This window comes from Ochotona princeps, chromosome 1 (assembly GCF_030435755.1).
Source record: "Ochotona princeps isolate mOchPri1 chromosome 1, mOchPri1.hap1, whole genome shotgun sequence".
Taxonomy (NCBI): domain Eukaryota; kingdom Metazoa; phylum Chordata; class Mammalia; order Lagomorpha; family Ochotonidae; genus Ochotona; species Ochotona princeps.
In genome coordinates, this window is record NC_080832.1 from 102,142,770 (window position 1) to 102,284,204 (window position 141,435).

A 141,435-nucleotide genomic window follows, 5' to 3' on the forward strand; every position below is an offset into this window, starting at 1 on the left:
TTCCTTCTGAGAAGTGAGAGTAGGTATGAGGTTAAGATGAAGTCTGACGGTGTGTGGTGACTGTGAAATTTTCCTTCCCCACACTCAGCTCTCATGGGTTCCTTCATTGCCTATCACAGGCTTTCAATTTGTTTTTGTGATTTTTTTTTCAGTGATACAGTGACGGAAACTGATCTTTCATCTGCTGGTTCACTCCCCAAATGCCTTCAAGAGCTGGTACTGTACCAGGCTGAAGCCAGAAAACTGGAGCTCAATCCATTTCTCCCCACAAATATGGCAGGGACCCAAGCACTGTTGTGTGACCTTCCTGTTTCCCGGAGTGCACTTTAACAGGGAGCTATATGGAGAGCAGGGCATTCGGGAACCTGGGCCCAGCCCTGGACATCCCAACTAAGAGAAAAACAAAGCAGAGTTGCCTATTCCTGAAATGCACTGGCTTAGGTGGGGTGGTGGGGAGACATGGGGAGCAGGCAGGTATTCTAACTCTAACGCATACATCTTCAAGTTAAAAGAGGGAAGGATACGTCATGGAATGAAGTGCTTTGAGAGATGTTTGAGTACTCTACCGTGTGAGAGCAATACTTTTAATGGAAACAAGTTGCAAAGCAATGAAGCAGAACACCTGAGTTACTTTGTGTGTAGACCTCACACAGAGAACTAAGTGGCTACATACTTTGTTCCACAGAAGCTTAGAAAATTAAAACCCAATGAATGTTTTAAAATAAGAAATTCTCTTTTGTTAAGAGAATGAGAATGGCAGACTACAGACAGGGAAGAAATATCTGCAAGCCATGTATGTATTACAGGACCTGTATGCACACTATATAGGCAACTCCAACCTCAATAGTAAGAAAAAGAATTCCAGTTGGAAAGTGGACAAGAGACATGAGTGGCATTTCACTGAAGGAAATATACAGATAAAAAGAATATGACAGTGTCAATTACTGGAGAAAAGCAAATGATTATTGGCCTGTTACCATGACAAAGTGATAACAACAAGAACATGGAGAAAGTGGATCACTCATTGCTAATGGGAATGTAAAACACTGTTGTAAAAGTGGGTAGCAACATGGCATGCATATCAAAGAAATGCACTCTTTATCGCAGAACCTGTACATGAATGATTATGGAAGTTAGGTTCTTTAGAGCAAAAAACTGGAACCCACCTTAAATGGTTCATTGTGTGAATGAATATTAAAACATGGTTCATTGACACTATGGGGGAAGTACTTAGTGATAAAATGAATTATTGATTTTTGCAACACATTAGAAGACTTTCTAGGCAATTATGCTGTGTGAAAAAATTCCAAATGTTTACTTATTGTATACTACTTACATAATAGTCCCAGATTAACAGAATTATATATACACAGAAAAGTGCTACTGGAAGTTAGGGGTCGGCGAGAAGGAATGAATGTGGTTTTAAGGAGGCAACATGAAGAAGACTTGAATGAGGTACTGGTTAGCAAAGCCTCACACAGGAAAGAAAAGTGCATAGAAGTAGATACACACACACACACACCTGTAAAGGAGTGAAATCTGAGTCAGTGGACTTGACCAATGCTGATTTCCTGGTTTTGACTGTGTACTACGTTTATGCTTCCAGGTAGTACCACTGAGGAAGGCAGAGTAAAGTGTGTGTGGGATTGCCATGTTTATATTTTGTAACTTCCTGCAAATCTAAAATTATTTCAAGATTTAAAAAACTTACTATATTCAGATTTCAGTGTCCACGAGGATTTAGTGCAATACACACCAGGATAAATCAAAACTAAGCAATGAAAAGAGACAGAGTAGTTTGAGCAGTGGCGTTGGAGTTACATGGGATTGGCCTCAATGGATAAAAGCCATGTGACAAAAGCATATTTACCATGTTTCCGAATTTCAAAATCTGGAATAGTTCTAACGACTTTGAGACTTACTGCAAGCTCAGTTGACATTTTTGCCTTAAATTTGCACGATAAAATGAAACAAAGGGTTTAGATTTGACAGTCCATGTTTTTCATATCAAGGTAATATAGACAATGAACTTTTCTTAGCTTCCTTAACTATAAAATTGACACTCAGATATGAGGACTGTCTAAGCCAATATAGGCAAAGGACTCACCACAGTAGCATCATATTGCTCTATTTACTAGCAATACTAAATAAAAACTTAAATCACCTTTTCCAAGTTCTCTTCAAATTGTCTTAAAATTAGGTTAATGCATAATTCATATACAATAAAACCCTTTCATTGTGTGGATTGTTTTCTTTTTTATATATATAACTGCCTTGTTTTTAACATTTATTTTTATTGGAAAGTCAGATATACAAAGAGGAGGAGAGACAGAGAGGAAGATCTTCCGTCTGATGACTCATTCCCCAAGTGACCGCAATGATTGGTGCTGCGTCGATCTGAAACCAGGAGCCAGGAACCAGGAACCTCCTCCAGGTCTCCCATGTGGGAGCAGGGTTCCAAAGCTTTGGACCGTCTTTAACTGCTTTCCCAGGTCACAAGCAGGGAGCTGGATGGGAAGTGGAGCTGCCGGGATTAGAACCAGCGCCCATATGGGATCCCGGGGCATTCAAGGCGAGGACTTTAGTTGCTAGGCCACTGTGCGGGGCCTGTGAGGATTGTTTTCAAAAGTGTAATCCAGTTATGTATTTGTATACAGTAAGATGTTGTACATAAATACCGTCTGAAGTGTTTCCTTTTGAAGCCTATCTTCTGTTTCATTAATTCAGTCCCTATAGTTTTGCCTTTTCCAGAATATCATATAAATGTAATCAGTTTGCAGTTGCTTGGGTTTGTTTTTGATCACCTGGCCTCATGCCTTTGGATTTATCTATATCATTGCATTAGTTGTTATTTTTACTGGTTTTTTTTAAAAACACAGAAAAATCACATTTATTCAGTAGATGATCTTAAAAGTTATTTCCAAGATTTGGTGATCAGTAAGGCGGCTATCAACTTTCACAAGCAGGTGTTTTTGTGGAAATGCTTCCTTGGACAAATACTAAGAAGATGCGATGTTGCTGGGTCATATGAATCATTGTTTGCTTAATGTCCTTGCTTTTCTACATGTATGTTATAGTTGTAAATTTATACAAAAAAGTTCAAATTTGATGGGACTTTTTTAGGAGTGCATTTGCAGAAAGCCATTTGAGAAGAGTTGACTTCAAAGTATCGTTGAATCCTTTAATGCATGGATACAGTCTCTCTCTCTGCAGTATGGTCTTTAAATCCTCCCGATCATGTTTTGTGACTTTCAGTGAATAAGTTGTGCACACATTTTTGTCAGAATTAACCCCGAACTTCTCATGCTTTTGATGCCATTTTTCTTTTGGTTTATACTTTTCATCTGAGAATGTGCGGAGGAATATGCTTTTGCATATTAATATTCATGATCTTGCAAACATCGTTATTATAGTTTTATGTACCCTTTGAGATTTTCTACACAGAAATGATATCATCTGTGGATGGTTTACATGTTCCTTTCAGGTGTGTGTGCCTTTGTATTTTTTATTGTAATGTACAGATTTGAATGCAAATGGGGAAGATGGATATTTTTTGTTTTTGATTTTATGAGTCTGAGCAATATGATGTTAGCTACATTTTTAAAAAAGTTTCTTAAAAGATTTGTTTTTATTGGAAAGGCAGATATACAGAGAGAAGGATCTTCTGTCTGCTGGTTCACTCCCCAAGTAGCTGTAACGGCTGAAGCTAAGCCAATCTAATGCCAGGAGCCAGGAGCTTCCCCTGGGTCTCCCACATGGGTGCAGGATCCCAAGGCCTGGGCTGTCCTGGACTGCTATCCAGGCCACCAGGAGGGAGCTGGATGGGAAATGGAGCAGCCAGGTGACAAACTGACACCCATGTGAGATCCCAGTGCATGCAAGGTGAGGATTTAGTCACTAGGCTATCGCTCTGGGCCCCAGCTATATGTATTATTCACATCACTTTTATATGGCTAAGAAGTTTCTTTCTCCTATTCAAAATTTTATCATAAAAGGATACTGAATTTAATCAACTCACTTTTCACATTCTATTGAGATTTTTGGTTTTAATAGAATTATAGATTGTTTTATAATTATAGATTTTTTTTAAAAAAGGAAACAGCTGGATAACACTGCATTCCCACAAACAATGCACAAGGGATCCAATTTCTCTACAATCTTGCCAACATTTGTTAACTTCTTAGCAGCAATAATGATGAATATGCAGCATACTACTCAAGGCTTTTACATCCACTGTCTTAAGATGCTGCTCTATAAGTTCTTTAGTTAGATATAAACATTTTTGGAAAATAAAGAAAAAGCAAGGAAGAGTCAAGGAGGACCCTGCGGTTCCTTGGTTGCAATACTTGATGCCTAAGGGTAACACAAACTTCTGGAGGAATAGCAGATTTGAAAAGACAGGGAGGATTTGTGCAAACAACACTGTTTTAATGTTTAAAATTTTAGGTTCACAAAGATTGTGGGCTTTCCTGGCAAAGACAGTCTAACTCGCAGCTGAAAAAAAAATGACTAAAACTTAAGAAATGAGTAAGGATAGGAAATAATGGTACCATATCAGTTACTGAGTGCCTATTTTGTGTTTGGGAATTGCCAGTTTTTATGATAGCTGAATTCATAAAGACCAGGGAAACAGAGAAGAGGGCCAAAAACATAACCTTGAAGAAACAAAATGTAAGGACCAGAAAGAAATACGCAATGAAGACTGACAAAGAACAAGTGAAAATACAGGATGGAGGGACAGAAGGAAACTCTATCATGGAAATCGAAGTAGTACCAAGACAACAGGAACTAATTCTTCGAGGTTTATAGTGATTCCAATTTTATTTTCTATATATTCATTGAGAGAGCATGTCAATCACAATGATGGTCACGCACCCTTTTTTAGTAAGAGAGTCACTGAGTTAATGTGGATTACTCATAGGATAAACATTATGATGACAAGTCACCCTTAGCTAAGACAGTTACCTCAAACTTGATGCCAGTTTTCTCTATTTCAAGCATAAAAAGGAAAGATTAAACTTTTTAAAAATCATATTTAATTTTGTCATTAGCTTCTTAATTCAAAACCATATCCCCCCAAAACAACGACAACAACAACAAAAACTTTTAATAACCAGTCAGGTGTTTGAAAACATTTATTTTAAAAATTCATTATAACACACTGTATTTACTCACATATATTCCTGTTACCAGACATTTTCAGCAAACAGACATCTTTAAGCATCTTCATCAGCTTTTATCAAACCTTCCAAGTGGCTCCTGCTGCTGTTGACAACCACAGCAGCCTGTTGGGGGTAAAGTGTGGGGAGAGAAAAATAATCAAGTATTCCTCAAAATTCATAAATAATAAAACACTTGAGGGGGTGGAATGTGTATTTGTATGCTTTCAGTGAATGCCCAATAGTGATATAATCTCCACATTCTAAAATGAATATAATGCAGGCACACTAGATACTTTTAACTATCAACAATCCAAATTTCATTTTAGTTAGAACTGCTAGATACTAGATTTTGGGGAAGTTATACCAATTAAGGTATGCCTTAAAAATTGTAATAGTGTGTTTAAACACGTACTTTGTAAAATGAAGGTAAGCATTTAAATGGTTAAAAGAAGTATTATTGACCCAATTACTATGATTTTGAAGGTAGTAGAAAAACAAAATGAATTAATCATGTGTGTAATTTTTTCTCTCTACCCTCTCCACAAACAACCTCTTCAACGAAAACCCGTTTTCAGTTCAAAAGGGACAGAGAGCTGTAGCACCTGGTCTTTGCTTTCATGTCCTAAATGGTGCAGAGGGAAAGCTGACCCAGACACTTCTCTAGCCAGGTGGGTGCGTTGGGGAGAGATTCAAGATGTTGAGGCTGTTGGCAGCCAGAGAGCAAGTGGAAGGTGATCACTACAGATATTCAAGTGGGATTTAACAAAGGAAAATGAGGAGAACCTGGTATGGTGCCAAGAAAAGGCAAGTTAGGTAGAGGGCACAGAATGAACCTGACCCCAAAAGCAGCCAAGTGCAGGTCATCCACACAGGTGAGAATGCAGTGAAAGGCTCAGGTCAGAGCAATGCGGTCAGGCTGAAAGCAACAAATACCTTAACTTTTATTACATGTACATGATGAAGCAATTGAAGCCAGAATAAGGTGTCATATACTTAAGTGTTGCCTGAAGAAAAATGATTCTGCTTACCTAAGAAGGCTGAATTTCAAGGTGAGACAGTTCAATGCTGAGCCTAACTAGAGTAGTAATCATCACTTTTCAGCCTTTTGGCAAAGATCAAGTGTACAGTAGCACTCCTAACAATAAAGTGAGGTTGAAATTGGCACATCTTTGGGTATGGATACGAAATTAAGGAAATTTTGATTTCTTATTATTATTTACATTATTTGGAAAAGAACAAGGTTTTCCTAGTTGGAAAAACAAATTTCAAGAGTGAACATGATTTTACCAGAAAGTGTGAATGTATGGGATATATGCTGGAGACACAGCTTTTAGTTCTATTATGGAGTGGTCAAGCTAATGCATGGTGGCCCCATTGTAAAGTATGTGCTGCAGAAAATCTGGAGTCAGTTGAATGTATGAGACCAGAATAGAAAATGTCACAACTAAAATCTGTTTTCCCTTTTAAGACTCAAAAACACTGGGCTGCACTGTCATGACCATTACAAAAAATATTCACTTGGAGCCAAATTAGTGCAGAATGGCAGTTATGGTAACTGTGTAAGAATTAGAAGATCTGTATTTTTATCTTGGCTCTGTGGTTCAGTCACTTAGGAATATGAGCTGTTTTACTTTTCCGGGTCTCAATTTCCTAACATGTAAAATGCATTTAAGCCAGATGATCCCAAGTGATTATTTCAGGTTAAAAATTCCAGTTACTCAAGATCCAGCTATGAAGGGTTAGTGACAGGACTCAGGCAATGTTTGAATCCCAAACCCACCAATGAACAAAACTAATTCAATTTTTTTCATGGTCTAGTTCACATGCAATTATTTTCAACCAGTTTTTACATAATTAAAAAAATACAAAATATAACTGAAATTTTTCCTAAAGTGGTTCAATGCAGAATACTTGGGAATTTATTAATATCATATATATATATAAATATATTTAACATCTCAATTACAGATTGACAAATACAATGGACATATTAGAACTCCTAAAAATCAGAGAATAAACTGTACATTTTGTAAGTAGAACAATGAGCCACTGCATGTTAATACATCCTGTTAGAATAGATTCTACAGTGTACTTCCCCATGCTCAAACGGCAGTGATTATTTGTCAGCATAGCCATGAAGGACTTGTAAACTCTTTGCTGTGCATTCATGTCCACCACAAAAAATTCTATTTGATTAGCTTCAAGGCTTTGATGAGGCTGGGTATTTTGAGTCTCTCCCATCCCCATATTTTTTTTAAGGATTTATAGCTTTAACTCCTAACCATAGCCATCTGTCCAGAAATGACCACTGTTTTTGGGTGGGGAAGTAAGTGGTAGCTGCTGAATCTGAAGAAATCTTTTATTTTTCCAAACTAAGAAACCAGATTTGATTGACTGGATACAGCACTGTATATGAAGATAGTTCATACTTATTGTTTTATAGGCAAGAGGATTTGTTAAAGTATAATTCAGTCTAACATTTTTTTTTTCTTTTACTGTATGTGGTTTCTGAGTTCCCTCTTACAAGCCCTCTCTTCCTAGTGTTAAGGAAGGAAGATAAGGACCCATATCAGAGCTAAATGACTTTGCAACACTTTTAGTTTTAAAATACCACTGACAGGATGAAAGTAGCAAATAGTGCTTCAAAAGTACCTCTCCTGCTGAGTTTTAAGCAAATAAAGTACAATTCTTACAAATCTAACATATTAAGATTCTATATAGTTAGTGACAAATCCCAGGTATAATGGTAAATACTCTTTGTTTCCATCAGAGTCTGACTGCCAAGGGAAGTTCCTAGCAGGTGTAGTGGAGTACCAACCAAGTAACACAGATACAATGATGGGACACTGAAAGGAATCAGCTTCTTTCTTTGAAATCCAAACATTACCTCCTTTGATTTTTCTTTTCATCCTCCTGGTAAGAAAAAGGTATATCAACTGTCTTTAACACTAGGGAAACTCAAACCATTTATTCATGAATTTTCAGTTGCCTCACTTTAAGTTACAATATGTGTACTTTAACAGCAATAGAAAAATGAATTGTGAAACTCCAATTTTAAATATGAACATAACAGGTTAAATGTTTCTTTAAGGACTACACATAGTTTTCCACATTCCTATTGTCTACTTCACATCTGAGCTGCTGCCTCCCTGCTGGCACTCCTCCTCTAGGCAGGCTCTTCAGCACAGAACAGCATCTCAGAGGCCAAACCTTCTTGCCCAAGGTAGGTGTGGTCTGGGTGCGGTTCTTCTTTAGAAAATGTTGTGCTGGCTCCCACTGGATGGCCTTGGGAGATTCGACCAGATCAGTTTTGGACAAAAATAGGAGTCAAAAGAGAACTTGGGTTTCCAAGAAAAAATAAAGTGCTGCCCCTATAAATCACAGTCTCTGGAGTAATGTCTCTTCCTAAAGAGGTAGAAATAATAGGGGTGTACATGTTGCAGATGCCCATATTTCAGTAAAACTGAACATGTATCTTTAAGGGCTTAAAATGGACTGACTCCACTCATCTCTCTGATTTTTTCATAAGTAAGCCAGAACACCAGTGACCAAGGGGTCTGAAAGATTAACCAAACAAGTTAGTGCGTATTTCAAAGCAATCACAAATATTCTACGTATATGCATATACATTGTTGAGTGACAAAGTCATGATACATCAACTTTAGCTGAAAGTGAATATTTTTGTACTCCACCTTAAAGCACTTCATACTTTACAAAGCATTTTCACATCTTGTTTGTCATGGCCCTCTTGAAATAACAAAATACAATAGGAAAGTTGCTACTATCCCTGTATTTTACTGAACAGTCGCTGGTTAGGGGGCCGAAACTTTGGATACCTGAGCTCTAAGGTGGGCTCCTCTACATATACCTCATATCCGTAGTACAATGAGAAACTTCAACAGCTTAAAAGGAGGATGGAAGATTCTATTGTGACAGTTGGGTCATAAAACCAATACCTGGTGTCTTTCTATACTTGTATAAAAATTTAGAATACCTAGGGAGTCTTAGCTTAACTTGCATGAAGGTTTAACTACAACTAAAGGAAATATAAGAGAATAAGGGTAGAAAATATTTAAATACTAAAAATATAAACACTAAAGACACCAGAGGAAAATGGAGGGTAAACATGGGAACTGTAAAAGGGTACCTTGGTTATCATTTCTGCTTCAGTTCTGATCGGTGCTGAACACAGAGATGCTCTATGGGATCAGTGTATAGCAATGAATGTAAACAATTAGAATGTAACATGTACAGAACAATACTTATGTTTCTGGAAATATTTTCATGTTATTTTAGTAAACTATTATGTATATTTTAATGTTTCAGCAGACTGAAATTTACTAAATAGTGGGGTTAGGAGACCACATCTTAAAGAAAGAAAGGGATGAAAGAAGTACCATAAAGCTATGAAGATGCATTCTAAAGACTAACAAAAATAGAGCTAAGGATACAACTGCAGCAAGGGGTCTTAGTTAAAAATGGACTTCGCACTCATTCCTACCTGTAGTTGTTTTTCAGCAACAGTCCTTTCCATTCCCCTAGGTTCCACAATGGAAACCTAAAAGTCCTAATTTCTTTTTTCTGTCTCTTATCTTTCACAAATAATCAAGTGCTAAGTCTTGTGGACTTAGCTCTACATGTCTTAAAATCTATCTTCTTTCCATTTCTAGAATCACTTCTTGCCTAGAATTCTCCCAAAGCATGTTTTCTTATATCACATCTTTTGACATATTTTTCTTATACTGCTGCCAAAATGATTGTGCCACCAAACAAGTCTTAGTGCATTATTTTCATGGTTAAGCAGGTGCTTTGATTAACCACACCCAAAATATCAAAGTTGGTCCTTCCCAGCCTGGACCTTGCACACCTCTCTAACCTTGTCTTCTACTGCTTCCCCTCCAGTATGTGCTCTCCAGTCACACAGCATTTTCTCTAGTTCCTCAAACACTCAAGGCCCACACATGACACAGCGCCTATGCTCATGTCGCTCCATCATATTTCTTTTAAAAGATGCTTCTAATGCTGCAGAGCCCAGATTAGATATTGGCTCTGTGAAGACTCTCAAGTATTGTTACAAACATTTTTATTCTTCTTTCCATGTTCAGAGAAAATGGATATTATAAAAAAATATGCATCAATTAAAGATTTTGCATCAAAATAAACTTATCTCTTAATTCTATTTTCTACAAATTTTTTGAAGTACCCAATATCAGGCTACCAAGGCTTAATGCCCTGATTCACTTACCCTGGCTTAGTTTTTTTGTTTGATTTTTTTTCTTCAAAAATGTTTATTTCTATTGGAAAGGCAGATCAGATTTATGGAGAGACAGAGAGAAATATCTTCCATCCACTGGCTCACTTCCTAAGTGGCTGCAATGGCAAGAGCTGAGCCTATTCAAAACAAGGAGCCTATTCCGGGTCTCCCACATGGGTGCAGGGTCCCAAGGCTTTGGGCCATTCTCACCACTGCTTTCCCAGGCCACAGGCAGGGAGCTGGATGAGAAGTGCAGCAGCAGCACATGAACCAGGGCCCACATGGGATCTCGGCACTTGCAAGGTGAGGAATTAGCCATTTAGCCATAGTGCTGGGTCCCCTATTTTTTAAATTCTCTTTTTTCTCATAGTCACAGTGTGTTAATAGTGAGAACATCTAGACAGAAGTCAGTGAAGGGAAGAGGCATGTGGTCCCAGGCAGGAGGACCACCCTTTCCTGGCAAGATGCACAGAAGGCATTTATCTCCCTTACCAACGACGTGTGGCAATTTGAAGGAAGTACTGACAACCGAGGAAGCTCACCTGAGCCTTTGTGTCTAGAGTTGTCGCAGGGGTTAGATATACAGACATACCGAGTGGCCCGACGCCCACGGTAAGTCATGTTTAGTGGACAGACTGCCTGAGAGGTATGCAGGCAGCATCATTCTCATCAGGGAGGCCATGCCAAATACATGGGTGAATTCCCAGATCCTGAGACAAAGGAAAGTCTAAAACTTAAGCCATTGAGTCATCATGCCAGATCCCTGGTTTAGTTATTTATTGGGAGTTTTACTTTTATTCCATTCTCTATACAATAAGAATTATGCGATCCTACTTACTTTGTAGGTACTGGGAGAATTGAATGATGTAAGCCATAAACACAGTTAGTACCATGTTGGCCATATACCAAGTAACTTAGCAGTTATCTACTGTTTCTACAATTTTAACTTCTAAATGCATTGTAAACTTCTCTAGTGTAAAGACAGCCTTTTTGCTTGAGTGTTGACAATACCTGTGACAGTGCTCGGGTTGTACAGATCAAATAAAAATGTGCCTTTCCAGTAAGAAATATCCATAGTATTTAGATAATTTCAAGATACCATTTTCATATAATGAAGGTTGCCAAATAACGGCTCCTTTCATTTTGTACTGCTGGAAAATCAGAACTGGGTATTTAAAATTTCACTTGTTTAAAAACTAAATTCATTTAACCTCAATCTTCTTTCCTTCCTAGCTTCCTACTCCGAGTGACTAACCATGATCTAGCCTGAAAGAAGGTAGAAAGAAGAAAAAAAAAAAATGACTGACTTCATAGGGATGTTTGTTCCTGCTTCCTACCTTCTAAATATCTTCTTACCCCACTCTTTTCTATGCCCACTGTCCTACTCTCATCCTCGCCAGTACTACCCCTCATTTGCCACTATTCCAAGCCTTATCTCACGTGGAGCCAGAATCTCCTTCCTAAACACACAAATTTGTTCCTCCCAGTGCAAAAAATAACACCTAAATAAAACAAGAAAGGTTATAATGTTTTCTTACCAAGCACAGTTCTGTGATCATTAGTTATAAGTACTGGGTGCTATAACATTTGCCATCAGGGTAACATACTTTCTTAGAAGTAGTAGCATTTTTATACGGAAAATTTCTAGTGCCAAATATTTGTACAGGTCTCAAGTTACTGTAGTTTACTTAAATAGACTGAAAAAGGTTTCATTTTACACAAAATCTATCCACTGACTTTATAAAAAGGGACTATCAGTTTACTCGCTAGTGGACTGAACTATTTAATTTTCCCTTAATTTACTATGGAAGGTGACACAACTCTGAGTAGAGGTGAAAGAAAATTTTAGGAATATTAAAAAAAAAAAGAAAAAAAGAAAGGGCCTTAGTTTGGGGGCAGAGCTATGCTACAAACCAGAAGGGAAAAGGGGAAACATTTATAGACCAAAAGTAACTTAAGTACAAAGAAGAAGAAAAAAGAGAGGAAAAAAAGCTAACTTTACCATTCTCAGCCAAGATGGTAAAAAGCCTTTGTACAGACTCATGAATCCTTCGCCCTGAACGGCCTGAATCAAGCAGTCAGTTGATGACTTATATAAAAGTCCCCTATAAAGGAAATGGGACTTTTGTTAGATTTGTCATTTGTACATGAATGCATAAAGAACAAGAAACAATATAATAAAATTTATTATAAGTTAAATCTTTTGTTATAATTCAGAACAAATAATACTAGTGGTACTACAGATGTTTATTTTTGAGCTTAAAGAAATTTTCAAAGTTGATTCTTCTGGTTCATCCCACCCTTGGTCTTAAATACTTAAATTCACTCCACCTGATCCTTTCCAGAAAGAACATACTATTTCATATCAAATCAAATTCTCCAGGTTACCTGTAAGTCATAAGCTTCTGAAGAAAGTGCTCTGTAAATTCTCAGCAGAGTATGCTTTCAAAAACTCTTTGAAAACAATAAAGTTACAATGAATACCTTGTGTCTAAATTATGACCATTAGTTTATCTCCTCAAACGTATATTACTTTTTCATCAGACAAAGAACAAGTAACTGGATAAAAACAATTTCCTCATAAAACGGTAAAATGCACATATAGATTTCTATCAAGAATCAATACAGGAAGGCATCTTTAAAGAACAGTATTATTACAGACATTCAGATACATAAATACTGAAAACTTTCTATCTACCTTCCTTGTTTATCTCGTGGTTGATTCATTATTCGGCTTTTGATGACATCGGCTGGTGTTCCCAGAATAGAAGCTACCAGTCCAGAACAAAAACTACAGATACAAATAAATGAAATTGAAAGAATATGCAGTAGATACTAAATTTTAAGAAAAGGAATCTGACATTTAGGAAGAGTTAGATACAATGTGTATTTTAATATTCTTTATAATAATGATGTTTTAGCTTAAAATAACTAATTCATTGAAGAAGTAGAAAAAAAACATAAAGAGTATCAGTCAACAAATAAGTACTGAACACTTTCTGATGCGAGGCATTCCTTTTAGGCAATGAACATAACAGATAAGATCCTGCCCTACAGGAGTTACACTTTGGGGAGAGGCAGAGCAGATAAATTGAGATGCTGGTAAGTGCTGTAAAAGAATGAGAAAGTGCTATGAAGAGTAAGTGGGTGAAAGGCGATCTGGGAAAGGATCTGGGGTAAGGACAGAATTGAGTGGTGGAAATGGTACATCTTTGTGAAGATGAAGACCTGGAGGAAAAATGAGACTAACAGATGCAGTATCACATGCAAAATAAACACTTTACATAATAATGCTTCTAGTGTGTTTAAATGCATATGTCCAAGTATCATGGATATGATTCTATTCCTACACTCTTTGAACTCTCTAAATAGCATAGGGGATTATAGGATTTGGAAGTAGGAACAAAGTTAAATGTAATCACTTCCACTGTTAATAACTCATTCTCATGAATAATTTGAAGTTGAATTGCAAAGGAAGTAAGGTGCCAGCCTTCCAGAATATCCTTCTTCCTGTTTCGGTGAAGATTCTCATTCATTTAGTGCTTTTATCGAATTTTACTTCTTTTGTGAGTCCTTCCAAGTGGCTTTTCCCTTCCACCTCTGGAACCCTACAGCCACCAGTCACTTTCTTTTTTATTTACAGAGATTTTGTGCTTGGTCTCTTGAGGATAAGTTCCCTGAGTCAGAGTTGGGTTTGCACCCTTTTCACCCAATGCAGAGTCCTGCAGTGTCTTTAGCACAAAACATGCTCAAGTATATCTCTGGAATTATGGAGAGCTGCTCATCAGCAACTATCCCTGCAAAGTCCCCATCACGGTACAAATACATTAGGAGGCTGTAACTTGTCTGACTTTTTCTTATTTTAACTAAAAGAAACATTAAGAAAATCACTCTTTTGTAAATATACTATCAACTAGATCCCTGAGCAAAACAGCTAAAATGTGGCATATTTGCTAACTATGGAAGACAAGGTAATAAAAAATAATCCAGTTAAAATCTATCACTTACCTTGATAAACCATGAGTCATGATATTGTCCTCCAGTCGTGTATTCAGTACCAAGTAGTGTTTCACAGTGTCATAAGTGGTTAGATCTGGCAATGGAAAAACAAGGCTTAACGATTTATTCACTCTACAGTGAATGTCTTTTGTGTCAATGTGCTTGGCTGGGCAAGACTATGTCTCAGGATGAAAGATACCGTTCTTGTTCTCAAGCAGAGGAAAGCAGAATTATAGATGGAGAGAAAAGAAAACAAAAAACACATAAAGACTCAAGCATCACCTCAATCTGAATCTAGCTAGCCTACACATCAGTCAACTGCTGCAGTTACTCATATTTTGTCTGATAAACTCTTCTGTGAGCCTAAGCAGAACTGAGATCCTGACATGTAAATAAGAGGTCTTTTTGCGAGATTTTTCAAATGATAATGAAGAATATTGAAAGTTAAGCAGGGAGTAAAGACTCTGGAGTTTTATTAGGATAACCCACTCTAAAGTATAGGGAAGTAAATCATAATGAGGCAAAAATGGACAGGTGCACTGCATCATTCTCCAAATATCTAAGTGTCTACCAAGTATAGGGTACTATTGCAGGTGCTGGTGAAACAGACAAGCACAAAACAAACAGAAATCCCTGCTCTCTGTTTTATGAGGTAATAAACTATATGATTTTTTTAAACATGTCATCAGATAATGCAGTACATTTTCTGAAGAGTGAGATTAGAGCCACACAGGGTAGGGAGGAATGTTGTATATAAATTTGAAAGATGGTGATAACAGAAGACTTCTCAGTAACATCACAGTTGAGCAGAGATCGAAAAGAGGCAGGAGAAAATAGATATTTGAGGGAAAGATATACAAAGCAAATGAAAAGTATATCTTCTAGCCCTAAGTCAAGGTCATTTTAGGATATTAGAGGACTAGCCTGGAGACTGCTCTAATGAACAGAATGTGCAGGAACCAGAGATGTAGCAGAACTGCAAATATGAAAGGAAAATTAAGATGAAAGCAACACTGAAAGAATCTTTCAAGGTGGAGTTAGGAAGTTATTAGGAAACAGGACTTCTGTTAGATTCCAGCTGCTGTCTTGAATATTGAACACTCATCACTGCCATCCTTCGCAGGCTTTTGGAAAGACCCGAATAAGCAAACATGTTGAACCCAAAGGCTCCTGATGGCTAAGAACAGGTTACAGCAATCATGCATTAAGAACATTTCCATTCTGCTTATACATTCTTCTCTTTACCTTCTACTGGTTATGCGGCTTCCATTCTTTTCAACATTCAACAACCTACACAAGTTCTTGCTTTTCCTTTGTTCCTCTGAACACTGATGCAGAACTATCTGAAACCAAGTCTCCAAAATCGCCACTCCTAATACTTTCAGATACAGCCCTTTCACTTTCGCAGTTTGACTGGACTGAGAATCCAGATGATGAGAGCATCAGAAGCCAATGAAGTGTTTTAGCAAAGCCATGACTAACCTGGGCTACTACTTAGAACAACCACATCCATGTTCTGTTTGAGAAAGGATCTGTAGGGGCACAAGACAAATTCTATCCTGATTAGAGTTGAAGATGGTTTAGACAAGGCAGTTGTTGGATCCTATGCAAAAATCTGAATACATTTTGAAGGTAGGGTCACATAAAAATTATAGAAGCTCACTATTTTGGATCAAACTTTTTTTTTAAAAGATTTATTCATTTTATTACAGTCAGATATACACAGAGGAGGAGAGACAGAGAGGAAGATCCTCCGTTTGATGATTCACTCCCCATGTGAGCGCAACGGCCAGTGTGCGCCGATCTGAAGCCGGGAACCAGGAACCTCTTCTGGGTATCCCACGCGGGTGCAGGGTCCCAAAGCATTGGGCCATCCTCCACTGCTTTCCCAGGCCACAAGCAGGGAGCTGGACGGGAAGTGGAGCTGCCAGGATTAGAACCTTCGTCCATATGGGATTCCGGGGCGTTCAAGGCAAAGACCTTAGCCGCTAGGCCATGCCGCCGGGCCCGGATCAAACTTTTATATTAAGCTTAGACAGACTGGCTAAAACTCAAAATAGTGTCACTCACTTTAAAGTTTCAGTGCACTATACCAAAACAAACTGTGTAATCTTCTGAGAAATCAGAGAAAACAATCACAATACCTGTAGGCCAGTTTCTATTAGCATCATCATGAAATTCCATCTGCCTGCCTAATCCTTACACAAAAGAAATCACCTAAAGTAATCTCCATGCTAACCCAGTTGTTTTCCCTCTGTTCTGTATCCCTATCCTCATTTTCTGAGGAAAGTTAACTTCAAAATAACCAATTCTATTTTTTTTTCTTTTCCGTCTCCTTCAGCCTTTTTCTGTCTACAAAATCTTGCCTACTCAGCTCTCTACAACACTTACTCTTATTTTAAGGACTGAGTTGTTCTCTAATTTTAGTAATAAAACAAAGCAAATTAAGATTTTTTTAGTCATTACAATTTTGTTTGCTGACAGTAGAATGAGAAGTATTAGCTAGCAGGTGGAATCTGTACTGAAAGAATGGAAGCAAAGATAACTGCAAAGTTTTTAGTATAAAAATTGAAAGGACAGAGATGGCATTTATGGAGATGATAAAGATGTAATTTGAGGTTTTAAACATCTAAATAAGATGACAATCTAAGGTGACCTTGATAAAAAACAATTTTGGATGCATCACGGTGAAAAACAGCTGCAGAGCAGACATGGAAACAGTGATCCAGGAGCAGCTAAATCGTTTGTGAATGAACAAATGGCTCAGGGAGAGTCACAGGATCAGAGAGAAATGTGCAAATGTGAGATGCATCTGGAAGATAGAACTTACTGGATACAGGGAGCACAAATAAAGAATAAAAAACCATGTCTGGCTTTTCCAAATGAAATTATGGTGTCATAACTGGGATCTTGAAGAAAAGGGAAGGGGTTTAATAAAGGGGTGGATAAATGAGTAAATAGCTAGCAGTTATCAGACAAAATCTGGGCTGCAACAGCTTCTGAAGCAGCAAAATGAGAAACCATAATCAGAAAATTTCCTGAAAACCAAAATATCCAATAGCATAATGCATGAAACAGAAATGGACAAAATAGCAAAACAGAGAACATATTTCCTTTGATGTGTAGGTCACTCTACCACAGCTGTCAAAAATGCTATTCATCAATTACCTAGAATCATATCATTGGTCTAAGAAAGGATTATTTCATTGTTTAATTCATTCATCAAATGGTCACTGACCACGTATGAGGACCTGAGGAAATAAAGATGAATCAATGCACAGACGTTGCCTTTAAAGGCACATAGCCAATGTGATACGCAGGTGCAGAGAAGGCAATGAAGTAAGGTATGAGCAATGGTGGCAAGAAGCACAGAGGATTGTACAAACACAACAGATGTGGGGAAGACACTTGAACCAAGTATTGGGGGGTCTATGGAAGAAAACCAAGAAGCAGGGGAAGGAGGAGAGGAAGCACAGGGAGGAGGAACAGCTTGCCATGTGCTGGCAGTGGAACCTGCTTTTCAACTCACTCGGCCAACAGAATCAGTGAACCGTTTGACATTTTTAAGAGGACAGATTTTGCAGACCTGCTATCATGTCATGTTTCGAGATTTGTACTTTATTCTCTGAGAAGCTGAGAAGGCAGTGGAAGGTTTTAAGGATATCAGCAACATGTTCAAATCTATATTTTGGAGAGCTCAGATATCGAGTACAAAATGGAGCAGGAAGGAAAAAAAACAATTAAGTGGTAGTGGTCTAGCTGAATGGTTTAGAAGGCTGGTATCACAGAAATTATCCTTCTAAGAATGCTAATGTATTAGGTGCTGGGGGAGAGGAGCAGAAACTTCTAAGAAGCATTTAGAAGAGGTAAGAAATTGGTCAATGAACAGAGGAAGCAGAAGTAGGGGCTTGGGCTAAGGGAAGGTTTGGGTTTCCAGTGGGGGATGGCAAGCTGTGCAAGATGAGTTACAGAGGAATAGGAGAAGGATTACCCAAAAGAAAGGTTTGGACAGTCTGAATATAATGAACATCAGAAAGTCATATAAATCAGTTTCAATCCTGAAGGAAGTTCTAAGCTACAAAAGAATCTTTGGAAATAGTTTTGTACCTCCTTACAGAGTCTGTCTAAGAAATCTTTATTACATATCATTATAGGAACTGGAAATGCCATTTGGAAACTGTTCGATTTTAACATTTCAACATATATGCAGCTTATCGTTCATTATAACAAAAAACATGTCAGTGTCCTGTTCAGTGCTTATAACTATTAAAGACAATTGGAATGTTTTAGAATTCAACAGTTTCTATTACCTCCCATATTCACCAGTGCTGCTCTTTGTATATTGGGGACCCAGCCTGCCCAAAGTCCACGAATTCCTCCTTCAGCTAAGATTTTTGCAAATGCATGATGTACACCACGAAATCTAAGGAAGACAACAATGAAAATATGAAAGGGATGGCACTGAATAGAAGCTTCACCCATAGCTGTAATAACATTTACGCAAAATTGTTAGGAATTAAAGCAGTATATATAAATCTAATTTCCAAATAGTAATCTTTTACATTAAAAGGCCAACATATGATTAAAACATTTTCATGGAAATTCTTGAAAACTGGATCATCTTGTTCTCAGATTATTAAATGTCAAGATGCCTTTCTGGATCTGTTATATCATCAGTATACACGTTAATTATGTGAAGAAACAGTGCTCATGAGACTTCTGGATCCCTTTTATTGGCAAGCGAGGAGAGCTGAACATTTTAAAACTTTACCAAATACCAATATACATAGAACACTGTCAGGTTAGTATTTAGCCTACCAGTTAAAACACTGGAAAAGATATTCACGTCCCCTTATCAGAGCATCTGGGTTTAATGTCCAATTTGATACCTTGGCTAATACAGATCATGGGAGGCAGCAGTTAGAATTTATCTTCTTTTTTAAAAAAGATTTATTTATTTTTATTGCAAAGGCAGATATACATAGAGGAGGAGAGACAGAGAGGAAGATCTTCTGTCCGTTGATTCACTCCCCAAGTGGCCACAACGGCTGCTGTTGTGCAGATCTGAAAGCCAGGAACTAGGAACTTCCTCCGGTCTCCCATGTGGGTACAGTGTTCCAAGGCATTGGGCCGTCCTTGACTGCTTTCCCAGGTCACAAGCAGGGAGCTGGATGGGAAGCAGGGCTGCTAGGATTAGAACTGGCACCCCTACAGAATCCCAGTGTGTTGAAGATGAGGCCTTTAGCCACTATGCTAGGCCACCATGCCCGGCCCAATAAGAATTTAAGTAACTGGGTTCTTACCACTTTCATGGATGAGCTGCACTGAATTCCTAGCTTTTGACTTTGGCCCTGGCCCAGACCTAGCTATTGTGGGCTCATGGGGAATGAGCTAGCAGATGGGAGGTCTTTTTGTCTTTGTGTATTTCTCTCTGAACTCATACAATCTCATAGAAACAATGATACATTAAGATAAAAACGTAGGAAGGACAATCTAATGTGAGTTCCTGAAATTGAACAATTGTAACTTTATGAAAATTCACTGGTCTATCCATATTTTGATTTTTTTATAGACATGAAAAAAACTACTAAAACATGAACTAATTATGGAAGCCAAATGCCCACCTTTTCTACTCACTAGCTGTGTGATGCTTACTTGGGCGTTGAATTGTCTGGCTTTAACCAAAGAGATAATATAATGTATTAATTAAACATGTGTAATTGCTATTATGCTACTTAAAATGTTATGATTTAAAAATGACGATCACTGTACCTAAACTAATTAATCACTTACGGAACACCAGACACTTTATATATCAAAGAAATACAATCATCCAGTAAAACCTATAAGGTATGCATTTTTTTGTTAATTTACATCTGAGAAAACTGAATCTTAGAATATCCCAATCACTTGACTATAATTACAAAGCTAAGATGGGGTCAAGTCTGGCTCCGACCCCCAAGTTCTGGGATTCCAGAGTTCTACTACAGTCTCTATTACAGCATTCACGTCAGTCAAACCGGAAATTTCCAACGTCAGTTTAGAAGACCGGAAACTGACCTCTGCGGAGTTGGGGAGCTTCTCCCCACGACTTAGTAATAAGGGGTCATTACAAGGTAAAAATAGAAATTAGGGTTATGTAAACCCATGGGCCCTTTTCTCCTCTGAGTTCTCTCTCCATTTGTTGAAGGCTGAAAGAGGGTCTGTGCTTCAGCAGCCCTAACTCATCTTCCAGAATCACCAGGAGAAGGGGAGTGGAGGGCAGCAGGCTGTAGTGAACTGATGTTGGAAATGTCTGGTTCGACTGAAGTGAATGGTACAGACCTGGAGTGTCCCAAGGAGCAGGTGCCTTCACTCTCAGCCTGAGTTATCCTGTGCTGTCCCTACTTCCTGGGAGAGGCTCATCCAGCTGTAAGATTCCATTCCTTAGCAATGGACTATCAATATAATGACATTTTAATAAACTGCCAAATATGAAGCCCTTCCAAGAAAGGCAGACTTCACTAATACAGAATCATGTGATGGGAGGATTTTATATCACAAATACATCATGAATCGTCCTTAAAATTGTATAGAGAGGGCCTCAGATTATAGGAGGAATGGGGTTAGATGAGGAAGTGAGAATACATCATAAGTTTGACATTGCCACACACCTTCTATCTGAGAAAAAGGAAAAGAACTCAAGGTTGCTTGAGCCAGGCATATCAGCGGCTGCAAACACTTTTGAGAGTGTCCCCCTTTAAAGACAAAAACCCAAAGACCAGAAATATTAAGTGACTTCCCCAACACCCCCTATAATGGGGCAAAAGTAGGATATATATTGGGGAAAATGTTTGTGACAAGTTATATAAACCTATAGTAGAGGCTATGTCTAACTGTCTTGGCTGGGAAAAGTTTTACACACATACAATTTATCTGGAAGGGAATCTCAGCATGCCAAGAAAAGATCCAACTGAGTTCTTCATGAATACAATTTCCAAATCTAACAGTCAGTACCTTCACTGAATACTGGATTACAAAAATAGTAAGTCCATCAGATATGATGGTGGTACAGGGAATAAAATAGGTCTCAGTTAACTGGAGAACTTACCGCAGTGGTTTTCCTTCAAGCTTTCTTTTTCCTTCCATCTGCATCTGAACTTTCACCAGGTCAGTTGGGTTGGCTAAAAATTGACCAATAACACCAGCCATCATCCCTCCAATGACTGACTTCCTAATTGTAAAAAGAGATACATTTTTAAAAGTTGCCCAATAATTTCACAAATTTTATGCTGAACCAACATCCAGCTGGTAAAGGCCATGGGTAAGAGATTTAAAGAAAAAGTGAAGGATACATTTAGATAGATCAGAGAGGAAAGTAGACCATTTGGCTGTTTACTGATGGGAAAGTTAAAGAACCACGAGATGTTCTCTAACTTTCTTTGAAGTTGTGGGATTTCCGTGGTTCAAAATCCAAAGAAAGAGCAGTTACTTCAAAGACATAAACATCTGAACTCAGAATTTAAGTGCAGGTTAATTCCAACTAAAAGGAAAAGGAAAAAGAAATGGTCATGATGAGTTTAACAGACAAAGCCTGGTGAGTCACATTTTAAAAACAACTTCATTAATAGGTTTTCAAGTGACGGCTGTTTGAAAGTATGGCCCTCTTTGGGGAAAAAAAGTAAGACAAAAACTCTTTACATTCCTAGCAACTTATCCTTTCCTCCTCCTAGATCAATGAGTGAGCACGACTAGATTATTTTAATATGCTTTGAACTTATCCTGTTCTCTCCAGTCCTGGGGTCCTTTCATTAGATTATATTTGCCTTTTGCCTAGGTTATTCTAACAGTCTCTTTTGGGAAAAGTATTTCCTTTCTCCTTACCTGAAAGTGATCTGAAGAGGTATAAACAGATGTAAATACAGAGTCCTTGGACCCTATCATTAACTCTCCTTGCTGAAATAATCAGTGACTTATTTCTAATATGCCTCCTCAGAAACAACAAGGAGGATGGCCCAAAGATTTGGGATCCTGCACCCATGTGGGAGACCTGGAGGAGGTTCCAGGTTCCCGGCTTCGGATCGGCGCAGCGCCAGCCGTTGAGGTCACTTGGGGAGTGAATCATCGGATGGAAGATCTTCCTCTCTGTCTCTCCTCCTCTCTGTATATCTGCCTTTCCAATAAAAATAAATATTAAAAAAACCTAGTATACCATAAATCATTCAATTACTACTAGTGACTGAATTGTTCTGAGGGGTCAAGAGGATACCAAACAATCATTCCAAGAACTGACTTTGTGGTGCAGTATTTCCTTGGAACTCTTTAGCTAGATCCTTTTCTTCAGGAGGAAATTCCACAAAGCAAGGACTATTAACCTTTATTGCATCACTAACTCTGGGAAAACAAGTAGTATTGCTCATTTTAAAATACAGGACCAAGAGATTTTGCTTTGAAGGGAAGTTCTATTTACTGCCTTTGGTAGTTATGATTGGTAATTATGTTTAACCAAGAAATGATATTATATACAACTTTTCATATTATTCATGTAAGACTTACTTTATTCTTTCAATAACTGTATTATGCTTTTGTGTATAGATATAATTTCTTTACTTCCAGGTTGATAGTTATTTAGACTTTTTAAGGTTGCTATTATCAGCACGATTACACTAGTATCTGAGTGTATGTTTCTGTTTAAGTACAACTGCTTCTGAATGATAATCCTAAGGAAGGAACTGGATCAAAACACCATATACTTAAAAAATTTAACAGATAATTTATGTTCCAAAAGAGTTGTGATAACTTACATGATCACTAATAGCTTAAAGACATTTTTTTTCAAAGATTTATTTATCTTTATTGGAAACACAGACTGTACAGATAGCAGAGACAGAAAGATCTTCTGTCTGCTGATCACTCCCCAAATAGCTGCAACGGCCAGAGCTGAACTGACTGGAAGTCAGGTGCCAGGAGCTTCTTCTAGGGTTCCCACATGGGTCCAGGGCCCCAAGGCTTTGTACTGTCCTTGACTGCTATCCCAGGCCATATTCAGGGAACTGGATGATGAGTGGAGCAGCTGGGATATGAATTGGCATCTATATGGGATTCTGGCGCATGCAAGGCAACACAAGGGAAAAGGGTGTGTACCTAGATTTTTTTCAAATGTATTGACCTGCAGAAGTTTTGTTTTGGGGTCCAGCATAGTAGCCTAATGACTAAAGTCCTCACCTTGCATGTGCCAAAATCCCATATGGGTTCCACTTTTGTGTACCTTGAACAAACTATTCCACCTTCATTCCTATGTATTTTTAACTGTAGAAGTAATTCCAACCATCATAATTTTGAGCCCATTTCTCTGACTTTAAACCCCAGATAACCTCAACAGAAAAAGGATTTAAAAATGTGCTGTGTAAGAATTCTTTGAATCTTAAAATAGTAAATGGTATTGAGTAGATTACTATGTATAACTGATACATATATACACTATATATACATATAAATCTATATATCAAGCAGGTATATATCTGCTTCAAGAAATTCACAGATAAAAAACCAGAAGTAAAGTTAATTTTGGTGCAAAAATTCTGAAATCCATACTTTCTTGATGACATACAATTTCTAGGAGCCTTTTGAAGATCTATAAAGTGTTCGAAGTTTTTTGCACCAAAATAAATTATTTTAAATCAATTTTCCATGATTTATTTTTTCTTACATATGCTCACTGAGTAATTTTATTAAGCACTCACTATTAGGTGGCTATTTAAAGCCCTAGAGATAAAACAACAAACAAAACTAGGACCCTTCTAGAAGGCATCATTTCTTTTGCAATGGAATGTAAAAGGACCAGAAATATAGAATAACCAAGATGTAAGTATGCATCAAGAAACACCAATACATATCCTTTGCATTTTTGAATTTTCTTTTTATCTCCCCGTAATAAACTCATCAATATTCTTGTTAACAAACTCATCTTTAATGTGGGATTTGAAGTGGAAAGTGCTTGACCTAACCCTCCCTATCCTGTTATTTTTACAGGCCAACACATCACCACACACCACTCCCAAATCTAAACAAGCAAGTGGTGTTAAAATAAAGTTAGATACATGAAGCAGAACTCACAAATGAGATGTGAACTGCATGAGGGCATGGCCTTCTTCATCTCATTTATCTCAGGTGCCTGGCACGCAAGCTCCAAGTAGGGATTGTATAAATATCTTCTACTCTATCAGTGGACAGGAAATAAGCTCATCATTTAACTCTAAAAGATTATTTAAAAGCTGTCATCAGAGCTATTCCTCCACCTCTCAGGTTATATAAAAGCATCTGGAAAGCTGGAAGCGCCTCTCAAGATTTTTTCCTTCACAAATCTCCCCAGTAAAAATGAGAGGAGTCATGAATACTGTTCCTAGTATTCTGAGATGAATCTAGGGTGAGGACTGTCATCACATATTTTCTGAAATGTTTTAACAAAGCCCTCAGATAATTTTTAATAACATTCTTTCAGGTTCTCTTTGCAGCACAGGAGATTACAAAAATGTGATGTCATGCACCGGCCAGGTTTCTCCAACACAGTTAAATCAATTAGGATGGAGCTCTGTCAGTGACAAAGCGTGCTGTTTTCCTGCTTGGTGGTGGCTGTCTGGCACTGAGCCCTACAGATGGCGGTATCGAGTCTGCACACTGCATGTGCACTGCTTCAGAGGCAGGGCTGGGAGGGGAGTGGCGCCACCGTAGGTGTTGAAATGTCCCCAAGACACTGTCCAGCTCTTTGGCCTTCTGCTTTAGAAGTTCACATACTTTAGAAGTTCACTTTCAGGTTTGGTGATAATTAGCCTTTTCCCCCTCTTTTTGTTTTGAGCTGTAACCTTCCCGAGGACCCCTCAGCACATAGGTATGTAGATACAAATTTCTGGATGATATATAGCAAATGATCAATTATATGGATTTATATTATGATTGCTTTGTTAAGCCTAAACCTTAAGATGATGTTAGCACAGATGTACAACATTACACAAATCAGGACAGTAACATGTTATCTTCAAAGAACACTTACCAAAGGGGATAATGCTTATCTTCACCTTTACCAAATACAACCTCTCGGAGATGTTCATAGGTGACCATTCGACCTCCAGAGTACACTGTAGAAGAAAGATCATTAAAAAAAATAAATTCAGTGTATATTAGAGAAAAGGGCACTGTGGCCTGGCTTTCAAACTCCTATGTTCCTGACAGGAGCTTATTGGTGTTTCCCCCAATAGGGCAGGTCCTTTGAAGTCACAGGACTTCTTACTTGCTAATGGATCCCCTGCTCAGTTTTGCTAATTCTTCCTACTCTTTAAAGACTCAATGAAAAGAACATGCTGCACAGGACATGCTCTTTGATCTTTCCCTATCTGCAGGCTGACACTGCAGATATCTGAAATAGCCAGGATCCTGTTGGGTAAATACTACATTTTTTTTCTTGCTGATCTTCCCATAAGACTGAATTTATCAAAGTAGATTGTGTATACTTTTAGTACATCAAACGAACTAGTACGCAGCATGGCACAACCAAATATTTATATTGGTTATATTTATATTTATAGCCTGTATTATTTTTTTTTTCAGTTGGATGTCAAACATGGAATGTAGCCTAACTATTAAACAATAAATAGAGGTAAATAAATTCAAGTAGAAAGAAGTGAGACTCAAAAAATAAGAGGACACATAGATTTTTAAAATAATTTAAATCAGCATATGGTATTCCTTTATAGAACTTTTCTTGATATACAAGGATGTTTGATGAAATACTGTAAGAAAATTTAAAAAAAAAACATGAAATACAACAAATCTAACAGTTTCTCTGCAAAATGAGAGTGCCTGAGCAGTATACTCAGGCTTATCTATCTCAAGAAATAAATCTTTAAAATGAAGCCCACAAGTGTTATACCTGGACACTTTTCTGATCAAGGGTCCCCCCTCATGCTTAAGGAGACACGAGGGTTCTGGAGAAGAGAAACACACACACAGACCACCTAAAAACTCTCCTTTTTACTTGTACTGCTTTGAAAGCAGAGAAGTATTTTCACTGGCACTGTTACTACCCTCTTCCTTCACCAATGACTAACAGCTCATGCATTAGGCAGCCTGGGCAACTGAAGCACAATGCACTTAGTCTGCTCTTCCTTGTGGTATTATCAGAATTGAGTTAGGCAGTGATCCCTGTTCCTTTTTGAAATAGCTTCATCTCTGCCACGTGGGACCGAGACGCCTATGATACGGTACTGTGGTAATGTTTTAATTTTCAAAGCACATGAAAAACTGAAATCCTGTTTATAAACCTTACAAAAACCTTGTATTAGGAAAAAAAATTAAACCTGCATAACCAGGGAAAATAACCTAAAGCAGTGTCAATTCCTGTATATCTATAATTGAAATTTATTTGCTAACATCCTTGCTACAGGTGTTTTGATTTCCTTTGTTAGCCATACTATAGTACTATTTATTTTACAGTACTTTAAAGATATCATGGTGGTTGATCTGTAAACACTTCTGTATTTCAAAAAATTCAGTATAGTAACTTCCTAACAGAATTGTTGGCTGATATTTTTCTAAATTTCTTAAGATGTTAAATGTTCATGTACCATGTATCTGAGATACAAAGACCTAACTGGTTTTTGGGACAAAGTGAAATAGAAAAGTACAGTCGACACATATGATACTCAGAGCCAACTTACCAGCTGGGCTCAAGATAAATACCTACGTGTCTGTAAATGGCGGGCGTCACTCCTTGCCAAAGCTTCAGAAAGCCTTCCTCTTGGATGATCCCTAGGGCTGTGCGCACCATGCCCCTATACGGGGCAGAACCTCTTGCACCTTCTCCCAACCGAGCAAGAGCAGCTTCTCCTTGCATTTGGAGTCGAGTTTTTGTGAGATCAAGGGGAAAGGTTGCTAACAAAAAGAAAAACAAATGAAAGGAAGAGCCCACAATATTTACAAAAATAAGCAAAAAAACACCCTGAAATCATGGCACTAAAATTTCCCCAAGATGAAAGTTCCAAATTCCAGGATATATCAGAGTCAGCTTGGGTAAACTTTAAAGATTACTGATTTTCTAGCCCCATGCCTGTGGATTCTAATTCAGCAGTTGACAATTAGCTGATCCTCACATACTCCCAAACAGAAAAACAACCAGAGCCAATTATTCCAGATCACCGATAAAAAGAAAGTTTAAAAGAAGCAATTCTTTATTTTACTCTCAGCAATTCAATCCAAAATCTACTTTTTTTCTTAATTTTTGCTTTCCAGTAAAAATAAAGTATCCGAATATATTGTACAATATTATTTTCTGAGCTGCAGCCTTCACTGTTCAAGACCTACCATAACTTTAGAATACTATACCATATATCACCCACCGCAGTGAGCACTAACAGAAGGTGAATTCTCTTACTTCCTGAGGGGCTTTCATGCAGATGAATTGCTAATCTGCCATCTGAGGTACCAAACATGTGATGGAGTTTATCACGTCAATTTCCACACGCAAGACTGCCATACTTAGTATTCTTTCATTGAGTGCACATATTGACTTGTTATTCCTGGACTGAGACCCACTTGTGGCCTTTTTCACAAGTACTAACTATACATTTGTAGAGAAATGTTCTGTTGCGATTCTGAATTGCAGATACACCTTTCACTTTACCAGAGCTAAAGGAATTAGCCCACATATGGAAAATCAAATCACAACTTTATAATGTCCTTAATAACCTAAACAACCTCCAAGCAAGATCAATGAGCACTACCTAATACGGAACCCTAAGGATGCCTATTCCTAAAACAAAATAAGAATGGGAAGAAGGCAAGAGAATATTAAATCTTAGCTTTGAGCTCTGGAACAGTCATTAGCTTTCTGATAGTTTTCCCTAAAAAGAGAAGTAGCTTTCATATTGAGACTATTAATCAATGTATTATGGACATGGACTCAGTCTTAGGAAACAAGAGCTTCTAGGTAAGCTTGTCCTATGTTTCTCCAAGTAGTTTTTTTCTTCTTGTTGGTTCCGTATATAGTACTTTCGGTTCTGATCCTGGATTTCTACTTGAAGCCATCCCCTTTTCTGAAACCCCTGCTCTTCCCCACACACCCGTCTCAATGCATTTTTTACAGGAGAAACGAGCCATTGTGTCACAAGGGGAAACATCAGTCATGAACAAAACCCAGGACACAGAGCTCAGCTTCAGCAATCTGCTCTAGAGCCGCTTTAAAACCTGATGGGTTTCAGCAAAAACATGAAAAGCGAAAATTCTCCATCAGCTCGGAGAGGAGACAGGAAGTTAAGAAACAGAGAGGTCAAGTGGCAAAAATGGAAGGGTACAATGGACAAGACATACCACCTACCGGCAACGCTGGACATACAAAACAAATTTATTTTAGAACAGGATACAATAATGTTCACAAATGGTCAATACATCAAAGCTGTTTCATCAAAAAAAAAAAAAAGGAAAGAAGGAAGGAAGGAAAAAGAGAGAGGGAGGAGGAAAGGGGAGGAAGGAGGGAGGAGGGGGGAGGGAGGGAGAGAAGGCAATTAAAGGCAATCTTAAAATATATAATTAAGGGTTCTCCAGGCGCTCCAGCCTAAAGCTATGGACAAAACTGCACCTGTGCAAGCAGGGCCTACAGAGGTCTCCTCTGACTCACTCAGGCAGCAAGTCCCTTCTCTGCTCCTTCTATGCTGTAGGCTACCAAATAATACTTTCACTGTAATCAGCAGCACATCATGTCTCCCCACCAGCTGGTAAGAACATCAGAACTGGTTCTTTCCAACTGTTCGAGCCACAGCCTTACTACTGTGATACTTATAATTATGTCCTAATTAACTAATTAACCTGTGCCCTACCTTGGAGCTAACGTTTACATATTACGGATTTTTCAGGACCTCCGAGCTAAACAGAATACAGCTGAGTTAGGTTTAAAAGAGGTCAGTTCGTTAGAAAATGCTGGGTGACAGGTTAATCAGGGAAGTCCCACAAGGTAAGTCCACAACTTTGGACCCCAAAGACAAGGAAGGACACACAGAGAGACTGTGGAAAAACAGAAATCTCAAACAGAGCCCCTCTCAATAAGCATGGAGGGTGGTCTACGCTCACAAAAGGCAAAATGATTGCCACAGCTCACAAAGCTTCTCAAAGTGCACGCGGAGGCAGCGCATCTCTGAGTGAGGCGGAAGACAGCCACAGCCTCCTCCCGGTCCCCAAGCTGGCCTTGCCCCTCATCCTGACGCATCCTCCCGGTGGCCTTGGAAGCCGAGGGTCGCCCCTCACCCCGACCCATCAGCCAGGACGCCGCCCGAGCCTCCCAGCCCCAGCGCCGAGCCAACGCCACCCCTGGCCCCGGAGGCCCGAGGCGTGGGCGGCCCGGTACCTAGCTCGGCCACGGTCGCTGCGCAGCCCGACAGCAGGAACTTGCTGGCCCGGGGCCATCTCTGAGCGAGCGGCAGCTTTTCCTCATCCTCCGGGACGGACATTCAGCGGCCGGACAGGACGACCATGCACCCCTTCTCGCCAGTGCACCGCGCCGCGGCTGGCCTGCCACCCTGCCAGGGCGGCCCCCTCTCAACAGACAAATGGCCGGGCGGGGACCATTCCCCTCGTTCGGCAGTGTGAACCCGCAGCCTCCTTAGCAGCTCCAGGCTTGAGTGGTCCAGCGTCCCTCGGTACCCCACAGCACAACAAACAAACCAAAAAACCCCCCAAAGGCCAATTAAAAAAAAAAGAGCCTCTTCAAAGCGGAACCGAAGAGGCTTCTGGGAAATGTAGTCCGCTGGCCTCAGGCACTATCCTGACTGGCCAGAGACCAGGCGTCCGCTACGCCACGAGGCGACAGAGCGTGTCCCGCCCATCGGCACCTGAGGGTTCCAGCGCCGGAGGGTTGTTGTTTTTCTCTCAAGCGGTGACTGGAAGGAGAGAGGTTTATTTAGGTGGGAGGTGCGATGATGCAAAAGTTACTCAAAACTTGGGACCAGAAAAGGACTTGCAGTTACAAAAAAGAACTAGCCGCGAAAGGGCTGCCGAGAATTCGGCAAGAAGGAAGTGCCTGGCCGCAGGGCTTTTACCGACTTCTCAGATTTTTGAAAGATGCTGGATAAAAATATGGGATTGATTTTCCCAACAGTGATTCTGGTCCTAGTTTTTGTTGCTCTTTTCTCATTCCTACAAAGGAAGAAGTCGCGCTGTCCCCCGTGCATCAAGGGCTGGATACCTTGGTTCGGAGCCGGCTATGTGTTTGGGAGAGCCCCTCTAGAGTTTATAGAGACTGCAAAAGTCAAGGTATGTGGTTCCGGCCGGCGGGATTGCTAGAGGAGATGGTGTTCCCTTTGGCTCTCAGTTGCAGTGTGAGAACACGGGGAATGTTCTTGCTTCCCACACTTGAAATCTGGAAATTAGTTCTTGTGTTAAGCTCCCGTCCCATGCAAGGCAGTGTGAAAGGAATGCGGTACAATACAGCTCGCACCTGCCTCTGTGGGAGAGCTTTTAAGGCTGGTACTTTATCTTAGTTAAATTCCAAGTGTATCCCATATTAACTAAACGGCTGTAATATTTGGCAAAGGCAGTACAATTTAAATTTGTGAGAATGAGTAACAAATTCATATCCAGTTGCAGTTGCCACCAGGCTAGCTAGCTGCTTATTGTGCAAACTGTTAGCAAAATTGATCTTTACAAGTTTAGTGGACTCTGGTGATGTTATGTGAAGGATGAGTTTTGATTTCATCACACACACAAGAGATTGGTAATCCTTGTAGTTGTAGTACATGTTTTTATTCCCAAGAGTATCTTTCAAATGTCAAAATACTTTAGAAATAAACTATTGTTTAGCCTTTTTATTTTCAGTCAGTCACCAAGATTTTAGTTTCATGGTCTGATTATTGCTGTGACACTAGTCACCATCGCTGTTATGAATAAGAATACTTTCAGTAGTGACCCATTTTGAACCGTGTGGGCTCTTAACTGTCTAGCCCAGCTTACAGAATAATTTTCTGTATAGCAGCATCACATTTACAATCTCTGACTGTAACATAAGACTTGAAAAACTTCTTGGAAAACTGGATTTAAAAATTGATTTTTTTCTTACAAAGATGTTTGAAACCCATTGCTTTCAAAATATGCCTTTTCATGAGCTTTCTGAATCTTCTTGAATGCATACATATTTTAAAAATGAACCAAAATAAATTTATCTTTTAGTAACTTTTTCTGTGAACCTCTTGAAACATGCTCATATAATAAAAAGACTTGGAGAATTAGAATCAAAATAAAATTAGTTCAGAATGTCACACCAGAAATAAACACTATACAAGTATAATGTATATTATTTTGACCCTTTTCTATGTGTTTACATATTATTTAGTAAATAACAATGGGAGAACATTGTAATAATATTTTGTGCTTTTGCAAAAAAAGTGCATTCTGTACTTAATGTGAGTAATCCTTTCATTTTGTTAAGTGTTTTTCTAAGTTTTTTTAGTAACTATTTCGTCCTATACAGATAGAATAGTTTACTTAAATTTCAATAGATGCATATATAGTTGTTACCCGATTTTTTTCCTTGCTTAGACTGTTTTAATGAGCTTTCTTGTTTCTGTGTGTATGGGTGTGTTCATGTGTGTCTGTGTTTGTCTGTGTGTAAATGTGGTGTGTGGTATAGGCATGTGGTCCTATATAGTTATGAGCTGTGGCCTTCAGTTGCTCCTGACCCTAGAGAAGCCCAACTGAAAAACCTGTGCTGCAGAACTGATCCTTTGTGCCTCATAGCTGGGATAGAGGATTTTGCTTCTAAGTCAAATTAACTTGAGATTGGAAATTCTAGGAGAGTTATTTTAAAGTTGTAATACTGTGGCCCCAGGTTGGCCATCAGTAAATATCAATCAAAGGTTATCCACTTGCTGACACATGGAACGATTTTTAAAATAAACTGAGTTGAGATTGAATATTTTGGAAAATATCAACCAGGCAAACAGCAAACCCCTCCCACACAAAAGGTGAAGTTCCTGACATTAAAATTGCTTTAAGAAACATCTTCTGTAGTATATTTTCTTGAAAAGCTCCCACTGAAGTCCTCAGTACTTGCCAGCAATACTTGGCAGCCTTACCTGCATTAATGAATCTTGAGTTAAAGTCAGCTTTCACAAGTATTATTATGGCCACATCAATTTTCTTTTGGCTGTGACTTACATAGTACATGTTTTTCCATGCCTTACTCTCTTTTGTTCTGAGTCTTTGTGTTTTAAGTAAGTCTCCTTGAAAATGAAGAATGTTCAAAGAATATTTTCATTGAACTTATTCAAAAATATATTAAAATTTCTAGCAGTAAGTACTTTTAGTCTTTTAAAGTTTTACTTCAAGAATCTCTATTCTCTGCCAAATAGGAAAAGCAAAATGTATCCAAATATAAAATGGCAGAAATCATTGAAATCCCAAACAGTAAAAAGAGTTTGAAAATCAGTTAGTTGGTTTTTTGATAAGATCAGTAACGTTGACAGACCTCATGCAAGACTGATGAACAGACGGCGAAGACAAACACATGATCAGTATTTGCAAGGAAGCAGAGAATGTCGCTGCAGACCCTGCACAGGGGCAAAGGAATACTGTGGATAGCAGCACACACATACATGTAACAACTCAGAAAGTAAACCAACTCCTAGAAAAACACAACTCACTGCAACTGTTTTAACATGAAATAGGTTGTCTGTGTAGTTCTGTGTTATCAGGAACATCAAATTTATAATTTAAAATCTCTGTGGAATCTCTAGAACCTGATTGCTACACCAGAGAATGTCACCCAATGTTTAAAAAAGAGCTAGCATTCAATTCTTATATATATATATATATATATATATATATATATATATTAATTATTTTGCATTATGTGACAGTTTCATAGGCTCTAGGAATCCCCCCACCCCTCCCCCTCCCCTCTCCCTTGGTGGATTCCTCCACCTTGATGCAGTATTACAGTTCAAATTCAATCAAGATTCTTTCCTTGCAAACATATACCAAGCATAGAGTCCAGCTACTTATTGTCCAGATGGGTTGAACAGTTTCTTGGGGAGACCATTTCTGGTCCGAAGTTAGAGCTGGTAGAATATCACCCCAGTCAATTAAGAGTCCCAATATAACATCAACAGCAATTTGCAATATTATGGAATTGACATGGTTTTGAGTAACCAGTATGTTAAAAAAAAAAAAGAAAACGCAAGTCCTAACCACAACCTCTGATTAGCTCATTGACATTTCAATTTTAGTTTATATACAGAACCGACTGCTATATACCTTAAGATGGCTATAAGGTACCATTCAGCTGTCTCGTGTCTATTTCATTTTAGTATTTAGCCATTTGTTGTGTTGAAGTATAATTTTGCTGATCTTGGCAGATTTTAGGATAATTAGACTGGCTTGTAACTGTAACAAGATATTTGTCGACATTTAAGGTGCTGAACATTTTTTTTGGGGGGGGGTTGTGCAGGAAAATCCTCAACACCATGGTGAGGAGTAACTAATCTTTGTGTGCCACCCAGCGAGGCATGAGCCAATCCACGCCAGCTCTTTCCTGTCAGATTTCAAGCTCCAGGAGGTCATGTGCGTGGAGCAGGGGGGCACTCCAGAGTGGAGCAGGTGGTAAGGAGGAAGCTTGGATCCCAACCATGAAGACTCCCAGACCTTCACCACAAACTATTAATATGAGCAACAAGGACTATATCCCAACTGCCAAGGAGGCCACAGGGAATTGGATGCCCTCGGAGGCCGAGTACTCTGAGGTCACCCACCCCCAACCGGAGCTTCCGCAGGGGATGGAAGAAGTCCAAACACTACCGTGCAGAAGCCAACGTCATCGGAAAGACAACCAGAAGCCCTGAGCGGTCCGCAGAAACAGAAGAACAATAAATATCCTTCGGGACCAGGGAGGAGAGCTTTCTCTGGTCCGAGTCTGGCTCCACCTCTGGACCCCTGCCCTCCCTCGCAATGACCATCGGGATTGCTTCGAAAACCCCTCACAGCAAACAATCATACAAACTAAAAAAAACCTAAAATAAATAAACAACAGAAAGTAGAGCTAGCATTCAATTCTACATAGCTTCTTCTAGAAAGTAGATGAGAAAGAAACATGCCTCAGCCTACTTTATGGAACTTTGTTATCTTGATTTTTCTTGAAAGTGAAAAAAGAATAAAGGTAGAGCCAGACATTCCTCTGAATACAGAAGAAAAATACCTAACAGAATATCAACAAGTGAAACTCAATGACATAGAAATAAGTTATAAAGTAAAACTTATTCCAGAGATACAAGTGATAGAATGCTTGAGTAGGAGCCAGGCAGTCAGTGTAAGCCACCAACCGAAGAAGCAACACATCAATCAATGCAGAAAAAGCATTTGACATTATTAAACTCATTTGGGATTAAAAAATAATAACATGTGAGAGCAGGAGTGGAAGGTAATTTCCTCAACTTCATAAAAACATCCATAAAATGTTATAACTGAAAGATTTACTTTTGAAAGAATAGTTCTTTCTACTTCTGATTAGGAACACAACACAACTACACTACACACTTATCAGAATGGCTAAAAATTAAAATTAATACAAGGTGAAATGCTGATACGACTGAGAATCTTTCTCACTTAAAAACATCTGGTAGGAATATAAAATACAAGCCCTCTAGAAAAATCCTGTCAGTTTCTCAAACAGAGCAGGTAACTAACCATATATCACCCAGCAATGATAGTTCTGGTTGTTTATCAAGGAGAAGGAAAATATATTCATATAAAAGCTTGGACAAGGATGTTTATAGAAGCTTTGTTTGCTAGGGCAGCAATCTAAAGAGAATACAAATGTCTTTCATCATTGTTTTAACAAACTTTGGTACATTCATACTATATAATACTCAGAAACATAAACATAAAGAAACAAACAGTTGATACAGATACACAACAATGTGGGTGAAATACACTGAGAAGAAACAGACCCAACCTTTGTCATATTCTGTGTGGTTCCATTTATGAAACAACTTTGAAGTTGAAAATCACCAAAGTGGCGAATAGATAAGTGGCTGCTAAAGGTTAATGATGAGGTAGGAAGAGGGTGGTAAAAAGGACAACGTGGAGGATTTTTTGTGGTAGGATGGAAATATCTTGATTGTGTCAATATTAATAGCTTGACTGAAACTGTGCTAGTATTTTTGAAGGATGTTAACACCTACAGAAACAGGTATTGGGCAATGCTCAAAGAGTATTGGGCAATTCTCTTTTATACTTATTAAAATTGCAATGGTAGTCTGCAGTTTTCTCAAAAGATTTAGCTTTAAAGGATACATGACCAGCACTTTGACAGCAAACTGTATGTGACTGCCTTTAATTCAAAACACAGGGACTACTGACCTTGCACAAAAACAACAGAACAAAATGAGAGCAGATTAGAAGAAAAAAAGCTTGTAGAATATATAACTGTTCATGACCATGTTTACAATGCAGTTGTCTTATAATAAGTATTTAAACATCATCAATAATCTGCCATTCATTTTTTTAACTTGGTTGATACACACTTATGGTCCCAGGTCTAGTACATGTTGCAAAATTCCATTTCCTACTGGGAAGTCAAGAATTCTCATCTGAACAAAACTTAAAAAATGAAAACACAACTTCTAATTGTGGACTAACAAATTGTCTGTTAGGGAATAATGGCAAGCAATGTCAGATGTCTTAAACACTGATATAAGGAAGTAGGATTTTAATTTTTGGTGGTTTGATGATTTCCTGAACCCAGAGAAGCCCTCAATGCTATGTTGCCAGAGTGACCCTGTACCATCTCATGGCAGGGCATAGTCATGAGCATGATGACGTTTTGAGATATTTATAAAAATTTAATGGATTATAAAACTATGATGGTTCCTGTTGATGATGCCATGGGTAGCATTTGGTTTATTCCCTTCATTGAAAATTAAAGCAAATGTTGAATTACAGGTAGATGGCAATGAAAATGAAGATATATCCCAACATGATTATAGATTCTCTGAAATTGAATTCCACACTACTATGTATCTCTAGACTACTAGGAGTGATTTTACAGTGAAGAGGAATTTAATGTAGGAGGGAAAATCCACAAGTGTAAAACAGAGAGAGCAAAAGAACATCAGATCCATAACTCCAGTTTCGAGGTATTAGCAGCTTGCAGCAGCAGGGACTTCCATATATTTTAACAGAAAGGAAAGCTTGGAAAACATATAAGTAGGTATACTTTGCAAGATTATGGGGCCAGAAGAAGAAGCTGCTAACTTGCCTGCCTCCATTTCTTTAGTAATTTGTAAGATAAGGACACGTCAGAGTGGAGAAGGCTGGGCAATATATGTAGGTGGAAGAGTCATTTTGGAAGGTAAGAAACTAAACCATGGGAAAGATGTTTAGGAGTGCAAAATATTGAGTGATCAATGATTACCTATAAGACCAGCTGGCAATTTTGTATGTCATCATGCTGAGCTACGTTTTGCTTACAGTTAAATATCACAAAGTTGATCTAATTTCTTAATCCTATTTACAATTATTTTCTAGTTATTTCATACTAAAAGCAAGAAAGATGCAGGTAAATTATATGTTAGACATAACTAATACAGAAAATTAGAATTTATATAATTTAGACAGCTGAAATAGTCAAAATTTTATAGTTATCATATGCAATTGTAATAATAAAGATTTATTTAATTTATTTTAATAGCAGAATGATAGGAGAAGGGGGGTGGCTAGGAAAAAAGGATCTTCTGTTCACTCTCCAGATGGCTGTAATAGCAGGGTCTGGGCCAAGCCAAAGGCAAGAGTCAGGAACTCTGTCAGGTCTCCCACATGGATCATCTTTCACAACTTGGTTAGGGAGCAGGATCAGGAATGGAACAGCTAGTACTTAAACTAGCAGTCTTATATGAGAGACGGACATTGTGACATCTTCACCCACTGAACCAAAATGTCAGTCCCACAATCATAATGATATTTTCTTGACTATATTTCTGGACTGTAATTTGGCATGGTTGGGAAACACATAACTGCCAACAGGGATTTAGAAATGTTTACTGATACAAACTGGTGCTTTTGTGTTTAATTTCAGTATGGACCTATATTTACAGTATTTGCTCTGGGAAATCGAATGACCTTTGTTACTGAAGAAGAGGGAATTGAGGTGTTTCTTAAATCCAAAAATGTAGATTTTGGACTAGCAGTACAAAATCCCGTCTGTCGTACAGGTAAGGAATATTTTCCAGTAGTTCATTTGCAATACCTGATAGTTTTAGGTGAAAATGACACCTTAACTTCATTACCCAGAGGGGCAGTAAGGGATGCAGAGCTAGACTTCTAGATTGTTTATTGGGACGCTTGCTTCCAGCATGGCTGGCTATTTTCATTTCTTCCTAGGCTACAGATGTGTGCGCTGAGTCCACCTAAGCTCGTAGCAACACAGAGCTGGTTCATCTTGTGCCTGGTTCTTTTCTCTGGTTCTCTCAGTGTTTGTACTTGTTTCTACTGTTTAAAGCTTCTTTCTCTGTGCTCTTTATTCTTTTCTGTCTTCCTAGGTTTATTTTCTTGTAACTTCATGTATTTCTTGATGACAAGACAATAAAGTTTGATTTAAAAGCTATCAGTGATTGATACCATAGCTGTTTTTTCATTCTTGGCTTGCACAAAAAAGGCACAATCTGTTTTTTAAATATTGAAACTATCAAATTCCAGGTTAAGAATTACCAGTATTTTGAAAGTTTTGGTTTGTGTGGTCAAATGTTCCCTCAGAAAAAAAATATGACCCAGCCTAACTACTAGAGAGATGTCAAAACTATTTAATTTTATAACCTGTTCTGTTACTTGGAAAAATTGATGAAGGACAAGGAGGGACACTTAACTCACACAGATCTTCCGTCAGGTGATTTACTCCCCAAATGACCACAGCAACCAGATCTGGTCACACTGAAGTCAGATAGAAGGAACTCCTTCCTGGTCTCCCACATGGGTGTCTGGGGCCTGGGTATTGGACTATTTTCTACTGCCTTCCTATGTGCATTAAACAGATTGCTGGATCAGAAGCAGAGCAGCTGGGACTTGAGTTTGTACTCTGAAATGGCATATGGGTTATTAAGGAGCTGCTTAACCGATTAGGCCACAGTGCCAATTCTCTTGGAAACTTTCATGTTTAAATATTTTTTTAAAGATTTATTTGTTTTTATTGCAAAGTTAGATATACAGAGAGGAGGAGAGATAGAGTCCTCTCTTTCTGATGATTCACTCCCCAAGTGAGCGCAATGGCCGGTGCTTGGTCGATCCTGAGCCAGGAGCCAGGAACCTCTTCCAGGTCTCCCACACAGGTGCAGGATCCCAAAACATTGGGCCATCATCGACTGCTTTCCTAGGCCACAAGCAGGGAGTTGGATGGGAAGTAGAGCTGCCGGGATTAGAACCAGCGCCCATATGGAATCCCGGCGCATTCAAGGTGAGGACTTTAGCTGCTAGGCCATGCTGCCGGGCCCCTAAATGTTTCTTTTTGAGATGAAAATGTTTCCATTTCCCCTTGAATCAATTTTCTATTACTTCCACATATCCCCACTGTAGAGAAAATATGTATGATTAGAAAATCTAAAACTTAGTTATTATTAGCCTATACAAATTGTAAACAATATGCAATAGGCATAATGAAATAGAAAGTTTAAAAGGTTTTTGTAAAAGTTACTTCAAAGACAACAAAGGAAAGTAAAAGAAAAACATAAAATGAGTTAGAAAAATAACTCACTCATATTTCCATGACCCCAAGCTAACCATGAGCATGTGTCATGAAAGAAGCATGCATATTATTAATATGTATAAAGGAAATAGTTGTGGTAGAGTTATTCATGAGCTTTCAAAAGACCTTCTGGTGGGAGTAACATTCAAGAATAATTTTGAAAGATAAATAAAAATTAGCAGGAGAAGTTTGGGATTTATCAGTATTCTTGTGTCAAAGTGGTAGAGAATTTCTTGGGAAACAAAATAGCTTTTGCAACAATAGATAAAATAGCATTGCTTTTCAGTTTATCGGCAATATACATTTGCAGAAGTAAGGTGCTGGAAATATCAGCCCTCTAAATGATCTGTTTATAGATCATCCATTAAAGTGAATTATCCAACTGATTTTCACTGTGTTAAGGTGTGGATTGAGCCTTTATCAATTTCTGTCCACAGGAGGTGATTTTATATAGTTGGAAGACTCTGGCTGTTGCCCTTCCTGACCAACTAGTGGTACAAGTTTGTTGATTATATGCTTCAAGCAGTTATTATGTGTTTTGAAAATAGTTTCCCTCTGTTTATAGCATCGATTCCAAGGAATATCTTTTTAGCGCTGCATGAGAAACTCCATATTATGTTGAAAGGAAGATTGGGGACTTTGAATGTACATGAGTTTGCTGGACAACTAACTGAAGAATTACATGAACAACTGGAGAATTTGGGCACTCGTGGGACAATGGACCTCAACAACTTAGTAAGGTAAATAGATAAATAGATGTATTAGTATCAGTTAGTCTTGGTAATTTTAGAGTAAGGTTTTTTGAATCCTGTATATTAGACCTCAAAATTATCATGCTTGTTAGTAAAGTCTACTTAACTGGACTATTAGGAGATTTTTCAAAAAATCCCTTACAATCTAATTAACTGTCAGTTTTCAGGTGACCCCTCCTATGAGAAAATAAGTTAGTGTGATTATTCCAAAGTGTTTGTAGCAATTTCTTTTTAGTTATTTCATGTATTTGTGCATTCTTTAAATGGATTTACCTTGTCTAATTGTCATGCATGCATCACAGTTTTGATAAACCAATGCAATTTGTCATCGTTAGAAAAAGACTATTGAGAGGACAGGTAAAGAATGGAATTATTGAGTGGGTGACAGGGTGCAAGAAATCTTTGTGAGACTTTGAAAGGTGGCCAAGGCAAAAACAACTGCTGGCCCTAGAACTAAGTGACAAGCAATCTTTAGATCATTGATCCGAAGAGAAAGGTTAAGGCCGTTGAAGAAGTCAGTTATGTTCTGGAGTTTTCTGTAAGAATTAAGGACTGAGCATGAGAGAAATTCCCCAACTGCATAAAGAGATTTGGTAAATTAAAATTACCTTGGACTCTGTTCTATTTCATTTAAATCCTCAACTGCAAAGGGCAACGATCAGTGGTTCCTTTTAAACAAACAAACACTGTTTCAACTTAATGAGACAAAATGGTATTCAGCATTTTTGTTAGAGGTTCAGAAAGAGTGGGTGGTAGGATGCAAACAAACAAATAAAACCTTCCAGATTTTGCCAAAGCATGTTGAAAATTGCAAAGGAAAACAAATCTTTGGTTATTTGGGGGACTCTAGAGAAGGATATCTGGAAGAATGGGCGAATACAAATTAGATGAATTGTATTTAGTGATATAATCTACAGCATGCTAATAATCTTTGAAGTTCATATTGACTGCTGATGAGTACTGTATTTCATTGTGTGATAGTTTGAATTTATGGAATGCTGCGAGAAATTAGGAAATTTGATGGCTGACATTACCCTTAATATGTTGTGATACTTTTATCTGGTATCCTAAGGTAAGGACTGTTATTTTAGTTACTGTTATGAATTAATAGTAGATGGTTATTGAATGGTATTAAATAAAATTAGTTCTGTTTGTCATCTCATATTTGTGTTTAAACTACTTGCTTAGAAAGAATTTCTAAGTCATCAGATAAGTAAGGGCACAGAATCAGCTATTCCTGAATTATCTTGACTGTAGTTAGCAAATAATGAAACTCCTCAAGAGTGGCTCTTTGAAATCTGCCACCTATTATTGCACTTGTTACAGGCGTGTTGCTACTGAAGAATTCCTTCTGTTGCATTCTACCCCTGTTCTTTGACCTTGGGTCTGAGTTTCTGTGTGTTTCTGTCTCGGTAGGCAGCTTCTTTATCCAGTCACAGTGAACGTGATCTTTAATAAAGGTTTGTTTCTCACAAGCAAGAGGAAGAGCAAAGAGTTCTGTCAGCATTTTGAAGTTTTTGATGAAGGAGTTGAATATGGGTCTCAGATACCGGAATATCTCCTAAGGTAGGGAGTTGTGTCGCATCATGAATGCGTTCGTTGACTGGGCTGCTTTCAGCAGTTGGTATACTACTCACGTTTCTGTGTTCGAAACAGATATAGAGGTAGTTTCTAAGACTGAGAAACTGCTTCTTATGCCTGGTTTGTTTGTGCTATGCATGTGAATTGAGGGGGAAACAAAAAAAAAAGAGAAGCACCTTTCTTTGGTTCATTTTGATGAATGAAGACAGAAAAGTGAAGGGAAAATGAATAGTGTTTTTTGAGCCCTTTTGTCCCATTTATTGGTTATTATCAGTGCATTCATTGGCTGCATTTGAGTCTGTGCTAAGTTACCATGTGTGACCTATCTCCTTCAAAGCAAATATTGCCCTCATTATCTCTGAGGCAAAAGTTGCTGTAGTCAAAATGTATTTCTCACAGTTGGCTTGGACAGATGTTTGTAAAATGACTCACATGTAAAGTAACTGCATTTTTTAAACTTCTTGATAGTTCCTCTGTGTCTTACTACTTTTGGGTTGCTATAACAAAATTGTACAGACTAGGGTAGCTTGTGAAGAACAAACATTTATTTCTTACAGCTCTTGAATTGTGAAAGTCCCTGATCAGGGTGCCAGCATGGCTGAGTTCAGGAGCAGCTCTCTTCCTTGTTACTTGCAGCCAACGGCACAGGCCAGTTCCTTCAGGCCTTTGGGAAAGCCCACTAACCCGGCTTATGAGGACTCCATTCTTTTGGCCTAATCATCTCATTAGGGGCTGCTACCTCCTAATATTATTACTTCAAGGATTAGAGTTTGAGCATACAGATTTGGGGATCCTAAGTTTTCAGGCCACAGCAGCATTCATGGACGCTAATCAGGAAAAGACTTACTGAATCCAAGCCAGTGTGCTTTACTGACTTAACCCAGTGATTAGGGTTGGGCTTTCATTATTTCACAGCTCATAATAGTCACAGCAGAATAATACCAAAACTTTGGACCCTGTTTTTTTTTTTTTTTTTTTTTTTTTTTTTTTTTTTTTTTTTTTTTTTACTTAATGGCAATTGAATAGAGAACTAAACATTGATTTGCAAAAGCCACGTAAGTGTTACTCCTTGTGCCCTCAACTGTTCTTGAGAACCAAGAATTTTGAAGGTAGGCTGCTCATGAAATTCTTCATGAAAATGAAAAGCAGATATGTGTTTAAAAACTCTGAATCCAGACATTTCCCCCTTGAAATGCCTAACATTCAGTTAAATCAGTGTCTGCGTATAAATATTTTTCCCTTATGCAGAAATTGGTCAAAGTCCAAAAAGTGGCTCCTAACACTGTTGGAGAAAAATATTCCCGATATAAAAGCATACAAATCTGAGAAAGATAATTCTTTGGTAAGTATTTCTTAACTTCTTTACTAAAATATATGAGATAAAGTTAATAGTAAATTATGATTGTTAAAGTATATTTTTTGTGTGCATGGAAAGATGCCACTTGGGATGCCTGCATTCCAGATGGGAGTGTCTGGTTCCAGTCCTGGCTCCACTCCCAGTTTTCTGGGAATAGGTACCCTGGGAAGCAGCAGGTGGTGACTCAGCAGTTGGTACTTGCCTTTCTTGTAGTGACCCAGACTGCATTCCAGGGCCTTGACTTCAAACCTGGCTTGGTGGGCTTTCGGGGAGTGAATTAGTAAATGGAAGGTATCTGTCTTTCTCAACCTTTCACATATATATTTGATAAAAACTTAGTTTTTTATATAATAAATTTATTTTACTTTTGTTGATGTTTACATAGTTGAAAGGGATACACGCCCCTGTGGAGCACTGATAAGGGTGGGCAGGGTCGAGGAGTGGGGGAAAGTGAATGGATGAAAGTGGAGAGAGAAGGGAAAAGAACTACTCCCAGCAACCTAATCACATACCTGGGAAAGGGGGAAGGCCACCTGATATCATCTTAGGGTACCCATTGTGGAGTGGGTTCTGAGGATACTGCTTAAGTGTTTTTGGAAGTTCTGACATGTGCTTGATTTTGTTGCTCCAAGGTTCAAGAAATCCTTCCAAGGTTCATTGGCTGACATAGTCCACTTTAGGATCTCTATTTGCAAGATGCTTGTCAGGATAGCTCTCCAATTTGATCTGCCTTCCATGACATTAAACATCCTCTGCAGGCCTGAACTGGTTGTTGTGTCCCCATGAGCATCTGAGCATGTGGTCCACCACACAGGCCTCAGCAACTGAGGAGTCCCAGTTCTAACACAAGCACTCCATGGTGTGACCACGTATCCTGTGATTTTCACTGTGGTTGGAGTTCTGAGTCTGGTGATCCAGTTGAGGGGTTCCCCAAAAAACCTCTCCAGAGGTGACCCCAGACCTGACTTCTCTGTGAACCAACCAGTGCAGAATCCAGCTCAGGCCATCACCCATATCAGCTCTGAACTGACACCTTTCAAATCAGATGTCACTTTTCTGCATGTTTATGCTACCATGATATTTTGTAACAGTCTGGCCAGAAGTTCTGTCTCTGTGGTTTATGGACTGTGAATCTGTATGAAGGGTGGAGATACAGTTTTATTCTGAAGGATTCACAGATTTATGTCACTGTGTTGTGTTTTCCCATCAGCAGCAGTTTATTTAGGAAGAAGAAGAGCAAAACATTTATGAAAATGTAATGCATGGCAGGTTTTGTTTTAAATGCTCTTCAGATAACTCAATGATTTAATTTTCATAAGTCTCATGAAGTAGATACCATATGATGGCCATTTTACAGATGAGCAATCTGAGGCTTAAAGAGATTAAAATAACATATCTATGCCCATTCAACCGTTAAATAGTGGAGCCAGGATTTGAACCCAGGCAGCAAAGCAGCTGAGCTCCACTGGAGTCTCAATTCCTTATGATTGTCCTACCAATAAATATGTAAATGCAAACCAATTAATAGCAGTACTATTATCCTTTGAATTAAGAAAAATGTTTTATTTCTTGTTTATTCACAGCAATCTTTGTCACAAAGCTCTGGTTTAACTTTATTTATTTCTTTTAAACAGACAGTAATACAGGCTGTACTGGATATTGTAGAGATGGAAACAAATGATAAGAGTCCCAACTTTGGGCTCTTAGTGCTTTGGGCTTCTCTGTCTAATGCTATTCCTGTAAGTATGTATACTCTGCTTTCCTTTTTCCCCTTTCTTGTTCTCTTTTAGCCCCCATTCAGTCCTTTCACTTATGAGGTAGAAGTAAAAGACTTACAGTGGTGTTGGTTGTGAGATAAAAAACAAAAATGAATGTGATTGAAATTTGATTTAGTCACAAAGGAAGCCAAGAAGAGGTCTAATTGAAAGGCAAAGTGTCAGCAAGTCAAGGGGAAAGCTTATCCATTGGGGCTGTTGTGACCCCAACTGCATACAGAACATTATCTGTGTGTCTGGCGAAGTGCCCACCGTTGTTACTGCAAAGATTAATCAGCTTTGGCCCCTAACTTTTGTTGGGAAGTAGGTTAATAGATAGTCTTGTATAGAATTAGGTTTGAATGTGAGTGGCCCCAACCATAGCTAGAGTGTCATGGCAGTAGCTTAAACTCTGTCTCCATTTTCTTGTTGACAAATGAGAGATGATGTACAGGAAACTCCTAGCAGGGCCCTACAACTTCAGTGCTCACCAAGAGGCAGCTGTGGTACTCTGCCAAGTTGTGAGATTTCAGTGACATGGGCATAACTGGTACTCAAAGAATGTGTGCTCTTTTCTCCTCGGTGCAGCATTGCCATTTGGCATCTGGACCTATAAGATACCCTGTAAATGGAACTGGTAATATTAGAACTCATGACACTTCTGAAGAAAGTAGAGACTGAAATACGTGTGTGTGTGTGTGTGTGTGCACGCACACGAGCATGTGTGTGTGAACTGGATAAGAGGTGTTGCCTGCCACTTCTGTTTTAGTACCCACCAGGTTTTGGAGTCTGGAGGCTGTCACACTAGCCTAAGCTGCTACTTATAGTATGTCATATTTAGTAGTTTAATATTTGATATGTTTGTGCTCCACCACACAGGAACTCTCACTCCATCTTTAAAAAGTCATTTTTTTTCCCCAAAAGTCAAAGGAATGATATTTCGAGTGTTATTCATTACTCCCTCCTATGAAGTCCTAGATTGTTAAAACACTTTCTAAGTTGTGATGTTCTGGTTTCCCTTAGTCCGTCATGAAACTTGTTGGGTAGAAAACAGAGGTGTAGAAACCAGCTCAAGTTCATGTCAAGTGGTAAAATACGTATTTCATCAGGAATGGTCAAGGAAAAGTAACATGATTATTTTCTTTTCTTTGTGCATCTTAAATACTATTCTCTGTTAGAAACTGATTAAGCTAGAGGAAAATTAAAAAGCAAGCAACAAAACAGTTCCCCAAGCAGCAATGAACAGGCAGTCCTCTCAGAGCATTAATTTTCAAGATCTTATTAAGAAGTTTCCCTGGAAGAAAGCTGCACAAAGTCCCATTGATCTGACACAGGGGAAGTCAGTTATCTGAAATTTCTTCCTGGTACTTACCTGAAAGGATTGAATCATTAATTTCAGACAAAGAGTATATGATGACTAGCAAAGGCTCTGTCTTACAGTGGTTGTTGGCACTCTGAGAGGCAGCCTAGTGTGTGAGTAGAGACCTTCGAAAGGCTTTAGTCAAATCCAAAGCCAGTTTCCTGCACTGGATGAAATGGGTAAATTACTTAGCTCTCTACAACGTCAGTGTAAACTGGGATTAATGCTGCCTCCCTCAAAGGCTTGTTGTGAGGATTATATTAGTTTAAAATAAGTAAACAGTAACTGGCCTAGCAAATACATCCAATAGGTGTTAGTCTTCTTCACTCAGGAAAATTGTTGCCCTCATTTCAAACAGGCATACTTTCAGTGGCCCACTAATAGTAAACATAGGCAACCTGGAAGTTCTGAAGTTTTGACTGCTCAAAGTCCTGGGGGAGACTGGCACAGCTGTCCTGCTTTTGGTTCCTCCCGTTGCTGCTCAGAGTTACTGAAACTTTGGGCAGGAGGACCTGTTGTCACTGGATCTAAGTTACAATCCTTCTAATCTTCCTTGTCGTGCTCTGTGTTCGGACTCAAGCCCTGTGGGACTCAGAGGTCTGGCTTCAGATGGATCTATCACTGCAAAGTCTCCTTATGCACTAAGTCAGCTTCAGTGGGCAACCTCAAAATATTAACTATAATCAGCGAAATTATTTTTGTGGGGAAGCCATTTCCAAGTTCCAGGAAATTCCAGATGGCCAGCTCAACTGTTTATTTTTTTAGAAGATTGAGTTCTACTGGAAAGGCAAATCATATTTACAGAAAGGAGAAACACAGAGAAAGATCTTCCATCCCTCTGGTTTACTCCCCCTGGCTGCAGTGGCCAGAGGGGAGTCAAACCAAAGCCAGGAGCCAAGAGATTCTTTTGGGTCTCTAGTGTGGGTGCAGGGTCCCATTCTCTGCTGCTTTCCCAAGCCATAAGTAACGGGCAGAAGTGAAGTGAAGCAGCTGAGACACAAACCGGAACCCATATGGGATCCCAAGCACTTGCAAAGTGAGGATTGGTCTATTAAGTTATCAAAACAGACCCGAGTTCAACTTGTTTTTTTAAAAAGATATATTTTACTTTTGCTGGAAAGTCAGATATACAGAGAGGAGGAGAGACAGAAAAGAAGATCCTCCATCTGTTAATTTACTCCCCACAAAGCCACAATGGCCGGGGCGGAGCAGATTCGAAGTCAGGAGCCCAGAACCTTTTTTGGGTCTCCCACATGGGTGCAGGGTCCCAAGGCCTTGGACTGTCCTTGACTGCCCTCTAAGGTCACAAGCAGGGAGCTGGATGGGAAGCAGGACTGCTAGGATTAGAACCAATGCCCACATGGGATCCCGGTGGATGCCAGTCGAGGCCACTAAGCTACCACATTGGGCCTGTCAATTTTTTGGGTTGTTTCTCCAGATCGCCCCTAAAGGATAGATTTCACTTTTTTCCTTTGTTTCTTTGCAAAAGTTCTTTCTAAATATTTTCAGTAGGAACCATCATTTTACCCCTTTACAGCAGTTACTAGTGTGGCATAATTGGCCTGTCTTGTACATTTAAGCCCTTCTCTCCCCTTCTGCTTTCATGTCCCCAGCTAAGTATGAAAGTCTTTAACAGAAATAGCTTTATATGAGGAATCTTCAAAAAGTTTAGGAAAATTGCGCATTATGGAAAACCTATGCATGGATTTCAAAATTGTTTGGCCCCAAATAAACGCCTTTAAATTGCATTTTCCCCTAATTTTTAATTTGAGAGGCAAAGATAGAGACTGGGAGGCAGACAGAAAGCTGTCAGATCTGCTGATTCCCCACCTCAATGCCCATAAGAGTTGGAGATGGCAGGTGGAAGCCAAGAGCCAGGGACTCAATCTAGGTTTTGTATGTGGTCCCAGGGACTCAACTGCTTATGTCGGGCAGCTGGAGTTGAGGGTTGAAGGTGAGACTCAAAGCCAGTTGCTTCTAATATGGCACAAAGTCACCTTAATCAGAATCATAACCACTAGACATACACACCTGCTGGTCCACAAATTTTTGAAGAACCCTTCTACATATCTTTTTTTTTTTTTTTTTTTTGCATGTTTAGTTAGCAGACTATCTGGCATGTTAAAGAGACCCCATCGATATTTGTTTTATATATATATACACCTATACACAGCTATATATATATATATATATATATACTTGGATACATGGTGCTGACGGAGAACTTTAACTTAACTTCTATTTGACACAACAAAGACATAGAACTTTTCTTGTCCCTCCCACTTTTGTTCCTAATGTTCCTAAGTGGTGAAAAGGCAACGTGGTGGCTGCTCCTGCAGTCCACCAGACCACGTGCCCTTCCTTTGGCCTAAGACTGACCACGGACTTCATCCTTCTGGAGTCAAATGCTAATTGGTGTTACAGTCAGCAGTTTTTAGCTCCGTTCCTAGTTCTGGGTGCACAAAGGTATCAGAATCACTGGTTTTGCTTTTCGATTCAGTAATTCATAATTTTTTATTAGTTCTCTACATATCTTTTCTTTTTTTTCTTTTTTTTATTATTCATTAATCACATTGTATTAGTTTCATAGGTACTGGGATTTCCCCCACCCGTCCCCACACCCTCCCCCCATGGTGGATTGCTCCACTCTGTTACATGACCACAGGTTAAGTTCAGTTGAGATTCCCTCACTGCAAGCATATACCAAACATAGAGTCCATCATCTTACTGTCCAGCCTAGTTCAACGGCTTCTTAGGGAGACCCTTCCAATACTTTACATACCTTTTCAAAAATTACTCTTATTTTAATGTAATCAGTAGTAGATTTTTTTAATTTGTGAAAGAAATCTGTTGAAAGTGAGGCTTTAAGAATAACACTCTAGTACAAACATTTGGAGTTAAGCTGAATTCTTGGTGATTTTTCATAGGTATTAGCCAATGTTAGTGAATCTCTACAACCACAGCTAGGAACCTAAACCTCCGAACTAGGCCTGCTCTGTGTAACAAAGTCCATGTACTGTCACTAAGATTTTTCTCCTCCAACATGAAATCTGACCCTTTCCATGAAATTGATTGGTTATGAGTGCTTGTATTCAGCACTTCAGTCTCTACATGTGAGTTGGAAGAGCCCGAACAGGGAGACAAGACTGGAGACGGGACCTCTCCCGAGTGTTTCTTCACTTAAAAAAGGGCAGGATCGTGAGAATCAATCATCTGTGATCTGGATGGCGCCCTCAAGGACCGTCTCGGATTGTGTTGGGGTCTTACTCCATTGTTCAGCTTGTTTACTTAAACTGTGCCATGTATTTCCTTGCTCTGTCAATGCAGTGTCACAAAGAGTAAACCACTTTGAACTTGGTCTGAAGTTTTGGGAGAGTTGTTCTTCCTCTTTTGACCACAGAGGGGAGCATTGGGATTATGAAGGTACATATTGACTCAGAAAGAGTCGAGAAGATTACAGTTACACAAACTACCTCCTGAGTCATTTTAGGACTGATTTTCCTAGGCATTTCTTTGGCAATAGATATTCATGGCAAAGCAGTGAAAGAGATGCCCATTTTTCTTTTCATGAATTTGTGTAAGGTTCCTTGATTATAACCTAAGAATAAAAGCAAAGCAACTACCTGAGTAAGAAGCTAAAATTTAAGCTATGACTGTATAACTTTCTCTTTTAATATCATAATGAAGGGAGACATGAGATAATCTTGACTGGCCGAGAGTGACAACTTGGAAGTATATGGGCATGTTGTGATAAATAACATTCATATGTGGAAGGGTACTTTTTTGATGTTGAGTACACGTAAGTTAGGCGTTGTTTTTAGGCATTTTAATTATTTTTCCCTGGGGTCATTTAAAATTACCGTGTTTCGTTTTCATAATATGCAGTTTACAAATTTATTTGTATTTTAAGAAAATTAAGTAGAAACAGTTTTGATATGGTAGCTAAGCATTCTTAGGTGCCAAAATATATTACTTCTGAATCTTTGATATATGCCTGCATAATATTTTATATGGTTTATTAAATAGGAATCATTTTTCTCACATTTTAGTAAACATTAGGGTTTAATGTGTTTGAGAAATGTACTTAAACTAATAGTAGCAGTATAAAATCATACAACATCTTTCTTATTGCTAAAACCCAGACCTTTTCAAAAGATGTTCTTTACTAACATTTAATTTAAATATTGCTTATGTATGGTTAATACTAAATATGCTTGTGTTTGTCTTCAAAGTTCTTATTCTTGAATTATGTGTTTCTATTTCAGATTGCATTTTGGACACTTTCATTTATCCTTTCTCATCCTGATATCCACAAGAGCATTATGCAAAGCATTTCATCTGTGTTTGGCACAGCAGGTACTAAACCTAAGTTAAATCAAGTCGTTGAAAATACAGTTAATAGTCCATGTTTGTCATGCAGTATTGACAAAGTTAAATGTTTAAAACTTTATAGAAATTTAGCATAATCTAACATTCAATGTATTTTATTATATGTTTTAGGATGTAAATTGACCAGGTGCAATCCCAAAGGTTTGTTAGTGTAAAGCATTTAGAGAACATCTAGTCCAACTCAGTTATTTTCCATATGAAGAAACAAGTAAATAGATACTGAGATGTTCTTAAATTCCTGACTTAAATATGTATGTGAAATTTGTCTTCTAATCTCTTGGAATATCACCTCAATTAAGCTGCAATTTCAGTGTTTAAATTCAGGATTTTTCAGATTTTATAAAAGCAAAATGATATCTATTTCATATATTACATAACAGCACTAGTTGGGCTATGGAGGTCAGGTAAAGTTTGCTACCACTAGAGATTGACTAAAGCAAAATATAAAGCAAAACTCATAAAGCCGAAAACATCCTTTTGTAGTCATTAGGCATTTGAGAATTTTTAAAATTACAGAGAAGGGATTGTTGTCTTGAACTTTTTAGTTCCCATTCAGGCTCTTCATTTGTCAATTCTGTAAAAAGTAAGCTTTATTGGAGAGGATTTAACTACTTGTTAATTCAGTATAAATTGGCCAGTTATTTATTCTGATATTAAAATAATAGCAAATGATTTGAGTTTGTTGGAGGAAACAATATAATATTATGATAAAAGTATGATGCCAGTTAATGGTTGTCCCTGCCCTCATTGCTTAATATGTTTCATTTGAAATTTTTGGTTTATTTTAGATTGTTTCTTGTTCAATTACATGTGAAAGTAAGTGGGCTTGACCAATAGAAATGCCTAAGCAACACTGTCTAAGCCGTAAGTGTGAGCCTGCAGCTGCTGGACTTAACTCACAGAGACTGTGATCATGAGTATCACCGAGTGCCAGCAATGCTAACAGGCCTGCAGTACACTGTGAACAGAGAAGACTGCAAGGCTACTGCTTTTTTACAGGGAAAGCAAATGGAGTTGTTACATTCCCATGTGACTACCAGTAGAAAAATTTGAATGTACTGTTGGTCTCTTGATAATAAATACCCAATGTACCCTTGATGATAAATGGTCATTTATTATCACTTACCACTTTTTTTTTTACTAGAATGTTTTCCTGACTTATCTTTTCACAGACTTCTGGTGTTTAGAAAATAAGAGAGTAGAGATATTGGCATGGTAGGAGTAATGTGTGGAGCCTATCTGAGACAAAGGCCATGGAGGTCAAACATTAATGTCTTTATTTCTTTTGAAAATTTCTACAATGCTTGCATCCGGAATTATTAAATATATTATGTACAGAAAGACAAAATGCTTTCTCTTTTTCTATTTTCTTCTTCATTTTCAGAGCTCATTGTTTTTCCTTGACAAACAGCAGTGCCAGGGAACTCGCTATGCTGTATCAGTGCTTTCAGCCTGTAAGACACTGTTATGGACTCGAAGGCAATTTGTATTAAGAAAGAATCAAGCATTTTTACCATGCTATATGAAAGAAGTTTATAAGGGTACTGGTGTTGTGGTATTCCGGGTAAAGTTGCTGCCTGTTATGCTGGCCTTCCATAGAGGTGCCAGTTTGAGTTCCAGCTGCTCTACTTTGATCTAACTGTCTTTCAAATAAATCTCTTTTAAAAATCAATTTAGATGAATCCATGAATAAGCTGTCATACTAAGGACCCAGAATTTGATGCAGTGGATTCATGTGCCGATTGTGACAATGGTCTTCCCATGTGAATTCTGGTTTTAGACTTGGATGCTCCACTTCTCATCTAGCTCCCTGCTAATGTATATGCCTGGAAAGCAGCAGAAGATGGCTCCAGTTATAGGGCCCTTGCCATCTCTGGGGTGGACTTGGATGGAGTTCCAGGCTCCTGGATTTATCCTGTTCCATCCCTGGAGAGTAATGCAACCATCTGGGAGTAAACCAATGAATGGAAGATTCTCTATCTCTCTCATCTATCCTTCCCTTCTCTATCTTCCTTTTAAGTATATATATATATATTTGAAGATCTGATACTAACTCAGGAATTTAGTGAGGAGAAGAGACCTTAGATCTTTGGAGGTTGATGTCAAGGAAGATATCCATGCACTTACAAGGGACTCTGTGAAGGAAAGAACTAAAGTCCATCTTAATAGGGTTTTGTAGAGAAACAGAGATGAATGGATGGATGGATGAGTAGATAGGTAAAAGGATAGATCTAGAGATTTATTTGGTATAATTATGGATGTTGACAATGTATTTTTTATCATGTGTGGCCACTGGAATCTCGCAGTTACTGTAGTGGTCAGTAAATAATTACAAAAAACAAATAAAAAAACAAAAAAACTTCTATACAACAGAAAGCTATAAATATTCTGTTCTTTACCCAGAAGCTCTGTATATGTGTTGCAGTGTACCCTTCGGCACTCAGCCAGGAGGTTGACGACTGTCCCTTATAATTTACTTCTTCCTTGTGCAGGCTCAGTGTAATGGTGAGAGCTCAGTGCATTTTTGGGTCTTTTCTGAGCATGAACATAACCCTAGGCTAATGCATAGCTTTGGACTTTCTCTAGAATACTCTAGAGCTGCTCAGTGTTGCTATGGATTTCTGATTCCTCTAGCTTTTCATTTACATTTTTTTGTTTGTTTGTTTGCTGGCTATTGATCCCAGCTATTATCTACTGCCTCAGGTAGCTGCAAAATTAAGCAACTGTTTTTAAAGATTTTGAGCTATCATCGCAGGAGACAAGGCCCTTACTCTGTGCCAGAACCATGTTAGGAGTTTGGAATATACAAATAGAAAGAGATTGGTTCCTTACTATGCTTGAATTCTGACAGGGAAGGTAAGAAATTAACAATAAATTTAATATATAAACACCTCCAAATAAGCATATAAAAAAGAAAACAGAGTGGAATAGGGAAAATTAGGAGTACTAGGAAGGAGGACAGGAAATAGAAGTAAATAGATGAATAAGAGTGTGTCTTATCATCAAGGTGAGATTTGAGCATGTATTCGAAGGTGGTTAGGAGTTAGACAAGCAGGTGTCTAGAGGTAGAGAGGACTGGGGGTTAAAGACAACAGGTGTGACCTCAAGCTGTGCTCGTAGACTTCTAAGTCCTCTTCTTCAGAAAAGAGTTTTAGCATATTTCTAATAAAAGATACATAATCTGATTTACTCTGATTATTTAGAAAAGATACATAAAGATAAGCCATCATGGCCTCCATCTCTACGGAAACGTTTTCCTTATTCTTTCGGTAAGGTATGCCTAGTCCTTTCCAGTCTCCTTCACCCTGCAAACTGCAAGTGCTGTAGCTTTCAGACCTCCCTGCTCACATGAACTTCTGCCTTTTATAGGTGTCCCTAGCGTAGATAGCTCACACACGCTGATCATGGCAGGAGATCTTCTCATCCTCACCCTGCCCCCTCTCACAACAGTAGGATAAGCCCATACCCCATCCTATGACTCCATTTACTTGAACCAGTAGCTGAACACTGAAACTTCTAGTTTTTGCTCCGCATTGTTCGCTCTGGTTACTGTTTCTATAATCTACCAGCAAGATTTCTTGAAGATGAGCAGAAGAACCGTACTAACTGATTTAGCAAAAAAAAAAAAAAAAAAAAAAAAAAAGGGAAGGTTTATCAGGTAGTGAACACAGCTTCTCAAGAGAGTTGGACAACCAGGCTTGGAGAGTGCACAGCCAGGAATCCTACTTGGAAGCAATGTGGTCTGGCACATTGTGGCCACTGGAACAGGAGTCTGAATGACCCAGGAACTTAATTGTGCAAAAACTGCAGTTGCTGACAGGCAATTTTTTTTCAGTCTCCATTTCTTTTTCTTAGAGTTTATTTTTATTATTTTCTTTTATTGGAAAGGGAGTTCAGATTTATGGAGGGAAAGTGAGAGAGAGAAAGATCTTTCATTCACTAGTTCACTCCCCAAATGGATGCAATGGCCAGAGCTAAGTTGAGCCAATCCAAAACCAGGGGCCAGGAGCCTCTTGGGTTTCTCAGATGGATGCAGGGTCCCAAGGTTTAGGCCATCCTCTACTGCTTTCCCAGGCCACAGACATAGAGCTGGACGGGAAGTGGAGCAGCCTGGACACAAATCGGCACCCATATGGAATCCCAGTACATGCAGGGTGAGGATTTAGCCACTAGTCTATCATGCCAGGCCAAAATAATATATACATTTCTATGTATATATGTAAGTGTAAGAAATAAATATATTTGCAATACTATTGTAAATACTTACCTTAAAATGTGTTTCATGAATATAACAATTTACCATTTTATAAATATAAATATCTTAATACAAATATAGTGTTACAAACACATTCCTGAGCTTCAATCCTGGCTAGCACTAATGATATGATTTTGGATAAAAATGCGACCTTTTGGGGTTGTTGTGGTAGCACATCATGCTAATCCTCCACTTGGTCATGCCAGCATCCCAAACAGGCACTGGCTATTCTACTTCTGATCCAGCTCTCTGCTTGTGTCATGGGAGGGGAGCATGTAATGGCCCGAGTCGTTGAGTCCCTGAATTCACATTGGCAGACCAGAAGGGAACTCCTGGCTCCCAGCTTCAGATCGGCTTAGCTCTGGTTGTTGGGGCATTTGGTGAGTGGGCCAGCAGATGTAGAATCTTTCTCTCTTGCCTTCTCTCTCTGTAAAATCTGTCTTTCAAATGAAAATAAAGTGGATCTTTTAATACAGAAAATGAAATCTTTCTCAGAGCCAGGCAGTAATGTTTTTGGTCGCACCATGTTGACATAGCTCATAGATCAGCCCTAATGGGGGACATAGCAATACTGGGTGGTGACGAGCTGTTCTTACATAGTGACAATGGCTCAGATAGCTATATCATGTAACAAATAGGAAAAGATCTTTTTTCTGCATATAACAAGTATAAAACTAGTAAAGTGATAAATGAAGCTAGGATCCCACAGCAGTATCCTTGGCAAACTCTATGTTATTTGAGTTATTTGAATTGATTAGTAAGTTTTTCTTCATCGCGTTAAACATTGTTATTTTTTTTACATGATACAATTCCACAGGCTCAGGGATTTCTCCTTCCACCCTCCCCACTTAGCATTTCCCCCACACTGTGTTCCTCTACATTATTACAGTAGTGTAGTCCTTTAATAACAGTCACAAATCTGTCACTCTGCTATTTAAGTGTATCATGACATTCTCGGTATAGACAATTTCTTTTAGTTGGTTTCAGTTATTTTAAGGATTGATTTTAATTCATCTATGGCAAGAGCTAGACAGAAATTTCTGGATTTTACTCCCAAACCTCCTTAGTTCCTTTCCTGGTCTCAGTATTAGTACCAGTCTCCTTTGGGCTTTAGCCCTTTTGACTATTATCTTGGCATTCTTCCAAGGGAAGACTTCTAATTTGAGAGTCACTGCGCTAGAAGGAAAACCACAGATGTGCATTGAAATCCAAATATGGATTTGGAGCTATTTTCAAGTTATAATAAAGATCTTTTATCCTAAAGATGTTTTAAAACTTAGTGTATTTCCTAGTCTATTTCTTTGTCTATCCCAAGAATGCTATTTTATTTTCCCCAATGTACTTTATGCTTTATGCATATTTAGAAGTCATTTTTTAAAGTTTCATTTTTATTCGAAAGAATTACATAGAGAAGGAGAGACAAATTTGTTTCATCCACTGGTTCACTCCACAAATGGCCACAACGGTCAGAGATGAGCTAATCTGGAGCCAGGAAATGGGCTTCTTTTGGTCTCCCATGTCAGTAGAGGGACCCAAGGCCTTGGACCATCCTTCACTGCTTTCCCAGGAAGTGGAGCAGCTGGGAAATAAACCAGCACACATATGAAATGCTGACACTTACAGGTGAACAATTAGCTTTTTGAGCCGTGACATCTGCTCAAATTTTTAAGTATTTCCAATTCAGTATAACTTTTGTATTATGTCATGCCAAACTTTTTTACTTTATAATTTGGTTAGTCTAATAATAATTCTTAATATGAAACCCTTTGCTTTCTAAAAAGATCAGGCACTTTACCATTACTATAATCTTACAGTAATAATCTTATAATTACTTCAGGGCAAGAATATGGCATGTCTCCTAATACATGAATCGGCCTCGAATCTCTATTCTGACTTCCAACAAAGTCCTCACTGTTCAAATACTGAAGTATTTTTTCCTGTGACCTATATCTGTAGTAAATGAGAGTAAAGGAGACAGAGAAAGACGGGAGAGATAAAGATTGACTCTTAAAGATTGGTCAACTTGACCAGTGTAGATATTCTAGGGAAAACAACAGTTTAAAAGTATGATTCAGAATTTGAACTGTACCTTATTGCTAAAACTTATTTATAATATCCTCTGGAGGAACTCTGGTTTTCAAGGTAATAGTAAAATTGGTCCGAGTACTACCTCAGATGTGTAGGAATCTGTGCAGGTTGGAAATGGGAGAGGCAGCAAGAGGTTGAGGCTTTTTGTCTCTTTGTCTCTTTGCCTTCTTCTGACTCCTGGTTCTTGCATTTACTCATTTCTCAGTTCCACGCTGTTTTGCTTTCACTTTTTCTGCATGGTACTGCCTCATTGAATATCATTTCAGTCTTTTTCTGCATGGTGCTGCCTCACTGAACATCATTTCAGTCTTCTCCAAGTGTTAAAGTTAGCTTCATTAAAGTATTTTTAAAGACGTAGGGCAAGGAAAGGAAAAATTGCATTGCAACAAGAACCAACTTAAAATTGTAAGTCTGGTGTGGGTGTTGTGACGCAATGGGTTAAGCCACCACCTAGGACGACTGCATTCCACATCAGTTTGAGTCCCACTTCCTTTACTTCAAATCCAGCCCTAAGTTAATGTATCTGGTAAGGCAGCAGATGATGGTCCAACAATTTGTGCTCCTGCCAGCCAGGTGGGAGACTCAGGTGGATTTCCTAGTTTGGGCCTGGCCCAGTCCTGGCTGTTGCAGGTATTTGGGAGATAAAACAATAGATGGACATCTCTGTCTCCCTCCCATTGTGTCTTTAAAATCAATATAAATAAACAAACAAACAAACATTAAAATTAAAAGTCATGTTTTCCCTTGAACTACTAGAGACATTTTCTTGGGCACCTGTTCTTGTTGCTCATCTGCCTTGTAGCTGAGCTCTGTCTCTCCAGAAATCTCCCACCTCGTGTTCCTCATTCCACACTCCAGCACCACTGGTCCTCTCTCACTGTGTCTCACCATGGACATTCAGGGTTTCTGCAATCAGGTTTCACCTTCTAATATACTTGTTTGGCATTTGTCACTGGTTTCCTTCCTTCCCTCCTTACCCCATCCCGCTTTTTCTCTCTCTGCATTCTAAAAACAGCAAGCAAAGGATTTGTGTGGTAACATCTGTGAAAGGTTAAAACAAAAGCAGACCTTAAGAATACTTGTCTCCTTTTAACATTAGGTCATTTAGTTCTGGGAAAATAAGCAGAACATTTTAATTTAATAAAGATTAGTACAAGCACTGTATGTCACTGTTCTATTGTTGAAGTGTTCAGTCTTCCTCAGACCAAGCTAGGCAATCTCCCAATTCTCTGATGTCCAAGTTTTCTAGAATGGCATGGAGAAGACCATCTATGTAAGGCCTTCCTGAATCTCTTCCTGTTCCAGCACATCCAGCCCACTTTGTGGGCAAACAATAGCGGCTGCTACTTTCTGGGAATGCAGGTTTTCTTTTTAATTTAATTTTCTTTTTTTTTGATAAAGATAGCAAAATTAATTTTTTGTAAATTAAATGTATATAAACGAACAAATCTATTCAATATCTTTAGTGATATCTCTTTATATATATATTTTTAAAGATTTATTTTATTTTTACTGGAAAGTCAGATAGATATTCATATACAAAGAGGAGGAGAGACAGAGAGGAAGATCTTCCATCCAATGATTCACTCCCCAAGTGAGCGCAACGGTCAGTGCTACACTGATCCGAAAGCCAGGAACCAGGAACATCTTCCAGGTTTCCCATGTGGGTGCAGGGTCCCAAGGCTTTGGGCCGTCCTCGACTGCTTTCCCAGGCCACAAACAGGGAGCTGGATGGGAAGTAGAGCTGCTGGGATTAGAACCGGCACACATATGGGATCCCATCATGTTCAAGGTGAAGACTTTAGCCGCTAGGCCACAGCGCCGGGCCCTAGTGCTCTCTCTCTTTAAATAAGCATTATGAAAATGCAGAAATTAAACGAGAGCTTAACTACTTCTGTTTTCTTAATATTTCTTGTTGAAACATATAAACTTTGTTAAATTTGGAGTGAATTCAGCATGTATCTTAGATTTCTTTTGCTTATTGGAGAGGCAAAAAGAGAGAAGTTCCACCTCTCTAATTACAATCCTAGTGCCATATAGGCCAGAACTGAACCAATCCAAAGCCAGGAGCCAGGAGCTTCCTCTGATTTTCACATGTGGGTGCAGAGGTCCAATGAATTGGGCTGTCTTTCACTGCTTTCCCAGGGAGCTGGAGCAGAGATGGAGCAGCTGGGACATGAACTTGTGTCCATATGAAATCTTGGAGCTTGCAAGGCGAGAGTTAGGCTATTGAGCCATCATAATGGGCCCAGGGCATAATAGTCTTTAGTTGGACCTATTTTGTTCAAGTGATAGAATTTAACTACTTTTTTAATGTTTATTTTTTCTTCTAAATTTAGCGTACAATTTTGTACAGTCTGGGACTCCCCTCCCCCCATTTTCCATCCCCCGATTGGTTTTTCCCATAATGTCACAATTCTTCATAAGGTGTTACAATTCTATCAGTCTGCAATTTAATGTGCCCCAATATTGCTGGTACAGACAATGTCAAACAGTTCATCATCCCATTGTCTAGATATATCCAGTACTTTCATTGGGAGTCCATCTTTTGTTTGGAAGCAGAGATGCATGTTGCATTGTGTCTTCGCTTCTACATGATCCAACTATCCTACTCCTCGTAGTAATATACCCAAAAGAAATTAAAAGTACGTATGAGAAGGGAATCTGTAATCCTATATTTACAGCAGCACAATTTACAATAGCAGAGACGTAGAAACAACCCAGATACCAGTTCAAAGAGGTGTGGCTAAAGAAACTGTGGTACATCTACTCCATTGAATATTATTCAGCCATTAAAAAAATGAAATTATACAATTTGCAACTAGATGGTCCAACTAGAGACCATTATGCTCAGTGAAATAAGTCAATCACAAAAGGAGAAAAACCATATGTTCTCTCTAATATAAGGAATCCATCATGCAAATTTGAATGTATAGTGTTGGAGTAATGGAGAATTTAACTATTTTTAATAGCTGTGTAGTATTTCATTCCTGTCTGGATGGGTATCTGGGTTGTTTCCATGTGTTCTCTATTGTGGATTTTGCTGCTATAAATATAGAGTTGCAGATAGCTTTCTCATATGCAGATTTCACCTCCTTTGGATATATTCCCTAGAGCATAATAGCTGAGCGATACAGTAAAAACTCAGGTTTTCACAAGCCATCTTCTGCTGCTTTTCCCAGGGCTTTGGCAGAGACCTGGATTGGAAGCAGAACAGCCAGTACATAGACCATCACCCATATGGGATATCAACATCCCAGGCAGTGACTTTACTCACCTCACCACAATGCCAGCCCCCTTTTGATTAGAATATCAACCCTTCCTTTTATTTTCCTATGTTGAAGTTGGAGCATTTGATAATTTATTACAGACTCATACTTATTAAGGTCAACCCTGGAGACAATTGCAAAGAATGGTTTCCTTTTCCTGTACTTGAACATGAACCCTATCTGGGAATCCATGGAATACTTTACATCTCACAGAATAGCTACCTTGCCAGAATGATACACCAATTTCCTGTGTAAATGTTCTTCACCCTCCAATTAGAATAAACTATGGCTGTGCCTACCTTGTTGTAACATTGATAGAGCCCGACTCAGTGCTGGTGTTTTCCCTGCTTGGTGCTAAGGAGCTTGAGTTCACTGGAATCTAAAGGCAAAAACCTTGGTTCCCAGACTCCTCTGACGGAAGATATTTGCTTCTGACTCACTCATGAGGCATTCTGTCTGTATGGATAGCCTGTCCATGCGATGACAACCAGCTCTGAATAAGCCTATGTGATAGGAAATAAAGGTGAAAAAGAAGAGCAGGTTGATTTAGCTAGACTGCAGTGTTACATTTATTAAGCAAGTAGTATCAGGAACAAATGGAAAGCTGAGTTAGTTTTATGGAATTTTCAAACTGCAGGCATTTCACTTGTAACACCATGAATTAAACTAACTTGATTGAAAGGCTCTAACCTCAGATGGCTAGTACAAAGATTGACTTTTAGTCCTTTGTCAGGTTACTTCAATGTAAATATTAGATAAAATATGCATAGTGCCCTGGAAAAGTTTGATACAGCTACGTTTAGAGTGAGTGCTTATTGTTCCAACTGAGGTTCACCTGCCCCGTTGTTCCTTTGTTAATGTTATTTTAAGGCAATTTGAAATGAATGATTAAAAATAAAAGCAAAAGTGAACCTATAAGGAATGGTAGAAAGAGAGCCAAGCAGCTTTTTCTGTTTTTCTTTATGCTTTTGATGCCAATATTTTATTGCTTTTCCTTAGTGGACTGAGAATTTGGAAAAGAAATAATAAGTAAAAACAGAACACCTTATCAATATCTATTTTAGTCATTTGATAGCCATAGAACTGAAAGAACTAAAGTTAGATAAGCATTTACCGCATTACAGAAAATAAAGGAAACTGTAACAGCAGTATTGAAGGTACCTAGAAATGTATGCATCTTTTTTCAGCTTCCTATGAACTTTTCTAAAGGTCCCTCATTTGCATGTATTTCCAAAAAAAAAAAAATCACAGAAATAAGCCTGTGTTTTCTTTCCATTTCCACAAATCTTTGAAGTACCTTCATAGTTACAGTACACCTACTATTAGCAGCAGTGTTTAAGTTGGTGAGCTTACATGAAATAATTGTGTGATCTCATTAGTCCATCTTTTTTGTAATTACTTTTACAGGTAAAGATAAGATTAAAATCTCTGAGGATGAATTGGAGAAGCTTCTTTTAATTAAATGGTGTATTTTGGAAACTATTCGTTTACGAGCCCCTGGTGTCATTACTAGAAAAGTTGTGGAGCCAGTTAAAATTTTGGTAAGTGTTGCTTTTGTTTTAAAATAATCAAGCGTCTAGAGGGAAAGTATATCTTTTTATCAGGCATTTTATTTGTTTTATTATTTCTATTAATTTTAGCTGAGAAATTTATACACGTTTCTCATATACAACCTGTGAAATATGAATATGTTGTGGATGGCTAAATCAAACTAACTGACATGTATTAATTACCTCACATACTAATTTTGTGGTGGTAGCAATTTAAATTTCTTAGACTTTTCAAGAATATGTTATTACTGACTGTGGTCACTATGTTATACAGCAGACCTCTTAAACTTATGCCTGCTGTCTAACTGAAATTTTGTATCCTTTGATCATTGTCTCCTCAAGCTTATTCTGCCTGTAACAACCACTTTACTCATTCTGAGTTCAATTCCATTGAGTTCAACCTTTTTAGATTGCAATTATAATCGAAGCCGTATGATATTTGTCTTTCTGGGCTTGGATTATTTCACCTAACATAGTGTCTCTTAGGTTCATTCATATTTTTGCAAATTACAAGATTTTCTTCTCTCTCTCTTTTTTAAGATTTTTATTTTTCATGATACAGTTCCAGAGGTTCTTTTCTACCCTCCCCATGTCACCTTCTCCCACTGTTCTCCCCTATATTATTATAGTATTTTGCTCCTTCAATAATAGTCACAAAATCATCATTCTGCCATTTAAGTGTATCATGGCCTTGGTACAGACAATGAAAGAAAGTCCAGAATCCTATCATGAATATATATTTAACAGTTTCGTTGGGAGTCTTCCATTAATTAGAGAGTAGAGATGCACACTGCAATGTATCTTCAGTTCTTGTTATGTTAACCTCTACTATACAGTTCCTCTAGTTCCTCTAGATGAATACATGTATAACGCACTTACCTATACAACTATTGATCTTGCATTTTGCATGAAAGTTGCCTTATTATTAGAGAGAATATATGATATTTGTCCTTTTTGTTTTAATTTCACTGAGTGATGTTTAAATGGTCTCTAGTAGGGATCATTTGGTTACACATGGTAGAATTTCATTCTTTTTAATGGCTTTGTAGTATTCCGTGGAGTATATGCACCACAGTTTCTTTTTTAAAATTATTTTATTATTTTACAATAACTACAAAGGCTCTGGGATTTCCCCTTTACCTTGCTGAAACCACTTCTCCCACACTGATTTCCCCTATATTATTACAATAGTATAGTCCTTCATAAACAGTCAGAAGCCCATCATTCTGCTATTTAAATGTATCCTAACATTGTAACTATGTATAATGGCAAAAGTCCGACATCTTTTTACCAAGACATATTTAACAGTTTCATTGTGAGTCCATCTTTGATTTGGAAGTAGAGATGCATACTACATTGCATCTTCACATCTAATTATGATAGTTTCTATTACACAGTTACGTACATCCCCTTACATGAAAAGCCATAAAACAATCAACAGCAGGAAGAAAAATAGAAAATTTACAACAACATGAAGTTAAATAACATGCTACCGAATGACCAATATGTCATTGAAGAAATGAAAATCAAAAACTTACTGAAAAAAATGATGCTGCTGTATGACCTGTTTCTCTGAATAAATTAATAAGAAAAAACTTTTTTGAAGGAATGAAAAGAATAAACAAAACCAGAAAGTATGAGATGTAGCAAAAACAGTGTTAAAAGGAACATTTATAATATCTCCCTACCATTGTCTCCTGTGTTTTGTAGTCTATCAGGCATAGTCTTGACTCCAACTTATGCTCTTAATGTGGGTCATGATACTGTTGGCATAGGCTTTTATTCAGCTATAGATTTGCTATGTAGTATTTCAGGAATAGATGTACCACAGTTTTTTTATCCACTGTTCTTTTCATGGTCATCTGGGTTCTTTCCATCTCTTCACTATTATAGAATGTGCTGCTGCGAATACAGGATTACAGGTCACTTTCTCATATGTAGAGTTCATTTCCTTTGTCTATATTCTCAGAAGTTGGATAGCTGGGTCATATGATAGATATTCAAACTTTTGTAAATGATTTTTTGTTTTAATTTCCAGATGCCATTACTTGTATATTATACATTGTTCCTAGAAAAATTATTTTTGAGTATCGACTTGGCATTCATAATTTAAACTCGTTTATTGGCTTTAGGAGGGGATGTTTTGTAGGTTATTTTCCCTTTGTGATCTGTAAGTCTTCTGTTTCCTTTTCTTTCCTTGTTGAATGGACTGTAACTTCCAGCAGTATTAGGTATTGCATTGTTTTCATCTAAAGGAGGGGAAATTTAGGCTTTCACCATCAAGTATAAAGCCTAGTTGTAATGTGTGTGTGTGTGTGTGTGTGTGTGTGTGTGTGTGTGTGTGTTTGGTAGATGTTCTTTACCAAGTTAAAAGCATTTCCTATTTTTATTTCTTGTTTGCTAAGAAATTTCATCTTGAGTTGTTATTGGATTTTGTCCATTGGCTTTCTACATCAATGAATAAAATTTTATGCTCTTTGTTCTTCAGCTTGTTGACATGAGGATTGCATTTGCTAATATTTGAATGTTTATTTTGCCTTTTATACCTAGGATAACTCTTACTTGACCACTGTGTATAATTCTTTTTATACATCATTGAATTTGGTTAATAGTTTGTTGAGGATATATACATCTGTGTTCATGAGAAACAGTTGTAGATTTTTTATACTGTTTTGTCTGGTTTCTATAGCATGACAATCTTAAAGTGTGGTTTATGTTTGTCCTGCTCCTTTTCATAAATACTCAAGATTTCTTTTTTTCCTTTGTTCCTTTCTCTTCCACATTCCTTCCCTATTCCTTCCTCCAGCTATGCCATCTGTCTCTGGCACATTTTTTTTTTCTTGTGAAAGCAGTAAGGAAGAAATTAGCAGTGCAGTCTCTCTCTTCAGTTCTTTCTTTTTCTCTGGTTTCTTCTTTCTGATCTCAGTTCTTCAAGATTTGTTGTTGTTGTTTTATAGTTTCCATCTCATTTAAAGTTCCCATTCTGTCTTACACTAGGCGTATATCCGGTAAAAGAAAAAAAAATACGCATTAAGGATGCTCATATCAATTCTTTTAGGCTTTTTTTTTCTGTCTTCTCTCTTGCTGAGCTTCATTCATTGTCACTGATGCTTTCAATTATAAGGAGGAGTTAAAAAGGATGAATATTTAGGGAGTATCGACTCTGTTATGGAGATATTAAAGGTATTATATAACAATAGCATTTAATACAGTATGATACTAGATGAATAGAACTGACAGATAACACTAATCTCCTTTATCAACAAGAATTTAGTGCTGGATAAATGAATCATTATAAATCAGTGAAGGGGGGATTAGTAGATTGTTTGAGATGACTGAATGAAAGCGGATCTTTTTTTAAATCTCTAATATAGAAGTACTCAAATTTTTGTAAGGATATCCTTACACTATGGAACTATTGGGGATCCCAAATAATTCTTGTCCATTTGGTTAAATCTGTCCATATTTGCTGTTTTATAAATTAAAACTAAGTAATTACAAATCTTTTGCTAGTAATTCATTTAAAAACAAGAAATCCATAACCTACCAATATAATAGCATGGTTTTGTGAAATATAACTATTTTCCAAAACAAAAGCAAAATAGAAGAATAGCAGAAATCTATTTAATGTGTAATATTAAACATGTAGGTTGCTATATGTGTGTTGTATTCCATCTGTCTTGGGAAATTATCTTTATTGGTGAAATTGAAGAAGGTTCAGCCTCCTAAGGAAACAGAGCTAGAAGTAGAAGCAGTATTTAGTAACTTTTTCAGGTACCTGACTGTTTTTTAATACTACACTAAAGCTCAACCATGTAACAGTGATTTTTTGGTACTCTGTTTACATCAAAATCCTGTTCATACTTGGAATGAGTGTATCACGAAGGAGTAATCTATGACCTGGCTAATACTCTGAAAAGGTCTTCAGAACTCCCAGAAGTCCTTAGATCGCCAATTAGAAATGCTTTTGTGAAAAGTGTAGGACTGTCCAAGCTTGGAATTCATCAGAGAAGCCACAGAGAAGAGGAAAAGATTTGTGTGTGCCGTAAAACATTTAATGTCTTATTTTTTAATGTAACTCAAATGCAAAACAAAATTATAAAAATGCCAATATAATGTGATATTACTTTAATATTTAAGGAACTCATACAGACAAATAGGTAAAAATTCCAACAAAGACAATAATTTGAGTAGCAATCCAGGAGCTGGTATTTGACATAATGATTAAGATGTTACTTAGGATAGCCACTTCCTGTATTGGATTGTCTACTTTCAAGTCTCAGCTTCACTTCACATTTCAACTTTCTTTCTCTCTCTCTCTCTTCCTTCTTTCCTTCCTTCCTTTCTTTGCTTTTTAAAGATTTGTTTACTACTTTTTTTTTAATTGGAAAGTCAAATTCACTCAGAGATGGAGAGGCAGAAAGTTATTTCATCTGCTGGTTCACTCCCAAAGTGGCTTCAGTGGCCGGAGCTGAACCAATTCAAAGCAGGAGTCACAAGCTTTTTCTGGGTCGGCCACGCAGGTGCAGGGTCCCAAGGCTTTGGACCCTCTTCAGCTGCTTTCCCAGGCCACAAGCAGGGATCTGCATGGGAAGTGGAACAGCTGGGACGTGAACCGGCAGCCATATGGGATTCCAGTGCATGCAAGGCAAGGATTAAGCCACTATGCTATAGCACTGGGCCCTCCATGTGGCAGATGATGGCTCTGGTAGTTGGGTCTTGGCTACCCACGTGTGAGATCCAAATTGAACGCTTGACTCCTGCCTTCCGTCTGGCCCAGCCTAGGTTTTGTGGGCTTGAGGGAGGGGAATCAGCAAGTGGAAGATTATTTATGTCTCAGTCTTTTTTTCTCTCTGCCTTTCAAATAAATGATTAAAAATCTAAATAAATAAATATAGTAATCTAAAATAGCCCCTTAAAATGTCAGATTAACAGATAAATGGGCAATGAAACTGACCTCATAAATTATAATTAGAAACATTTAGCCATAAAATTTGATGAAACAGTTGGGCAACGTGTATTAATAATAATAATAATAATTGTGTCCTTTGTTTTCTGATTATCTGTACTTAAAGGCTTTATATGAAAAAATATTTGTAGGAGAAAATTCTTATGAAAACACTATTTATTATAGAAAAATAGGGGGTAATGCAATTCCTATGGCTTAATCTACCGAATTAAAACTTAAAAATATTTCAAATTAAATATGTGATAAAAATAAAAGGTTTATGTTATAATGTTAAGGGAACAAAGGAAGATTTTTAAATTGCTTATTCAGGAGAATTAAAACTATGTTTAATAATACCAAAAACCTTGTATCATCAGGTAGAAGCACTCAGGGAAGTCCAGCCAATTGATGACTATATTTGGGTGTTGGAGCATTTTTGTTGTCATTGTTAAGATTTATTTGAAAGTTAGAGGTATAGACATAGAGGGAAAAATAGAGATCTTACATACCCACAGTTACTGCACTGTGCCAGGCTGAAGCCAGGAACCAGGAGGGATCCAGCACATGGTCAATCGTCTGCTGCTCCCCAAGCACAGTAGCAGGGAGCTGGAGAGGAAGTGGAGCAGCTGGGACATTAACCATGTCCATATGGATGTGGCATCACAGGTGGCGGCTTTACGGCTATGCTAAAATGCCAGTGCAGTCACTCCTCCTAATTTCTCTGTTTTTCTGAATTTTCCAAAGTTTTTGTAAATAGCAGTTTTTATTGTGAAGAAATATTTTCTTCAATGTTTATGTTAATGTTGCTTGGGCCAGTAACACTTACCATGCTCCTGCCCAAACTGGGAAGAAACCTTGCATCCTTTGGTTTCCTCCCCCTGCTTTTTTAAGATTTATCTTATTTTCATTGAAAAATCAGATATACAGAGAGGAGGAAAGAGACAGAGAGGAAGATCTTCCTTCCATTGATTCATTTCCTAAGTGGCTGAAAGGCCAGAGCTGCGTCGATCCGAAGCCAGGAGCCTCTTCCTGCGTCTCCCACATGGGTGCAGGGTCCCAAGACTTTGGACTGTCCTTGACTGCTTTCCCAGGCCACAAGCAGGGAGCTGGATGGAAAGCAGGATGGCCAGGATCAGAACCAGTGCCTATATGGAATCCCAGGGTTGCAAGGCGAGGACTTAAGCTGCCAGGTTACTGTGCCGGGCTCCCTTTGGTCCTTCTTTAAAAAGATAATTTGCCTCCACATTGCTCCAGCTTTCTCTTTCAGACACTGCATGCCTTGTACCTACCTAGTTCTCAGCATGCTTGTTAAGTTACAAAGCAGAGTCCCATTAGCCAATAAAACTCATTTAACCATACAACTCCAGGTGGGTTAGGCTGGCTTCGTCTAGTTCCGCCTGCCTGACAATGCAGTTTTTGTAATTCAGAGGTTGTAGCTTCCCTTTGATACTGATGGATGTTCTGATCCTGTAACTGTTTTCTCTCCCTCTCAATCGCTGTCTTTATCCATGCTTTAAACAAAGATAGGGACTGTTTAGACTGGACATGATGATACAACCATCAGTCTGGCATTTGCTTGTACAACAAGGACTTCTTTTCTTGACTCCTCTCTGTGGCTTATCTAAATTGTGTTACTGAGTACCTGTTGGTCATCTCCCTTCTTTTGCCAGCCTGTTTGTAGTCAGGTCACGATCGTAGGTCAGTAGCAACTGAAAAAGATAATGGGATGGGGTGGGGAAGAGCACCCTGACATGTACATCTTGTGACTGATTCAGGGTCAGCTTTTCCAGCCTTGGTTTCAGCAAAAGTAAAAAAAGATGGCAATTGAATCTCAAATGTCTTTCTGTTTCTAAATTCCTAAGAGGGCATGAGCACAGCCTGTTCACAAGCCTTTTTGTCTTCCCAGTTTTGTACTTGACTCTCTCCAGAACTCTTCTAAATATCAAGAAGTACTTGGTTCTGATAATGGGTCTCTTGGGCTATAAATTGATGACTCCCATCCCATATTCCATTCCCATCCTATATTCTGCTCCCTGCTACCTTAAAATACATATTTTAATTGTAAAATGCTTACATTTTAGAAATATAAGTTTAATGTTTTACGAACAGCTTGAAGACATTACAAAATTGTGCAGATGCAACTTATGATTGATAATGGAAGTTAGCTAAGATGTTCTTCTTGTAAACGTGTTAGCTATCTGTTGATCACAAACCTTTATAGATCATCTTGTGCTACAGTTCCAAACATGGTGATGAAAAGGAAATTCTTTGATCTGGTTTCTCATTACTAGCAGAGCTTATACATCACTTATCACTGTCACTCAGCCAAGTAATGCATGGCTGTTGCCACAGGGTTTTTCTGTATATTACTTACCAGTTGTCTGTCAGTATTTTCTGTCCTAATAAGTGTTATTGGGTGGAGGGGGGAGGGAGGGAGAGAGATGGAGGAAACCTGCCCTGCCCTAACCCTGTTATCAGTGTATTCATGGCATTCATTACTGTGGATGTCCCTGAGTTCGATTTTTTTCTGCTTTGCACTCTGGGGATACACTGTGGGTTTTTTGTCATTAGGAACACATGCTGCAAATCCTATCAGATATCAAATTCACTAAATTTTCTCTGGTGGCTAAGATTTTGATGATGTTTATCTAGCACTCCTCCTGTGCAACTGAATATATATGTATATTTAACTAATAATCAGAAATAGAAATTGATCATTACCAAAGTTGCAAAATAGGAATGACTTGTCCAGTGAAATATAATGTTGCCCTTAACCATAAAGTGCACCTCTCTTCAGTGTAATATAGTTGAGACATTATTATTTAGTGACTCAAACTATCTTTGAACAGATTTCAAAAAATTGATTTGAAGCATACCGGCAAGTGAAGATATGTCATAGTAGGCTTCTCTACTCCAGAATAAAGGGAAGACTCCAAGTAAAACAGTTAAATATACCTCAACAATATGGTACTAGATTTTCTGCCATTGTCTATACCTATAATTCCATGAGGTACTTAAATAGCATAATGTTAAACTTACAACAGTTACTAAAGGACTATCTTACAGGGTCCGGTGCAGTAGGCTAAAGTCCTCACATTGCACTTGCCAGCATTCCATATGGGCACCGGTTTGTATCCCAGCAGCCCCACTTCCCATCCAGCTTGCTGCTTGTGGCCTGGGAAAGCAGTGGAGGATAGCCCAAAGTCTTGGGATCCTGCAGCCATGTGGGAGACCAGGAAGAGGCTCCTGACTCCTGTCTTCAGATTGGTACAGTACCAGCCATTGCATTAACTTGGAGAGTAAATCAACAGATGAAAGATTTTCCTCTCTGTCTTTTTCTTCCTCTCTGTATATCTGACTTTCCAATAAAAATAATTAAATCTTGAAAAATGAACTAACTATAGTACTAATACAGCAGGAAATAATAGGAGGGGGAAATAGGAAGGAAGAAAAAAAAAAGGAAAAGGGGGAATTCCTATACCTAAAATTTTTATCATGGAAAATAACTAAAATACTTTTAAAAATGAAATCTCTTCTGCTGAAAGAAAAAAATAAAGTTATTTTTTTTGTTGCAGAATTATACAGTTCCTTCTGGTGACTTGTTGATGCTGTCTCCATTTTGGCAACACAGAAATCCGAAGTACTTTCCTGAACCTGAATTGTTTCAGCCCGTAAGTTGGTTCTCCTTATACATTTCACTTTGACTGTAATTTATCAGGAGTGTGGATTTGTACATTAACTAGGACAATATAAGTAAGCAGTCCTTTTTGTCTAGTAGCTAACAACAGTATTGGCCAGAAAGTACAGGTTACACCTTCAGTGTAGATTCTATTGCATTTACAAATCAGCTAGAAGGATTGTTTTGGATTAAGTTTCTGTAATATTAAAAATATGTTTTTATCTTAAACTAAGAGGGCATATAAAATAATTATATCTGCTTCTGATAGGAGATTTCATTATCTTCAGGCAGTCACTTACCCCTGTTTTTTTTTTTTTAAGATTTACTTTTATTGAAATGGAAGATTTACAGAGAGAGAAAAAAAAAAAAGAGAGAAAGATCTTCCATCTGCTGTTTCACTCCCCAAGTGGCTGCAAAGGCTGGAACTGAGCTGATCTGAGGCCAGGAGCCTCCTCCAGGTCTGCCATGCGAGTGCAGGGTGCCATGGCTTCAGGCCATTCTTTACTGCCTTCCCAGGCCACGAGCAGGGAGTTGGATGGAAGTGGAGCAGCTGAGACATGAATCAGTGCCTATATGGGATCCCAGTGGTTGCAAGTTGAGGGTTTAGCCACAAGGCCATTGCACTGGCACTCAGGCAGTCACTTCTATGCTGGTTTCCAAAGAGTACAGCAAATAAAAATAAAGCAAACTAAAACTGTTATCTGTTATTTCTTAGAACCAGGGAGTTACAGAGCTGAACAGTTTTGTCAGAGGTAATTTAGTCCATTTTCTGCCTTTAGGTACAGCTGTCCAAAATGGCATCCAGATATAGTCATTCGGTATCCCAAGTTTCCTCCAATGGACAGGGCTCTCCATGTCTTCCTACTAAACTTATTACCAAGGACAATTTTATGATGAAGGCTTAGACCTTGTTATAAATATTCTTCCTTTTCTTAGGTCAGTTATTTGGTTGATTTACATTATTGTTTACATTGACCACTTAACAGAATTCCTTTTAAACTCTTTTGTTTATACATTCGTGTTCTAAAATGACAATAGTGTCTCATATTAATCACAGGTTGGAAAAAATTACCAACAAGCTTGCAATTTTATATGCAAGGATTAGCTGTACAAGATCATTTTTAGCCTAGAGAAATAAAGTTAAGCTTATTTATATAAGTCTGATTTGGAAAAAAAAAATATTTTCTTCCCACAGGAACGTTGGAAAAAGGCAAATTTAGAGAAGCATGCTTTCTTGGACTGCTTCATGGCATTCGGAAGCGGGAAGTTTCAGTGTCCTGGAAGGTCAGTGTGACAGCTGGGTCACATTTATCCAGAAGGTCTGCAAAATGATGCTGCCTAAGGAGGGGGCTGGCTGTGGGGGAGAGGCAGGGAGGAAGCCTTGGATCACTCGCTCTCTTCATATCAAACTAGAAGTAAATCACGGAAAGTAGTTCGTGTGATTGTCCTGTGTTGTTGTGTGATGCCTTTGTGGGAATGTTTATGGTGGCTTCTGAGAGAATTCAGGAACAGACAAGACTGCATTTCCCAAGTCAAGAGGCTTATGGTGCAAATGCTCGGTTTTCATGCCAGGGTAATCTGAAATGGTTTGAGTGCTAACTTTTTTTTTTTTCTGACAATGATAGAATGAAACTCCAACTAGAATGTTATCATGCTTACCAGAGTTAAAGAATAACTTCCGTGTAGAACGTAACAGTAGCAGCTGCTTACAAGGCTCTTGCATATTGGATTAGTTTGGTTTTGTAAAGCTTTTGCTTTGATACCTCTTATAACTAAGTTCATCTGACAACCAGGACTGTTTTTTAGTCCTTCCAGACTGCTTCTACTGTCAGTGGCCACTACTTAATAATGTTACTATCCCAGGCTTACTTAGCCAAGTATAAGATGTGTGTTAACATCTCACCTATGCCGGTCCTTCTGCCAAACATCAGAGATAGAGCGTTGCAGAGGACAGCTGAACCCAGTTTATAGAACTTACAATATACATTAAGTAAGTCCCATTTCTCCACTGGGATAGTTTTCTTGGGGACATGTTGGTACCTATTTGTAACAAAATCTTATTCAGTGAATGGATACTGTTTCAGGAATATTGTATCTAGAAAATTGTGATTTCTTGATTTGAAAGTCAGTAGTCAGGGAGCATGCCTGGCAGGGAACTGTGAGTGTTCTCCTGCTAGGCTATTCCTCCTGTTGGTGAGCACAAAAATTAGGACTGTGGTTGGGCCAACTGTACAAGATGATGCTACTTGATGCCCACATGTGGGTTGGGTCTGGAGGGTGAGTTGCTGCTAAACTGCAGCACTTATGTGCATGCCCGAGAGCCGGATGGGATGTGAGCTGGTCCAGGCTGGAAAGCAGCAGAGATTGGCATGTATAAAAACAAGGGCTATGGGTGGGGATTATTAATTGAGGGTCATCCTGACACTGGGCCACTGCACCTGCTGGTATAAGTGAGTACCAAGTCTGAAGCAGCCTGACTGGGCTGGGCCATTTGTTGGTGTCAGATATAGGACTGGGGCAGAACTGATCAGGCACCTGCATCCACTGGTTTATGTGGTGGCTGGTACAGGTGACAGACTGAACCCGACCCTGCACTGGCTGGGCACACACAAGAGTCAAGTCTGAGGTCATCCTACATGAGATTTCTTGGGAGACTTCCCAACTAGACTGCTGGATTCAGACCCCAGCCACTCCCCTAAAAATCACAGGATATATGGATCAACCTTGAAGTGCATGTATCAGGACTGGGCCTCCTCAATTGCCGATGGCTGTGCAGTAGACAGCAGGTTCAAATGTACACAGAGGGACATGATAGCCAGTTCTTCTGGCCAGAAGTGGACATTGACTGCCTCATCAGAAGATGGGAAAGAAGAGGTTGGAAAATTCTCCTGACTAAGCTTTACAGCATCTTTCTGGGTCTGTGGATGCACTGAGGTGGACTTTGTGAACCAATAGACCTTGTCAAGATTTCTCATAGAGCAACAAAACCAATAACTGCTTAGAACTATCACAACCATTCAAATAACACCCTCAGAACACTTCCCCACATCAGTATCTGTAAGGCATAAAAAGGAATGTCACCTCTCCTCAGGTTCTGGTGTAGTTTGACAGCGAGGAGCATCCTCTTCCTCTCTTCCCCTGCAAACAAAGGAAAAAAATATAGCTGAAATATGCGTCCCACTCACCTTCCTCCACACCTCATATTCTCTGCTCTAACCAGAGACCCATATGGGCATGCATACCTCTAACTATGTAAGAAATATTAAAAATAAAGTAAAAAATGAAAAAAAAGAAGAAATATAATACATTTATATGTTCACTTGCACATTTAAACATTAAAACATGCTCGAAAATATTTGCTGTGGTCAGACACAATCTTAAATATTTTATAGAGATGAGTAATGTTATATCACTGGGGATTTAATTTGCATTCTCCTAATACTCATTACTAATGATGTTGTATTACTGGCTTATATATTTCTTGTCACCTATGGATAAAACTTTGGTTAAATATCAAAGGAAAAAAATAAAAATCAGGGTCTGGCATTATAGCATAGCAGGTAAAGACAAAATGCCAGATGCTCCACTTTTAATCCAGTATCCTGCTAAAGTGTATAGGAAAGCTATGGATGATGACCCAAGTGCTTGAATCCCTACCACCCACATTGAAGTCCTGGATGATGTCCCAGCCTCCTGGCTTCACCTTGTGCCTGTCTTGGCCACTGTAGCTGGTTAGAGAGTGATCCTGTGGATGAAAGATGTATCTCTCTGTCATTCTCTCTATGTAATTCTGCTTTTCAAGTAAATAGTGCTTAAGGAGAAGTCAGTAATCGTTGAATAGTGATCTCAGTTCATATTTAATGTTATTACTTATTTGGCATTACTCACTACAATTAATCCCATCTTTGTTTTAGAATATCAATTTTTAAATAATTTATAGGTTCCCCCCAAGTAGTGTTTGCAAAAATCAGTTTGCTTATTTGAGACACAGAAAAAGAGAAATTTCCCTTCCCCACAACTACTGGGTCAATCCCTCAAATTCCCAAAACAGCAAGAGCTGGGCATTCATTGGTCAAAGCTGGGAACTGGGAACTCAATTTAGATCTCACATGGGTGGTAGGAACTGAGTTGTTGGAGCCACCACCAGTGCCTTCCAAGGTCTGCATCGATAGGAAGCTGCAATCAGGTGCTAGAGATGAGACACAAATTCAGACACTGTGATGGAATGCAAGAGCCTTAACTGGCATCTTAACTGCTAGACTAAATGCCCAACCCACAAGTGGTTTTAATTCGTGTTTGCCAACTGTACAAATTCCATCCTCCGTTTTAGAACTGATTCTAGAAACCAGAGCTCAAGAAAATCAGTGCCTGCTATTTCCCTGGATAGAACTGTTTTTCCTGAGGTACCTGGTTGACTTAAGCTGACCGATCTCTCTCTCTTCTGTGATTAGGAGAGAGGTGCCTTCACCTTTGACCAAGAGAAGTAAGCAAGAAACAGTTTAACTCCAGCTGTCTCTAGCAGCAAGTTCAGAAGGAATAAGCCATTTGATAGTGTAGTCTGTAGAAGGCAGAGCAGAGATATGGAAAGAAACTGAATCCATCACTATCACTGTGTCATTGAGTTCTTCAGTTTTGAATGATGAATGTCACTGGTGGGCATTTGGTAAAGCAGTTAAGGTATAGTTTGGGGTTCCCAGGCCCCATGTTGGAATGCGTGGTTTGAGCCCCAGATCTACTGCTTCCAATACAAATTCTTGCTAAAACATATGCTAGGAAGATGGAAAATAATGATTCAGGTACGTTGGTCCCTGATACCCAAATGGGAGACCTTGACGGAGTTATGGGATCCTGACTTTGGCTTGGTCCAGTCCTGTCACATGCATTTAAGAAGTGAACTAGCAGTTGAAAGATCTTTCTATGTCACTGTGACAGTTTCTCTGCCTTTCCTATAAAGTAGAGATTAATAAATAAATTTATTTTAAATGTCCTTATTTTTAAAGGCAGCGTTGTTTGGTAATCCCATTGCTTAATATTGGAAAAAACACTGGCATCACCATCAAATAAGTCCAATTTGAACTGTAATTAACTGGTATATTTTAAGGCCATAGTGTAACAAACAACAACAACAAAAACAAAACCCATCATGTTCATCTTCTCTTTAGTATTATTTACGCTTTAGAGAAGCAGTACAAAAGCCCGTGCGTGACACATTTATTTTTTGGGGGGGGATGTGTTTTTTACTTAGCACTTAAACCTCCAGTTAAGATGCCCATGTCCCATGTTAAAGTACCTAGGTTAGATGCCTGCCTCTGACTCATGGTCTCAACTTTGTTTCAGTGCAAATCCAGGTGGGACAGCAGTGATGGTTGATGCAGTTTAGATTCCTATAAACTATGTGGAAGACCTGGATTGAGTCCTGGCTCCCAGATCACAGTATTAACCCAGTTCAGCCCTAACCATTTCAAACGTTTGGGGAATGAACCAGGGATAGGACCTCTTTCTCTCTCCCAAATAACTTTTTTTTTAGTTTACTCATGTTAAAATACAGATTCGTTCTTATTATCTACTAAATATCAATGTCCTTGGAATAGTTCTTTGAAATACAGTGAATGTAACTTTTTTTTAAGTTTCTTCACATTTACTCCCAGTACCAACTAAAAAGTGCATTGTAATCATCTTCGATATTGAAGTAGAAGTATTTTAAACCAATAACTTAAGTGTTTTTGCAATGAAGCATATAGTTTAGGAGTTTAGGCCAGTGGTCAAGATTTATCTGAAGGTCATTGCTTCTAAAAGAGACAATACTAACAGAAGTTTACTTGAATTTGAAAGTAGTGAGTACATAAAAGAGAGCCGTGATATTGTAGTTTAATTCGCAACATCTTATTTATGTTGAAACTAAATATATATTTTAGAATGATCTGAGCTCGTACTATGTGCAAAATATGTCCTGGGCATGTGAGGGCCTTTGGACATGAGTAAAACATGCTCTCAGCTCTCATGAGATGACAACTTAGGGAAGGCAAGAAGGATGGTAAGCTTTAAATGACTCAAAGGAATGTAGGGTGAGAAATGCCTAAGCAATACAGTATGGAGATTCAAGAAATAATGTATACAATCAGACTGGCTTTAGGGAGAGTGGCCTTTGATAAGGAGAACTTTTGGTTTAAGGGACCAGAATGAGCAAAGGGCCATAAGGCATAGAATTAAGTGGCATAGAAGTGTGTGCTTTCACTGTTAAATCAGGGCCCAATTACAGAGAGTGGAGAGAAGTAGAGGTGGCACAATTGGAAAGGCAACTTACTATTTACTTTAGGTATCTGTATGAAGCTGATAAAGCTTTAATAAAGAATTAAAAGGTTTGGGGCATAAGGGATTACTATGGAGCACAGCTTAGGCTTTTATGGTCGTGGAGTAGTGGAACCTACCAGATTTCAAAGAGTATTAGAAAAGGACATCAGAATTTAAAGTAGACATCACTTTTGAGTCTAAGTGGTGGAAGAGATAATGGAAAAGCATGTTTGAGGCAAAATCTTAAGTTTGTATTTGAAAACTCTGAGACATAAAGATATTTATCATATAACCAAATCCTATAGACTAAACATGAATATGTATAACCTGCTTTTTTTTTTTAAATCACGGTCTACTTTTCTTTCAAGTTTCTGCTTTTAGATGTCCTTAATAACAAACTGATAACATATTTTGGTTTTGAAGATGGACAAAATACAAACTCTTTCAGAAAAGCAAATGACTTCATTTGGACAACATCCAAAGACAGATCTTTCCACTAGAAATTTAATCCCACAAATCCTTACTATAAACCCTGGAAAATTGAATCCATTCCTAATTTGTGTACCAGGAGCCAATTTATTGTCTCATGTAAGAAATATCCAGTGAGTCAGAGAAAGCCATCTGCAACGTAGCTGATGATCAAAGTTTGTAGTTAACACATACACTTAGGACCCCACAGCTGTCTTCTCTTGGAGTGTAAGAGCCCTTTTCAGAATGAAGCACAGTTTTTCTGAGTTACCCAAAAAGGCACATGATGTTGCCATCTAATGAAAGTGCTGTGGTTCCTCTTCCTAATGGTGTGTGTAGGGGTGGTGGGGGATGGTGGGGCACAGGCAGTGACGGGGTTCAAAAACATGTTTGGAAGAGCAACTCCATGGTATAGGAAGGGACATCTTCCTAGTAGTTCTAATTCTGGAGAAGTCTGTTTTGGAGGAAAACAAACTGGAAAACACAACATAAACTGTCGTGCTCCTTCAGAAATAATAGGATATGAAATGAACAGTCTCATCACACTGGACACTTTTTAAATGGAGGAGTAAGGGAATTTTTGAGAAAAGCTTCTGAGTGTTTCTGAGAGTTGGTGATATGATCACAAAAGGTAGGTCCTGCTTTCTCCTGCATACGATAAAGTCAAGAAACTTGAATTTTCCTGGTTCCTATCTGCAAAATGATGCCTGATTGTCTGCACTATTGTGTGAATTTAAATTCCAGTTAAGACAGTGATGTTGATCTTTGGCAAGATTAACCAACTTGCAGATGCACGCTTGGATGAGATGAGGTTCAATGCTGGGTTCAATGAGAGTAAGTCTGCAGTTCTTAAAAAGTGGAAATGGAACCAGGATTCCTCAGGAAAAGAAACCGTGATTTCTACTTTTCTCATATATTTAAGGAAGTGTTAGGCTGTCAATTCAGAAACTTATATTGAATTACTAATGAAAATCACTCTATTTTGCTAATAGTAGATATGTAGAATTATTATTCAACCTGGCAAACATCTCTTGAGCATCTGCTATTAATATTACTACTCTTCATCGGTAACCTATTTGTTAAGGGTGTGCTATGTATTATGATAGGGTTCTAGGAGTTACTTTGGAAAAAATAGGTGAAAGTCCTTTCTTTAAGGAGCTTACTGCTTAAGTCACGTTATTAAAAACTAGGGAAGTTCAAAGACACATAACATTCTTGATCTGCCTATGATGTGGTTGGGGAGATGAAACAGCAACATGAAAAGCAAGCCCTGTTGTGAGCCTCAGATGACACATGAAAGATGCTAGATGACTCATATGTAAATGCGTAATACCTGCCATCAGATCTTGCATTAAAGGAGATTAAAGAGAGATCTTTGGACTAGATGGGAATAATCAATAAGCAACACAGAGGGAAGACTAAAAAGTTAAGTACCTACTGGAATGGAATATACCCACAAGTTAATGACAGCAAAGCGAGTGTATCTTTGGTATTTGTGAGGCTCTGAATACATGTGTTGTTAAAGATAAATGGAATATTAATGACTGCACTTTGTTCAGTTAAACATCTTTGTACAGTCTTATGTTTTTAAAGTGCTCTAAATATCTTTCTCCATTTTATGCTTAAAAATAGATGATTGCTTTTGAGGAGTGAGGAAACTCAGATCCTTTTTTATTTAATAAAGGTTGAACATTTAAGTTATTCTTAGAAATTTGTTGCAAAAGAACATGAATTCTATCAATGCCAGTCTTCAACTATAATTAGATGAACTACATGTACTTATATGGTTGTTTTCTAAAATGTTCATGAACGTGTGCACATGTCCTTGAGGCTGTGTAAAAAGAGGTGAGGAATGTAAGAAGGGTCATTGTGGTTAATTCAAAGATTCTCAGCCAGGCTGCCAAAGTCCCTTATTAATTTTAGACATGCTTCTCTTTTCTCACTGCTCTGTGGGGGAGCAATGACTCACTCAAGGAAGCATAAAAACCACTGGCAAAACTGCAACCATTATTTCCTGGCCATTTCCTTCCGACACCTCACTGTCATGCAGAGAATTAAGTCTGTCAAAAAACAGAAGAAGCAATTGACGAATAACTTTTTGGTACTTTGGTCAAAGTGTATGTAAAACAAAACATGTTTGATTCTGAACAAAAATTTAAGAAAAGGAGCTTCCTTTTATTTTTCTTTAGAAAATAGATATTCAGCTTCTTTCCTATATCCAAAATGCAGAGATAGGATGTGTATCTATGGAGGAAAAGAAATTTGGGGATGAGTACTGTTTTTTTTTCCACTGTGGACCTCATCAAACAGTGATTGTTCTTTAATAAGTTAAGTGTCTCCGCTGTTCGGAAAGAGGAGTTCATTCCCAGGAAAAAGGACTGGAATTAACATTGTGCTCTATCATAGTGTTTTCCATAAATATCCCCCTTCCCCGTCATTGAATGCCCTCTCGCACTCTTGAATATTCCAACTTTTCATTTGGAGATCCATGGTATTCTGTGGTGCTGATTCCAGTTCAGTCTGTACAGGAGCTGAGCACTTTTCCCTAAGCCTGTCAGCACGCTCCATTCCTACCCTTTTCCTCCTTTCCTGTACTGCTTGGTTCAGGTATTAACAGACATTTTTAAACAAGGCAGCTAACTTTCAGGGTTTCTTTTTGAGAATTCTGGGCCAAAAATAATCTTTGGCTCTGAAGATGTGAATAATGACGAGCTTGTACCCACAGCTGTTCTAAGACTATGAGATTAGACAATGTCTCAGTGAGTTTCATAACCTATAGGAGAGCAATGAAGTGAAACTTGCTTTATGAAAACATCATTGAGATGCTGGAGTGTTCACTACCGAAGGCTAGCACTGATTGTAGGTTTTTCAGTTATGTAAAGAAGTACATAGCTTTCAACATAGCAACCAGTCTGATGTGTATTTCCTGTCTCTTTTATGCTAAATAACAAAATTTCCTTAACAGTAAATGTTTTCTTTTAGTAATTACTGAATTTGCATGGGCCTCATTAACTATTCTGCTTTGTAAAACTCAGTTTCCTTCACTGTGGGTATATCAGCAAACAACATTGATCATTCCTGTGCTTCAGATACTGGTACCACCCACTCCCATAGTGAGTAAGCTTGTGCCCCAGTTGTAAGTACCACAGGAGCTCTGCATGTCCCTGAGTCCAGGACTCCATATCTGACGCTACTACTCTGAGCACAAGCCCTATATGCTGCAAGAATAATGCCTAGACTTGGTCATCTAATGCTGCCACAGCCACCAGCATACCCATAGGCCAAACATACAACCAAGAAGGACTTTTCTTCAGGGAAGTGGGGTGGAAGAAGATAACAAGAAGGCAACAATAACTTTCTCCACTGAATGGCTCAGAAACTTTCCCTAAAGCCATTGCCACTACAGACATCCACAGCCCAGGTTGCCAGTGACACAGTTTCGGCTGGCTTTAACTGGCTGCACACAGAGAAGACTATGTTGCCACAGCCCGTCTGGCCACATCTCATGTACTCAGCAGCCGATGAATGTTGTTTCCCACTGAAACTATTCCAAAAGACTAAAAGAAGTCGTATTCTCTCAGGTGTGCAAACATCATTGAAGTGCCATCCCCCCAGAAATTAAATAAATAAAAGGAAAAGATGCATGATCTCATCAGAGGAACACAGTGATTTTCCAGTAATCAAGCCCCCAAAAATAAATTACCTGAAGATGAATTCAAAATAATTATTCTAATGAAGATTAGTGGGAATCAACAGAACACAGAAAATAATGCACTATTAATTGCTGTTGATGTTATATTGGGACTCTTAATTGACTGTGATAATATTCTACCAGCTCTGACTTCGGACCAGAAATGGTTTCCCCAAGAAACCGTTCAACCCATCTGGACAATAAGTAGCTGGACTCCATGCTTGGTATATGTTTGCAAGGAAAGAATCTTGATTGAATTTGAACTGTAATGCTGCATCAAGGTGGAGGAATCCACCAGGGGGAGGGGAGGGGGAGGGATGGGAGGATTCCCAGAGCCTATGAAACTGTCACATAATGCAAAATATTAATAAAAAAAGAAAATAATGCACTATTAACAATTTGAGCAACAGTGCATGAATGCAGTTAAAAGTAGAATAGAATTTTAAAATGATGAAAAGGAATCACAGATCCTGGAAATAGCACAACAGTATCAATCCAAGCAATAATACATGAACATAACAAAACATTAAATAGTGACATAGATGATCTTAAAAATAAGCAAAATGACGTAATAAGCAAAACGCTCCACCTCCCATCCAGATCCCTGCTTGAGACCTATGAAGGCAGTAGAGGATGACTCAAGGGCTTAGGACCCTACACCCACCTGGGAGATGTGGAAGAAACTTCTGACTTCAGATCAGTTCAGCTCCAGCCATTGCAGTTATTCAGGGAGCGAGGCAGTAGATGGAGGATCTTTCTCTCCATATTTCCTTCTCTTTGTAAACCTAATTTGCCTTTCCAAAAAAAAATAAGTGAATCTTTAAAAGTATATAGCCTACTAATTTCGAATCTGCTGTAATGGGCTTGCAGGACCAGAACAAATGGTTTTGTTTGCCTTAACAACACATTGGCCCAAGATTCCCCACTGCAATACACCAAGATCAAGTGGAATTTACCTGAGATGGAAGAATGATACAGCCTAAGAAAATTAAGAAGCATGCCACACCACACTAAGAAAAATGACAAAAATTTGATGATCATTACAATATCTACAGAAATAAATGTTGACAAAATTCATCGTTCTTGTGTGATTTGAAAAAAAAAAACTTGATAAATAAGGTATAGAAGAAATCTTCCTCAATAAAAATTAAGGCAATCTATGACATACCTACAATTAATGTCCTGCTCAGTGGTGAAAACAGAGAAAAAGGACTGAACATAATAAATCAACTAGATGTAACAGATGTACACAGAACACTCTGCCCATTGGCAACAGGATACACATTCTTCTAAGTACACATTTGACATATTTCAGGGTAGACCATTTGTCAGGTCATAAATTAGATCTCAATACGCTTTAAACGGTAGATATTTGACAAAGTATTTCTGTAACTATGCTTGTGCGAAATTAAAAGTCAGTCCTAGGAATGAAAGCTAGAAAATTCACGTTTGTGGAAATTAAAAAAAAAACAGTATTTTTAAATGTATTAGCTGTAGTGAAAGCAGTGCCAGGTGAGAAATGTACATCAATACATGCTTACGTTAAAAATAAGATACATGTCAAATAAAATACATTTATAACTTAAGGGACTAGCAAAACAATTTCAAACTAAAATCCAGCAGAAGGAAGAAGGTAGCAAAGGTTACAGCAGAAATCAATAGAAGAGAATAAACAAGCAGTAGAGAAAATAACTGATTCTCTGAAAATATAAAAATATTTACAGATCTTAAGCCTGATACTAAAGCCAAAGATACTCTCACAAAGAAATAAGAGTACAGACCAATATCCTTTATAAACATTGATGCAAAAATCATCAATAAAATATCAGAAAAACATGTCTAATCGCATATTGAAGATTATCTATGACCAGAGAGGATTTATTTCTAGGTAGGTTGGATAATTCAATGTCTAAAAATAGCATCAGTATAATATACCTTGTGAACAGGATGAATGAAAAAAAACCAGTTTTTTCAATAAATTCAGGACAATCATTTAATAAAATTCACAACCTTTTCTTGATAGCAGCACTCATGAATCTAAGAATACAGGGAAACTATTTCAGCATAATAACTGACATACAAGGCATTAGAATGCAGAGTCCAGAAATCAGACCTCACTGATATGGTCAAATTCTTTCTTTATTGATTTTGATTGGAAAGTCAGAGTTACAGAGAGAAGGAAAGAGAAAAAGAGCTTCGGTCTGCTGATTCACTCCCCAAGTGGCCACAAATGCCAGACTGAGCCGATCTGAAGCCAGGAGCCTCTTCCAGGTCTCCTATGTGGGTGCAGGGTCCCAAGGCCTTGGGCCATCTTAGACTGTTTTCCCAGAGGACAAGCAGGCAGCTTGAAGGGACGTGGAGCAGCCAGGACACAAAACGGGCCCATATGGGCTCCTGGCGCATGCAAGGAGACTTAGCCGCTAGGCTATGGTACCAGACCTGGTCAAATAGTTTTTGACAATAACATTAAAAGCCTTCCTTAGGAAATGAACAATCTTTCAACTGAATAATTCTCAGAAAACCAGAGATTCACATGTGGGAAATAATGAAGTTGAACCCTTACTTAATGTACAAAAATTAACTCTGCCTCATCCTGACTTGCAGATTTTGAGTTTTCCTTCTAGGGAGGTTTCAGGACCACTATGAGAATCGTCCTGGCAGCAGTTTTGAAAACAATGAACCCAGAATGTGCGTGCATTGACAGGAACCAGTTCTGATCACGATGTGACAACACGGCATTTGAACGCAGGAAGAATTTCAGTCTCCTGCTCCTTCTTTTTTGGTTTTCACACCTACTTTCTCGTCTCCTTATTCCCCTATAAATATTTTCTATTTTCTTCTATTTCTAACATTTTCTTCTTTTCGTTTCTTGTAACCAATTCCATTCCCCTCTTCCTAGCATATATTCTTTAAACATTAAGCATCTGCCAGGTTATGGTCTCACCATCGTTCCCCATCAAGAGTTTCACACTGCAGCCATGGTGTTTTACGTGATGTTGTTATCATGTGCTAAAACTGGATGGTTCAGTATATATATATTTTCTTTTCTTCTTGTCAAGTTCCCCTAAATCATCAGATATCCTGAAAAGTTTGGTCCTCAGATCACCACTAATGTCATTCCCTGAAAAATCTGTAGAAGAAAAAAAAGCAGATTCTTGGGCCCAGTTCCCAGGATTTAGGACTCAAGGACTTTGAGTTTGGAGTCCTGTGATCTGTATTTTAGCAAGATCTCCAAGCCAGTATGGGGGCACATTGGAGTTTGAAAACTATCGGTCTACCTTGTTTTGTCTCCTGCCACAAAATTGATTTTATTTTCCTAAAAGATTTCTAAGGGGATTGAGGTTATGTGCAAAGTACTTCCCCTTTAACTTGAGTAGTTCTGCTTCCATGAATGAGGCCTGTGAAACTATGTGTGCTGCCTTCCCTGCATTCCAGGGCAAGATCATTCTGTTTTCATAAGCTGCAGCCAGTAGCAATTAGGAATATAGTTCAGAAACCCTGCTCCTGGCAATAGTAACAGTTTTCCAGCTCATGCTGGCATTGCCTATTATGAGTTCTAGGAGGAAAAAAAGAGAGATGCATACACAAAATCAAGACCTCTAAAACCAAAATCAGTGACTTCCCCCAGTCTTCCCATTATTTTTAGATGTATTGCTATTACCCAAGACAGCTAAGCTTTGCCAGTTACCCTTTACTTCTCTTTCCTGGCTTTATGCATCCATTCCTTCCTCTGAAATTAGGTCCTGACTGTGTCGACATCTAGTAGTTTTTGTTACCCATCCCTCTACCTGGGTCTGTTGTCTCTTCCTCCCTGGGCTCTTGCTGGCTGCCGCCTCTGGAATGCCCTCACTCAACATGCCTGCTTATTTAAAGCCTGTCCTTCCCTCAAGGGCTAGTGTTGTAGCTCAGGTTTCATCTCGACATAAAGCCAGTGTTGATGACCACAGGGAGTAGGGCTTTATCCAGGCTCCAAGGTTCTATAACATTTTTGTTTCTGCCTTGAAGTTACATTCTTATATGAAGGCCTTTTCCATCTTTTCATGTTCATTATTAGCAGTATGTTGTGCAGGACTTTGTATTCTCATGGCCTGTGTAGTTTTCCTTGAATCAGTGTTGATCTGGAAATATGGAGAGTGTGCCAGTTCTAATTTTTTAAGGAATTTTCAGCATGTTTATATTTTAAAAATGAGCTTTATTTGTAGATGTGTAATATTGTTCTTGGACGTATGAAAGATAAATTCTGTTATAAAGAATATGCTTCATAATTTTGCTGTTTTGAATAGATATAGATATAGATATAGATATAGATATAGATATAACCATTCCTTGCAAAACCATTGCTCAGCTTGCTTCTCAAGTGCTCTTATAAAAATACAGATTTATGAATTCTGTATTTTGGACATAAAAAGCTTTTAATATCATAAATGTCATATGTCATTGTCTGATATTTCAGGTACCCACCAAAATTCAGTGACACAGTAAAGGGTTAAAAACACAGTATTTTTTTCCATTGCAGAGAAAATATCTGTATTGTATAATTGAGATAAATATGTCAGAACATTCAAAGTTTTGGGTTTGGAGCAAAATTTTCAAATGAAATGATCAAAAATTTAAATTACAATTTTCTTAAAGAGAATATGGGTTCGTCATTTATACAATTTGTTTTCTAATACACTTTTCTACTTGGAAGTTTTAAATTTTTTCTTTAATTGAAACATTAGAATTATGTTTATGTTGTAAAGCAGGACATTTTGATTGTGTTAATGTGTGGGGAGCGGTGCGCCAGGAGCTGACCCCACGTGTATGAGGGGCCGCAAGATGGCGGCTGGCCAAGGGCCAGGAGGCGGGATTTGTCCCGCCAGTAGGCAGGCAGGAAGTCACAAGGATAGGCTAATGCCTCCCCCCCGCTGTGATTGCTGGCCTATCAGATAGCACCCGTGGACCCATGGGGAGAAGTGATTGGTGGAGAACTGTATATAAGCAGCCCGCTTTCGGCAATAAATCTTTTCGTTTGGCTTTTTCCTTTGCCTCCCTTTTTTTGTTTGCTTTTTCGTTTGCCCTCTCCTTTTAGTTCGCCTTGTTTTTGGTTCGGCTTTTCATTCGTTCGTTTGTGTGTGTGTTCGTTTGGTGTGTGTGTTCGTTTGGTGTGTGTGTGTTCGTTTGGTGTGTGTGTGTGTTCGTTCGGTGTGTGTGTGTTCGTTCGGTGTGTGTGTGTGCCGGTTGCGGTGGCGGTTCCTGTTTTTTCCAGGCCCTCGAGATTCCTCGTCATTTTAGTGTCGCTGCAGGGCAACAGCATTTATGTGTGTTGTGGAATGGTTAAATCAAGTGTTTTAACATACGTGCTGCCTCATGTGTTTATCATTGTTTTGTAGTGAAAACAAATGTTACTCTCTTAGACATTTTCAGGTATATTGCTTCAAATACTAACATACTATTGTTAATAACTGTAGTCATCGTAACATAAAATTAAACTCTTGAATTTATTCCTCTATTTTTTTCTTTTTATTATTGTTGCCCATAATGACTGCTTTTTAAGTTCTTTTTATTATTTTCCATAATGCAATATTGTAGGTATGGGACTTTCCTCCTTTCCCAACCCTTTCTCCCTTCCTATTTTCCCCTCCTACCACTTTCCCCCATATTATTGCAGTAGTGTAGTCCTTTAGTAACTGTTACAAGTTTAACATTCTGCTACTCAAGTGTGGCAGAACATCGGATATAGCTAAAGATAGAAAATCTAGTATTATATTGTCAAGGTACGTTTAACTGTTTCACTGGGAGTTGTCCTTGTATTCAGGAGTGGAAATGTACATGTCTTCACTTCTTGATACACTATTCTCCAGTATGAACTTCCTCTATGAATATATATGTATATACATGTTTACCTAAGTATCTGTTTGTTTTACATTTTGGGTAAGGGCTGTCATATGCCAGAGAACATGTGGTATTCATCCTTTCGGGACTAGCTGTTTTCACTGAGCATAATGGTCTCCAGTTGAGACCATTTTGTTGCATGCAAACGGTCGACTTCCATTCTTTTTAATGGCTATGTAGTATTCCATGGAGTTGATGTTTCAGTTTCTTTATCCATTCCGTTCAGCAGGCATCTGAGTTGTTTCCATGTCTTTGCTATTATAGTTTGTGCTGCTATAGCTTTATGATTATAGGTTACTTTCTCATATGCAGATTTAATTTCATTTGTATATATGTCCAGTAATGGAATATCTGGGTCATTTAGCAAATCAATTTTCAGAGTCTGAGCACTCTCCATAATGACTTCCATAGTGGCTGCACTAGTCGACACTCCCACAAAGCAGAGTAGGGTACTTTGTTTTCCACATGCATGCCAAGACGTGTTGTAATTAGATTTCTCACATAGACCATGCCCAGTGGAGTTAGGTGTATGTAACACATCAACAAAATGAAGAATAAAAACCATATGATCATCTCAATAGATGCTGAAAAGGTATTTGATAACATCCAACACCCTTCATGATAAAAACTCTAAGCGGGCCAGATGGCGTGGCCTAGCGGCTAAAGTCCTTGCCTTGAAAGCCCCGGGATCCCATATGGGCACTGGTTCTAATCCCGGCAGCTCCACTTCCCATCCAGCTCCCTGCTCGTGGCCTGGGAAAGCAGTTGAGGATGGCCCAAAGCCTTGGGACCCTGCACCCGCATGGGAGACCCGGAAGAGGTTCCAGGTTCCCGGCTTCAGATCGGCGTGCATCGGCCCGTTGTGGCTCACTTGGGGAGTGAATCATCGGATGGAAGATCTTCCTTTCTGTCTCTCCTCCTCTGTGTATATCTGGCTGTAATAAAATGAATAAATCTTTAAAAAAAAAACTCTAAGCAAGATAGGCATAAAAGGAACATTCTATAATAAAAAAAAAAGGGCAGTATATGAAAAACCCAGTGCCAGGATCATACTGAATGGGGAAACTCTGGAAGATTTCTCACTAAGATCTGGAACTGGGCAAAGATTCCACTTTCACCACAGCTAATCAAAATTGTATTGTAAGTCCTAATTAGAGTGATTAGGCAAGAATAAGGAGATAAAAAGATAAAGAATTTCAAATTGGAAAAGAGAAATTAAAATTAAGCCTATTTGCACAAAACATGATTATTTACATATATTATATATTATATTTGGTACATATAAATATATTTATATTTATAAGATATATAGTACATGATTTAATCTAATATATAATAATAGAATACATATCATATATTTTATTTATAAATTATAGTTAATATAAAATTAATTTATAAATTATGTTTACATATGTTTATATATAAATTATATATGTGTATATGAAAACCAAAAGATTCAGTAAAACAACTGTTGAAACTCATAAGAGAGTTTGACAATTTAGCATCCAGGATGATCTTTTTAGAACTTGTCAACTTTGCACCAAACTACCCAAAAAGTGGGTTCCTATCTTAAAGAATATAGTGAAATATCTAGCATGTCCCACAGAGCTTTCCTTGTAACTGGACTATTTCTTGATACTTTCCTTTGTCTTGTCCACCATCTCCTGCATGGGGTTGAGAGTGAGGCTATTTTTCTAGCCAAATTTCTTCTCTTTATTCTCCACTACACTGTTGCACACAAGGGGGCATGAAGACATAGCATTTTTCTGAATGCTGGAAACTAAAAATTAGAGTAGATATAGGAGATGCTTCTTTTTTCATAGGCTGGGCCAGGAGAGAAGCATTTAAGTTGAGCACTTTACAGAAAGTCATTGTTAAAAACTTTAGGCTACTTTACATTGCACTATGTCATTTTTTTTTTCAAAATACCTCAGAACAACAACTTCCCTTTAGGCATCACTTTCTCAGAAGTTATTTTCTCTCCAGGATTCATCCGCATCTCTATTGGTACATTTCTCAAGGCTAGAGAATAAGATGATGTTTCAAAAGTGCTGGCTATAACCATAGCCAGTGCCTGAGACCTTGGTTCCTCAACATACCCTACTGTGGCCACAGCACTACATGTCTTTAATGTGTGCAAGGATTGCTTTTTCTGATTCTCTACTGAATGGCTGACTGCCATGTTACCATCTCCGTCTCTGCTTAACACACACACACATTCCTAAAACACAGTCATCATCGTCCCCCATCTCCTAATAAATGGTATAATCTAAATCATTGAGAAGAAAACTTTTCATTTGCTTCCCAAATGATCAAGGTAGCTGGTTTCTCTCACAGCAGAATCAATTAAGGCATTATTATAAACAACAACATTTGTTGCTTTTCTTTGTGCCTTAGCAGTCCCCCTCTTCAATATTTCAAACACGTGACTTATTGTCTTCTGGCTTACATAGTTTCTGATAAAGGTCTGTTCAATTCTTATTTTTTTAATTTGTATTTATTTGAAAGAAAGAGTAAAAGATCTTGTATTAGCTGGTTCTCTCCCTAAGTGCCCACAATAGTCAGAACTGGGCCAGGATCCCAGAACTCAATTGGAATTTCCCACATGGGTGCTAGAGACCCAAGTACTTGAGTTACCACCTGCTGCAGGTTAGAACGAAGCTCGAATCAGAATCAAGCAGGGCTTGAACCCAGGCACTCCCTTATGGGATTTGGGCATCCCAGGCAGTGTCCCAGTCACTGTGTCAAGCCTCACGCCGGTTGATTTCTAATGTGTTTTTTGTTTTCCTCTTTTACATGTCTTACTTTATCAGTGATTTTGGAAATTTGAGCATGATTTGCCTTAACATGTTTCTGCTGCTTGGAGTTCACCAAGCTTCTTGGATTTGTAAATTGTAATTTTCGAATGTTTGAAACTGCTTCAGCTATGATTTCTTAAAATATTGTTTTTCTTTCTGTCATTTATATCACTAATTCATATATATGCTAGAGATCTCTGATGATTCATTTCTTTCTACAGTCCTTTTATCCTGTAACTCATTTTACATATGTTCTATTATTGTGTTAGACTCTGTGGTCTTTTTTTTAAAATTAATTTCTGTTCATCCCATTCACCATAAATTTTTAAGATATCACATTTTTAATTGCTTGAAGTTGAACTTTGGAATTGCTGTGTCATGTGCAGCATATTAATTGTTCATTTCTGGTTCTGTTTGAATGATCTTAATCTTGCATGGGGTCCAAATCTTGTATGTTCTAGGCCTTTGATTAGAAGCACGATATGGATTTTAAGTGTCATTGATGCTGGCTTTCATTTAATTCTTTTTGCTTTAGATTTTATTGTGGCATGCAGTTAGATGCTTGTTAAAGCAGATAAGCTTTGTTAATAAGTTCAGATCATGTGAACCTACTGCGGAAGCCACAGTGCTTGCGATCTGTAGATGACAGAATCCATAGGCTTTTCCCTGCGGAAGCGTGAACTTGCCTGTCCGTCTAGGCTCTGGGCCTTGATTCAGTTTTTGCTGTTTGACTCTCTTTTCTTCATCCTGCTTCAGGCTTCTCCTGATCGAGGCTCTTATAGCTCTCTGGAATGTTGATGTTCTGCACATTTCTTTTTCTAGTGCCCTTCTCTAGAAACTCCAGTCTCCTTGACTGGCCTGCACTTTGACCTCTGTATCCTTAATTTGATAATAGTATCAGGACTATGGAGTCTGTCTCCATGCATTCCGGCCTAAAAATTGCCACAGGCAGTGATCTATGGCAATCTTTGTCCTTGCCTCATTGCTTTCCATTTTCTTTTTGATTTTTGTCCTGTCTTGTGGATTTTCAGAGTTTGTGTTTGTTAAGTCAGGAAGGTATTATCAACTTTTACTACTTTATCATGGCCAGGAGTAGAAGTTCCTGTTTGTCAAACATTTGCTGGAAACTTGGTTCTGAGAAATTCTGAACCTCACACAAATTAACAAACTTCATTTTTCTTAGAAGTTCTGCTTAGTTAGAGCTGAATTAGTAAATACTGGGTGTGTCGCATTTCACAGTTATTGATATTATCTTCAAATAGATTGTCCTTAGTATATGAAAATAAATGGGATTAAAATTGTATCATAGATTTTACTGAAGAATTGATGTAGGATACAAGTGGGTTTATGACAACATCCAGAATGTTTCAAATTTCATTTAAAATAGGATAGAGCCAGTGAATTTCAGTAACACTTGTGTGGGGGGTATCTAGATGTTTGATAGTAGTATTTTATCATTAATATAATACTAATTCACTCATTCAATCAGCAAATATCGAGAGATGAATAAGATATACTTTTGAGCTCTTTTGAAGAGTATAGTCTGTAATGAGAGACAGATATGCAAGTGACTGTAATATAGTAGTGCTATCACACCATTACAGGAGATCTTCCATCCGATGATTCACTCCCCAAGTGGCCGCAACAGCTGGAATTGAGCCAATCCGAAGCCAGGAGCCCGGAACATCTCCAGGTCTCCTATGCGAGTGCAGGATCCCAAGGCTCTGAGCCATTCTGGACTGCTTTCCCAGGCCACAAGCAGGAAACTGGATGGGAAGTGGGACTACCAAGTTACAACCAGCAGCCATATGGGATCCCGGCGTGTGCGAGATGAGGACTTTAGCCACTAGGCTATCACACTGGGCCCCATTATAGGTTAAGGACATTAGTTGAGGGATGTAAAAAGAGACAAAGAGAAGTATGAAGAAGGCTGGATTTTTTTTTTTTTTTGCCTTATTTGTTTGTAAGGCAGAGTGACAGAGACAGAGGGACACAGCAAGAGAGTGAGACAGATAGACAGGTCTGCAGGCTCACTCCCCACACTTACACAGCAGCCAGGGCTGCACCAGGCCACAGCCATGAGTCAGGAACTCTGTTGGAACTCTGTTTAGATCTTCCACATGAGTGGCAAGAGCCTGAGCATTTGCGTCAAGTCCTGTTACTTCCCAAACACTTTAACGGGGAGCTGGATGGGAGTCAGAGCATCTGGAACTCAATCCAGCACTGCTGCAAGGCATTGCAGATTTAACCTTAGAGCTAAGGCTCACCAAAGGAAACTGGATCCTCTTAATGACAGTCTCAGTATCCATAAACTGTTCATTTATTCAGCTAACATTCTTAGACACCAATAGTGTGCTATGTACTAAGACCACTAACACAGTTCCTCCTTCAGGAGACAGTTAAGTCATCTCATTTCAGTGTAGTAGAAACTGTGGCTGAGGTGTGAACCAGGAGAAATGGAGGAGATAATCTCATCCCAGAGGCAAGTGGTCAGCAAAAGCTTTCAGAGGAGACTGAGCCTCAGGCAGTGAAAGGGCTTGCTAAAGAGTTTTGCCATGTGGAAAACATCAGGTAATACAGTCTGGCAAGAACTTGAATGCCAGGTGGGACTCTGGGAGACGGGAGGCTGCAGGGATAGTAGGAGGACAGGTCTTTGAGGACTGCCTATATCCTGCTGTGGGCTTTGGAAGGGAATGGGAAGCATTGAAAGATCATGGATGTGTTGATATAGAGATATAAGAATGTAAGGAAATAAGGATGTATTGATGACACATTTTAGAAAGTTCACTCCAGTGATACACTGAAAGAGTGGAGGGAAGTAAAACTGAAGGAAAGAAATCCAATCATCTAGGAAATAAATGAGTGAGGGTGTAATTGAGAGACTTGAAAATAAGGGATGAGGAGAGAGATTAGGGGATTATTCAGGTGACCAGCAGAAGGACCTTGTGCCTGATTGGATAGGAAGTGGATAATGAGCTTTGAGTCCATGACAGCTTTCAACTTTCTGGCCCCCTTGGATTGACTGGGTCCATTACTTCTGAAAGGGATTGACCACCCCATGGAGAGCTCAGAGTAATCCAGTGAATTAGAAGGAATAATAGCAGAGTTCCATTTGCACTTCTCCCAGTATTTTAGTCTCTGTTTGTATGTGTCCTGGACAGCAAGCAGTACATTGATAAACCAGTTTTTATATGCAATTTAAAAGAAATGAATATCAGTCTCTAAAGGGCCGTCCCAAGTTCACAGAGACTGCATAATAGGAAAAACTACACGTGTGATTTTCAGAATTTTTTTTTTTTACCAAAATAAAGCTATCTTTTAATTCCATTTTTGCATGAATTTTTTAAAATGCCCTCCTTCTATAGGGCATGAAAAATATTTTATTATCATGGATCTATTTTTTTTAAAGGCTTGTAAACTGTAGAGAGAAGGAAGAACAAAACTGGAAGTTCTTGAGAATTGGAAGAGCCTGAAGAATATGGTGGAAATTTTCAGTGGGTAATGGGATGTAGACCCACGAAGGACTATCCAAAAGAGCTTTCTGTGGGCATAGAAATGTTTTAAATATACTCCATCCATTATGAAACCAGTAGCTACATATGAAACCAGTATCATAGGAAATAAGGCTAATTTTAATTTGATTCCAAATTATTTTTGAAAACTCTGGAGCACTTAACATATGGCCAGTACAACTGAACAACTGAAATTTGTAACTTTGCTTCATTTTAATTTATTTAAATTCAAATAGCCACATGTATATAATAGCTACAGTATTTGCAAGTACACATCTACAATTTGTAGATATCTGTGTCTTGTTTGATGCCCATGGGTAATCAGTTTACATGCATATGAAAACAGTTCAGTCATCTGGCTATCCCTTGGAGTAGCTAGTAATAATATAGAGAAGTTCTCACTCTATCCTTGTAATGGTTTTTTTTACAGCTGAGTATCAATTTTGCATTTTCTTTCAGGTGGTTTGCTCTGTTGGAGATTCAAATATTTATCATTTTAACATTATACAAATATGACTTCATTCTTCTGGACCCATTACCAAAGCCAGTAAGTACTGTCAGAATTTTCAATAACATTGGAGACCTTTGAATTTGACATAAACTCTAACCTGTTTATTTAAATGAATTTATCAATTTGAACACTTTTCCCTGAATTTAGCCCCAGGCATGAGAAAAGAATGTCTAAGGTCTCAAAGTTATCCATCAGTTTTGAATTCAAGTCATACCCCTTCATCCATTTGGAAAGCAATGGCATGGAGGAAAACCAACTCATCAGTAAAAACAGTGAACAGAAATGACAAGGTCATGATGTTATTACTCTGACCCACATATTAGGTATTCTAATCATTTGACTCCTCTGTGTGTTCATTCCCCTAAATCAACCTTTTTTTAAGATTTATTTTTATTGGAATGACATTTACAGAGAGAGGGAGAGACAAAGAGAAAGATTGTCCATCCATTGGTTCACTTCCCAAACGGTTGCCGTAGCAGGAGCAGAGCTGATCTAAAGCCAGAAACTTCTTCCAAGTCTCTTACATTGGTACAGGGTCCCAAGGACTTGGGCCATCCTCTGCTGATTTCCCAGACCACTTTCAGCAGAGGGCTGGTTTGGAAGTAGAGCAGTCAGGAAGCAAAGCAGCATGCGTATGTGATGTCAGCAGGATTGGTGTATTGAGCCACCATACCAGCCTCCATCAGTGGCTTTTAAATAGCAAAAGTATCAAGATCACTTGGAGAGCTTTTAAACTCAGGTTGCTAGGCTGTAAACCTGGAATTCCTGATCCAGTTGTTCTGGGGCAGGGCTTCAGAATTTGCATTCTAACAAGTTTTAGGTGATGCTGCTGCTGGCCTTGTTGTCACACTTTGAAGACCAGTATCATAGGAAATAAGGGTAATTTTAATTTGATTCCAAATGTATGGAAGTCATTTTGAAAACTCTGGATAAAAGGTGATATTTAAACTGAGGCTGAAGCACCGAGGCTACTTACATAGCACTTTGTGCTTTGATTGCCTCTTGATACAATAAGGCTAATGTATGGAGAGATAAATAAAACTCTTGGGTGGCCTTACAGTAGAATTACGTAAGTCCCTAAGTGTCACAGAAAATAATGCATTACTCATAATAGGTACATTTCAGTACTTACCATTGATTTCTTTTGTACTCCTATTTTATTTCCATATTCTTTTTTATTTTTGACAATCTACATAGTTAATTAGGGCACAAAGGTTCAAAAGCTGCAGGAAAGTGGGTAAGACTATCTGTGCTTCTATTTTGAATGCAATAGCTATCAAGCCTATTTGGACTATCCTAAAAATCGCGAAGTTCAGTAAAAATCATGCTTAAATGCTATAAGCTGCTAAATATAGAAATGAAAATAGACACAAGACAGCTGAATAGAACCCTATTGCCATTTTAAGGTGTATAGCAGCCGCTTCTGTATATAAACTAAAATTGAAATGTCAATGAAGTAGTCACAGGATGTGGTTAAGAACTTGTGTTTTCTAACATATTGGTCACTCAATACCATGTCAATTAACTTCATGATGTTGTAAATTGTTGTTGAAGTTGTGTAGTGGCTTTTCATCAGAGGAGATGATATTCTGCCAGCTCTACTTTCAGACCAGGAATGGTCTCCCGATGAAGCTGTTGAATTTATCTGAACAGTAAGATGCCAGACTTTCTACATGGTCCATGCCCACAATGAAGGAATCATGACTGGAAATAAACTGTACTACTGTAATAATATGGAGGAATTCAATATGGGGGGAAGGCTTTTTGGAAGGGTTGAGGAAATCCCAGAGCTTATGAAACTGTATCATAAAATGAAATTTAAAAACAAAAAGGTTTATTTATTTTTATTAGAAAGGAGAGACAGAGAGCAAGATCTTCCATCTGCTGGTTCACTCCCCAAGTGGCCTCAACAGCTGGAGCTGAACTAATCTGAAGCCAGGAGCCTCCTCCAGGTCTCCCATGTGGGTGCAGGGTCCCAGGGCTTTGGATCATCCTCAACTACTTTCCCAAGCCAGAAGCAGGGACCTGGATGGGAAATGGAACAGCCAGAGTATGAACCTGCGCCCATATGGGATCCTGGCACATGCAAGGCGAGGACTTTAGTCAAAGGTGACTGCACCAGGCCCAGCATATATTCTTTACATTTTAGAGAACAAAACAAGTGAATAACCCTTAGGTCCAAAACCATTGCCTTATGCATTTCTTTTTCATTTCTGTTTTCAGAGTTTTCAACACCTGCTGGGTGTCCCTCAGCCAGATGGGCATTGCCATATCGAATATAAACAAAGAATATGACACCTGCTGAAGCTCTCAAAAGGCCAGAGCCTTCTGGAGAAATGACGCTACCATGTTGCCTTCCCTGGCAGCACCTGGACCTGTGATCTGCTACATTATACCACTCTGCTTTCTGTAAGAAAATACCCAAATGGTGTATGGACTTGGCATCCTTTTGACATCACTGGCAGGCATACAGAAACCTGAATATGTGTTTTATCACAAATATTTAAGTGATAAAAATATTGGGGCTATGCTTCATGCCTAGCTGTATTAAAACTGTAAACAGAAATAATGCCATTTAAATAGAAGTCTTAGTACGTTAAATTCAGTGTGAGAGCAAGATACTTAAAATATCAAATCATGATTTCTAGGACTTTTCCCTTTCTTAACGTGATTCCTAAGTGATAGTTGGTATTCTTAAGCTCTATTCATACAATTTTTTATTTTAAACATATCTAATGCTGAAATGTGAATAAAATACTAATTTTCTAAAACATGTGAGAATGGGGACTGTCTTACATTGATTCCTGCACTGTTCTGTGTCTGGGCCAGCACTTTTATCTGTAGGGAATATTTAGTAAATGTGTATTGATTGGCTTATTGGTTTATATTTTAATTAAAGTGGAACCACTCTTTAATGCAAGATGCTAACAATTATACTTTGACATAAGCACTAATTTTCTCATGTGTAGAAACACAAATGTGATGGTGTGTCAAGGCAAACAATTGTATTTGAATCTATTTGTTCTTTTTTTTTATTAAATTTATTCATTAATTACATTGTGTTGTAATTACATAGAATCTAGGATTCTCCCCCCCTCCCTCCCCCCATGGTGGGTTCCTGCACCCCGCTGCATAACCATAGTTCAAGTTCAGTTGAAATTCCCTCCCTGCAAGTATTTGCCAAGCATAGAGTCTATTTGTTCTTTAAACTGCACTATTTACCATGAAATCCAGAACTCCTCTCATGTTCAGGGTACATATGTGCCATGTTCACAGTGATGAACAGTAAACAATGATGGGGTTGATCCGATCGTCAGTTAACTGCTGTGTGCCTCTTGTGTTTCACAGTAAGCTTGGTGGTGCAGGCCTTCTTCTGGGGCTTGTTTGCTTCCCTGTGCTAGAATTATCCCATGGGATTGATGATAGTTGTTTTGTCATCTATTTTTTTTTTTTTTTTTTTACCAAGAAGCACACAATTCCCTAGGAGGAAACCAAGTACCTTGGGGTACATTAAGTCTTCCAGAGGGACATAGTGATCTTGAAGCTTAGCTGGCAGCTTTGAGTTTAACTAAGCAGGCTCAGTGGTCTGGAGTCTGAACGGGCTGAAGAAAACAGTTTGGAGTCCATGAAAACCGGGCAATTTGTGGGTCACACCTGGCAGATTCTAGAAACTATAGCAGGTGTGCTCTGCAGGAAGTCATGTCCTCCCCAACAGAAGCCCTCCAGGAGGCAGGGTGTTGGCTTATCCACTGCAGCTGAATTTGCAGGCTCACAAAGCTAGTGGTTACTGCTTCCTGCTTGGTGAAGATAAATGTTAGCTGACAAATCTGTGCACTTTACAGGAATAAGGCAAGCACTGGGGCTCTGTTGACCTTTGGAATAGCGAATAGTAAGAGGAATATGCTTGCAAGTCCCATTTTCCTTCTGATTTCTTTAAACTGGAATTTTATATTTTATAGGATCAGAATTAATTACCATGTTTTAACTGAGATTTTCTTCCAAGCAGAGGCTGAATCAAGGATTTGTGTGTGCTGAAAAGTAAGGTGCTTCAGGGCAATAGAAATGAGGGATGAAGAAAAATAAGTCAGTATTGGGGTTGTGTTTTCAAGGTGAGTGTTATAGCATCGGGGTTCAGTTTCACTGGGAAACATATACAATTGTCCACCTTAAAGGTAGAAGGCAGAAGCAATTATTGTCTGTCTCCTTTTCTCAATCGATGTTAGCCCTGCACCTCCAAGCTACATCTATATGTGGACTAAACAGATTTTCATGGAGTTAGGAAGGCTCTCGGGCTGTCAGCATGATGTGGCTCTTAGCTTGCACAGAGCTGTTGAGTTCTACGAGATCAGAGTTGGAATTATGGCATGTCATATCAAGCAGCACAAGCATCAGATACCCTCCACTCCTTGTGTGACCCAGATCTGTTCATGCTCCATGTGAAGTCAAACCTACCACATGGTTTTTTTAACATGGTGCTGGCCATAGTCCTGCTGAAGACCTTAGACTCAGACTGTTTGAGAAGCTGTAGTCCTCACAGCTACAACTGGATCTGAAGTCACAGTGGTTATTCATCTCACACCACCAACTCATCCTATGTTTTACTAACACTGAAGCAGCATTTAAAGTGATCTGGATTGCTTGTCTGGTGAACTGAATGAGTCCTTATGCTAAGGATCTGAGACTAATGGCTTTGCTTTTGTCAAGCTATGGTGAAAGCACCAAGAGCCACTCCAAAAAACTCTCTTTGCTTCAGAAACACCTCTCCATCTCTCTTAGGTATTGCAATAAGTGTACATCCTGATGATGAGCAAAGTTCACTCCCCCACCACAGCCGTAATCCCCGTGTTTGTGGCCTAACAGCATGAGCCATCCCCAAGCCCTGAGAACTACATGTAACTTCTGCTTCCATGGAGGCCTTACTATGGCACTTGTAGGAAGCCTTTGTTCCATCAGGACCAGGGATCCTAACCCAGCAAAGCTGAGGGTTCGGGTAAAGGAAGTGTACATTCCCTGATTGGCTACTGAGAATCAGTTGTCCAAAAGGTCAGTTGCATGTGAACCCCTGAGTTCCCAGACCCATGCATTCTACCTCGTGGGGACATTCCTCTGATGTGGGCAATGCTGGCCATTGAATTGGCTACACTGGATGCATCCTGCATCCCAAGGAGCTGAATCCCAACCCCACAGGACCCATAAGAAAACATTTTGGTTGTGATATAGATTTTTTTTATCATTGCTATGATGAACCACCTGAGGTTGAATATAAATAAATAAAGAAATGAAGTTTATTTAGCCCACAATTATTGATGTTCAAGGTACTGGCATTGATAGCTCTGGTGACAACTCCACGGTTGATGGCATCATGAGAGTATGAGCACAAGCAACAGGGAAAGGATAGTTAAGAGAGAAGATAATTGCTCAGGAAAGATTTCTGGAATTGGAGCTATATGGATTGAGAGCTCAGATATAGAAATGAACTGTGGGCAGAAGGCAGGACTACCACATTCTTCATGCTTCCAGAAGCAAAGAGGAAGACATCAGGGTAGGGGCAGAGGCAGGAAACTGAGAAAATTCTCATTTAATGGATTTTACTTATGTTTTCTATGAGGTGGAAGTTGAGCTGTGTTACTGTTGTTCTGAGAGGGAGAGTATGGAAAATGGAGTCAATAGTGAGGGAAAGGGGGATTTTTCTTAACAAGCCAGCATTATGAAAGTGGGGAAAAAAATCACACCATGGAAATAAAGAGTACACACAGCACTAGAAATCTAGCTGAGTTTGGAAACCAGCAATTTCTCAGAAGTCTTTGTCATTCATAAGAGGCTACATTTCTATAACAGCTCATGGAAATCAGTAACTAGCACAGTTATCTCTTTGGCATGCCACATTGCCCATCTTAGTTGGACAAAAGCTCTACTGTAAGGGTTGTTATTCATGAGTTTCTGCCAATTGAGTCCATCAGCAGCCACACACAATAAGCCAACACAATCATGCCTTTCTTCAGGGGGTAGAAAAAAAGAAATTCAGAATATCTGAGATCTGAACAAAAAAAAATGTTGTGTTTGAAGTCTCTAGGAACATTCTTTAGCTGACAGCAAGAGATAGAAGAGATAGATAATGTAAATTGCAATTTTCACCAACAGATGAATGTGTAAAGAGATAAATATGACTGAAGATGAACTGAGGGGTATCAGAGAAGACAGAAAAAGGCTGAGAAGAAGAAACAATCAGGTGTAGTTTCTATGAGGCTGAAAAATAAGTGTAGTGGGAACCAATGAGGAAGAAACCCAGGAGGGCAGAAGATTGTGCCTTGGGGATGGATTGTCTGAAAATGAAATTTCACAGGACAATTACATGTTCAAAAATAAGGATATAAGGGGAGACTGAAGTGGTGCTTAAATGAAGAGGTAAAATTCTGAATGTTGTTTGGGTGATTTTTAATACACAGTCACCTATATGCAGAACATCTGTGGGGAGGTGACCACTAACACATTGAAGATAACAGAAGGTTAATGTCCTTATCCTTGTTCAAAGAAGAGAAATGGGGACAGACATAATTTAATTCTTATGTGGCAACCTGAAACAGATAGAATTTGTGTACTGACTGTCAGGAGTACAGAAGTAAGCAGTGATGTCTTTGGAAACTTGAAGTTAAATAAATCAGGCTGGGGGAGCAATTAAAACTTAAGCACTGTCCTGCTGAAATGTAGGTATAAGCATCAATGTGGAGCTTGGATTCACTTGCAGGCAAATTGTTTACAGTGTGAGAAAAAGAGATAACCCTCCACAGTTGCTTAACTTTCAAGGTGCAATTCTGGCTGTATGGTCCTATTTAGCTGAAAAGAGGGCTTTGGACAGCACTTGGAAATGAGGCCCAGGTGAGTGACCTGCTACTTGGGCCCCTGCCTCGGAGGCAAGCTGTGCAAGAGCCTGCGGTTGTCTCTAGAAGCGGACACAACATACTGCCTTCATCAACAGTATCTTTTGTTTTCTACTTTGTTGGAGTTTGGTAGTTAGTTTTAAAATTTAATTTTGGGGTATTTTTAAAAATAGCCTTAGGTTGTTATTAACAAGATGACAACTTTGAAAAAAAAAACAAAAAAAGAGGTTCTTAGTTTTATTTGAAAGGCAGATACATTGGAAGAAGGTGAGAGAGAAAGATCTTCCATCTGCTGCTTCATTCTCCAGATGGCCACAATGGTCAGAGATGAGCTGATCTGAAGGCAGGAGCCAGGAGCTTCTTCCACGTGGGAACAAGGTCCCAAGATTTTGCGTTATCCTCCACTGCTTTCCCAGGCCACAGTCAGAGAACTGGATTGGAAATGGAGCAACTGAGATGAACTGGCACCCGTATGGGATGGCTGCACCCCAGGGAGGATCAGCCTGTTAAGCCGCCTTACTGGCCCTGCGAGCACAGCTTTACTGACTTTTTAAACTTATTTCTTGAGCAGTAACTATGTGCCTTACACTTGGCCCGTGGCATGCATCCACTTATATAATCCTCAGGATGACACCGTAAGGTAAGTTTACTTCTTTTATTACCTCTGTTTTATTTATTTTTATTTGATAACAGACACAGAAACAGAGCAAGCTTCTATCTACTGGTTCACTTCCCAAATACCTACAATAGCTGTGGCTAGGCCAGGACCAGGTGATGCAACTCTAGACTCCCGCATGAGTGGGTGGAGTCCAATTCCGTGAGCCATCTGTGCTGCTTCCCAGGTGTGTATTGTTTAAAAGTAGAATTGAGAGTGGAGGCACGACCCAGCTTAAGCTTTTCTGATATAGGAAGTGCCCATGACTATTTCTGTTTTAAATGTGAGCATTGAACGTTGGCAAGACCAAATGACATGTGATGAACAAGTTGGCAGAGGTAGAATTTGAACCTGGGGACTCTGGCTTTAAAACATGTCCTCCTAACTCTAAGTAACACTGACTTTCTAAAGGAGGCCCTGAAATAGATAGGTCTAAAAGAAGACCTATTAGGAATCTGGGGGAGACATTGACTGTTTTTATGAAAAATCTGATCAAAATACATAGTGTTGGTGAAGTAATGTGACTATTGAGCAAATGTGATCAATCTGCATGATATGGGATGCATTGTGTGTTAACAGTAGTTGGCTGTATGTTGGAGAATCATTGTCTTTTTCCCTCCTCAAAAGTGGCCCTGGACTGTGGAGACTCAGGAGGTCACAGTATATGGAAAGCTTAGTTTTTTCTCTTCTGGTGGACACAGGAAATTCCTGAGTATGGAATATCTTTAGATTCAGCTTGTCATATGGAATTTGGGAAGTAATTATAAGAGAGTTTCAAGCATGGCATGCAGTGCTTGCTTCACAATGCATGCAACCCCTCCTTCAGGTCTCTTATTGTTGGACACCTGCATGTGCAGAATCATAATACATAATTAAAGAGAACAACCCAATAGCCTGGCTTTATTGCTTGAGAAATTATGCACTCATGTTACAAGCCCTTGTAGGATGCTCAGTGATTGATGAACGTGACCCTCTGGCTGAGACTGTTAAGTGGATCATGATTTGGAGGAAGAAAGAACAAATGGGAACCCATGAGTGAGTTTCTAATTTTGGCCACAACAAAACGTTTCTTTCCAGAACATATTAATTTATAGAACTCTAATTGAAAAATATATAAATGCTGATAGACCCTTCTAGTAGTTTTCTTTTGACCCTACAGGTCAAACAATTACATTAGGGAACATGCTGGATTCAGTAAGCCCAGTTAAGAGAGACCTTTGCCACCCTTCTCTGAATGTCCGATGCTTTCTTGCATTCTCAGCACCTTGGTTGTTGGGCAGGTGATGTGACTAGTATGAACGAATGAGCTTCAGCAGAGGCTGAAACATGCACATAGGGATATAAGTTGACTTTATCTGCTTCCTGCTCTGATGTCGTGATGAGAGTCTGTCCACCCAGAAGGAAGAGTCCCACAGCCTGGGTCTCAGTGTCAGGGCAGAGTGAGTGAGTCCTCTCCAAAAACCCGCACTGGCCCAAATAAAGTCAGTGAAACTGACATTTTCATGACAGCATGAACTATCCAAACATATTTGAAATTATCTGATATATATGTTCTTTTTCTTTGCTATTAGTCCTCTTTGATATCATTTCATTTAGGGGAATACAGTTTCAGCATGCTGCATTTCAACTCAAGGGTTACTCTAAAATCATACACATGCAAGTACTTTAAAAATACATAAAATACATATTATGAAAACACGTTTTATAGATTAAAACATATTTTGCACAAAGATGAATGTGTCATTTAATTCTAGTTTCCAGGAATCTTTTGAAGTATCCCTTTATACTATGCAATAATTGATAAACTCATTAGTTGAACATTACAGACAAATGTCAAAAATTGTTGATTGAAAAACTTTGGCTGTTACCATATAGAATTTTTTAAAATGTATTCATTTGAAAAGAAGAGGGGGAGAGGGGAAATACCTTCCATCTTATAGTTTATCCACCAAATGACTGCGAAGGTTGGGACTGGGGCAGGCCGAAGCCAGAGGCTCAGGCCTCATCTCCCCCAGGGGTAACATGAGCCATTGCACTGGGCTATCTTGTGCTGCCTTTTCAACTACATTGGCAAGGAACTGGATCATAAGTGGAACATCCAGGTTTCTAATTGGTGCTCATATGGAATTCTGGCATTGCAGGTGGCAGATAAGCTCTCTGTACCACAATGCTGGCACTGGAAAGTATGTCTTTAGCTAACTAGCTGCTGTGTACCTGGTTGAGTAAGACATTTTCAGCCATGTCTACTGGATTATTCTTATCTGCTCACTAAATATGTAAGGATCACTATGATAAAATTAATTTGCCAAAGTTAATTTTCCTCCATTTTGAAAAGTAAGCAAGATAAAATTGAAAGTAATTTTTAAAATCCCATTTGATATCTAGGCACTCTGGATTGGAGTAAGAAGGTAGGAAGGTAACTTATATAATAGAAAGAATGTTGGTTGTTATCTGGGGAAAATCGAGTTGAACTTCCAGATGGACCATTTAGCTGTATGTGATGGCAGCCAGCCACTCTGAGCACCAGGTTCTCCACGTGGTGAATATTATTTGGCAAAGAAAATAAACAAAGGAGGACATACAGGGAACTTTCTGTGCTTTCTTTTCCATTTCTTATGCATTCAAAATTGCTCCCCAAACAAGTATCAGTTTTTAAAAAGAAAGAAAAGTCTGATAAATCCCTCAGCAGAGATGAGCCATGAAGGCATTTTGCTGAGGAAAAGAAGTGAGACACAAGGCTCCACTGTTGTATGATTCCACTTACATGAAATATGCAGAATTAATGACTGCCTGTGGCTGGGGACCAGCAAATGGAGTGGGTGACAGCTCAGGGTCATAGAGATTCTTTTAGGGGCAATAAAAATACATCATTTTGGCTTGGTATATGCACATTTAGGGAACTGATTAGCATAATCAAATTGATTAACACATCAGTCACCTTGGGAGTTACCAAGCAGTTTTATTGTAGTGTATTTTTTTTTTTTTTTGTCTTTCGGTGGTGAGAACAAATAGCATTTTTATTCTCTTAGCACATAATCTCCAAGAGCTGGGGAGGGGGGAGGAGGAAGAGGTGTTAGTCAAAGAATATGAACATTCAGATATGATTAAATAGATGTTGGGGCTCTGCAGTACAGAGTGGTGAATATAGTTAGTAATGCTATGCTATGTTCTGATCTTTAAAGGATGTTCTAAATGCATTTTGGACATGCTTATGCAACTCTGTAAATATACTGAAAGCCATTCACTTTAGGTAGATAACTTGCATGTCACTTATATCACAAAACAGCTGTTCAAAAGACTATTGTAGAGATAGGTTGGTATGATTGCTAGAATCAAGTCAAATGTGCAAAAAATACAAAATTTCATATATTCTACAAAGCTTTCCAATTCCTAATTCTGAAGTCTTGCTCTTTTCAGGCCATCTGCAAATTTTCTTTGAATAATTAACTCTGAGATTGTCTTATGCTTCCTAGTTGAAGTAGAAAGCAGTGAAATGTTGGCCAGTAGGAAACTGAGGTGTTTACCTGGTGCTTGTGAAAAGGAAGAAGTGCCTCTATTCATCCACCTTTGACGTTTGCCTGTGGCATCTTCCCTGAAGTCCCACAGTGCTGTGCAGTTGCTGGGACTTGCTCAGCATGGCTTGCAGCTCCGGACCTGTTTTCTCTTCTGCCCAGACACCCTTGGTCTCACAACTCCATCAGCCATTTCACAACTCAGGTACCCGGGCTCAGTCATGTCACTCTTTACCAGGTCAATGGAAGCTGTTATCTGAGGAGAGCCAGCCCCTGCAATACCTCTCAAACTCCGTATCCCTGTTTGTTTCTCTTTTTTTTTAAGAGATGGTATTGATGGCTCATAAAACCCATAGTTTACCTAAGTTGCAAGCATAGAAATGGGTTCAGCTTAAAATATTTCTAGAAAGTGATAGAAACAGAAATATATCATTATGCTAGTGTAACAATGGAATGACAGCTAAAACAATAAAATTGCTCTATGAGATCATTTTGAAGCTCTTTATATCTGATACAGTGGTACTGTGAGTCGAAGATACCGATACGTTAATACTGAACATTGAGTCTTACCTTGTGTGGGACATCATACACACCAGGTGAAAATAAACAGTAGTGTTTTATTTTTCAGTTTATTTCCCAGTGAAGAAATAGGAGTGTGGTTTTCACTAAAGAAGAAGAGCTTTATGGCAAAGTATTTCTTTGCAACATTCACTAGAGAGAGAGGTCACTCTCCTTTTGAGAAAAAGCAGGATAAAGAAGTGTGGCCTCTTTCCTGATTAAACAGTGGGGCTTTTGGGATGTAACTGTGGACCAAGTCCCTATTGTATGATTGGCTGTTGATTTCTCCTCTGTAATCTGATTGAGCTGGGCAGGGCAGTGTTGCACGGGCAGAGGGGGACAACTGGGGTGAGAGATAATTGAGACCCTCCAAAGTTTCACACACATGATTATGTAATAAGTAATTGCATTCATAATTGCATGCTGAAGACAGAATTTGTTTGCCTACCAAGTCACTACCAAAGGTTTTTCTACATCTTTGGCCATAAATTTGATGAAGGGCTGGCAACTTGGAGCAGTAGAAAAAGCACTGAACGTAGACTGCAGTGATTTCCTCCTAATTCTGGCACATGAACTTACTAACAAATTCTTCTGGACCTGGACTCAGCCACAGCATCTTAGCCTGAAAACCAGGGAGGTCTGCTACTTAAATCAGTCTCTGTATGAGTTATCCTCTGCTGGTTGACGTGATGTAACACACAGTAATGATCAACTTCCCAGCCTCTTACACAACCCTGTAAGCAGAAATCAATATTCTCTGCAGCTATGAGCACTAGGAGACCAGGAAACTTGCAGGTGTCATTTGTTTTTAGAAGCCCAGTTGGTTTTGCCAGTAGATGGAAGTCACATATCTCTGTTTTTCTTGATTTTCACTTGCAAGTTCACTTGAATGCCTAGGTATTTCACATTCTCCTCAATCAGCTTGTTGCAATAACTGCTGTTCCTGTCTAAATTTTTAGAGATCTCTTGTACATCTCATTCATCTGTGGATGTTCCCCCAGTGCAAGCTAGAATTGCATTCTCCATAAAGGCTCTCTGTGGTAGCGGGAGATCAAGATCAAAAAAGAATACAAAACAAGAAAAAAGAAATGGTAGTTTAGTCTCCAAGTTGCATTTTTAGCATTCTTTCCCCATGCAGTGTTAATTTTTCATCTAGCCAAAAGAAAAAAAATTAAAGTAAAAACAAGGCAGGTTCTGAAAAATGCAAATGCACTAAATGTCCTATTTCTAGATAAGCATCAACACTACAATCCAATTCAGAAAATTATGCATTAAGATGTTAGTAAACTCTTTGTATGTTACAGTATCTCATTCAAGTTGGCTCACAGAATATTAGAGCCTGTTTTTTTATTAATTACATTGTATTATGTGACACAGTTTTATAGGTACTGGGACTCCCCCCCATCCCTCCCCAACCCTCCCCCTATGGTGGATTCCTCCACCTTGTTGCATAACCACAGTTCAAGTTCAGTTGAGATTCCTTCATTGCAAGCATATACCAAGCATAGAGTCCAGCATCTTATTGTCCAGATAAGTTCAACGGCTTCTTGGGGAGACCTTCTCTGGTCTGAAGTAGAGCCAGCAGAGTATCATCCCGATCCATTAAAAGCCCCAACATAGCATCAGCAACAATTTATAACGTTATGGAATTAATTAACACAGTATTGAGTAACCAATGTTAAAAATAAATGCCAATTCTTAGCCACATTCTGTGATTACTTCATTGACATTTCAATTTTAGTTTATATACAACCGGGTTCTATACATCTTAAAATACCTATAGATTACTGTTCAGCTGTCTTGTGTCTATTTTCATTATCATATTTAGCCTTTTATAGCATTGAAGCATAATTTTGCTGAACCTGGCTTTTTTTCGGGTAGTCTAGACTGACTTATAACTCCAACAAGTCATATGTCAACAGTTTAGGTGCAGAACAGTTTTAGGAGGGTGAGGACATTTCATTCATTCATTTGTTCATTCATCAACAAACAGGTAAAAGTGTGGGTATGTGGAGGGATGCAAAAGAAGGAGAGATAGAGAGAGAGAGACAGAGATGCCCTGCCCTCATGAATGTCCCCATCAGTGGAGTTGTAAGATTATGTATCCCTTCCAACGTTCCTCCTTATTATAACACATTGTCTCCAGTTTTCCAAAAAAAGGAAAGAGTCACAGAGAGGATGAGTAACTGGCCTGAAGTCACATGGGTAACAGATGGTAAGTCAGGATTGAATCCAGGAATTTGGATTCTAGAAGCTGTGCTTTATTCTTTGCTTTTTGTCTAGTCACTTTCGTTTATCGCCCATCTCACTCTACCAGGGGGTCATGCAGATATTTCAAATACCACATCTCTTAACGCTGATTAAGTAATCATCTCTTTCAGCAACATTTAACCACAAGCATGGCTGATATTTTTAAATTATTGTCCACCACAAGGCTGACTTAGTGCATATCTAGCTTTTACTTTAAGAATCTTCTTTTTCTAAATGTTTCATACCTTCTGTCACTGCCATTACTGGAAGAAATAACATAAAACAACAGAGAGGAGACTTAAGTGGAAGTAAAAAGCATTTCATTTGTCTACTTTGCTAGCCATGTTGTCAGTATTCTTCAAGGATTTCATCCTGACAATATCCACTGTATTCCATCACCATTCTGTGACCCCTCAGGACTAGTTTTCAGCATTGATGTGTAAGGGAAAAGTGAACTGATGCTATAGAATCTGGATAAATTTCCAATAAAATAATCACTAATGGGCAACAACTAGCAATTATCATGCTTCAGAGTTTAGTTGAGGGAAGAAATTGTTCACTAAACCTTCCATAATGCTCCCAGATGATCAGTTTGCACAAAATATGACTCTCACTACAGTATTTCAGCCTACTGCCTACTCTATTCTCAACAATCACCTATTACTCCCATGAACTCACACATTTCTGGGACTTTCTAGATTAAACCAGACACCCTTATCGGAAGAGTGAACACATCTGAATATAAAATGATAGAAAGTAACAGAACTCAAACCTCATTAGACAAAATGAAACCGAAATAGCTGCTGCTGTAAAGCCCAAGAAAGACTGAAGGGTTGCCCCTCTGTGGGGGCATCATATCTGCAGCTTCAGAACCCAGCATCCTGCTATCATGTATCTGATGCTGGTATGAACAGGGTACAAACTTCAGACCCCATCATTGTGCTTTGGCCTTTCATACAGTATGACTTTCTTCTGTGTCTAGTTTTCCTTTGCTGAACCTTTTCCAATCTCTTGAGATAGCCTGTACTTTTTTTTAAAGTATTTGTAATTCAAATGCAGATTTTACAGAGTGAGAAAAGTAGAGACAGAAGAAAGGTTTTCTGCCTGTCAATTCATCCTTCAGTGGCTATAACAACCATATCTGAGTCAATGCAAAGCTAGGAGCCAGCAGCTTCTCCCTGATCTTCCATATGGGAGCAGAGCTCCTTGGACTTGAGCTACCCCCACTGCTTTCCCAGGCCATATGCAGAGAGCTGGATCAGAAGTAGAGCAGCAAGTCTGGCACAGTTGCCTAATGCTTAAGGCCCCACCTTGCATTTTCTCCTAACACAACTCCTGAAAAGCAAAGGTGGTAAATAATAAACTTATAACATTAAGTCCCTAACATTTGGGATTGTCAGTTCTAGGAGATAACCTGCACTGCACGCTTCCATAAGAACTATGTAACAGTTTGTAGTGAGCATCATGGTGAAGTGGGTTAGAAGTGGGTTGTGCCGGGGCCTGGGGCAATCACATCCTGGATCTGAGTGCCAGGCATCAAGTCCTGCCTCCAGCCCTGATTGTACCCCAGCCTCCTACTAATGTGCATCCTTGGAAGCAGCAGATGATGGCTCAAATGCTGGGTCCCTGTCCTCCACAAAGGAGACCAAGATGAAGTGTTTGTCTCCTGTCTGCAGTCAGGTCCAGTCTTGGCTGTTTGTGGCATTCAGGGATTAAAGTGGTGGATGGAAGATTCCCTCTCTCTCCCTCAGTCTCTTAACTTTTCATCCAAATAAAAATAAATAATAGAAAAGAATTGTGTAACGATTTAAATGCTGTGTTATTTTTTGGATCAGATTTGAATAAAATTTAGCATCACTGGAAAATTATTTCCGTTACCAAGCCATGAGGAAAACTAAACTGAGTTTTCTTGACTTGGATCACAAGTGTTATAAAATGAAATCAAACAAAATTAATTTAGACAAGATTAAAAGTTTATTTGATTTGCTGCAGCTTATGCATTAATATATGGGATGTGATAGAATACCGTTAAATATCTGTCAAGTTTTATGTTCTATTTAGATGGGTCTTCAAGATCTTTTTCCTAGGAAACTTATTTTGTACTTTTGAGGTCCTTCAAAATGTAGTTTTCTATGTAACACAGTATGTTTGATTGTTGCTAAGCATCCATTTGGTATGAATTAATAAAAACATAAGCACTAGCTCCAAAACCTAAAAACAGTGTTGGGTTGGAGAAAGTACTAGAATTCCAACCCTCAGATTTGAAAAAAAAGTTTCATATGTCAAACTCCAAACAATTTTTTGTCTTTTTCATTTTATTTTCACTCTGGCATCTATGCCACCGAAGAAAAAAGTAGTAATACAAAATTGCACTGAACTGTTCAGGGATTAGTTAAATCTTCTCTTAATTTTCACACTGGGAAAGAAAAGCTCAAGACAAAAAAGATAAAGCCTGGCAGGTGAAGAAGGGTGGCAGACCCAGCACTGAGCTGCCTGCAGTGGGAAGAGAAATGACTCGCTATAGCCATATTAGTCATTAGAACCTGCAGCTGAAGCCAAGGATTAGTTATCAAATGGGAGACACATTTAGGAACATGAACCTGAGGATGACTGCCAAAGCAAAGACTGAGCCACAGAAGCCCCAGTTCAGGTTTCAGGAAGATGTGTATAACTTCAGTGCCTATTTAGGGGAAGCAAATCCTAAGTCCAAAGGATTTTCCTTGGGACCTAGCTCTTTTCTGTAAGCTTGGTGGGCTTGTGGGGGCTTTTGAGTGGTTATGATAACTATGCCAGTGATGGAAAGGAGTGGGGCCTTTTTCAACACAAGAAATGTCACACTTGGTTGAAGCAACTCAGGGTTCAAACGCAGCTCTTACCTGCTGGTTGATAAGCAGGCTGTGGTCATGTTTCCTGAAGGAGATTTCCCTTTCTGTGTCAGCAGGCGAGAAAGGGAGTGTGCTCACTGCATACAGGAAATGCACAGGGCTCATGAAAGGTCGGGCCTGGTACCTTTACCCCTCATTGGTCCCTGATTGTGATTAATGATATATCTTAATGGTGAAGAGACTAAAAAGATTCAGGCATTGCCCTGACTTTTCAACTCCCTTAAGATCATGCAGTCACCTCTTCCCAATGTCCTTGTCACTTCTTCTGGTGATTTTTTTTTTCCCTTTATCTTTTCTCTCCTCTGGCAAACAATCTTTTTCCAACCTGGGAAATGAGATGAATAAAAGATCTTATTTATCAAATTTTATTTTTCCAACTTTTCATTGGCCAAAACAAATCTATCCTATGTCAGAAATCAGCTTTTATGCTGCCATTAGTTCCTTCTAACTGATGTTCTGTGGGCAGGATGGACATGGGAAAGAACTTACTCCATATAAGAGGGCTTTGGGAACAGAGAAAGGATTTTGATTTGAAGCTTGAAAGAAATATTGCAGCCAGATACAAATCCCAGGATGATTTTGGTCCCATTGAGGAGAGTGAAAAGAAAGCCCATTAGTATGAGAACTGCTGTTTACAGCAGCAGTTGAGATGCTCCTTAGGACATCTGCAGCCCTTATCAGAGTGCCTCAGTCCAAGGCGTGGCTCTGCCTCCAACTCCACTCTGCTGCTAATGAACATATAGGGAGGCAGCTCACAAAGTTTGATCCCTGTCAAACACATGGGAGAACTCTTGTCTCCATTGTTGTGCCAGGCCAGCCCTGGGTGTTGCATTAATTTGGGGAGTGAACAAGAAAATGGAAGGCACCTAATTCTTCTTATTATTATAGAAATAACAATTCAGCCCAGCATGGATCCCATATGGGCACTGGCTTATGTCCTGGCTGCAGCACTTCCCATCCAGCTCCCTGGTTGTGTGTTGGGAAAGAAGCAGTGGATGGCTCAAAGCCTTGAGATCCTGCACCTGTGTGGGAGACCCAAAGGAAGCTCCTTGCCCCTGGCTTCAAAATGGCCCAGCTTCAACAATTGCAGCCACTGGGAAATGAACCAGCAGATGGAAGATCTCTGCTTCTCCTTGTAAGTCTGAGTTTCCAACGAAAATAAATAGATATTTTTTTAAAAAGAAATAAATTAATTTAAAAAATTTTAAAGTCTCACTTGTAAAAACTGGTAGAATAATGGGAGTAGTTAATAGTAATAAAATTTTGTTAAAGAATGAATTGTTTGATCAAATCAACCTAAAACAGCAAAAACATATTAGCAGTTCATTTTATAAAATAGGAAACCTGTATTAATTGGTACTATATTCAGCTGTATATGATGGAAGTTTACAAAATAGTATTGATGCAGATACATTAAGGCTAATTAATCCACATTAAAAAGGTCAGAATTCAGCAATCCAGGGTTAGTTTGGCTCTCTATATAATGGCATCAAACCCATGCAGAAGTGTGGAGCGACTTGATAAGGTTGGGTATTAAACTAATACAGAACCTGGACAGCTGGAGTCCAAGCAGTCTAGAGAACATGATTAATGGAGCTCCAAATAATTTCTAAGTTTAGCTAATTTTGAACTTGTCTTTTATTCTTGCTTTCTTCTTTCTGATTACCTTTGAGTCCTTTATTCCCCTCTGCAGCATTCATGCCATGAAATAGACTTCTTGGTTTTACTAGGAAGACAGGAGATGTCAGAAATACAGACTTGACTCCCTTTGAGGTGGTACAGGTGTCTCCATATTTCCTGACAGGATATTTGAGAGGGAATAAGATACACTGGCCCAGAGTTGGGAAAGAAATTCACATGGTTATACAATATAATGCAGTAGCTCCATTGCCTTATATCATGTTTGATGATTCTGACTTACTCTCCTATTCATAAAGTTGAATTATACTAATATCACAAATAGAAAGTGGTTGTGGTAGGAAATGATATAGCTTTGTTTGTTTGAATAACCAAAGCTATCCAGAACAATGAAACAAAACTGGAGGAATCACAATTCCAGACCTCAAAACATACTACCGGACAGTGGTAATCAAAACAGTCTGGTACTGGCACCGAAACAGAGAAGATCAATGGAATAAAATAGAAAAAGCAGAGAGGAGTCAACACACATACAACCAACTAATCTTTGAGAAGAATACTGAAAATAATTCAGGGAAAAAACCTGATCTTTCCAACAAATGCTGTCAGGACAATTGAAGAACAACCTGCAGAAATAAGAATATGACCCCCACATTTCACTTCCTACAAAAATCAGCCCTAAATGAATCAAGGACCTAAATCTGCACCAAGAAACCGTAAAACTAGTAGAGGAAAACATAGGAAGCACTCTGTAAGATACAGGAATGGGGAAAGACTTCTTAGAAAAGACAGCAAAGGGGCCTGGTACAGTAGCTTAGTGGTTAAAGTCCTCATATTGCAGGCCCTGGGATCCCTTATGGGTACTAGTTCTTGTCTCGAGAGCCCCGCTTCCCATCCAGCTCTCTGCTTGTGGCCTGGCAAAGCAGTCAAGGATGGCCCAAGGACTTGGGACCCTGCACCTGCGTGGGAGTCCCAGAACAGGCTCGGGCTCCTGGCTTCAGATCAAATCAGCTCTGGACTTTGTGGCCACTTGGGGAGTGAGTAGGCAGATGGAAGATCTTTCACCCTGTCTCTCCTCCTCTCTGTATATCTTACTTTCCAATGAAGAAATCTTTAAAAAAAAGAAAAGATAAGTCAGCAAAAGCACAGGTAGTCAAATACAAAATAAACAAATGGCAACATATCAAATGAGGAAGCTTCTGTATAGCGAAGAAAGTGATCAGCAAGGTGAAGAAGCAACCAACAAAAAAGGGAGAAAATCTGCACACTGCACATGAGTAGGGAACTCATATCCTGGATTTATAAAGAGTTTCAGAAACCTAGTGACAACAAAACAAACAACCCCGTGAAGAAATGGGTGAAAGAAATGAGCAGACATTTCTCAAAAGAACAAATTCAGATAGCTCATAGACATATGAAAAAAAATACTCAAACTCCGTAACTGTCAGGGAATTACAAACAAAAATCACATTAAGGTTTCACCCAACTCTAGTGAGGTTGGCCTACATTAAACACTCTGCTAACACTGCTGGCATGGATATGGGAGAAAAGTACCTTCCTTCAGTGTTGGTGAGAAGGTAGCCTAGTATACCCGGTATGGAAGTTAGTATAGAGAGTGCTAACAGAACTGAAAACTGATCTACCATATGAACCAGCTATCCCACTTCTGGGAATGTATTCAAAAAAATTGAAGTCTGCATATGAGAAAGTGTCCTATAATCCTATATTTGCAGCAGCACATTCCACAATATTTAAGATATAGAAATCATACAGATGCCCATTGAAGGAGGAATGTATAAAGAGATTGTGTTATATCCACTCTATGGAATACTACTTGATCATTAAAAATAATAAAATTCTAATATCTGCAATGAAAAGGTCCCAACAAAAGACCATTATGTTCAGTGAAATAAGCCAGTCCCAAATGGAGAATATCATATGTTCTTTCTGATATAAGGCAACGTCTGTGCAAAAGACAAGAAAAAAATACATAAGTAAATATGTATATGTATATATTTTCAGAGATGAATTGTATAATGGATATTCACCCACTGGGATGTGAAGATACAATGCAGTATGCATGTCTACCCATGAATAAAAGGGAGGATTCCCACTGAAACTGTTAAATGACTGTCTGCCATTGTCTGTATTTACAATGCCATGGTATACTAAACAGCAGAATGTTGGACTTGTGACTATTGCTGAAGAACTATAATATTGTAATAATATAGCAGAATCCCTGTGCCTAAGGAATCGTGTCATGAAAAAAAAGAATAAATTAAATATATGGGCTTTGGTTTTTAAATCTATTGGATTTGTATTCTTTTAATTTTTTCTTCATTTTTATTTGTATTAAAGGCAGAGAGAGAAAGATAAAGAAAAGCAGAAATAAAGTTTTTATCCATTGGTTCACTCTGCAAATTCTGACAATAGCTACCAGCTGGCAGCCAAGGTCAGGAGCTAGGATCTCAAGCTATGTTCTCTAACATGGTTGGTAGGAATCCAATTGCTTGAGCCATCACCCCTTCCTTCCAAGGTCTGCATTAGCAAGAAGCAGTGGAGTGAAGTTGAGTAATGATCCAATGTATGTGTGAGTGTCTTAAGTGTTAGTTCAAGTATCAGTCCCTGGATTGAGATTCTAAATATACTGAATATATTGAAGGACCTATTGCTATAACCTGGATTTCCACTTGTGTTAAATGGAGGGAATTGTCTATTTTTTAAAATTTTCCATGAGATGGTTTTGTAGGTATGGGCGTTACCCTTCCACATCCCCTTTCTACCTCCCCCACACTACTGTCCCCCATATAATTGCAATAATGTAGTCCCTTCAGCAACAGTCACAAGTCCAACATGATGTTCTTTAATATGTATCACAGTATTGTAGGTATACACAATGGTAAAAAAAAATCTAGTGAAGACAGGTTGCATATACATCTCTATTCCTGAATAAATAGGGAACTCTCAATGAAATCGTTAACTATACCTTGGCAATATGATACTAGATTTTCTACCAATAGTCTTTATTCCACAAGATCTTTGTTAGGATCAAATGAGGTACAGAGGGGTCAGCGTTGTGGTAAAACAGTTTCAATGCTGGCATCAATACTTGAGTGCCAGCATGTGGGAGATATGGATGGAGCTCCTGGCTCCTAGCTGCAGTCTCACCCAGCCCCAACCACTGTGATAACTCCTGCTTTGTTTGTTGCTGTACCTCCCAAATATGTGAACTGTTACAGCCATTTGGGGAGTGAACCCACAAATGGAAGATCATTCGCTCTCTCCTTCTCTCTGTAAATCTGATCTGCCTTTCCAATAATTGAACAGTATTTGTGAAGCTTAATCCCATCCACACAAGCAGCTAATTAATGTATTCCTTTCCCACAAAAAATTGTGTCTTGAGGTCAAGTATATTTGAAAACACTTCATGAATATATATGTTAAATTATTAACTAAATCTTAAACCAGAGTAATTTATATTTATTGTGGTATCTAAAGTTTTTCTCAATTTAAATATTTACTTTTCCTGGTATATATATATTTTTTCAACATCAAAGTGCAGTTTGATTAAAACTGCAAACACCTGGGCTGGGTACAGTAGCTCAGTGGCTAAGCCCCTTGCCTTGCATGTGCCGGGATCCCATATGGGCACAGGTTCTAATCCTGGCAGCCCTGCTTCCCATCCAGCTCCCTGCAAGTGGCCTGGGAAAGCAGTTGAAACCGGCCTAAGGCTTTAGGACCCTGTACCCATGTGGGAGACCTGGAGGAGGCTACTGGCTCCTGGCTTTGGATCGGCACAGCTCTAGTCATTGTGGCCACTTGGGGACTGAATCAATGGACTGAATATCTTCCTCTAAAAATAAAATAAAATAAAACAACTGCAATCACCTAATATTGCAATCACCTCTGGCATAATGGCCAAAGGAAAATAATCCTTTGACCTGAGTCCTATTATTCCATAATTTAGTATTTTCACAGATTTACAGAAACTTAAAATATTGTCTATATATCATGTTTTCACACGTTACCTACTTTGACTCAACTCACTATGAATGATACAGAATTACTCACATTTAGATTTTTGGCTACTGGAGGTTTTATAAATTAGTTCTGGTCTGATGATGGACTTCTTCAGTTCCACTGAACAAAATTCAGCAGATCTGTTTTTCTTACTTGTTTTTATTGACTAAGGCAAGAAGTAGAATATAGTGACCATATCAGGAGCCTTGAGAATGCAAGTAACACAAGCCCCATCACTCTATTATATTAAACTGCTCAAAGTCTCCAGGCCTTAGTCCTCTCATCTACAAATTGGTATAGCAACAGCAATTTTCTGCTTTTTCAAGGAGAAGTTAAGCTCATATGAAAGACTTGGAAAAGATGTTGTTGTAGCCCTTATTTACAAACATTAATACTGTACATCCCTCTAAAAATCTTGTTAATTCTCCAATGGAGACAAAATGGGACCAATGAAATGTTTGATGTTTTACCTATGCTAATGAGTCGTGAGTGATGATTTATTAAAGTGTTTGGTGATTGTGTAAAATTAGCATCCTATTTTATACTGATAAGCTATTCACCTCAGGTCCTGTGTGAGATACAATGCTCTCATCTTAAGCATTGATACTTTGTTGTCTCACAAGATAACAGGAGACCCTTGCTAGAGAAAATCTTTCTTATCTTTCTAAAATGTATTGAATATAAAAGATCTCAACAAATGATGGAAGAATCCATCACATAAATTGTGTAACAGTAACAAAAACCATTTCCAACTGCTATTCCCACTGTAGCGTCATTGACAACAGTTGGCCTGCCTACATCTTGGATGATTGCATTATTTCCAGCAGACCACATGCAGCCAAACGCAACAATTTAACTTACAGAATAACTGCTTAAGCTAAGAACACAGTCTTAGAATACTGCTTAACAAAATGTCTTTTTAGATCTTAGCGGTCACCCATGAAGGAATTTAAGCTTGTCCAGAGTATTACCATATCTCATGGTGTTCTGAGTACTTAGGACTTGCGTGTGAGTCACTTCTAATATCAACCCAAAGGGAACCGATGCTATGTTTTTCCAGTTTGCCTGTTTAGTTTTCATCCTAATGTTTATTTTAGAGCTGCAGTACATAAAAAAATGGAACTATGTTACTGGCGTGATGGGAACAAAGAAAGCACAGGCAGTTCTTTACATATCCTCCTTTCTTCTAGTATGCTTGGACCCTTGATAGAAAACAGATGCAATGATTCACTATCTTCTGTTTCATTAGGACATTTTAAAAAATAATCATGATCAGAGAAGAAGAAACCCTAGACGTAAGAGGCCAGTGACTTGGGCTCCAGTCTTAATTTGGCATACAACAAGTAGGGTTGGGCCATATCAAAGCTAGGAATTATATCCAGGTTTCTTATTTGGGTTGCAGGAGCAGCCTACTTGGTCCATCCTCTCCCTACTTTCCCAGACACAGGGAGTTGGATCAGATGCTGGGCAGCTGGGACTCAAACCAGCACTGCACTACAGAATGCTGGCATTACTGGTGGCAGCTTCACTTGCTGTGCCACAATTTCAGCAACACTGTAGATTATTTCTAACTTATCTTCAAGTTTTCTGATTTCATCATTGCTCAGTATTCATATTTTCTCTTTTTGTATTTTTCAGGGCTTTCAGGTATCTTACCTTTATGCTCCTTCTTTTCTAATTTGCTTCTTTTTAAGTCTCCTATAAGAAGTCCAGATCATTCTGTCTCCTAGAACTATTCCTGTAGGATGAAGATAAGTTCATAGTTGTGACAGTAGAAGCAAAGCCTGCCTTTCTTGAATCTCAAGAGTTATGAGGTCAGAATTTTTAGCTTCAGGTTTTTGTCTTGTCATATTTGCTGCAGACATTACACTGGACTCCAATTCATGGCAAAAGTGAACTTTATCAGTAAGTAGTTACTCTTTCATCAATTTAAATATGCCATTTAACTCATTCTATGACCTGAATAATGCCAGTTATTACCAGAACATCTAAGAAAAGCTAAAAATATTATCTTTATTATTGTGGTCTTAATATTAAGCCAGAGTGAAATGGCTCAGGTAAAGAAGTAGATGATAATATTGACAAGAAAATATTATAAGGTTATATTGCGTGATTATGATAATAAATGTATAGAAACATAAGGGAATGGTTGCTGTGGACAAAGTAATTTGAGTAGTGCTTCATGAGGAAATTCAGTGATAAATTTTACAGAGCAAGAAAAAATAGGATGGAAATGAAAGATAATAATCCTTGAGGAAAATCATAAGGGAAAAAAGAGGAAGAGACTGTGAGTAGAAGTACTGGTGTTTCATTATTCTCTTATTTTATAAGTGAACTTTGGCAAGTGGCTAAAAAGAGAAAGCTTGAATCTACTGGGCAAACATCCAAGGATAATGAACTTTATTGAAACAAGAGAAAAAGCAAGTTCATGTAAGAATGTGCACAGCTTAGTAATTAATTTGACTTTTCCTTAGCAGTTGAAATTGTTGAGGTTATTCCAGAGCCTAAGGAACATTCAAGTCCATAAGAGAACTTCCTTTGGCTGCCCTTCCCAGGTAAAGGTTAAGTCTTGATTTAATTTGTGTTTTTCTGGGCGTGGAAGTGAGGTTCAGGACCTTCTTTTAGCATAAAGGTGGAAAACACACAGAATTAGTTCATGAAGTACAATGGCTCTTGAGAAAGACATTCTAATAATTATAATTACTCCCAACACCAAGCTGCACTAAGATTATTCAGGTCTTCGTTTTACATACGGTAGGATAAGGTTCACAAGTTTAAATGACTTATCCAAGATTGTCACAGCCATTTATATATAACATTTGGGTAATAATCTTACTACATGTTCCCTCTTGTAAGGAAAATATGGATATTTTCCCATTCTTTAGCCATAATTATAAAGCAATGCCCTTTTTGACTCTGCCCTAAAAGTACCATTTTATTTAGCAGCTATATGTGCCTCAATACTTATGTCCTTAAACAGTAATTTGAAGAAAAAATTATATGCAGAATATGTATTTCTCATGGAATCATTGAAAACTACACCTAAGGAAAAAAAAAAGTATACGTGTGGAAAAGCATAATCACCTTTAATTCTGTCTCTACAGAAAACTAAGAGTATAGTTTTATATGCCCAATTTATCCCTCCTATACATGGAATTTTAGAGGGTTGACTTTAACCCAGTGGTTAAGATTTTGGTTTGTAAGTGTGTGTTTCATACATGATATACAGACTGAATTCAGTAACTGCCTCTGGCTACTGATTCCAGTTTCCTGCTAATGCAGATCTTTATGGTGGAGATGGCTGGAATAAATGGGTTCCTGCTGTTGACATGAGAGACCTGGGTTGAGCTCTTTGCTTCCAACTTTGTCTCATATCAGTTCTAACTTTTCTTTTGGGCATTTGGAGAATGGACCAGTGAATGCAAGCACTCGTTTGTGCTCACTTGCTCTCTTTCTCTCTCCCTGCCTCACCCCCAATCTCTTCACCTGTGAAAGAAAGACAGAGCAAAAGAAAGGAAGGAAAGAAAGATGGGGTATGGAGGAAGTGAGAGAAAGAAAAAATTAAATCAAAATGAGATTTTACTCTTATGGTAGGCTACTTTTCATTCAATATTTTATATTTGCAAGCAAATTATCGTAGTCACACATATACTTCAGCACTCTTGTTTTTAATAGTACCTAACAAAGGAGTTGGAACAATTCCTTGGTGAATTGCTTAAATCCACTTCATAAAATGCAAAGTTTCTCCCATACTACTGACTTAGATTGGAAAAAATGCATTTGGCTGTAGATATGCAGAAATGTGAAGCTCTTCCCCGTTTTAAAATCTGGTGGTATTATCAACTCCTATTTTAGGTTTGTTTATGGAACTAGAATAATACCGAACTTAGATATATAAAGGTGATTACAGCAGTGGAGGTTTGACCTTTGAAAAATCCTTCCCTGTATAAACAAAGTCTGGAATGTTTTAAAACCTCTAAGCCAGTCAATTTTTTTTTATTTATCTGAAACCCAAGTCAACAAGGAATTCATTTTATTAAAAATAGAGAACGAAAACGCCCTGGTTCCCCAGCCATGTGTAAAGGAAGTGTCTTTGGATCTCGTGAGTTCCTTGCCTTAGATGCACATGGGTCAGCTGCACTCTTGGAATCCTGGGATGTTGATATCACCCCACTGTCCTGCTTCATTTCTCTGTGTGGTGGATCAGCCTCCTCAATTCCAGTCACTTTCCCGCATTCATGGAGATCTGTTTCACTCCCATAATCCTATTTAGATAAGATTTCCCAATCAGTATCTGTTCTTGCCTCTTTCATTCTTCTTAGTCACTAGATATTAAAAAGAAAAAAAAAACCTCTTTAACTTCTCAGTTCTTGTTTCCATTTTTGGTGAGGGAGTGAGAATATTAATTTTATAAAGTTGTCAGGACAAAATTCAGTGTCGAGAGCTTTGGGTACAAATGGACTCAGTGACAGTTGCCATCAGAACAGAGGAGTGGACCTGCTGCTTTGACTTAATTAAAGTCACTGAAATTAAAATATGATACATGCAATAAAATTATTACAAATTATAGTCTTCATGCATGTATATTTATATATTTATATTTTTATATATTTAAATATATATATGCATGTATCTATAAAATGCAAAACTGTCTTTTGCTTATTATTATTTTTAAAAATTTATTTGAGTGGCATTTCCATCTTCTAGTTTACTCCCCAAATGCCTGCAATGGCATACAATAAAATACTATTCATTATCATCACCATACTGTGTCTTACATTCCCAGAACTTCTTCATCTTAAACATGAACGTTTAGACGCTTTGACCAACATTGAGATACAAATCCATATACATTGAACTATCATTTCATATCGTTAGAATGGCTATAGGCAGAACACAAGATATTATATCATAAAAAGTGTTGGCAAGGATGTTGAGGAAAGGGCATCTTTGCTTACTGCTGGTGATTGGGCTGTTACTATGGAAAACACTAGGGCATTACCTCAGAAAAGTAAAAGAATTGCCATATGATTTAGTCAATCCATTTGTGGATATATATTCAAAGGAATTGAAATTAAGATCTTGAGGACATGTTTGTACCCCCATATTCTCTGCAGCAGTATTTGTAATAATCAAGATATAGAATCAATGCATATCCACCACAGATTTAAATATCAAGGAAATAGGATACATGTACATATGCATGCATGTGCAAGTGCATACACACGCACACACAGAGGAACTTCAAAAAGTTGGTAGAAATGCAAATACAAAATGAATCTGAAGTGAGAGATCAACTAAGACACCACTTTGTATAGGAGAGTGCCTGGGCTGAGTCCCAGCTCTGACTCCTGATTCTGGTTTCTTGCCAATTCAGACCCTGAAGGGCAACAGTGATGGTTCAAATAAGTGATGGTCCATATGGTAGCTCCATCTCCCAGCTTCAAACAGATCAAGTCCTGGCCATTGCAGGCATTGGCAAAGGGCCAGTAAAGGGGAGTTCTCTGTGGGTCTCTATTTCTGTCACTGGTTATGTTTTTTTTAATATTTTTATTGCATTTTTTGAATTAATTTATACATTAATTACATTGTATTACGTGACAGTTTCATAGGTACTGGGATTTTCCCCACCCCTCCCTAAACCCTCCCCCAATGGTGGATTCCTCCACCCCGTTGCATAACCACAGCTCAAGTTCATTTGGGATTCCCTCATTGCCAGCATGTAACAAACATATAGTCCAGCGTCCCATTGTCCAGTCAAGTTCAACACCTTCTCAGGGAGACCCCCTCTGGTCTAAAGGCAGAGCCAGCAGAGTATCATCCCGCTCCGTCAAAAGCTCCAACACACCATCAGCAACAATCCAGGTACAATGAGGCAGGTGCAGAGTCCACTGATTGACATAGTTCATCATAGAGTCTCCCCTTGCCCAGTGTTTCGCTGTCAACATATAGCTGAGGTGGTTGGATGATCTACTCCATCTTCCATCTTTTCTTGGTTAATGTTCTGTTTCCTCCATTTTGATTGAAGGGATCCCCAAAGAGACTTTGAGGTGTTCCCAGATCAGGTTCCTATATGTATTAGCAAGCACAGTGCTCGACTCAGTCCGTCACCCCATCAGCTGGTGGTTGCAACCGCTGGGTTGGTTCTATTCTCAGCCCTGACCTCCACCGGAACCAATGAGTATTGCAGTCCATCCCAGCTCTGCCCATCACACACTCGACCCTCACCTAAACCAGTGGGATGTGTGCTGGTTGAGTGCTGCGTTCCTAACAGGCACAGGCAGCCTCACCTTGGCATTTTGTGTTGTGTTCTGTGTTTATCACAACCTAACCTGGCCAGACCCCCACCCAGCTCCAGCGCTCAGACTTACCAGTGGATGACGCGAACCGACTCAGCCAGGTCGCTGAGTCACCCCCAAAATACCATGTTTAGTTCTCTTTAGTGATAACTGACATATACAGTATAAATAAAGTTAATGAGCAAAATTGACATTTTAAATTTGCGTATTGTTTATGGTTTTTATAATCATGAGGAACAGTGATTTTTCTACTTATAATTTATTTGAATTCTTTATTTAATGGAAGATTAGCTAGTAATTATAAACTGAAGGAATGTCATTACAAATGAACAAAGAATAATAAAGGAAGGAGGAGAATAGTAGGAAAGAGGGAGAGGGAAGGGAAAATGGAAAATATCACTATGTTCTTAAAACTATATATATCTATATGTATATATAATATATGGAGTTTGTTTCCCTTATATAAATAAAATTTAGTAGGAAACCATGCAGTTTTCATAATACACACTTCCCATGATGTTTTTGAGGACCTCTACATGTCTCTGTGCACATGTGTACATGTGTACATGTGTGAGAGAATATGTGCATATATATTATGAAACATGATTCAACCTTTGAAAAAGGAGGAAAACTTGCCTTGGTGACAACATGGTTGGCTCCAGGAGACATTATACTGTCTGAAATAATCCAGACCTTGAAAGGCAAATACTGCACAAGATCATTTACATGTGAAATTTTAAAAAGTCAAACTCACAGGAGCAGAAAGTAGAACATTGGTTGCTAGGAGCTGGGGGGGAGGGCCAGGTGAGAAAGATGTTGGTCAAACAGTACAAACATTGTTGTAAGCGTATGTAAGTACAGCATGATGACAGAAGCGCACTGTAATGTGTAATGTTTGTTGAGATAGTAGGTCATGACTGTTCTTACTGTAACCAATCCCCACCAAAAGAAAGAAATATTAATGATAACAAAATGTCAGTTGGCTTGATTGTAGTAATCAGGTCACATTGTGTACATGTAAGTCATTGCAGCATACACCGTAAATATACACAATATTTACTTGTCAATAGCGCCTGGAATGAGAGACTGTGTTAGATATACATGAACATGAGATGAAATAATAGATAGATAGATAGATAGATAGATAGATAGATAGATAAGTACATAATAAGACAAGGAATGAGGGAGGAAGGGGGAAGAGAGATTTATAAATGAAGAAATTAAAATGCTGCCTTTTCAGTAAGATTGTAAGCTAAATTTGAGTTTACTACCTGCTTAAGATGGTAAAGATAGAGACTGAAGCTAAACACACTAAAACTATCAATGGTGGATATATCTGAATAATTATGGCAACTTTTATTTTCTCTTTGATTTGTGTATATTCAGATTTGTTTAGTACTAGATAGGAATTTGTCACTTGCATAAGTTACATATTCAAAACCAAGCATATTTGTAGTCCATCTTAAGCATCTGTATTTACTTAGGTGCCAAGGCTGTGTGTAACAGCTTTAGGGATGACAGTGTCTGTGCTAGAAAATGTTAGTGAAGTGACTCATTGGGATGGTATCCATTATAGAGAACTCTCAAAGTTATAAGCATAGAAAACTCATTTTTCAGTTTTGCAATATTCGTTAAATTTCCTGGGTTTTAACTTAAAAAAAATGGGGGAATAATGAGTAACACATGTACTCCTTTGAAAGCCAAGCTGCCATCAGCATCCGAGGGGTTGTGCCTGGCTTCCCTTTTCTTCCCCGGCCTCTCTGACTTCCCAGGCTCAGCATCATCCTCCTCTTGAGGGTTCTCTGCATCCTCCGTCATCCAATCTCTTCTCCTTTGACTCCTGAAGCATTTACATTAGGACCTTTGCACCTGCTGCTCTGTGATAAGAATTTCTTGTTTGTAGCTTGGTGTTCTGCTTCTCAGAGAAATTGTAGCTTGTCCACCTGAGAGATGACTGCCTGAGCAGCATCAGTTGAAAGCCAGTTCTTTTTTTTTCATTTTTAAAATTTTTTTTTAAAATTTTTTTATTCATTAATTACATTGTATTACATGACACAATTTCATAGGTACTGGGATTCTCCCCCATTCACCCCAAACCCTTAATTCTAGGTCATTGGATTTTAAACAAAGAAGTTGAAACAAATCATCTTCCCATGATAGGACAATGAGAAGAGATGCAGCACATTGGGCAACTTCTTGCAGTAAGTCCAGACCTTGAAGAGGGGTCACAGCACAAGTATGAAATGTAGCTGTCTGGCTCTACACAGTCAACATGCTTCAGGCCCTTGTTCTATAAAAGAGGATCACACTGTGCATGTCAAAGAATTAATATCAGTGGAAGTGTGTAAAGCACCTGGAATAGTGCCTGAGGTTCAATAAATATTAGCTCTCATATGGTTAAAGAGCATGTTACTTTGCTCATTGAAATGAAATTTAGAAAATTTAGAAAAACAAAAAAGGAAAAATAAGCAATCAAAATCTCCCAAATCGGGTCGGACAAGCAGGGCATAGTAGCTCCAAGATGTGTAAATTGGTAATGGAACGGAATGTACTGGGCAGGACTGAGCAAACCTTAGCCTACAAGCAAAACTAGAAACCAGCATGGAGCACAGGTCATACCGAGCTAGGCTCTTGCACCTACTGATCCTCAGAGCAACCACCGGCAGGTGCGTGATTTACGGCTAGGAACAGGCCCAATTGGGAAGGTAAGGGGACACCCTAACTGGGTTGAGGTTCCCACCAACGGGCGCGTGTGCTGGAATGGGGGCTGCATTCTATCTAGGAAACAGTTGTAGTCACCCGAGGCACTAGTGTGGGCTGGGATTGGATGCACCAGGCCAGTTCAGATCCCAACACCATCTGGTGTCATGGAGAACCAGGGTAGATGTGGGACTGACTAGGCTGGGTCTCAACCCCCTACTGAGCCATGTGTGAGCTGTATGTGGGTATGGACAAGCCATGGCTGAGCTGAAACATCCAACAACAAGAACGCCAGGAAAAGCCACTGTTCCTGCTAGGACAGGAGGTGAACTGAGTAGGGTTGGCTTAAGGACCCCCTGGCATGCGCAAAATCTGGCATTGGAAGGGGTTCTGATGGAGGAGCCTGGGCAACTCCTCTGGCAGGACACAGTCCCTGCAGGTAAGCGCAAGAAGCATGATAGGAAACAGCCCAGAATAGGCCACGGAAAGTTTCCCACTGGCACACATTCGGCATGGGTCAGGGGCAGACCAGGCTGAATCAGTTCATGTCATCCACTGGCAAATCCGATCACCAGAACAGAGTGTGGGTTGAGCTGGGTTTGGTCGCGACAAAACCAGTACACATTATGGAATGCCAGGGCGTGGTTGCCTGTACTGGATTTGACTGCAGCACCCAACCAGCACACGTGAGATCCAGGAAGGGAGGGGCAGAGCTGGCAGGGGGATTAAGGGGCTGGTCCCCTCGCCGGTCAGCTACTCCCACTGGAAAGCATGGGCTGGGATGGGGACAGACCAGACTAAGCAGGGCTGCAACACCTGTGCGCTGCATGTGGACTAGACCAGGGAAAAGCCAGGCTGGGCTGATTGTTCCCACTGGTGCAAGCATAAATTAGAGTGGATGAGGGTTGTTAGGGCTTAGCCACAGCATCAGATGGCAAAAGCTGGCACTGGGGGCTAATTCTGTCAAGTCAAATCACAGAACCACCCGAAGAGTGCATAAACTGGGATTGAGAGAGACCCGGGAGGGAAATAGTGGGTTCCCCCCTCTTGAGTTACTACTCCCATGGGAGGGCATGAAAACTAGGATGGGGGCTGGGATGGCTAGACAGAGAGGCACTCAACAACATCCGTGAGGGCTGGATGGTTGAGTTGGTTAGATGGAACTAAGCTTTAATACCCATTGACAAGTACAAGAGCGAAATGGGATGGGGGACAGACTGATCTACTGCTACACATACTGGCAAGCCAGGGTAGGGGGCGGGCCTAGTGGGGGTTATTGTGGGTTGCCTCGACTAGGCTGCAGCTCCCACTGGTTGAAGGGCCGAGTATGTGCTGGGCAGAACCAGACTGGACTGCAACACCCATTGGTTCCAGTGCAACTCGGGACTGAAAACAGAAACAACCCAGCAATTGAAGCCACCAGCTGATCAGGGTGATGGACTGTGCCGGGCCCTGTGCTTGCTAGAACATACAAGAATCTAGTCTGGGAATACCTCAAAGTTTCTTTGGAGATCTCCCCAATCGAACTGCTGGACTCAGAACTCTAACCAAGAAAAGACAGAAGACAGACCAGGTCAATCATTCATCTCAGCTATATGTTGGCAGCGAAATATGCGGCAAACGGAGACTTTATGATGGACCATATCAATCAGTGGACGACCTCATCGAGCGAAACTGGCAGCGATTCATAACTGGAGAACTATTAAAACCACTTGAGCAAATATCTCAGAGCATGCCCCACATCCGGGACTTGGGGTGGGCGGGAAACCGGGTGGGGCTTCTCCCTCAATATCCCCCTTTACCTCAGATACACGATGGAAACAATATGGACATAATAGTATTACCCACTTCCCTATACCCCCTGAACCTTTTTTTTGTTAACCATAACTAACTATGTAAAGATTGTCAACAACTATACAATAAAATAAAATAAATTTTAAAAAATTATGAGAGTGGCTAAAACAACTACATTTTCTATGCATAAAAAAAGAAAATCTCCCAAATCCTCAACACTCAGCTAAAAGTTCTCAATGATAATCACTGTTAAAACTATGACTTTGCAAAGATGGTTTCCACTGTCTTTCTCTGTATTCATACATATTTTGAGTGTTTTTACACAAACGTGATCACATATTAAAGAACTTTATATCTTGTTTTTGACATTTACAATATTTTAAACATTTTCATGCAATTAAGCATTTATATGAACATTTATGAATGTTCAACTAGACTCAAGAGAAGATTTGGCAGAGTGAATATCAACTATCCTTTAAGTGAGTCATTAATGAGAATGAAAACATAAGGGAAAAATGCAGTTTTCTATTCTAAATATCCAACAGTAAAATTAGGAAATGTCAAGAGATTACATTTGGAACTTTTAAAAGGCTAAAAATAGTGTCAAGAACATTGAGAAATTTAACCATGTTCTCCTTTAAGGAAGAATTTGATTACTTAATTTTGTAAAATAAAGTATTAAATTATTTTCCCTCATTTTTTATTTCATGGGTATTTATAGAAAAAGAAATAGCTGAAGTTTATTCCAAGAACAAGAAGCATTCAAGCTAGTGCTTTGAATACCTTTACAAATTTAGACATGATTTGACCAATGCAATTATGTCCCTTCAGCCATTGGAAGTCTCCTGGCAGCCCCAGCACAGCCTTGGTCTTGGAGTTCAAAGTGTTAGGGGTCACATGTCCAATGAGGATGGATTCCCAAGGGGTAGCTGCTGGGAAAGGAGAATATGATACAAATGATTCTGAGGGAGGTGGCAATTGGGGTACCCACGGTAGGGCTCTGTACATGGCCCAGAAGACTGGCACGCTGGATCTGATCCTGCTACTTGACCGACTTTGGGACCTGAGGCAAGCCATGATCCTCTAAGTGCTTCAGTTTGCTGCTGATTCTATAGTTTCCTATCAAACTCATGAACTCTCAGCTGGACTAGACTACCTATTAAGTGCTCAGAATAGGACCTGGCACCCAGAGAATGTGCTCAACAAAGGTTAGTATTATCATCACCAGCGATTTTCCAAGTCTTAGATCTCCTTATTGCACTCTGAGGCTCCCTGTGTAGAAAATGTGAACATCTGGAGAGTCCCTGGTCCATGTGGTATATGTATATACCTGGTATATGTGTCAGGGAAGCGACTTGAAGCAAAACCATTTGCTGTGGCTCTTCCAAACCACTTTATGTTTTTTGCCCAATTGCCAACATGAAACAAATTGGAAATTAGAACTAAACACAAAAATGGCAAAAGATGGATACAAATTTTTAGTGCACGATTGTGCACACACTCCACCCCCAAAATAAAATGCTGAAGCTCCAACCCCTAATGTAGTAGTTTCGAAGGTGAAGCTTTTGTGAAGTAATTAACTTCAAAGGTCATCAGAGTGAGTTTCAATGATGAGGTTAATGCCCTTCTATGAAAAGGAAGAGAGACCTGAGGAGTCTCAGGGGCACAGTTGACAGGGCAGCCTTTTGTAAGCCAGGGAGAGGATCCTCATGAGAACCTAACTGTGCTGGCATACTCATCTTGAACTTCCCAGCCTCCTCAAATGTGAGAAGTAAATACCTATTTTTATGCCACACAATCCTTGCCAATTTGTTAAGCAGTGGAGATTGTGGGGTTTGATGCATTTTGCTCAGATCTAGTACAGGTATATGAACTGACCCTCTAGTTGTACAGGCGAATCCAAGGTTTTTGTTCACAAAATCCTTGAGCCTGTGCTCACCAGGACCTCTCTAAATCATTGCTAAGTAATGTGGAGCCTTAGAGATAGCCCTGTTATCTGCAACCAGGAATACAAAAGAGGGGCAATTTTCCAGTTGCAAGTGATTGGCAGGAGGCCCAAAGCTCCAATTTCCTATGGAAAAAAAAATACTTGGGGAATATATTTAACATTTATATACATCTATGCGAAAGATGCATAAAGCATCAAAACAACACACACATGTAAAGCATTGATGAAATCAGCTACTTCATTTCTGATTTATAGATCAAATGAATGTACATCTTGGCCAAGTAAAATCTGTATATTTTATGTGGAGGCAATGACCAGGACATATGTATTCCTCCACCATAAGCTGATAATATATATTCAAAACATTTGTGTTTCTCCGCCAAAACTTGGAAAAACTAGGAGGGTGACAGTAGAGACTTATGCTCCCTGAAGCAGCTCACTCTGCCTGTGGAGAATGTTCTGATCAAACACCTGAGAACTTGGAGATCTATGTATGAGTGAGGACTACTTTGCTACAGACTCAGTACTTTGGGATTTAGGTTTGCAGAAGAAAATTAAACCAGACTACTAGCCTTTGAAAGAAAACTCCCAGTGCTGTCTGAACCTGGATTTCATTCTGCCAGTGTAGATAACTGTAACCTCTCATTTAACTTAATGTGAATTCTCTGAGCCCTTTCCCTTTAAGGATGTTGGGAGCCATCCCAGGCTTCCATACGGATATATCTCATGCACCTTGTGCTTGTTTTGGTTGCTCGAAAATACTTGTGTTTTCAGTTTAACAAAAGATTAGGCAGAATGGGTTAACGTTCCACTTGCAACTCAGGCATCCCATACCAGAGTGTCTGTGTCACGATTGTTCTGCTTCCTGCTAATGTGTGGGAAAACAGCACATGATGGCCCAAGTACTTGGGTTGCTATCAGCTGTATGAGAGAACTGGATGGAGTTCCTGGCCCCTGGCTTCTGGCTCCTGGCCGCAGCCTCGCACAGTCCTGCTTGTAATGGGGGGCATATAGATAGTCATCTACCATCTAGAAGATCTCTCTTTCCTTCTGCCTCTCTCTGTGTCACTTTTTTAAAAATAAATAAATCTACTGCTCTTTTATAAAGGAAGTTTACTTTTGAGAAACCAAGGAAGATTAATCATTGAAAGATTTACTTCATGTGTTTCTGACATGAAGTCTCAAAGGCATTAACTTTCCCTGGCTTTCCCCAGTTGTCTGCACTTATCTGATATCAATAGTTGTGGATTTAGCATGTGGAAGGCAATAATGCTGGGTCTGGAGGTTACCCTTCAGTTTGCCTGATGTGACCTTTCATCAAAAATAGAGCTCCAGATAGTCTCTACAGAGGATTTCTCTTGATGGAGATATTAACCTGATGTTGGATAAATTAATATTTTCAGAAATTAATTAATTAACTTATTTGAAAGGCAGAGTTAAAGTTAGAGAGAGATATCCTCCATCCTCTTATTTCCTACTCCAAATGACTGCAATGGTTCGGCGTGGGTCAGGAAGCAGTCTGCAACCTGGAACTCCATATGGGTCCTCCACGTGAGTAACAAAGGTCCAAGCATTTCAGCCATCTTCTGCTGCTTTCCAAAGCACATTATCAGGGAGCAGGGTTAGAAGCAGAGCAGCTGGGACTTGAACTGGTGCTTACAAAGGATGCTGGAGACATAGACAGCTTAATATGCACCCACTAATCTCAAGCTTCCGTTTATGCTGAAGTGAAGACTCCTTCCCTATCCCTCTTCCTCTGCCTTCAGCATTAACACTGAGTAAGAGCACCCTTTGTTGACCATATTTCTCCTTTTCTAATCCTGAAGATATCTGTCACATCTCCTTGGTTTTTCTGAAGCAGTACATACTAAAAATGCCTGTTTCCTCTGAATTGAACTCCATATAACTTGATTCCAGGCTCCTCGTGTCTTGGCTTTCCCAGCAGCCAGCACTTTCTAGTTTATTATTTTCTGTAATAAAATGTGGCTTATGTTCCAGATGAGGCCTGACCCATGCTGAGCACCATGGAGCCAATGGCTTCCAATGCTCTATTAGGTTTTTGCTTTGTTTTGCTTTCTGGCTGCTGTGTCATGATCTTGGCTCACACTGAGCCTGACTTCAATAAAACCCTTGCATCTTTTCACAGGCCTCCTGCCAAGCCACAGATCCTCCTTCAGTATTTGTGGAATTGATAGTTTTAAAAATAACATCCACATTTTCCTCATGTTATAAACAAAACACACAATCCTTGTAGGAAATTTTGAAAATGCCATTAGGTAAAAAATTAAATCAGCAATAGTTATACTATCCAGAGAGACTTGCAGCTGGTATCTTGATGACTACCAGAGAAAGCAACCCCAAATATCAATAAGATCCTGGTAGACATGAGAAATGGATGAAAAAAGATAGGAGGGCAACACCAGAACATAGTAGGACTTGTTGCCACCTGAAGGTGTAGCTCCTGGTCTGAATCCTTTCAAGACTCTGAAAGCAGAATGTTATGAAACATCCTTACTGATAATTGGTATCTAATCTGTATTGGCCAGAGGTTTCCCAATCTTGGTATTTCTTGTATATGTGGGCGCCTAATGTGTGCTCTCCCAGCATTCAGCCTTCCTCTTGGCCTTCTTCTTACTAGCTCTCAGAAGAGCACTCATTTTCATTGTGTCATCAAACAAAGAACAGTGGGTTTCAGTCACCTAAGGGGATTCCAGATGTGTCTGCGGACCCAACTTCTCCTTGCTAGCTGCTCTGGCAAAGTCCCCCATTTCACTTAGATCCATTTCTTACCCATCCTCTGTGTCTCTCTCATGCCACTGCAAAGTCTGTGCTGGGTCAGATCTCTGCCTGCGTATCATTTCCTTTTCTTGTCTGTTTCTCCCAACATAGTGTTTCTCACAAGCTTCAAAACACTCCCTCCCTTTGCTGCAGTCACCACTCTCAGGCTTGGGAAAGCCTTAACCTTCAAAGCCCAAATAATTCACGATCAAAACTTGCTCTGTACCTGACTAGCTGTACATTCTGTGACTTCTCTGAGACTTAATTTGCTCAAATCTTAATGCTTACCTTAGAAATACTTGGAAAATTAATAAAAGTATATATAAAGTATTTTATAAATCAAAGTTATTGAGATCATCTCAATCTTTTGCTAGGTTTTATTTATCAGTAAGCACTTACAACTGTTCACCCCCAATTGATTTGGAATATTCATTGGTGAGCTGGCATTGTAGCTCAGTGGGTTAAACTTACAACAACAATGCCAACATCCTATATCAGATTGCTCCAAGGGTCCTGTTCAAGTGGTTTTGATAGTCCAACCGTTTTGAATTGCTGCCAATCTCACCATTTCCAAACATGATGAGATCTCTCCAGAATCCACTGGCTGACATAGTTCACTGTAGAGTCTCCGTTTGTCCAGATTTTCACTGCCAACATAGCTGAGGAGTTGATTGATTTCTTCTGTCCTCCGTCCTCTGTTGTGGTACCAAGCAGACTGCTGGTTCTAGTCCCAGCTGCTCTACTTGCAATCCAGCTACCTACTAATGCTCCTGGGAAAGCATCAGAAGATAACCCAAGTGTTTGGGTCCCTACCACTCACATGGGAGGCTCAAATGGAATTCTTAGCTGTTGGCTTCCTCCTGTCTCAGCCTGTCTCAGACTTGGCTGTTGTGGCCATTTGGGAAGTGAACCAGCAGATGAAAGATCCTTTTCTTTCTGCCTTTCAAACAAGGAAATAAATCTTTGTTTAAAAAATCCACTGAGTAAATCTAATTGCATAAATAAAAACCCTAAACAATTCAAAAGGTCCAAGTTCTTTATAAAGCTCTGGAAAATGGAATTCAGATAGATTTTTTTGGTATAAAATTTTGTTGAATTTATGCTTAAAAGAAATTTTCAGGAGGTTCATGGAAGGCATGTTTTATGAAAAAACTATATAATATAGATTTCTAAAGTTTTTGCAAAAAAATTAAACTTACCTTTTAACTCCATTTTCTGTGAACTTTATGAAATTCCCTAGTAATCTTAAACATAGTGATACTAGGAAGCTCTTTCAATGAGAAAGAAAGAATATCATGCTGGGAAATTATTTTTTCCCATGTGCTGTTGGATTTTTATGTTCTAAATAAATATTGGCATCAAAACATAATCTCAGAGTGACATTGGTTTTAATAATTAATTATTAAACAGCTTTTATACTCTGCAGTTTTTCAAATACATAGGAAAGAACTCTCAACTCCACCTTATGGGAAATATTTAACCTCACTAGAGATTTGTCCCACACTTCTCCAGTCTTTTCAGACTTTTCCCTGAACATATTATGAAATGTACAACTGGATGTCAGCCCCTGGACAGAGGCTACTCCACCCACTGGAAGCTCTGCTGAAACCTCGAAACCAGAAAACACTACATTATCTGGGGGCGTTTTGTAAGCCTAATTGTATAAGTTTTAAATAAATGAAAAGGAAGTACAATGTGAAAAATTAAAACTATCGTGCAATACTACCTCCCCATCCTTTACTCTCCATATATACAACCCTTTGGAAGTACAGCTAATCTCTCTGAATTTCCTCATCCAAAATTCTGAGAGTAATAGCCATGTAGGATTGAGTATGGCTGCAAATAAAAGCAAACATGACTGAAAATGACTTAAGCAGTAAGGACACTTTTTTTTTTGTCTCACATAACAAGATACCCTGAGGTAGAAGGTTCAGCAGCTGGGATCCAAGATAGCATCCCTGTGGTTCCCCTGGCCTGTTCTCTTGACACCTGATGCCACCAGATCCCCTCATGAAGACACTTCTTATAGGGAGCCAAAGGTTCTCCTTATGCAAAAAAATTTAACTTGTATTTATTTGTCTGAAACTCCATTCTACAGAGAGAGGGAGGGACAGATAGACGAAGATTTGTTTTTTCATTTTTTTGGTTAACCGCCCCAGATGTTGCAATGGCAGTACTGGGTCAGACCAAAGCCATAAACCAGGAGATTCTTCCAGATCTTCCACAAGGGTAGTAGGGGCTCCCTTCTCTTGATTTTCTCAGGTTCTCAGCAGGGGGTTGGGGGAGAAGTGGAGCACCTAGTATTCAAACTGGGATCCATATGGGATGTCAGCATCATAGGCAGCCTTTTTGCTTGCAGTGCCACTTTGCTGTTGTCTCTTTATGCAGTTTTTTGTTAATTTAATGTTCTTACCTCATAAGCAGAAGCTACCCTAGAAAATACAACCGATTCACCTTAGGTTTTGCTGACTTCAGCAGGAGGAGAGGAAGGGAGTATTCTGATCAGTTTACAGCACTCATGGTTCAGCCTCTTGGGCTGAATGAAAGATCTCCCTGAGTATACCTACATACTCAACCAAGATGGGGCATGGAACATCGAGGAGAAAGAATCACTACTGAAATATAGCTAGCAGAGACAACTATTACAGCAGTCAGCTAAGAGCCAAGCACTGTTAGGGTTAGAGTTGGGGTTAGGAGATGCCATGTGTGAGTCTCGGTGATTGAGAAACTGTGACTCAATTTTACAGAGAGGAAATAGAGGCACTGAGAAGGTCACTTGATTGCCTGATGTAACACATGTCACAATTTTATAAACAGAAAGCCAGAATTTAAATCCAGGTAGGACTGATTCTAAAACCTGTGTGGTTTTTTTTAAAGATTTATTTACTTTTATTGGAAAGGCAAATATACAGAGAGGAGGAGAGACAGAGAGGAAGATCTTCCATCCGATGGTTCACTCTCCAAGTGACCACAATGGCTAGAGCTGAGCCAATCTGAAGCCAGGAACCAAGAGCTCTTCCAGGTCTCCCATGTAGGGGCACAATGCAAAGGCTTTGGGCCGTCCTCAACTGCTTTCCCAGGCCACAAGCAGGGAGCTGGATGGGAAGCAGGGATGCCGGGATTAGAACCAGTGCCCATATCAGGTCCTGGCACGTGCAAGGCAAGGAGTTTTCCCACTACGCTATCATGCCATGCCCTAAAACCTATGTGATTAGGCCCTAATCTATACCAACTTCCCCTGACTAGGTTCTACCACTCTCTAACCTTGGCAAAGACTGTCACAGATGGTCTCAAAGGTAAGGTTTTAAACTTAAGAAATGAGTTTGCAGACTGAAGTACTTGACTATATAGTTGCCAGTGCACAAATATAGTGGTTAATCTCTAATAACAGCCATGATATTCTGTTGTAGGCTAAGGATCTCTTAGCAGCATCTCAATCAATCATTGGATATCTGGCAAAATATGTTTCCCTATTCTAAAATGGAAAAGAGGGCTCAATTAACTTGCGCAAGGACATGAGAACCTGCAGCTGATTTCAGCTTTGCGTAATCTTAGGTTTAGGATCTTTGTCCTGCACACTTCATGTATTTTTAAAAAGGTATGTTTATGTACTTGAAAATCAGAGTTATATGGGCCCGGGGGCATGGCCTAGCAGCTAAAGTCCTCACCTTGAAAGCCCCGGGATCCCATACGGGCGTCGGTTCTAATCCCGGCAGCTCCACTTCCCATCCAGCTCCCTGCTTGTGGCCTGGGAAAGCAGTCGAGGATGGCCCAATGCATTGGGATACTGCACCCGCGTGGGAGACCTGGAATAGGTTCCTGGTTCCCGGCTTCGGATCGGCGCAGCACCGGCCCATTGTGGCTCACTTGGGGAGTGAATCATCGGACAGAAGATCTTCTTCTCTGTCTCTCCTCCTCTCTGTATATCTGACTGTAATAAAGTGAATAAATCTTTTAAAAAAATGGAAAGAAAATCAGAGTTATAGAGAGAAACGGAGAGGGAGGGGAAGAGGGAGGGAGGGAGGGAGAGGGAGAAAGGAAGGAAGGAAGGAAGGAAGGAAGGAAGGAAGGAAGGAAGGAAGGAAGGGAGAAACGAACGAACCATTCACTTCCCAGGTGGTTGCAATGGTTGGGACTGCACCAGTCCAAAAACATCAGCCAGGAGTTTCTTATCGTGGCAACAACCCTGGTACTTGGGTCATCTTCTATTGTGTTTTTCAGGCTATTAGTATGGACCTGGACCAGAAGTTGAGCAGCCAGGACTCAAACCATGTCTATCCAGGTGGGATGCCAGCATCACAGGCTATGACCTTGCCCATTCTGTTGCAATGTTGTCTCCCAAACTTCAGTCTGTTTTTTAAAAAATTTATTGTTTATTTATTTGAAAGAAAAAAAAGTGGAGAGAGACCAAGAACTTCCATCCATTGTTAGTCTCCACAAAAGCCCTCAATTGACTAGAGTTGGCCAGGCTGAAACCAGGACCAAAACTCAGTGCAGGTCACCCACAAAGGTAGCTGTCCCAAGTACTTGAGACATCATGTTGCTTCTCAAGATGCTCATTAACAGAAAGGTAAATTAAAGTCTTGGACTCAGGCATACTGTGGGCATCTTAACTATTTACTTAACTGCCATGTCAAACACCTGCCTCCTATTAAAAACAAAACAAAACAAAACAATGAGTAGAGCTTATTTGTCAGGAATCAGCATGTCCAATGCAGAAGGAATTTTATCAATGAAATACCAAGTAGAGTATGTGCTTAGGGAGGCAGAACTTGTGAAGCTGTGCTAACTAATTAAGCAATGGAATTAACCATGGAGAAAAATGTGGCTAGTCCTTAATATAGGACTAGCAAGAGTTAATTTCTGTTTTTGTGAGTAATATTTGCTATAGGAATGGTCCTTATGGCATAGGAAGTTAAGTCGCTTCTTGGAACTTACCCATCCTATGTCAGAGTTCTGGGATACAGTCTATTCCTCTGTTTCCAAGATTCCTTCTAATGCACTTGGGAGGCATTGGATGCTAACCTAAATACTTAGGCTCCTGCCACTCATTTTACAGATCCATTTTGAGGGAGATTTTCTATCTGTTTTCTGAAAGATCATTTGTTTGAAAGTTGGAGTAACTGAGACAGGGAGTGAGAGACAGATCTTTTATCCACTGGTTCACTGCAAATGGCCACAATGATTGGAACTCAGCCAGGCCAAAGCCAGGAAATTAAAACTTTATCCCGGTGGCATAGGTGGCAGAAGTTGAACCAGTTGAATCATCTCCCACTGGCATCCCAGGCACATTAGTAGAGAGTTGGACTAGAAGCACAACAGCCAGGACTAGAACTGGAACTTACATGGGTTGTTAACATTGTAGGTGGAAGCTTAACTTGTTGTACCACAATGCAGACCACTATAATGACTTTAAAAAATAGCCAGCACATGCTGAGTTCACACCGTTTCCTGGACTCAATTCTCAGTAACTTGTATATATTATCCCATATTGTCCTCACAAAAAACCTTCAAAGTAGGCACTATAATTAGGGTCATGTTATGTATAGAAAACAAAGGCAGGGGATGTTCTTGTCACTTACCCAGTAAGAGCCCCAATTAAAACTCAGAAGTCAGACTTTCATATGCTACATAGAAATGTCCGATCTTAGAAGAAGCTGCAGATATGTGAAAGGATTCTTATTGTCTTCTTTTACTGATGTGGTATGATGAAAATCTGCAATTCTGTCCAGATTTGGGGAGAGGAAGTCTATTTTTCCATCCACTTTTTATGAATAGAGAAATAGCAGAGTGTGGGGACTATTTGTCTTTTGCTCAAATAGAACTGAAATTCCTGATACTTTGCCTCAAACTCCTTTCCCATCTCATGGACAAGAATGTTATGTCCAAACCAGGGACAGAAATGATAAATGACTGTGGTTGGTCATCATTCCCCTTTGTCAACCTCTGCCTCAAGGCTTTCATGCTAGAAAAGCAGAGGCGATGAAAGAAAGAGTGGAGGTGGACTGGCACAGCACCGTGGAAAGGCTCAGATGGCAGGCAAGCTGGCATCTCCCTGGCACAGGACGTTCTAAATGTGTCTCAGTTACAGTCACTCCAGCTCCACTTAACTTATAATAAGGAGGCAAATAAAATATTAGTTATGAGCAGCAACTAAAATATCCTCAAATGCATGAAATTCAACTATTATCCTTTGAACTCATCCTTTTCCTCTCTTCTCTTACTATTACATAACAGTCTTATGAACCATTTTCATTTCGAAATTCCTACTGTGAGCCTAGAGATTCATTACCCAAGGATAACCGTTATGGTTAGTGGTTGATAAATTGTTTCATGAACAAGCTCTCATGTCTCCTGATCAATTATGATAGGGGTTGCAGCCAAGGAACTGCAGGGTGGAGAATGGCAGTTTACAAAAATAGCTCATGAGATTCATCACCCATTAACCCTTCATGGAACCACCTATGCTGAGTCCTGATAAACACCAATCCCTGGGACATGTTCCGACATCAAGAAGGAAAGACATATAGGGACTAAATCACCAACATAATGTTACAACTACTGTAAAGAAAATATTCATGTGCAGGGCTTTACACATTCATGACCTCCTGGTGGCTCTTAAATTGATTTTGCAGGTAGAAGGTAACAATACATGAAACAGAACAGACTGATGTTGAAAATATCCAAATGCTTTGGATTTACTAAATAAGATGATTATTCCATAAACTTTCATTTTAGCAATGTTTAGGGTATGTATATCTCATATTTCTTTTTTTTTTAAAAAAACTATCTATCTGTTTATTCATTTGAAAAGTGTAGTGATGAGATGGAGTGGTTATGGGAAAGACAGAGATCACCCACTCATTGGTTCACATCTCAAATGATTGCCACAGCTAGGTCCAGGCCAGATTGAAATCGGAGGCCTGGTTTCCCACATGAATGTCATGGGTCCCAGTACTTGGATCATCCACTGCCTTCCCAAAAGCCTTAGCAGGGAACTGGATGAGAAGTAGAGTAGCTGGAACTTGATTCAGTGCCGTATATGCAATTCTGGTCTTGCAAACCAAACTTAACTTGCTGCGCCATACCCTGGCTGCTAAAATACATTTCTCACTGTTGGCGTTAGTTAAAGAAACTTGATCTGATCTTCTGCAGAGGAAATAATGGTGGAAATGGGAAGGAAGATAGCAAGTGTCTCTCTGATACTTGATGTGAGTATATATTTCTTCATCTTTTCAAGATTTTTTTACTTGAAAGAGATAAGCAAAATTCAGGGAGACCTTCTGCCTCCTGGTTTCCTCACCAGGTGGCTGAGCCATGCCAAAGGCAGGAGCCAGGAATCCCACCAAGGTCTCCCGTGTGGGTGACAGGGGCCCAAGTCCCTGGGCCACTCTGCTGCTTTTCCACACCATTATCTGGGAACTGATTTTTAAGCGGAGCAACCAGGATTTTAACTGGTACCCCAAAGTGAGTCTTGAATCATGGTATGTACCAGGTGAATTATATGGCAAACAAGTACAGAGTAGGAAAGCAGCAAAACCCCACAGAATCTGGCATATTTTGCACACTGTACTTTCTGCCTTTCCACTGAACTTTGAGGGCCAGCAAGTCTCCAATTATGTACCATCAATGTACCAGGGAGGATTACTACTGTTTCCAGTGCTCTGCATTTATTCTTGGACTATGCATGACCTAGCGATCTGCTGGTATACAGGCAACCTTCTGTTGTGTGAAAACACAGGGAATCATTGAATGAGGTTAGCTTAATGTGAAGTAGTCATTGCATATCACCATCTGGCAGGTGATGTTTTTAGGTCTCTTGTGGGTGGTTTCTTACTGGGAACCTATAACAAACCTGGAGGGTTGACATTGATATGATTCCCACTTATATTTAGGGAAACGGTAACATTCTTGTGATCACAGGACATGATGGAACAATGATTTAATATTACCAGTATAGGGCCTGGCGTCATGGCCTAGTGGCTAAAGTCCTCGCCTTGCACATACCGGGATCCCATATGGCTGCCGGTTCTAATCCCAGCAGCCCCACTTCCCATCCAGCTCCCTGCTTGTGGCCTGGGGAAGCAGTCAAGGATGGCTCAAAGCCTTGGGACCCTGCACCTGTGTGGAAGACCCGGAAGAGTTCCTGGCTCCTGGCTTCAGATCAGCACAGCTCCGGCTGTTGCAGTCAATTGGGGTGTGAATCATCAGATGGAAGATCTTACTCTCTGTCTACTCTCTCTATATATCTGACTTTGCAATTTAAAAAAATGAATCTTTAAAAGAAAATTACCAGTATAGGTATACTAGGTTGTTTGATTGGAGCCAATGCTACATATAATCTTGTCATTATTTTTTTGCAGGGAGTGGAGGTCTCACTTGTCCATTGTCTCTATTTTTTTTTTATATGAATAGGAGATACATGGCAGTGGAAACTGATTGGACCTTCTTAAAATTCCAGTAAGAACTGGTGACTCTAGGTACCTCCCCAACACATCACAGGAATACATCAACATAATAACTGAGAATGAGTATCTGAGCTGAAGTCCTAGAGAGATAACAAATACAAAACCATGATTATCCAATTTCCTCACTTCTTTTCCTCTCAAAACATATTACCATTGGTGGAGGGGAATCCTATCAAGTAAATAATGTATTTTGCCTTTAAACAAATAAATAAAGTCAAGTCATGATGGCATATATTAATTTAAATATACTGATTCCATTGAAACATTTCTTTCTGAAATAACTTTAAACTCCATTAGATTACTTTATTTACTTTCTCATTTAACTTCCATGTAAAATTCCAATACGTTGTTATTACTAGCTCATCCAAATCCTTACCTGCTATGTGCTAAGAAAGCTCTTATTGAAAACAGGGCTGCAACTCAATGAGCTATTGACCAAATAAATTTGGAAGTAAAGTAAAAATGGAAGGAAATGATGTTTCATCTAACAATAAGGAAATGAAACTGTATCCAAAAACCTTGGCTCCTCTTGGTGTGTCACCCGGCCTGAGATGAGGTGAGATGTCAGTGTTTCACTGCAAAAACATAGAAAAGGTTGAAGTTGGCCAGTCAGCAAATTGTTTCATTGAGGAGTAGAAAGAAAAATTTGTATGGCATTCTAGAAAGATCTGGAAAGGATTTCTATAGATTGTATAAATTATAGTCATACAGAAGGTAGCCAATAAGTTAATGCCGAAGGAAAACTAGACATTTAATTTTCTTTTCCTCTTTATCAACAGAAATTTTATTCATGGACTTAGGTCCATATTCATCTCCTATTATTGTAGAGAATATGGTAGAAGTTGCCTGACTTTAAAACTATACCACAGGCCCAAAAGTAAATAAATTTAAAGATGATTCTATTGCCCAAGTTTTGGTGTGCTATCAGTGAAGAATATCCAGATTTTTCTAGGAAAAAAACTGTTAAAACACTTTTGCGTTATACAATTATGTGTGTGTGCGAGGCTAAATTTTAATTTTCTTCCTAAATTGGAGAACATTTAAATGAATGCATAACCAGGGCCTGGCATGATAGCCTAGTGGCTAAATCCTCGCCTTGCACATATTGGGAACCCATATAGCTGCCAGTTCTAATTCTGGCTGCTTCGCTTCCCATCTGGCTCCCTGCTTGTGGCCTGGGATAGCAGTAGAGAATGACCCAATGTCTTGGGACCCTGCATCCATGTGGGATACCTAGAAGAAGTTCCTGACTCCTGGGTTCAGATCGGCTCAGCTCCAGCTATTGTGTGTACTTGGGGAGTGAACCAGTACATGGAAGATCTTCTTCTCTATCTCTTCTTCTCTATGTATCTGCCTTTCCAATAAAAAATATATTTTTCAAAAAAGGAATGCAGAAGCAGAACTGAAAATGAATGTCTTAAACTAAATATCAACAGATTTTTGAAAATGTGAAATATTGCCACTTTAGTCACATTTTTTTCACTTGTTCCTTAACTGTTCTGAATTTTGAATATCTTAGTTCTTCATCACGTTACCCACTTAGGCTTCGTGAGCACATGTCCATTCCAGGAACTGCTCCTTGTTTGTGGCAAATAATTTGAACGAGCCAAGAAATGAAATTGAAGAGGCAGGCAGTAATAATGGGCTAAGGGTGTTTTGGCCTGAGGAGAGGTTCTTGACCAAACTTGGAGTAGATGTAGGAGTAACAAGTGGAAGCCCAACATTAAAATGGTTGGGTAGATGGCTAGCAATATGAGAAAACTCA

General features: G+C 39.0%; 2 protein-coding genes across 3 annotated transcripts; one reads left to right on the top strand and one right to left on the bottom strand.

The window, feature by feature from the left end:
• Positions 1 to 7,435: 7,435 nt before the first annotated feature.
• Positions 7,436 to 30,102, bottom strand: SLC25A27 (solute carrier family 25 member 27). 2 transcript variants are annotated; one of them, XM_004590421.4, is made up of 9 exons: positions 29,786 to 30,102; positions 27,130 to 27,321; positions 25,445 to 25,529; positions 21,506 to 21,628; positions 18,726 to 18,838; positions 14,425 to 14,509; positions 13,115 to 13,207; positions 12,419 to 12,521; positions 7,436 to 8,719 (listed from the first exon to the last, which is right to left on the bottom strand). In XM_004590421.4, exons 1-9 carry the CDS (start codon positions 29,886 to 29,888, stop codon positions 8,648 to 8,650), a joined length of 969 nt encoding a protein of 322 aa, XP_004590478.1. In that variant the 5' UTR covers positions 29,889 to 30,102; the 3' UTR covers positions 7,436 to 8,647. The 2 variants fall into 2 exon arrangements, with proteins under 2 accessions (XP_004590478.1, XP_058518272.1); XM_058662289.1 differs by lacking the exon at positions 13,115 to 13,207.
• A 255-nt stretch (positions 30,103 to 30,357) lies between these two features.
• On the top strand, positions 30,358 to 96,271 carry LOC101527574 (24-hydroxycholesterol 7-alpha-hydroxylase). Its single transcript, XM_004590420.3, has 12 exons — positions 30,358 to 30,690; positions 37,502 to 37,637; positions 39,726 to 39,900; positions 41,329 to 41,478; positions 42,742 to 42,835; positions 44,485 to 44,589; positions 50,230 to 50,320; positions 61,373 to 61,506; positions 70,039 to 70,134; positions 71,338 to 71,426; positions 93,236 to 93,323; positions 95,511 to 96,271. The coding sequence occupies exons 1-12, from the start codon at positions 30,499 to 30,501 to the stop codon at positions 95,580 to 95,582; spliced, it is 1,422 nt and encodes a 473-aa protein (XP_004590477.3). The 5' UTR covers positions 30,358 to 30,498; the 3' UTR covers positions 95,583 to 96,271.
• The last annotated feature ends 45,164 nt before the right edge of the window (positions 96,272 to 141,435 follow it).

Bases quoted from the DNA above. Each gene is read 5' to 3' on its own strand.
- SLC25A27 (XM_004590421.4), bottom strand. From the start codon at position 29,888: ATGTCCGTCCCGGAGGATGAGGAAAAGCTGCCGCTCGCTCAGAGATGG. The intron at 27,322-29,785 runs GTACCGGGCCGC...TCTTTTTGTTAG, and splicing joins AGCGACCGTGGCCGAGCTAG to CAACCTTTCCCCTTGATCTC. The intron at 8,720-12,418 runs GTAAAGTTAGCT...TTAATCTTTCAG, and splicing joins TACCATCTTGGCTGAGAATG to ACCCCTTGGTCACTGGTGTT.
- LOC101527574 (XM_004590420.3), top strand. From the start codon at position 30,499: ATGCTGGATAAAAATATGGGATTGATTTTCCCAACAGTGATTCTGGTC. The intron at 37,638-39,725 runs GTAAGGAATATT...CTCTGTTTATAG, and splicing joins AAATCCCGTCTGTCGTACAG to CATCGATTCCAAGGAATATC. The intron at 93,324-95,510 runs GTAAGTACTGTC...TTCTGTTTTCAG, and splicing joins TGGACCCATTACCAAAGCCA to AGTTTTCAACACCTGCTGGG.